Here is a 121,896-nt window from a genome sequence, read left to right as displayed (position 1 = left end):
TCGGCTGTTTGTCGGGTCGAGTGTATCCCGGTGTGTTGGTGTGTTATGAATGATTGATCAAAATGAAGCTCAAAGCATTGAATCAATTGTAAAAATCCTCAGGCTTTATTTAGCTAAATACATATCAGGTGTGCGTTTATTTTGATGCTACAACAGTAGTAACCACTGATAATATTCTAAACGAGACAATGTACTGTATTTGACTGAACTGTAGCACGTTTAAAGGCGAGATCCGTAAACAAGGAAGATCCTGGACTATACCACAGAGTAAGCGAACATACCTTTTTATCATTTCTTTTATTAATTGAGAAACGAAAAGTACAAACGCCTCGGCCTTGCAGGAGGTAATAGAAGACACGGGTATTTGCTCATCGAGGTGGCGTCTTTGCTGTAATTTTAAACGAACAAGCCCCGCTCCCCCCCCATCACCAGGACCTGCTTAGTTTCTGCCACCAGGAAGTACCAGCAGACTCAGCTGAGCCGAGATCTCGACTCTCTGCCCATCTGCTTCTACTGTCTGAAGGTTTAAGCATCGTTTTTTCTCCGCAGGTTCTGCTTTCTGTCGGAATGTTAGGAAAACTGTTCCGGCTTTTAGTCAGTCAAATGGCTGAGGTTTGCGACCCTTAAACCTCGGATAAACTGCTGTGACACTATCGGATTGTCACGTTGTCAAGTCAGAAACTCAGGATTATCTGGTGCAGGTGGGTGGGTCACTTGTTTTTTTTCCCCCATTGTGCCATCTAAACTGGAAAATTCAGAACACATTCGTCATCTCAGAATCTCCGTTACTGCGACTGTGTTGCTTGCATGAACGGCAAAGTTTTTTTTTGTTAATGTAAAGCCTGAATCCGTTTTAGCAAATGAAGATAATTTAAATGCAAATTTCATTGAACAAGCTGGACGGATAGTGCAGTTCTGCACACCCATTCGAAACGGTTTACGAAACGTTAGCAATCTTTCATTTGCCAGCTGTTGTTAAACCCGTGTTAAATGTTTTTGTCACTATCAGATTTACAGAGCACCCAGTGAATACTGCGGTAGCAGTGTGGAGTCAAAACGCTGTAGTCAGTAATATTAAACATTTGCACAATAATTGTGGTGGTTCAGGTGTCGTATCCAACTCCCCGTGAAATGTTTTCCTCTCCGAAATGCGCATGCGCTCCGGAAAACTTTCTAGGATAACTATGGATATCGGCAGAGGCTGCATGCATGATTGTACTTTATCTTATTAACATATGGACACAAATAATTTTTCGTGTTTTTATCCATTTATCGGAGTATTTATTGCGTTTGCTAGGGAATAATGTTAAAATATTTGCCGACACCCCGTGAACGAAAGCTTAAGTTATATTTCTACGAGACAGGGGTGCCCCAGAGAAACCATACAAAGGCTATGAGCATTATTTTGTCTTTTATGATTCACTTGATATGTGGATGGTGGGGAAAAGATTTAGACGGCGCGTGCGCGTTTTAGAGGGGGATACAAAATCAGATACGACACCGGCAATTGTTCCGAGCAAGCCACAGTAATACTGGGAGCTAATCTGAACGATTTACTCATCATTTTGGCTTTGCATAAAAATTTACCTTCGTGTTTTCCACTAGACGTTTGCACAGGGGCTCAAGGTAATCCGTGGTAGAGTTCATGATTAACAACAGTATGACAAAGCTTCCAGTGTAATGAATTTATCCTACAAGTTTACCATGGGAAACGAAAACGTTTTTTTTTAATACGGTGAGTTCCTCTATTACCTTATGTTACCTTACAAACATGAACCTCTCGTAACACAAACACCGAAAACTGTGGCTATAGCGAGTAACCGGGGCTGTACACTCACTTAAAACGGAGCGTTTATCATCAGCGGAGATAAGCAGTAGCGCTTGTCACCACTAATTTGCAACAATTTGTAATAATCTCGCGGAGCCAGTATTTGCTAGACCTGGAAATGTGATACCTTCTTCAAGCCTGCGATACTGAAAGTCCTACACAGTTGCTATGAATTGAGAAGCTCCGCAAAATGAAATTCTTCTCTTGAGTCACTGAGGGTGTTTCCTGAGTGGGTGTTGGGTGACAAAAAATATTACTCTGAGATCTTCAATACTGTGGTTTGGTCTATTTTTAAAAAATAATTTATTGAATTGTGATCAGAGTGCTGTAGTTCAGGAGATGCGCTCTCCAGCTATAATACAATGAGTGTTCTTGACAGAGTGGGGATTTGTGTGCAGTGCATCACCAAGCTCACAGAAGAGCAGACACTACTGCAGCGGGATCTGTTAGCTTAACTACACTATGTGCCTCATGCAGGGCCCGACACATATGCTCTTACATATATGACCTGATATTTAAATCTCCTATGTGAATATATTGGATATTTCCATTCCTCTTGAGGATGCCCAATTTATTTTTCAAATCAAACATTCAGATTAAGTTTTGTTTGGCGTTCCCAATGTTAAATGCGGAGCCATGATTCATCAGTGAAACAGCAGTCTGCTGACTTAGTTCAGCTTCTAAAATACTGTAGAAGAAGTAGCTGCACTCTTGATAAGTGGGGCATATTGGTCCCTTTCTGTGATTTTCTGTCTCAAATTTCTTCAGGCTTGGCGTTCAACAGGTTAAATCACCTCATCGCCTATGCCCAATCAGCTCTCACAGTAATGAGCTGATGTGCTCAGACAAGAAAGTCACTTGAGTGTATCGTAGCAAGTCATCAGTGGTTAATACTCAAAACGATGCCAAATAGCAAGTAATCAATATGCAAAATCCACATGCTTTGAAAAAATAAATCATACTTGCACAAATACTTTTTTATGTACATGGTATATTATATTATTATTATCCTAAACAGGTACTTATTGGAAAATGTCAAAGGGTATCAGTATAGAATGGAAATAGGGCTGAGAAAAGAAAAAGTCTATGTCACCCAACATACGGTGCTTTTAGGCTGTATTGCTTTCCTTTCCTGGTTAACTCCTGTTTCACACTGACTATTGTATCTTTTGGAGAAGACGCAAAAAAGGGTCTGGACTGGACCCTGTGCAGAACTTCTTGAACCTCTGGAGCCTCCAGTTCGAACTGACTCCTCCAGTTCGCCTTCGGCCTGGGGCTCTGTCAGCAGCAGGGGGACAGCAGGCTGCCTGGGGAGGTCAAGAGCTCTTTCAGCAGCCTCTCAGTTTGTGGAGTAGACAGGCGGCTGAGGCTTTAACCAGTTCCAAAGGCAGCACTTGAAATACATACACATAAATAAAAGAATTCTGGAAAAAGACATTTACTGTGAGTTAATGTGACATGAAACTCTAGAATTGGCTTAAGTGAGAAATATATTTCTGTATATCTCCGTGCGCCCTGGTTATATTCTAACACAATCTTAACTTTACAGATCACAGCTGTGTTATAATAAAATTCAGTGAAGAGATATTGTCTAATTCTCTGTTGCATGTTTTTTGATGTAGGATGAAACTGCTGTGTAACATTGGGTCTGTAGACGTGGAAGAGTATTTGCTTTGCTTTTTCCACCTGGCTGGCAGAGTCCTAGCACACTGAGCACGTGTTTATTTGACTCTGAATACATACAGTAAACTGCTCAGTATTTCTGACCAAATATTTGGTCTTTAGTGAGGAGCTGGAGAGAGATAATGTCTTGTAACCAGAATAAGGATTACATCACTGACCGCCAGTGTCTGAAAGCCATCGTTGACCATGTCAGCAGTGGCTAACTAGAATGCTGCACAAATTCCACGTGAGACCCTGCTGTTTTCCCCATGAGCCAGGTGCTGTACCTGAATTGTTCCAGTGAGACACCCAGCTGTGTAAATTGGTGCAAAAGTAAGTTGTTTTGGATATGTCAGCTAAATGAATTAGCAATAAATTTGTTTAGATGTGGACACTTGGAAGCGTCTTAGTCCACACCTTTACAATAAATGTCAGCTGTGTCAATCGCTCGTCTCGGTCATGTTCTTCTTTAAAATCCACCTGCCTCGGATTCTTTTCATTATGATGCAGGTTTATGGGATGTTAAAGAAATTTTCAGAATGAAGAACTTGGTTTAGGAATTCCCCGATATTGTAATCCATAATGGAAGCAACATTAGTAGATTTGTGTGTCTGGAATTCTGGGTTCTGTTTCAAGTTTGCTGTAGTGGTGACATACGTCTCTTCAATTTGGAAAAGAGAAACGTTTCTTCATTCAGTTGTTCATGTACGATCAAAAGTGGTTTAAAAAGAAGTATATTCCCAACAAACATACCCAGAAGCAAAGAGCTTTATAAAAAGGGATCTGATGGAACAATTGCAGTTTTTCAGTACTTGGTGTTATCCACATTTCGCATGCTACATGGTACTATAGATAGAATGTGACTATAGGGAACTGTGGCTCTAATGGTGGGTCATCCCTGTACATGATGCATCAATTGAATAGCAGAATTGGGAGCTTTCACATCATTCATCACTTTCACACATGATGTGCTGTAAAATAACAGCTCTAATCACATGACCACTGTGGTTTGAGCAAAAGCTTCAGAGGGAGGAGTTAGACCGGTGAAAGTGAGAGACTAAGTAATTCTTTAAAGCAGCCCCTTGCAGTGCAGTGTTCCTGCACTCTTGTGACTCTAAGGTGGAAAATTATCTCTTTACCAAAAAGTGGTTTTTGCTTTTTAAAAAAAATCCTAGCCTTTGGTATGTGTGCTCTCCCTACCCCTTCCTTTTAATCCAATAAAACGCTTTTGATCTGTGAGTCTTGAGAAAGAAATAACAGTTGTCATGAATGCTGTAGGATTAAACCTGTTCAAAACAGTATGAAAGACTTTCAGTTCAGACATGTTCCAGCAGGATGAGGGTTGTTTGGAAACATGAACCAGAAGACACAAGTGGAAGCTGCTTGCAAATACATTTAAAATTCAGAACAGGAAGTAGTACTTTGCCCAAAGAGTTGTGGGAGTCTGGAACAAGCTACTCAGCTGTATTGTTGATGCCAGTACTGTGCTTTCTTTAAATAAATGGCTGGATGAGACTGATATTCTTGGATCAACTAACTACTTACTACCAAACAGGCTGGAATAGTCTCCTCTCCTTGTAACGTTTCATAGTTTCTTAGGCCTTGTTACTTTGTTGTTAATACAAACTATTTACTTCTGTTCTTGTATTGGGGTAGAGATTTGGTCCATTACTACTTCAAATAGAGCCTCCTTTAACCTCTGATGTAAGTGCAAACTTCAGATAAAAAGTTGTATTTTCAGCATGAATTTGGTTTTTTGAATTAACAGTTGAGATAATATGTGGATTTAACTGGTCTGTTAAGTGATATCAACAGTCTGATAGAACAAAAATGGTGATTTACATTTTATTGTCTGATGGATAGAACTGCTTTCTGTGGTGTGCTCTTAGTGCTTTTTAATATTTGATGTTGGTTGTTGTGGTGCGATATTTTAATAGTAAAAAAAGGTGTTACAGCATTTACTGCTGACAGAATCTTCACTTTAGACTTTTCCTAAAATAGGTTTCCAGCATGTTATTTGCTATTTGCTTGTGGTATCTTTCAGCCTTGTGATGTACAGAGCACTTAAATCATTCTGTACATCAAGAATACTTCAGATTTGTTTAATGAAGTCAAACACAATATCCCACAGATCAGTTTTTGTAACTGCAGCATTCTTTTGTGCTCTTGTGGAGGGAGACATTTAAAAAAAAAATGAAGGTTCTGAGAAAACGGTCTCTTTACTGCTGTAGAGGTAGCACCAGCGAATCTTTACACTCTCTACCATATTTTAGGAACTTCGACATTCTTTGTAATGTACTCCGCTTCTCTAAAATGCCTCCATCTTGTAGCTTTTCACTTGTTCCTTACAAGAGCCAGGCCGTGACACCTGACAGGGAGGAATTTGCTATGCAAAATAACTGCTCAGGACAGGTTTTGCCTGTTGGCTGTCTATGAAATCGAGATGCTCATTGATCTGTTGGAAGGCACAGCAAATGCCTTTTTTTCCCAAAGCCGCTACTTGAATCGTTTCTATGTCTTAATGACAAGATAAGGATAACCAATGTGCTTTGGAGGGATTTTGGTTGAGAAAAAGCCAAATTGGGTCTTATCTACTTGAGAGGTAATGACTTCCTTCTTCACAACATATGGTAATGGGGGGTTGAGTTGCTGCCTTAACTGCTAACAGTCTCGTGTTGTCTTGGCATCTGAGAGTGTTTGCTGTCTGGGGCAAGCTGGACCCAGTGAAACTGAGAGCCGCTTGTTGTGGGAACAGTTTTTTAAGGAATCCATGTCAGTGTCAAATGACAGGCATCAGTGTGGATTTGTGCTGCGTAGCCATCTATATATTTACTCCATCTCTCTCTTTGCATATACAGTAGATGTGTTTTTGTCCGTGTGCTGTGAAAGTAGTTTAAATGTAAAAAGATGTGACTGTATTCTTGTAAGGTGTCCGCTGGAGTTCTCTGGGAGATTGTCAGAATTAATAGTTTGACTATGTCTAAAATGAGCTACAAACTGAGAGAGTAATCTAATGCATTTTGAAAGCCCTGAATAATTGAAATTTGTTTGTCTGCTCACTGGAGTGACTTCTCAGTAGTTGAGCGGCATTTTTCGTAAAGGAATTAACTGCAGTTTTGGAGCTTTCTGAGTTTTGTCATACCATTAGGAGTGAGGATGTTAAAGAAGTCACCGAAAGTGCACTGTAGTGGCTCGTCTTTACGACAAAAGGAAAAGGAAAATAGTAGAGTCAAGAGCTTTCCGTCTTGAATTAAATGGTCCAATTTGCATATTCTAGTTTGGGATCATTAGAAGTTTATTCTCTCTTCTTCATTCTGAAGACATTTTCTGAGTTGATGTTATCAAAACCTTTAAGAATTATGATTTCTTGTATCAGGTCTCCTCATTTTCCGTTGCAAATTCAAAAGGTTGAGTTCCTCCAGCCAAATTAACTGTGAACTGATGCTGTAGACAAATACCATACTAAGGAACCGTACTTTACCGCAACAATGTTATGGTTAAAAAAAAATGAACTTCAAAAGCAATTTCAAAAGAAAAGTGTCTGTCTATTCTCTAAAGTGGTGTGTTGTTTACAATTCAGCACTTTTAGCTGCAATCCTTCTCAATTCTGTGAGCATCTTTAAAGCCTCCTTTTTTATTTTGGAGAAAGAACCATATTAGATACACATGACAATGTTTTACACAGACCATATAAACATCAAACGTATGGCCTATTTCCTAACTGTTTTCTCTTTATGTTCTACAAATTCTTACATTTTTTAAATCTAGAACTATGTACACCCAGAACTGGGCAGATTCCATTAAATATATTTAATTGATTCAATCAATCCAGTCATTCTTTGTTGGTAAATCAGGGCTTCTGGTTAGCTTTTTTACTTGCAAATAAAAGAATTCCAAACAGATACCCATCAGTCGCCCACGAATGAGAATCCAAAATACAAAGCCTCAAATATAAAGGGCAAATCCCTTTCAAATATATTCTCCAGGGCTGTCCCAATCCGTCTATATCCGTCCCAGAAAGCCTTATTTGGGGCAGTCCCAGAGTACACGGCAGCTCTAGCTTGATTTTTTTATATATCTTGAGTTTTCAAAAGATATTCTCTGTATTTTAAACCTGGAAACGTTGCATCGGATCTTTATCCATTATAGTACAAAATGCTGTTATTCCCTTAGTTATTTGGATTTCAAACCCATTATCCAATCTATATGTTTTAAATTCCAAATTATAAGCACACCATCCGAGTACTTTTACAGTGATACTCTTTTTAACCTTGTTCCTTCTTCAAAGCCCCTTTCAGGGCCACAGCGTTCACACACATCTTGAAAATTCACTGCCAATTTTCACAGTCATTTGCTTTCTGCTGCGGTTCAAACAGAGCAAGAACTCAGCTGTGGTCCTGAGGACTCAATCCAGCAGGTTTATACAGTAGGTCACTACTAGGTCATCAATTTGTGAAGACCTGGGTAATTTAACTGTGATCATTTAAACAAGCGATTTGTTCATTTAGGTGCTTTAGAGGCCATCTGGAGCAAAAATCAAAATAGGACTCTATCATGTCATTGGTTTCTGACTTGTTTTCAGTGATGTCTAAATGACATTGTCCTCAAGGATGATACTTTTCTTTACTGAACAAATTACTTTCTTAATTGATCAATGACGCCAACTGCCCTTAATCTTTAAAAAGCAGATTTTGTCCTGTAAAGTGTGATCTATAAGACTAATTGGACTGAGGCTCTTTGGGACCAGGCTTGGAGGTCCCTGATTTTTGGGTGACCTATAAAAATTCCTGGTCTGGGGCTCTCCAGGACCAGGACGTTCTTGGAGGTCCTTGAAGTAGAGACTCGAGAATTACTTTCTTGGTAACAAGACAGTTCTCAAAGCCATTATCCATAAAGCAGTCAACAGTTAGAAGTGGTTTATGTGAATGGAGTGAGTTTTGAGAAATAGCCACTCCATGCATTGCATGGCAGTTGGTGAAACTGAATTTTCAGCAAAACAAGCTATCTGGGATGAATGTATCCCTTGTCTTATTCTGAACTCTGTGTTGATTTAACCTTCGTGATTCATTTATGTAAAATGAAGCGTCAGCTACTCTTCCTTTTACAAATATTATATTAATGCTGTAAGAGTGCCTTTTCATTTGTTGTTTTTTTTTTCAAATCAGGTGATGTAATTATCATGGGTTATTACCTTCTTCATATTCCACAGATGTAATGTGCAAGGGTGTGTACGGTGTATTGGAATGGATATGTTCTGTATGTGCTTTTTCAGAAGGAAAATATCCTTTTGATTCATGGTCTCTAGTTCTTGCTTCGTCCAGCTGTCAAACTAGATTGCTCACTCATGAGTGTCATCATTGTACGGCATCTAGGAAAATGGTCACTTCTTTTTGACGTTTAGGAAGAAACAGTTCTCACTGCTGTTCTGTGTATTTCTGAGGGAGGAAGTTACAGGGGGTGATAAGGAATCACTTTGGGATCAGAGGAATATGGAATCCATGTGGCATTGTGCCTCAGGGCAGCGAGCATGAGGACCAGTTGAGCCATGCCTTCAGTTTCAGCGAATTCGGGGATTATGGGAACCTTGTGCTGAGATGTGATGAAGTGACATCACATGGCCAACCTAAACCAGCCCCTGATTTGCTCTCCAGCTTCACATGGGCTCCTAGTCTTCAGCCTCTGAGTGCGTCAGCAGCAGTAGAGCAACAGCTCAGATATCCTTCCTGAGATCGGCCTGTAAGGGCAGCCATACTTTCATCATGCCAGGATTTCCCAGCCTAGGTTTCCTTTTGCTAGCCTGTTACAGTGCACTGTAAGTTGTAATTGTTGAGCTTGCAGGAAAGATGTTATCAAGATGTCATGCTGTACAGCTCTTGCTTAAAGTGGTTGTGGTCTTCATCATTTTCACCCAGCATCTGAAAGTGGATTTTTTTTTTTCACCCATCACCCTCCCCCCCAACCTTTGCAGGACACCGTTATTTTTAATACATTTTTCCCATTTTTATAGCCTTTCTGCATCTCTTTTCTTTCCTTTAATGCAAAATTGCTAAAGGATAATTCATCTTTTCTGGGGGAACCCAGTATATAAAGTACAGAAAACACTCAGATATCTTGATATATCAATTCCATAGACAGCTATTTATGGTATTCTGGTGGGTCTGTCAAATTTAAAATTTCAGTTCATCTTAAAAATATATTTTTGAATCTTTGTGTTGTCGCTAGAAGAGCTGTCATGCTGAAATGGGCTATCTCACATGGAATGAGTTAATGAAGCTGTTGCACAAGTCCAACATAAAAAGATTGCTAATAGTCTAGAAGGTAAAACTGATCAATTTAAACACGTATGGGGCCCACTCAAGATCTATCTCAATGACACCAAAGACAGAAAGTTGTAAATATCGAGAGCAGTGTGATATGAAAAGCCAGGGCGCACAGTTAAGGGAGTTAGCAATGCTGAAGGAAACCATGATTGCTGCGATTGTCATATTTGAATGATACATCTCAACCTGGAGTGTTGTGCCACCTGTGTCGAGTTTGTATGTTTTCCTCATGCTTTTGATTAGTTTCCTCCAGGTTGCTCTAAGCTCCTTTCATTTCCCAGGAGGTGGTGAACTACTCTTAGCCGTTTCCATCTGCTTGTGTGTCCCCTGCAATGGACTGGCGCCCCCTCCAGGGTGGGGTGCAGCATTGCACCCTGTGTTTCTAGGGAAATTGCAGTTTCCCCAATTCCTCCTTCAGCAGTTAAAGCTAATAGGGTTTGCTCACAACCAAACAGGATCTTTTTAAAGAGATCTTTAAAGGATTCTTTTAGCTGCAGGATGGATTTACCCTCCTTGATTTCATTTTTGGTGTATGTATTTAGCCATTCAGTGGCATTAAGCAGGCATACTTCTGCGGACAGTTGGATTTAGCAAAGATGAGAATAGGACCGGATTGATAGTGCCACAAAGAGTTGGGATTTCTTTTAGGGTTACCTTTGCTTTTAAAATCATGCTGTGGTGAAACAACTAGAAGGTTTGTTGTTGCAAATTGAGAAGTGAAATCTTTTGTGATCTACTGATCTCTTCAGCCAATACAAGGATCAGAGACTTTAAGAGAAGTGGTGCTGCTGTAAGTGGTGGTGGACCAGTTGGTGGTGCTCTTCCATCACTGTGCTGTAGGAGGCGCTGTCTTTCAGATGAGATGGAACCGAGGCCCTGGTGACTTTGTCTTAAAAGATTCCAACATTTTTCATAGGAAAAGAGGTGTTTACAAAGATATATCCCCCTGTACATTCTGACCTAATTAAAATTACCCAGGTTCTTGCTTCTGCACTGGTTGCATCATGGCTGCTGTGTGTCACCCAGGTAGAGTTGCATCAGTGGTGCAGAAAGTAGGCCCACTAATGTGTGAAGTAACTACTATTCAGTAACATCCAAACACATAATTATATATTACAGAAGCACAGTACTGTTTAAGGATAAAAAAACAATGTATTTCACAACACCTTAAATTGTCTTTCGGTTAAGAGTATTAAATGCAAAGCACTAGGATTAAAATGTTGCCCAGAGATAAATGAAAGAGTTCGTTAAAGAAGAACTCAGCCAGGCTGGTTTGTGTAATTTGCCTGTGGTTTGACAAGTGTAGTACACTATAATTAAAACAGGAGAAGCAGAAAAGGGAAATTGCACTTTATTTGTGTGACCTGAAGAAAACAAAACTAATATTTTGTTGTAGCCTTTTTATGCCTATAGGAGAGCAAGAGCTTAAGGGAATGTTCTTTGAATCTCTTCGGTTTTGAACAGACAAGACTGAGGGACCGGGTTCAAGTATTCACAATTCTCAAAGGCACTGATAGAGTCAACCCTGTGGTGCACTACTTTAAGCTAGATCATCACTTTGAGGAGACTGCATGTGTGTTTGATCAACCAAAAACTCAACCTTGCCACCCTTCTTCAAAACACTTATGAGACACTGCAAGTAGTTCAGACTGCATTTGTGAGAAGTGCCACAGAATTTAGAGATTTTTTTTAAAAGTCTTAAAGTAATGTCCTACACTGACAGATTAAAAAATCTAAATTCAAGTACAACTGCCGTGTGTCTTATAACATTATAGAAAATGACATAATGCTGGCTGTGGGGACAAGCAGATACCAGGACTTAGAACCAATAAGACAGCTGACTGATTCATAGGGTTAAGGCATCCACTGAAGCCTGGAACAGCTATCAGCAAGGTATTTAGTATTGAATGGAAAGGGTTAAGATGCACCACACAGTTACAGAGTTAACTAAATTGTGCAGGAAAACATCAGTTTTCTGCTGCTAAAGCAGTACCATCTTTCATCTACAGTAGCTAAGTGGATGACTGAGTCTCAGATAAAGTACAGTACGTCTCCTACAGCAGCATGAAACCATTATTCAGATTTGAATTCACCAGGAGGACTTGGAAGTGATTGAATGAGGGAGATTTTGTGCATTGATTTCCCCTCGTTGTGATAGTAAATTCCAATTATGTAATTAAGTGCAGTCGTTTCTGTATTTTTTAAACAGTTGTGCAGTTGATTAGATAAAAAAAATGAATACTGTTCTTCCTGAAAGAACACTGTAATGTGGACAGTTACATTCCTCTCCTACTGGGGAATCGGACTCTTGCTTTTCATCCCACAAGCTCCTGACTCATCTGTGCAGATTCTTGGGGCTGGTCTTTGCCTTTGAGTGTAACTGTCTGCAGTCATCGTCTTGGAGGAATCGTGCTGTGCTGCTCTGCCTCCCTCCAACAGAAGTAAACATTCGAATGGTGCACATGTACCTTTGGTTCTGAAAGCAGGACTTGTCTGGAAATACTTCTAGAAAGAGGATTTTCAAAGTTTAAGGAATATTTATTTTTTCAGAAAAAATGGTTGAGCAGGTCATTGCTGGTTGGCTTTCCACAATAAAACATGGTTCTCGGCTTCTAAGAGTTGTATAAAAACAGATGCAGAGTGAGGAATGAACAGAGAAGTGGATCTGGTTTTAAATTTGGAATTTCCAGTTTTAATGTTATCCTCCAACTCATGTCTCGGCTGTCAGCTCTGAGCCCCACCTGCTCACCTCTGATCTGCTAACTAATCACAGGCTGCACTACCCCCTACTGGAGGAGGAGACTCATGTCAAGCACCCAAGAAGCCAGGAGGGGTCTTTGTCACAGCCCCGGACAGCTAACTCAACCACACTCTCAGCGACTCTTAGACAATTGTACTTCGCATTTGGAGGATCTTTAATTTCTGAAGTATCATATGTCCTCTGAATTTCTGTTTGCTTTAAGAGTTACCACAATTTTAAATAAATGAAAGATTTCACTGTGGTATCGTTTGTTTAACACAACATGAAAAAATAGCCAGCTTTCATCCATAGTTGTCTTCACAGCATTTCCAAATGCCTTTCAATAGGTAGATAACTGAACGAAGAGTCTCGGAGGTTTGTTGCTTGTCAATGTAAGTTCAAAGTTAGCTCTAATGAAATGTACTGTCTACATGATAATTGATTTGATTGATTTGTGTGGGACATGGTTTTAAATTTGCTTTTAGCTCTTAAAGTGTTAAATGGGGTTTGTAATGGGTATCAACCCTGTACTCCCTCATTCAGGTGTGTTCCCTTAAAATGTAACCAGTTGAGCAACTCTCATGGTGGGATAGTTTGAAACATTGTTGTTACAGGTTGGTTAAAAAAAAGACAGAGTGAGAGAGTGAAACCTGCAAAAAAAAAAGAAAAATTGAAATGTCCACTTCAGGGTGAACACAGGGTGTCTCAGTTGTCTGTGTTGCACTATCGCTCCTTTGAGTGTGTTTTTAGCAGCTCTGGTCTTTGGCTTGTTCGCCTGGTTGCTGTTTCTCAGGGGCTTCCTTTCTAAACCCTAGTGTGTGGGGGCGTCTCTCACCCTTTTCTCCGCTACCTCACACACAAAGTCACCCCAGCGCCCCCATTCAGAATGAATGGAACACAAATGAAAGGACCCAAATGGACATTACACGAAAGCGAATTTAATTTTGAGCACAGAAGGTACTACCTTACCCCAAGGGTTGTGGGAGCGTGGAACAAGCTACCCAGCTATGTTGTTGAAGCTGATACTCTGCTTCTTCCCAGAACAGCCTAGATGAGATCCTCAGATTCATAAGCTATTGACTAGCAGATGGGCTAAAGGGCCTCTTCTCATTCGTGACCATTCTGACTTTCTAATGTTCATGCCTCCTAAAAAAGAGCACCGGATGATTGAGAGATATTCTGAGCTGCCATCCATCACAGAAGTGATTATCTCCAGCTGCAGCCGCTTCAGTTGCTCGCACGCTGACAGCAGGTCACAGTTATCATTCCCCACCTGTATCTGTCAAAAAAGCAATCGCCAATAAACTGCTGTTTCAATAGAAGTCTGACCGAGGAGAATCTGCTTACAGTTCTGTATGCTGAAGTTATTAGAAGCCGTACAATTGAAGTGTTTTTTCCTTAACCAAGGACTGAATGCAGATTCAGGTAAACAAAAGTCTGAACCAGCAAGTAGATCAGTTACAAAGTGCCAATTATCCCTGGTGGTTTAGAGCTCATTAGGAATGTAAACCAGCAGACACAGGGGTCCCCCAGGGCCACGACTGGGAACCATTGCTCTGGTGAATAATAATAAAAGCTAAGCTGCCTGTTCCTGCTCCTAACTGCCCCCATTAAAAGGGCAGACTTAGTCAGCTCCTAGGTACAAATGCCAATACACTATATACAGGAAAAAGAAATACTGTCTACTCCTGCACAGCACTCAGGTCTGATGAATGGAAATGATAAAGATTAAAGTTTAGACCTCTAATGCAGTATAACCTATTATAAAAGCTTTTAATGTTTAAATATTGATTCTGGTGCACCCCTGATGTGTATTCACTAGGAAGCAGGGGATCCAGAAACACAAATCACAGTCAAATGTGCTGGCCTAAGTACCTCAACTGAGAACCGCTTGCCCTGCAATATTCTTGTTAGTGAGAGAATTCCAGAGTACAGGAAGACCAGGAATGGAGGAATGAAGTCGCTCTGCTCCCAGTGGAGCTGGGAGAGATCAGATCCCTGCTCACTGTCCTTGGCATGCTCTTCCTCCCCAGGTCTCGAGCATGCTGGGCTGAATCATGGACCCGGAAGAGCAGGAGCTGCTGAGTGACTACCGGTACAGGAGCTACTCATCTGTGATTGAGAAGGCACTGAGGAACTTCGAGTCCTCCAGCGAATGGGCCGACCTCATTTCCTCTTTGGGCAAGCTCAACAAGGTATGTTCCAGTTACCAGCATTCACTGCGTTCAGGTCACTTCTGATTTTGACTCATGCCTTAACCACACACAGATCTGTTTGGCGTTCGAGGTTCTCTTTGCAAAGCAATCCGACCTGTGCCAGGTTTTGCAAATTACCACAGATCGTAATTCATGAACAGATTGGCTCCAAGTTGATCATTGTGCTAGTTATTTCAAAATAGGTTGGCCATCTTAAAATTTCCTGCATGTATTGTTGGCTTATTAAAGATGTGATGGATGAAAGCACTGTGAAGTGGGAGTCTCATCTATTCATCTTTCTTGGCTAGGATGAATAAAATGGGCTCCTGTCCTCCAGATGTAGGCTGGACCAAGCTGATCCAGTCCTTCAGGGACTGCTGGGCTCACAGGATGTTAGGGAAAATGGGACAGCAACAGCAGTCTCTTTTGCTGCCCTGAATGTGTAAAGCTCAGAGAAGGAGCTGAAGTTTCAGAGAAGCTGAAGTTGAGTACTGCACTAATTTGCACAGCACATTCAGAAAGAGATGCATGAACTTTGAATTTTGTTAAGTTTTTATATAGATTGCAACACTCTTTTTTCCCCATTTACCAGCTCTCAACAGGCATATCATCAGATCCTGGGCATTGTGGCCACCTGAGCTCATAGCCACTGCATAACTGTGAAACAGGGCTGGGACTCAAACAGCTTTAGACTAAAAATAATCTGGGTGTAAACTAAACTGATGGTTGACTACTAGGTAATAGAGTCTTTTTATCAACTCACTTTTGCATTTCACACATAAAAAAATCACTTTTATTATGAAATTCTTTTTTTCTGCAAACTTGCAGATTAAAAGACCGCCTTTTGACCATGTACAGTATAGTCGGGCTCCAGCAATGTCTTCAAAAGGGTTTAACGTGTGTGTGCTTGTCTGATTTCCAGATTTCCAGCTGCCATATTCCTGACAATCCAAACGCATTTCGTGAAAGGGTTTTTATTTGAATCTGTTAGGCAAACAGTCCCGTGCTCCATGTGTTTTGGGTGTGTGATGTGCAGTGTTTGATTAGTCTAGAGGAGCTGCATGGCTAAAGTTCAGCAGCTTGTGCAGGGTGTGGGCTCGTCGACTGAAGCGCATACTGTTTTCACTGTTTCTTGCTGTGGCCTTTTTGTTATTTTACACTCATTGACTGTTACGGAGCTCTTGCTCAGCTACTATCAGTTGGTCTGTTTTTTTTGCATCCTTCACTGCTGAAAACTGTCTTGCAACACGTGATTCCCATTTGCGCGGTTTCTGAGCATGGCCCCTCTGCTGAGTGTGTGAACACCGAACACTCAACTGTTACTCCACAAAACTAATATATAGAAACAAAAATGAATTTATTCCATTTTTTTTAAATTTTCTCATGAGATTTTTCCAAAATTCAGTGCCATACCCATTATTGTCTGAAGGCACTCTACTGTGCCACAGTGCTCCAGCTGAGAAATACTACCTCTCAGAACTGATTCCAATCTTCTTCTTTAACATGCTGACCTGTGCTTGGCAGTGGACATTCTTATCAGTCTGAATTATTTATTGTGACACAAATACCCTGAAATTGTTGATTAACAGTGTGTTAATTGATGAAATGTGAGATTAATGGCATCTTGGGAACTCTTTAAAAACTAATGCATTAAGACTTTTTGAAATTGAAAGGTTTGCTTGCTTCCCTGGTATAAAGTGATGTTAAAAATAGCTGGTTTAACCTTAACCACAAGGGTCTTCTATCTGAAGAGTAGACTAGCACAAGTACAGTAAACAGAATTGGAAAAGATCTCGACACCGTTTTATTGTCAGAGCACAGGTTGTGGTTGCATGAAGCGAGTTACTAGTGAGAAGAGGCCCATTCTGGTCACTTGATGGTTCACAGCGAATCAGTCATCTCTGTGGAAGTGATACGATTGGGTTCATGGACTAATAAACTACGTTATTCAGCCTCTGAACTGGAGCTCTGGGTTTCCTGCCCTGGTGTTCCAGCAAGGTTACTCTGGGAGGCCCTTCTAAAGGGTTTCTGACCTGACCTCTGCTTTGCTCCTGTCCCTGCAGGCCCTGCAGAGTAACCTAAAGTATTCCCTGCTCCCCAAGCGCCTCATCATTGGCAAGCGCTTGGCTCAGTGTCTGCATCCTGCCCTCCCCAGCGGGGTCCACTTGAAAGCACTTGAGACGTACGAGGTCATATTTAAAATCATCGGCACGAAATGGCTGGCCAAGGACTTGTTCATTTACAGGTGTGTTGGAGTCTTTTCATAACCCTCACCTGGTTGGGTGTGCTACATTAGTGGGGTAGTTTAGATCAGGTAGTCCAACCAGAAGAGGACAGTAAATGTACAGGCAGTGAAGCCGAGATATGTTCATGGATGGCTCCACATGCTCCATGCCATGAACAGTAATCAAAATCACTGGAGATTCCCGAAGAAATCTGCACTCATTTGCGCACAGTGTTTAACCATTAGGCTCTAATCCCACGCCCCAGCACGCAAGCACAGCCAGTGTTTGAAGACTCCTAGAGAGGCTTAGAAGTGGCCAGTATGGTAGAAAGAAACTGAGAAGTAGCCTAAATACTAACATCTCTATTTTTTTTTCCTTGATTGTTTTCTACATGACCTTTTGCTAAAGACTCGTGTGTGGTTTGGTCTGCTTTTAGCTCTGGCTTGTTTCCTCTGCTGGGCCACGCTGCCATGTCAGTGAAGCCAGCTCTACTGACCCTGTACGAGAGGTACTACCTTCCTCTGCAGAAGTCACTGCTGCCGAGCCTCCAGGCCTTCGTCACGGGACTCCTGCCGGGCTTGGAAGAAGGCCTGGAAGTCTACGACAGGTACAGTATCCTTCTGGAGCCTTCCTGGACTTCACACACTACTTCAAACTAGAAAGCACATGCCTAGTTTCTGTTATTCTCCTGCACACTAGAAGCCTTAATCTTGGTTTTACACCAGAATTGACCTTGAGATTTGCTGCACTCAGTGAACTTAAGAACTAAAATATTTAGGTCCACCTCTGCTTATTGATTCTGCTTGTTGACAGATTTTATTGATGCAGCAGGTGATCTTGGACTATGTTTGTACATGGTGATAACTATTGTTGCTCCTCCTCACTCCCATTCCAGTTCCAGCCTTGAGGTATGAACGTGTCCGGCCACACGAAATTGGCAATTCTCATTTGAGGTCTTGGTAAGCCTTTGCATTCCAGAACAAAAAAAGCTTTAGATATTGATCTGATGTAAAAAAAAAAAAACTCATCACAATTTCGGGATCAATTAGGCAATTCATACCATTCTCAACAAAGCTTCAAATTCATAGCCAAGACTACGACAAGAGTTTCTAACAAACGTTCCCTTTCTCTGCCAGGACTGATGCCCTTCTCGTCAAGCTGTCCCTCCTGGTTGGGCAGAAGGTCTTCTATGGTGCTCTGTGGGGGAGTGTCCTGATCAGTCCCGTGGTTCGTCTTCCAGCCTCCCTTTTTATTGTCAACCACTTCAACAGAGCCGAGTCGGGGAGGAAGCAGAACTACATGCTGGGAATGGACAACAAGCTGCTAGTGAGTGTTGTGTGGGTCAGTGCAAGTCTAGTCCAGCCTTGAGGATGTACGGTTCCAAGGCTGTTAGAGATCTCTGGGTCACTCCTCACTTATGTACAGATGCTGTTGAAAAGCCAGCAATTGGTCAGTCAGTTAGTTCCAGTAAAACGGCACATCAAGAGCACAGGTGAAATAAAAACCAGATACCCATGTTGCCCCTGAGAATCAGCCAGCTGAGAATCCCTCAATCAGGCAAGAGCATAGAAGCAGGCAGGAAAGATTGCTGTTGACCCCTCTCACCCAGATTTTCACCCGTTTCCTAAACGTCCGGAAGACACTTCCTAGTCTGTTAAAACCAGAACCACCTGGTACTTGAACAGCTTCTTTCCTAGGACTGAGCTTTTGGTAAACCAGAATTCCTAGTTACAGGTGCACTGTATCAATGCTGTCTATTGTCTTGTTTGTGTATAGTGTATGTAGAATGGTTTTGCAGCACCAAGTATACCAGAGTAAATTCCTTGTGCATGAATTGTACTTGGTGAATAAAGGTGATCCTGATTCTGAATCTGATACTGATGGGCAGCTCCAGTGCTGAAGACTTATTGGACTAACCTGGCTATTTTTTACCAGCTCTTTTACAGAAGTGATGTTTATATTAACTAGTTCAGGTGGGTAGCTGCGTCAGCATGCGTAGGCTGCAAAGGAACAAGTAATAGGTTTATTCCATGCTGAAAAAAAGAAGAAAGAGAACACAACGTTTCGGCCGTGGAGCCTTCTTCAGGTGTGAACCAGGATCACACCTGAAGAAGGCTCCACGGCCGAAACGTTGTGTTCTCTTTCTTCTTTTTTTCAGCATGGAATAAACCTATTACTTGTTCCTTTATATTAACTAATTAACCAATAGGTTAACTACAAGATTAGAGCTACTACCTTTAACTTAACTTTAAATAGGTACTGTACGTTTTCAGTGTCGATTAATGCTAATCTGAAAACATCCTCCTGACAGTCTCAGCCAGTGTCGCGACTAACCAACATTCTACTTAGATTCTACTGTTACTTACTTTTCTCCATGATCTCCTGTGCAGTGGGTCTGCCAGTGCAGAATGGCTGTGTGTCACCCAGGTGGGGCTGCACTTCAGTAGTGGATGAATTGGGTCCCTGCAACCTTTGGGAGGCTCTATATAAATAAATACAGTTGTTGTGTATTTATTAATCCGATGGCATATGCTAACATACTGAAAAAGGAATTACTGTCATCTCTTTATTACCAGTGCAGGAATAAGCCCATGTCAAGTCAGAAAACAACTCAGCCCATGATCAGCAAGGAGAATGGATAGAAACTTCATGCCACAGCAGCAAACTAGTGTTGCGTAAATGAAACAGGGACTGTGGAGAATCTGTCTTTTTCTGCAAGGGTTTCTCCTTGTTTTTCAGATGAAATCCATCAGCCTGTCACTGCAGGACTCGAATGTGCTTGTGCAGAGGAACATGCTGGAGATCCTGTTGTTCTTTTTCCCCTTTTGCGCATGTCTGGTAAGATGTGGATCCTAACAGCACATAACCCAGAAGAAGCATTCTGGTTGCACAAAACCTCTCAGCTTTATCCCTCAAATTGTAGCTTACTAGTGTTTAAAAGTGGGGATTGTGCTTCAAGGTTTAGTTCATCTTATTCTGTGATCTTGTTTAATCTTTAATCAAATTGTGGCTGGACATATTGATTTAGTATTGGATATTTTTTTTCTAATTCTAACAAAAGCTGGCAGGGGGCTTCATTTTCCCCGAACGTGACTGTTGTCTTTTCGGTCCTCAGGACCCGGAGGAGAGCAGCATTCCCTTGACCCGCAGAGAGATGGTCAATGTGGTCTCGTCTGCTTCCCTGACACTACTGCGCAGAGACATGTCCCTGAACCGGCGGCTGTACGCCTGGCTGTTGGGTATGCTGCGTGCTGGTGGAGTCTCACCTGCCATCCCCCTGTATTGCCCACCAAATACAATAAACAAGCTCTTATGGCACATAAACCACGTGCCCATACTTTGCCCTATGGCATGATCACCGTATGGGCATTTTATTTGTAATGAGGCAAACACACCCTCTGTATTTATGTGTAAGGTATAGACTGGGTCTTGAATGGCAGTCCATGCCAAAATACAGTTTTTCTAGAATAAACTGTTTTTTTCTTTGGGGAAGGGGGCTCTTTTTAAAGCATTTAATGGAGGACTTCTCATGTTATCTTTCTGTTCGGTATTCAGGTACAGACATTAAAGGTGGCATGTTGGCCCCAGATCCACAGTTGTCCACGTCTATGGAGGACCATGCTGCGTACTACTTTGAGAAATATTCCAGGGACCTCTTGGTCCAGGTCAGTATGGCGCAGTGATGTCACATGCAGTGGTAATCATGGAGCTAGGTTACCTCACTGGAGTCCCCTGTGGTCAGTGTGGAGTATTGCAGCCTGTTATATTAACAGTGACTACAGTACACCAGCACGCCAGCACAAACTCATCTGGTGTGAGCTGTCAGTCACTTGCAGACTTACTTGTTTCTTTTAAATGCCATTGTTTTGAATTGCTGTATTGTCCCTGCATGTACTGTGGTCCATTGGAAATAGGCTTTCATGAGCAACGCTGCAGAAATAATCTACCATGTTTTCCTATGTAACCACATAACCTTATCACTCCAGCAGAGATCATTTGATTTTCCCTGCACTGTTCCTCACTAATTTAAACAGATGTCGTATACTGCGACAGATTCTCCTGCTCCGACTGGTTGTGTGCATCTCTCACAGCTTCTGTTTCCAGAACCTGGAATCCTAATTGTTTTTTTTCCCCCAAAAGTTTCAAATGGTCCATTAAGGGCTCAAGATAGACAGAAGACTAAGTCCTTTTTGATTCACAAGGACTCAGTGTTTTATTTCCAAGTTGAGTGCAACAATCACTTGTGAGGTTCAGGACAGGCCTGTCTCTTACACATTGGCCTCAGTTCTGATGTTGCACCCCTTGAGAACAGTTTTTGTGGTGTTTTGACAGGCGCTGATCAACATTCTGAGGCAGAAGAACGCAGAGCCTGACGTGGAGAATGTGCAATTGTATCTGAAACCATTCCGCATCATGATCAGTCTGCTGGACAAGCCAGAAATCGGTATACTACAGTCAGGGATCTCAAGTTCCTTAATATGCGAGAAGCTTTTAAATAAAATTTTAACATAGTAGGAGATCAAAAACTCTTGCGATATTTAGCTAAAGGGAAGCTGACTTCTGTGCTTCATTCGCCTAGTTTGTGAGATAACTTTGGAAGTTTGCTTATGTGTTGTCTTCTTTAGTTTTCCAAAATAAAAAAATGAGGCTTTGACATTGAAAATTATTCTAAAAATAATTACATATGCCAAAACTCAAAAGGTGTAGCAGTTTCCTTCAAATGCTATAAATTGTTAACAGACAACTGAAGTTTGCATTTCCAGCTTGACTAACTCAAAAGGCATTCCTTGAGAGCTCTATGAATCCCCATTGTCTGTTCCAAATGTTAACTGAATCCTTCTGGCATGTAAAAAGATCGAAACATTTTCACAATGTGTTGAAAATGCGTATCCTGTGACGTTTACTAAACTAAACTCGGCCTGCAACGTGAAATGTCAAAAGTTTCCGGGATTTTGTTTCTGTTAAAATGTTCATGGCTCAATGATTAATGTTCAGAACTCGGCTGCCTTTGCTGCTTTGTTTGTTAAACAGGGAGTGTCTCCTGCACAGTCATGTGCAATGTGCCTGTTCTGAGGAATGAGTGCTAGGAAACGCATCCTTTTTATAACATTATCTAATTTAAGGTCAAATTTGAACAGAGACAAAGCAAATCCCACCTTCTTCACTGGGAGTAATTATAGTGGATAAAATGTGGCCAGGGAGGAAGTTCTTCAGTATAGTCAGCATGGCTTTTACAGGGAAGATTCCCAACCATTAAATATTGTGACATTCCTTTGGGGGTGAAAGGATATTAAGAACTTGTTTCAGAGAAAGGCAGTAATAGTGAACTCCAGAAAGGAATGCTGTGGGTCTCCAGGTGGGGAATGTGCTGTTTACCCCTACTGCATAACTGGTTCTCCAGCTCATTAATGCAATATAAATTTTAACACAAAGCAAAGATTCTGAGGGTTAATTCCTCTAATATTTTATATTGAGCCAATCAGCCTTATCCTAGGCAGGTTTATTCCATGCTGAAAAAAAGAAGAAAGAGAACACAACGTTTCGGCCGTGGAGCCTTCTTCAGGTGTGATCCTGGTTCACACCTGAAGAAGGCTCCACGGCCGAAACGTTGTGTTCTCTTTCTTCTTTTTTTCAGCATGGAATAAACCTATTACTTGTTCCTTTGCAGCCTACGCATGCTGACGCAGCTACCCACCTGAACTACTTATCCTAGGCATGCACCTATTGGATTGTTATACATAAAATGGAGAAGCACAGCCTGTCTTGTCACGCTGTGATCTTTGTTTTTAATAATCAGGTCCACAGATCACTGGAGATTTGCTTTTGGAAGTTATAAGAGCCTTTTATGGGTACTGCAAAGACATGCTAGGTGATGACCTCCAGCTCAGTTCCAGCCACAGTGGGAACCAGCTTTCCAGGTAGGAGTTTGATTTAGCTGTTTGCTTTAGTTTTGCAAAATATTGTCCCTCTGTGAAGAGCTTGCACTGCTTGTACTGAGGTGAAAGTGATGTGTTCAGAACTCGGATGTCTGTTCTGTTTTATCTGGAGCTGTTCCCAGTGTGTAAAGTCCCTACTGTCACAGCTGTTTCTACTCCTGCAGGATTTTGGATTCAGCCAGCAGCCAACATGGAGTCACTTCCAAATCAGGGCTAAAATTGATACCAAGCGACGGCATACTTTTTATTTCTTCATTGACAAGGCTTGAAACTTACACCAAAACAACAACAGCAAAATTATAAAAATGCAAAAAAAATCTAAAAAATATCCTTTAGGTAGTGCACCTTCATTGTTTATCTAATCTAATCTGCTTTGGTTGCCAAGTAACGTAACAAAATGAAGAAAGGAGCAACTGGCAGCCATACTGTTACTACATATTTGCAATAAAGGGGCACTGTTTAAAAGGGTCAGGGAAAACTAACCTCTTAGAAAAATTACCTAGTCGCAGGCAGTCAATAGTGGGACGATCTGAGGCTAAGGCTTTTTTGGATTTGCTCTCTAAGATGTGGCAGTTAACGGAAGACATGGTCCTCTTTCACTTCCTGCAGCTGGATTTGTATGGATTCAGTTGCAGCCCTGTGTCTGTGTGGAGCTGAAAGCTGTGTGCAGAGTTCTGGTGAAAGTCATAGTTTAGCCATTAACAGGGATGTGACAAGATTTAGACTTAACGTTAACTCTCTCATTACAGCCCTCTTTCTTTTCCCTGCTGGAAATCAATGGGAATCCACCCTCCCAAGATTCTTTTTGTGCTGTAAAGGTCCAGAATTTGTTTGAGGTTTCACATTGTTTGACGTATCGAAAGGGAGTGGGTTATTTCTGTGTGATAGAATTCTAGTGTTATTAGTAGCTTGTGGGTTTCATCCGGTGTTTTTCTTCAATTCACAGCAAAATTAAAGAAAACAAAAATGCCTCGGAGATCATCAAGACTGCGAACATGCTGATCAGCTCCCTGAGTACAGAATACCTGTGGGATTACATGACCAGGTGTTTTGAATCCTGTCTCAGGTAAATGTTTTTATTGGTAATTCATATTTGGGTTAGTTAAGCCTTTTTTTCCTGATATTACAAAACATCTTCAGAGGTTGTAAGTACTGAGGAAGAGAGCAAAAATCACTCGCAAAACCGTAACAGCACAGAAGGTTAACTTGATTTTATATTTTTTTCCAAAAAAAGCCTTTTCTCTATTTTTTGGCCACTGAAGTTGTTTCTTTTAGAGCTGAACATTTGTAGGATTTTCAAATGCACACAAATGTTAATACATTCTATGTAATAATAATAATTATTATTGTTTGCACTTATATAGCACTTTTCTGGCGACGGCAGCCATAGTGCGCCAGTTCTCTCACCACACATCAGCTATTAGTGGGGAGGAGAGCAGAGTAATGAAGCCAATTCATAGATGGGGATTATTAGGAGGCCATGATTGGTAAGGGCCAATAGGAAATTTGGTCAGGACGCCGGGGTTACACCCCTACTCTTTTCAAGAAACAACCCTGGGATTTTTTAATGACCACAGAGAGTCAGGACCTTGGTTTTATGTCTCATCCAAAGAACAGCGCCTGTTTACAGTATAGTGTCCCCGTCACTATACTGAGTGAGCACCCCCTGCTGGCCCCACTAACACCTCTTCCAGCAGCAACTTTAGTTTTTCTCAGAAGGTCTCCCATCCAGGTACTGACCAGGCTCACACCTGCTTAGCTTCAGTGGGTTGCCAGTTGTGAGTTGCAGAGTGATATGGCTACTGGCATGATGTGTGTACATAAGGCAGTTTTCTCATTTTAGCACTGGGCTAGTGCTCAGAAGGAAATCTACATGGGACCTACAGTGCCAGAGATCATTTTCAAAGGATATAAAGAAGATCTGGCACTGAATTTGGCATTCCTGTTCCTAGCAATCTGAATGAGCTGGGTTCCGTAGAAATGTTCTTACAACTCCATCTCTGCACACTGCCTCAAACAGCATACTCGTACATAGTATTGAGAGCTCTTCAGGCGAATATTACCTGCTTAAATAAGTACTTTTATTATAGATTTAAACCCCTGATGTGGCTAAAATGACTAGTGTGGACAGAAGCTTTACAAATATCTACAAAGATGATCCTATGTACTGTCTATTTGAAAGCCTGGTTTCTCCTCCAGGCCAATAAAGTTCAAAGTTACCTTGTGTGTTCTTTCACAGTATGGGCATTTCTGATGACCAAAGCGCCACCAGGCTGAACGACAGGAGCCCCCTCCCTTCAGTGTCCGAGCTGTGCACTCTTATCATGTTCCTCCTCGACGTCATCCCCTTGGTGAGCAAGATGCCTCGTTCGCTCGGTCAGGGCCAGGCCCCCTTCACTCCACTAGAGTAGGGGAGCCATGGTAGGGTTTTTGTTCAGCACTATGAATTACATTTTATTGTATCTTCCCCCTGTGTGATCTCATTCAGGATCATTATGTTAGTCTGAGAGGGTCACATCTGGGTGATGTCAACGGCGGAGGTGGAGTCTAACTCAAAACTGATTCAAACTGAAGAGTCTCCATGGTTTCTTTAGGCTTTTAGACTGCCTCTATGGCCATTTGTCTCTTGTACCTCACCACACTAGAGCAGGGTATCCTAATCCAGGTACTGGATGACCACATACTTGAATACATGATTGTACCCTTAATTAAGCTCATACCATCACTAGTTTGAATCTTGAATTAATTTATGTTTCTAGACATGTTGGAAGGCTTATACTGTGACACTTTGCTCAGCACAGAGATGCGTTCCAGAAAAAGGAACATGGAGAAATGTGTTCTAGTAAATGTGTTTTAAGCTGCTTTATAGTTGCAGGAGAAAAATTAGGTACTCAACACTTGCATAGATTATTCTGCCTTCCCTCCTTCGACTCAGCAACAGGCCCCATTAGAGTTCTGTTAAGAAGGGAAAGTGAGCGAACATTATTTATTTAATTTGAAATTTTGATCAGCAAAATCATTTTCTTGTAGGTCTAATATGTTGCATTCAAACAGCTGTGAACCTTGTAAGTTACCTTGCATAATATGAGAGGGAAGTCCAAATGTTAAGTGCTACAGCCTTTAGAAATACCTGCACTGCGTCTGTCGAAACTGAGCTCGAAATGAACACTTCAGACATCTCTGGGGTATCCCTGTACTGATACCCCAAGGGACACTGGGGTGGGAAATGTGCTTCCTACTATAGTGCAGTTGGAGTTAAACAGCAGATTGGACTTTTCAGGAGCTGTACTCGGAGATCCAGACACAGTACCTGCCCCAGATGTTGAACAACATGCTGCAGGCCCTCCATGAGCACATGGGCAGCCTCCACCTGCCGGAGCTCACTCAGGGCCTCAGGGCCTGCTTCAAAGTGCTCAGCAAGATCCAGATGCCTGTGGCGTACATGGACATCGAGGTAGAGCCACTTGCACAGGCGAACCAGGACCTTGAAGGGGAGAGAGAGGTAGGAGGACAGGACAGAATGCAGACTCTAAGAAGCGACTGTCAACCTATTAATAAAGCAACTGGTCTGGAATCTTTCTTTTTTGCAATTAGTATCTCTAAATCCAGAAATTGACCAAGATTTGTATCGGAAACTCAGCTCAAAAAAATTTAATGTCTTATTAAGCATTTGTTTTTGAGTATTTTTGTATGTAAAGTCATAGTGCCTCAATTTGTGGTTGCATTTCTGTTGTTGATAGATTTGAAAAGTACATATTCTCATATGTAGGTTAGCTAAAGTTTTCCTTTAGTCCAGCTTCTCTGTGCCTAAGTAAGCATTGTAACCTTGGTGGGTTTAAAACCAGCCCCAGAGAAACCTCACTTTGCTTCCATCGCCAACTGTAATAAACCATAACAAAGTCACAGGCTCACCCACTGACTCACCGCCTTCCTCCTGATACCAGACACTGCATGACGAGAAGCCAGAGAAGGAGAAGGAGAAGGAGAAGGAGGAGGAGGAGGAGGAGGAGGAGGAGGAGGAGGCCAAGGAACAAGACCGGGAGGTGGTGGAGTTGAATGGGGCGGCAGAGCCCGATGCCGAGTTGACTGAAGAAGCACCCTATGCTCCACTGCGCTCAGAGGACAGCGGCCTGGGCCTCAGCGCCTCACCCTCCGAGCACTTCCACAGCAATGGGACCAGCAGTGGGGGGGCAGGAGCTGGGGTCTCCCCAGAGAGGGAGGACGTGTGGAAGAAGGGCGGCAGCGTTCAGCACATGGCCCGCTGTGTCCAGGACATCCTGGCAGCCTTCATCAGCAGGTGGGAACGATTGTTGATGCCTAGTGGTGACCCGTTCGTTGATATTACATAGGGAAGAATACCAAACCCCTTATGACACAGATTTTATTTGACACGACTGTTCACAGTAGAGTCCGTATATTTTTTTTTAAAGGTGTTCATTTGAATTTGGGGTTTTAAAAAAACAAAACAGAGGGGATCGATCCCTCCCTCAGTGAATGCAATGAAGTGGTCCAGTCCTTACAGACTGATTCTCAACTCATCCCCGCAGGTACCTGCTGGCTCCGGTGGAGGAGGAAAAGAGGGAGGTAGAGAACAGGCCAGCGAGCCCTCCGAGTCAGGGTAGCAAGGCCGCGAGAAGCCCCAAGAGCTGGGAACCTGGGCCCATCTCCATGCCGCAGTTCAAGGAGAAGCTGACTGGCTTCTTCAGCCCCAGCAAGCAGAAGCAGGGTCCCCCGCAGGAGGAGAAGAAGGACATTCCCGCGGCAGGGGCCTGGGCGACAGGATATGTGCCGCGGAGCAAAGCTGAGATCTCTGACCACTGCCGCCAAGCCTTTGCAGCTACCTGCCAGCTGCTGCTGGAGTGCACCACCTTCCCCGTCTACCTGTCCGAAGAGGAGACCGAAGTCCTCTACACCGCCGTCTTCCAGGAGCTCAGTGAGGCTCGAGCTGCTCGGGGTGTTGACCCCAAATCTTTTCACTCTCCTATCTTTTCAAATCCCTCTTTCTATCCACAACTGAAGTTGTGGGATTTGAGTTCTTACTAGAAAATAAGAAGTTAAATGTTGTCAGCCTTGATTTGTTCGTCTTATATTAAACAGTAAAAGGTTAATTAATGGAACCGGTAAAGGATTATTTCAGGCCGGAAGAAAAAGTAAAGAGACACAAAGTTTCAGCTGTGGAGCCTCCTTCAGGTCTCTTTTCTTTTCCTTTCAGCATGGACTAAACCTTTACCTGTTCCTTTGCAGCCTACCTGTGTTGACGCAGGCTACCTACTGTACTTGAAGATTAATTAATGTTCTTCATGAATGTACTCTAACCATGTTACAGTGGAGCTGTAACCTTAAAAGTGAATGCCTGTTTGTACTAGTCTGGCAAAGCTTATAAATTTCAGTCAAAAAAAATTGTGCTCTTCTAAATTTTTGTAGGTGATTCATTAGGAGTTTAGGAGATGAGTATTTGACATGCAATGCAAAATACTGAAGTTTTAAAAAAAAACTAGATTCTGATTGGATATAAATCTGTGATGTTCAGGTGTACCTACCCTTGGACTTTAGAAATATGTTTTTGTTAATGGATAAGCTGTAAAATGTTGTGTATTATTCATAAGGTAACTGACCTATTTTGGAATTCAAACTCGTGTGGAAGCCATCACTACTTGCCATGGTAACGGGCATTGATGTTGTTGGCAGGCAACGGGGAGGGCAGCCTGCCCATGTGGCTCAAGTCACTGATGACCCTGTGCTGCTTCGTGAAGGACTGCCACATTCAGAATGTGGCCATCTCCACCCTGCTGGAGCTGGTCAACCACTCCCAGTCTCTGGCACTGGTCATCCAGGACAAGAACCGCCGCTACAAGAGCTCCGATAACAACCCCTTTTGTGGCCGACTGCAGATGGTCACTGTGCCACCCATCAATCCCGGAGTCCTTCAGGTCATGGCAGAGAAGACGGATTTCTACCTGGTAGGCCACAGCCAATGTAGGCGTTTGTTCAATTAGTCTTTTAAGTGCATATTGTATGATAGTATCAAGACCCAGTGCTCCAGAGTATTTTTAATAATAGCAGCTTCTGTAGGTTGTTTCAGCTGCCCATCTCGTCTTGCAAGACAGGGGATTCTGTTTTAATTCTTTTTTGTTCATATTCTGGTTTATTTTCAGTTTCATAGTTTAAAAAATCATTTTTAGTGGGGAAATCTTTTCATTAGGTTTTTCCAGAAGTGTAAAAAAGCATCTATACCTATTGATATTGTGCTCATATTACAATAACAGCAGGGGAAAGAGAGACTAAACAGATGCTCACAAATGAATGGGAACCATATTTCAACAAAGGTGACACTTAAATAAGGAACATGTCTTTAGCCTGTGGGTTCCGCAGTAAAGGAAATCGGAATTTCCAAGTAAGATGACAAGATCTTTTTATATAAAAAGTTTTCGCGTTTAATTTCAGGAAGGCAGCCTTTCATGTTTTGAAGAAGAGGAGGATGATGTTCCTTCCCTGTTCCCCCTTTCTTTATGCTTTGGTTCATTCCCATGGATGCTGGCTTAGTGAACTCACTAGGAAGGGTGTGATCATCAGTGATGTTTTATTTGGTTGATTTAATGATTTTACAATGACTTTAATATGCATATAATATATTAGTAAGGTTCTTATTGATCATCTGTGTCTATCATCATGCTTACTTGCCTCAAGACTCAAGAACCGCTACGTAAATACAGCAAAACAAAGCCCGTTGCTCCAAACCTTCTTAAGCAATCAAGCTAGAAAAGTACAAAAAGTGCTGAACATGCTGAAAGTCAGCTGCCCCCTAAAGTCGCACCTATATATAAAATGTTAATTATATTACCATATCTTTCTGCTTAATGTGTTGAGCTGAAATCCTCAAGAGTTTGTTTGCTCAAAGGTGGACCTCTGGTTTGAAATAGTTTTGAGTGTTGACTGCGAGTATGCCTTTTGGGATTGGGCTGTGGAATGGTTTCTGGCTTTCTCTGCTCTGGTAGCAGCTGCTGCATGTCTGTGGGTTTAGTGTTTGTGTTGCTGGCAGCTGTCTGCTGAGCACAGCTGGGAAGAGACCTTCTTTGCGCTTCTATGTTTACATTTTGCTCGCTTTCACTGGACCGTGGATTATCCATAGATTTCAGCCTGTTTGATTTGACCTACATTACTGGAATGCCTTAAAGGTAGTGTTCTACTCAATTGTAGAGTGTAACATCAAAAATGTACCATTAAAAATGTACTGCAAGCTTGGGCTCTTGTGTGAGCCCTGATATGTTCGTCACAGCTCTGGATGCTGTTCCACGTCTCTCTAGAGACAAATACAGCCACTTGACACCTTGGTGCCCATTAAACTCAGCCTGTCTCTTGTACTCCTGCTCCATGATACACTGACTAGCTGTACTCTGTGAAGGCAGGCTCTTGCCAGCTAGAGTAGAAGAGGAGGGGGTTGGTCTTCAGCTGCAGTGACAGTGGTTAGACCCAGCTGTTTTTCTTATACAAGTCATAATAATCATAAGAATCTTGAATACCATTATTGATGCTCATGCAGCTGCCCTGTTATATTACCTGACTCATCGCCTTTATGCAAAACATTTTTTACAGCACAGCTTGATAACACCTGGTGCAATATTCTCACCTCTTTGCATACCTCTTATACAGGACTGTCTGACTTTGCCGGTTCTCCTGTCTCTCACTTTATAAAGTGCACACCTGCATGTCGTACTGGAGTGGTATCATATGTTGCAGGAAAGGTGGGAGTAAGGACACTGTTGAATTAATGACCCTGAGAGCATGTTCAGTCATATGTGGCTTTCCCCCTTCAGGATCCCTCTATGAGTATCCCTCTATTCTACCTAGCAATACATCTGCATGGTGCTGTTGCCTTGACAACCTTGATAACCTAGCTTTTTTCTTCCAGTTAGGGTTATATATTACAATTATAACTCAACCGGAAACTTTAGATTATGTTTGAGGGCATGTAGTAGAGAACAATTTAAAATATAGTAACTTTACAGCAGATCAAATTAGCAATGAGAATGTTTCAGTGGGCCAATACAGGTACAGTTAACACAGCTCATTAAAGGAAAACCAACAGCATGTTCAAAGGCAGGTCATGAAAGAAACTAGAGAACTCGGAAAACTACTGAAAATGAAAAAGTACAGGTACCGTTTAACACCAATGATTAACTAGTGAAAGCCCAGTTCCAGGATCACTTTTTTACTCAAAGGACAGAGAAGCATAAGCAAAACAAAGAGAATGGAGTCCAACAAGCAAGAAATGTGGGTTCACCCAAGAAGGATTATATTGAAATCTCACTCTCTCTGCTTGCTGATCTTCAACAGGGAAGAGTATGAGGGACCCTGATACAGGTATTTATGTCCTCAAAGACATTGACAATGTCAACCCAGAGGGTTTCTTCAGAATAAGCAGTGAAACACGACCCAGAGGACACAGGTGGAAACTGTGTGGAAGTGCCTTTAAAACCAAGAACAGGCAGCACATCCTTTCCCAAAGGCCTGTTGAACTATGGAACAAGCCATAGAGCCATGTTGTACTTGGGTTATTTTCAAGAAACAGCTAGACGAGATCCTTGAATAAATTAGCTACCAAGTACTAAATGGGCTTTATGTTCTAAATGGTCTCTTACTGACTGTAACCATTCTTGTGTGCCACTTTTATGTGCCTGCCACATGACTGAGTCTTGGGATTATTTCCGTATATGTACAAAACACAATCTGGGAGCTCTCTGAACAGGATAGAATAAAGATTATGTCCATCTTGTATGAGCTCTTGGTATCCTGCAAAATTAAGAGATAAATGGATCAATAGCTAATAGAGAAACACTTTCTAAGAGAAATACTGAAATTTTCCATGCACGGTGGATATACCCACCTTAGAAATATGATACAGGGAAAAGGCAATATTGCAATTGAAATTGTAACTTTTGTTTATTTTCCCACTTTGGGCGTGAGCCTGGCTCTTACTGTGTAACTTCAATTGCATCTCAACTTCGCCTTCTGTCCCGCTTCAGGTGAGAACCACTGGGCAGAGAGTAAATTGCTGAAGGTTGAGCTTGCAGTCTCTACAGTACTGTTACCTATTCCTCCTGAGTATGACCTTCCCACAGCAGTGCTTCATGTCTTCAGTGAATCTTTAGGCTCTGGCATGGTAGCTACAGGACCTCATTAAAGTTAAAGATACTCTGTTTTGTCTTACAATCTGAAAAGAAGGGTTCAGGTTATTTCTAAAGGCATGCTTCACAGAGGACTCTTCAGAATGCTTCCTGGTATGAAGCCAGCATGCATGTGTGTAAGAATGCCCCACCTTGGACCAGTATACTCTCCAGGGTGTAAGCCCTATGCTGTATGTACCCTCTGTCTGCCAGGGTTTTTCAGGGTTAAGGTTCTGCAGCTGATATGAGGGTGGATGTATCATGGATTATTTGGTTATTGCATGTTTATATTGTTTCACAAGGCACAATTCATGGGAAGTCAGCAATGAAGCTGAACAGACATCTGCAACATCCTTATGTAAAACCTCAGAGGAAGAAAATGAGGACTGATTTGTTTTCCCTAGCAGTTTCAAAGGAAACCTGTGTCAGGAGTATTTGATAAAGCTTAGTCTTTTTCTGCTTCTGTGGCAAAAAGTGTACACTTTTTCCAAAGGTAAGCAGAGTGTTACTTTCCTCCTTCTTCCTCCAGCGTGTGGCTCAGGTGCTGTGGAATCAGCTGAACATGGAACACCGCGAGCATCACATCACCGGAGTGGAGCTGTTTTACAAGCTGCACTGTCTGGCTCCTTCCTCCAGCATCTGCGAGGACATCATCTGCCTGGCGTTGCTTCACAGGGACAAGGTGAGGGAGCAGAGCTGGAGCAAAAGTCAATTTAGGTCCAGGGTTACCAACCCTGGTCTTAGAGAGCCAGTGTGACAAGGTTAAGGGTCTTCGAGGTCATGGGTCGCCAAGCTTGTACCTGGAGGGCCAGTCTGTGCAGGTGCGGGTAAGAGTGGAGTGTTGTGTCTCTTGGGATCAGAGCAAAATCACTGGCTCATGATCCATCCACATGAGGTCTGGCCTAATGACCTTGCTAGGACTGGTCCAGCCACTGTTCAGTATTTCTGACTTGATTCATCATGAATCACTGTATTTTGCAGCTAGATTAATTATTAGGAATCAACTCTGTCCTCCAGTATGTTTACAGCTGTGTAAATACAGCACGGCAATCCTCATTGTTTCACACATTCAGAATAATATAGTCAAGATAGTAAGTGTAAATGAGCAATCCCCACCAGCGGTAACAATGCCATCACCTTTATGAGGTTTGATTTAATGTATAATAGTTGTGGGAGTGTGGAACAAGCTTCCCAGTCATGAAGTTGAAGCCAATACCCTGGCTTCTTTCAAGAAACTGCTGGGTGTGAATCTAGGATCAATTAACCAGAGACCAAACGAGCAAGGTGGACTGAATGGCCTTTAATCATTTTCAGACTTTTTTATGCTAATTAAGTCAATACAACTAATTTCATTTATGCCCTGATAGCAATCACTATCCTTGAGCTATTAATTCTTATTGGTAACTTTTTGAAGCTATTGGTAGTGAATCAACATTTACTTCTAAATTCTAGTCTTGCATCACATTTAAGAGATGTTTTTACATACTGTGATTGTAAATCCTGCAGATATTTTTTATTGCTTAAAACAGTATTGTATTCTAAAGTTACTGGCAGAAAAGCTGATTCATATTTGACTTTCTTAAATGTCTCTTATTAGAGAGCACTTGAACCCTGACATTATTAAAAAGAGAAACATTCTATGGCAGAGATCTGTTAAAGAAATTAAGTGGTTTTAATAATTCTCAGCCTAATATTAAAGTAATTGCTGCTGTTTCTATTATAGCTGCTTATAGTACATGTTGAGCACACTCAAACAGCTAAGTCATGGTATCAACAGCCATACTGCAAAATCTCTTATAACTTTGTTTCCCTTGTATACTTTGCCTTGTACATGAGGCAATTTCTCCTTTATTCACACTAAGGAACGCTTTCCAGTTAGGTTAGGAAATTTCATTTGTTCAGCTTTCTCTAACGCGAAACATTCGTAGTACGTTTGGATCTAACTGAAAATGACAACACCTAAGAAATAGAGCAATAATCGAATGTACATCACAGAGATAAAATAAATGGCCACAAGAGCTCCTCTGACAGATTGACATGTTCTTTTAGGAAATAGGTTCCTAATTAGGTTATATTTAACATATTAGGTTGATATTTATTTTATAGGTTGGTAATAAAATAAATATAGGTTGATATTTATTTTAAAAACATTAGAATGTGTTTGATTGTCCAGAAACAGAGAGCTTCAGTTGTGCAGTTATACCATTGCTAAAGTATTTTTAATACTGTGAGTTTTACTTCTTATTGTCAACTCTGCTCCCAGGCAAACAGGCTGGAAGCGCTCTACAGATTTTCTGTGTTATGGCACCTGACCAGGGAGATACAGAGCAGCAGATCCATGTCGCTCAACAGATCCTTTGATAGGTAGGTTGTTGGGTGCAGAAGCCAATACCGTTTCACTGCCTGAATTAGTTCTGAACACTTTCTGTTTTCTGACCGACTCATTAGCTGGTAATTTCAGAAATTAGTGGACTCCCCCTTCATTTCTGGTGAGGATGGTGCTGTCCGTTTTCAGGTCACTGTTTGTGGTGCTGGACAGCCTGAACAGCCAAGATGGTGCCATCAGTGCAGCTGCCCAGAGCTGGCTGGTCCGTGCTTTTTCCCTGAACGACGTGGTCCGGATTCTAGAGCCAGTCTTGCTGCTGCTTCTCCATCCCAGAACCCAGCGTTCGGCCATTCACTGCATCAAGCAGAACCTCACTCTAGGTAAGTGCGAGAGTGGAGCGAGAGTGTGAGGCCTGTGGTTCTCCGCGTGGAGAATGTTCACGAGGTTTCAAGATTTAAAAGGTTGATAAATTTGATCTGGCTTTATAAAATCTCTTCCAGCATGAGTGACAGGGACTGTCTTCTGTGGATGTGTGCAGTTTAACCTGGGTGCAGTTATTTTTTTACCTGAATTGACTATGTCTTAATTAAATGTATGATTTTAAGGACTAACCCATTTCCCAGCATAACAGGTTATGTTGCCCATAAAAGGATTTGGCTTTGACATAGAACCTGTATTGGTCAGGGGTTTGTGTACTCTACTGTGATGTTCCTTTGGTGCCAAAGAGATGTCCCTTTAGTGCAGGGATATTTTATTTTACATTAGTACTACTGTGCATTTATATTTATATTTATATTATTACATTCATCTGCGCATACACACACACTTATATAGAAGACGATACCATAGGCCATTGCTCTCAGCTTGTCAACATTGTCTGCCTTCAAGTAGACTTGTTCCCCAGAGTAATGTGTCTTGTTCCCACCTGGTTTAGGAAACCTGAAGGTCCTAAACAGCAGGGAAAGGGCCTGTTCCAAGGACACATTCAGTGACCTGGCAGATAGCTGCTCGTTGGATGAAAGCATCCTGAGCCGGATGACAACAGTGGACCGAGAGGCACTGTGGGCAGAAGTTGAGCGAATACCAGAGATGGTCAGGCTTCAGCAGGAGCCAGTGGAAGACAAGAGGAGCGAGGACTCCTTTTCCCCTCAGGATGACGAGGGAGATGGGCCTGAGCTGGCAGAGGGGCGAGAGGACTGCGACGAGGATAGCGAGCACACAGAGTCAGCCGACAGCAGTGGTGCGCAGATCTCCACGGAGAACACCAGCTCGGCTTCTGCACTTTACCTGCAGCACCCTGATGACAGCAATGGCATGGATGACGATGATGAGGGCAGACCTGTGGGTGGCAGTGGGAACCCCAGGAAAGGCCAATGTGAAAATAGCTGCCTCCCTGCCATGTACCGGATAGACTCCCAAAGGACCCAAGCCTCTGAATCGCTCTCCAGCGATGATGAGGAACAGGAGCTGGAGGCCATGGCCCGCATGAGACTTCTGAAGCGGCAAAAGGAGAAAAGGGAGATGATTGACTCTCTCTTCAAGCACGTGCTTTTGTATTTACAGCCGTATGACTCCACCAGGGTCCTCTATGCCTTCTCAGTCCTAGAAACAGTGCTCAAAACCAACCCAAGGGACTTTGTGGAAGCCGTGTCAACCACCAGCATGGACACCAGCTCCACTGCCCATTTGAACCTCATCTACAACCTCTTGGCACGTCACCAGGAGGCCCTGGTGGGCCAGAGTTTCTATGGATGTCTTCAACCCCAATCACCTGTCTCCTGCCCCTATTCCCTGCTGATTGAACTTCTCACCTACCTCTGCCTGAGCTTTCTGAGGTCCTACTATCCCCGCTACCTTACGGTTAGTCACCGGGACCTGCTGGGAAACCGAGATGTGCAGGTCAAGAGCGTGGAGGTCCTGATACGTCTGATGAGCCAACTCGTGATGGTCGCCAAGTCTCAGGAAGGCAAGAACATGGATTTCATAAGGAAGCTCTTGTCCAGTTGCAAGGTGCAGCAGTATGTCCTGCTGTCCCTCTCGGCCTCCATGTACGTCAATCAGAAGCCCGCGCAGCCCGACAAGAGTGAGGAACTCCTGGAGGATGGCCTGTTTGAGGAAAGCCTGATAAACTTTGGCCAAGACCAGATCTGGAGCGAGCACCCCCTGCAGATCGAACTGCTCAAGATCCTGCAGGTGCTGATCGTCTTGGAGCACCACCTCCGAGGAAGAACTGCCGAGGAGCAGGAGGCCTCCTCTCCTCTGGCAAAAGAGTGGCAGACAGCTGTTCACTTTCAGCAGTCCATCAAGGCCCTGCAGTACATCCCTGCCCAGCCCATCACCTCTCAAGGCATGTTTGTATCTGCTGTGGTCAGGGCCCTGCAGCCTCAATACGGCTATGGCATGCACCCACCCTGGGTGAGCCTGCTGACCAGCTCCCTGCCTTACCTGGGCAGGTCCCTGGGGATGACCGTGGCCCCTTTCATTGCACAGATCTGCAAGAACCTGGATGAACTGGTCAAGCAGTACGAGTATGAATCAGTGAAGACAACCCCAGGGTGAGATTTTTTCACATTTATTTGATGGACTTCTAATTTTGTTAGGACTGTTCATCACAGGAAAAAGAATTTATAATCGCCATTAATGTTTTAACTTTTTAATCCCAGAGTTTTAATATAGAATCAGCTGTTGTTTACCAGTCTCGCTAGTCTTCAACAGAAGACACTTTTGATAAATGATTGTAATGGCATGAAAAAATACAACCCTGAACTAACAGCTTTGTTCTTATGCTTATACTGAAACTAAAATAGCGTGACTGCTGTCAAAGGGATACTGGTCTGAAAATACTGAGTGGCTTGTTAGAATAATACAGACCTATGCTATGCGCTGTGATAATATTGTGTGCTGTGACTCAATAAATAACTTAGTGTTCATCTTCAAACAGTTTCTCTTCGAAGAGGGAGAACATCGCCCCAGATTACCCCCTGACTCTTCTGGAAGGCCTAACTACCATCACTCACTTCTGCCTACTGGAGACCTCCAGCACACACAGAAAGGTCATTGCAGAAGGAGCTAGCTGGCTTTCATCTAGTCCTTTGGAGCTCAGAGTTCCGTCTTACCAGAATTGATTTCTGTACATGTGCTTTGCACTTAAGTTTTTCATGAGGAGTGAGTTTCACTGCATCATTCTCAGAAAAGTGCCAGAACAAGAAAAAAGGTTTTCATTGTGATGTGGCTTTTACATTCAACTGAAAACACTTTGCTATATTTAGAATCCTCTCTCCGTTACTGATCACAACAACATGTTGCATGTTTGCAATATTGCTGAATTTCTGAATTTCCAAAGTCCATATCCCTTCCCAGTCCAACAGTGAGGGGAGGTTGATCCCCCTAAAGTGCCTTTGGAGAGCATTTGAAGATGGTACCTTTAACTGTTTTCAATTTTTTCTTTTCTCCGCAGTTTTGATTTGTATTATTGTTGTATAGATTTGAGAAAATGTACACTTGCAGTACAAGTTGGGTTTGAAGGGTGTGTAAGGTTTTGACTAATATGTACGGAAGAGATCATGGCTGCTTGCAGTATCTTGTAGTGCACATTGAGAGAGCTTAAGAAGCTAGTCTCGATTGCTCGCTTTCGTATTTTTGTTCGGGATCAGCCTGTACTGAATCATAAACATAGAAAGATCAATGTATGTTACCATCAGTTTTTGTACTGTTGGAGGGCGCTGACATGAGATTTTTAAATATTGGAAATGCTCTGTGCACCGTATAAAAAAAAAAATGCAGTGATGCAGACTGACCCAGTAAGCATGCTCTTCTTGGCCTATACATGGCTCCAGCGGCCTGTGTGAATCATGCTTGTATTATAGTAACAAGTGCTATCACGGACGGCAGCCTGATGACCTTTGGCTCTTCCCCTCTCCCAGGCCCCAGTGAGCACAGATCCCGCCGATGTCCGGAATGCGCGCAACGCCATAGTCGAGGAGCTCCCTCGCATCACAAACACCATGGCACTGCTGTGGGGTGTGCTCAGGAAGGAGGAGTCCCAGAGGAAGTCTTCGGAAGCACCCCTGGGGACCAGCAAGAACACGTCCACCTCCGTATACTTCAAAAGCACCAAAGTGGGTGACATGACTCTCTTCATGTACCAGCTGTGCTTGAGTTTCATCAGGCAACTGGTTTATATATACTTCGGAAGAGTTCATTTCTGTCTGTTGTTTTGATACCTCATATGATTTGTAGTTTTTTTTTTTATTCTTTGTGTTAACATGCTGCTGCTACAATTTCCAAATTGCAGCTGCTTTATAGCTCAACACTCTAATGTTGCGGTGAGCAAAACACTACACCATATGGCCTAAAAACTCTCATAGGCCCAGTATCCCCCGCCCACACAGCAGGATGGGAGTGCAGGAGGGAGGGACGTGAGAGTCGTTCCTTTTCTTGGGCTTGTTTTGTCCTTCAGCTTTATGCACAAGCCTTCTAGCAGACTGCACTCTGACCTGCTTTGTTAAACTGTGCTTTTGATTGTGTACTGCAGATCCTGAGACAGAGAGTGCTCGAGTTTCTGAACCCCCTCACGGCCCAGTACGGGGTGCAGCTGATGGCGGCTGTGGCAGCAGTGTGGAACAGCAGGAAGGGCCGGAAGAGCTACAGTAAAAACAAGGTAGAACCTCCTGGAACCTCCGGTCTTGGTCGGGGTCCTAGAGGAGCTTTTGGCTGGATGATCTCTTCATCAGCTGATACTCGTTCCTGGTCCCACTGGCCCATAGGCCTGCAGGAAGAATCTTTAAATGCACAGTGGTTGAAGAACTAGAGCTCATGTCACATTAAGCCAATGAGGTCAATGATATATAAGTAATTAACGCCTCATGTAGAACCAGTAAAGTCACTGGGTCTCCTGGCTCAGGAATTTAACTATCGTTCTTGTGTTAAAGAAGATTTCTAGCTTCTGATTTTTCACAGGGGCAGGTTTTTACCTGTAGTGTCAAGCAGTTGAATAGCTGTTTAATTAACTGGAAACTTAAATCACAGGAAGATTTTCTGGCATATTCTTGCATGATGGAGATGGCAAATCATGTTAGGATATTTCTTAATACAGTGCATATCGTAATTATATGTTTTCATTTGTTTTATTTATATTGTTACAAAAATAAAGTCTGGAAATGACTGAGCATAAAACTCAGTACTTAAATTAAATAATCATAATCACAACGTGTAAATGATTTTGCCAAGAATATACTCTAGTGGTTGGTATAGTTAGAGGCACATAAATTCTTTGTTCTCTGGCACAGCTTTGGTGAAAAGAGTAATAATTCGGGCACACTTGGTTTAACAAACAACAAATATTGAAACACCAACAATACACACACTAAACTACACACAACATAAATATACAACACACAGGTAACACTGTGTACAAATTTACGATTTGTATTGGCATTGCAGAGACCTACCATCCTAACCATAGAAAAAAAAACCCAGACTGTTACCAAGTATTCAACTTTTAAATAGCACCTACAAAGTCCAAAAGAAGAGATAAGCTGCCTTCAAACTATATAGAATACAACCTATGGTTAAAATTCTCTCTGTAAACCCAGGTGCCACCAAATGAATGGGAACCTATCCCCCTGTTCTAAAAATGCACCCACAAACCAGGAGAGGCTGTTTTTAACCAAGGGATTCTTTAAACAGGAAATCGCAGTTCCATAAAAACACAGAATAGCAAGCTCTCTTAACAAGGTTCAAATGCTTAGCTCCAGTCTGGTCTTTCTGGAGCTCTGTCCTCCTTTCCCCCTTATCTTCTCTCTGTCTACCACTCTGCTTCACTATCTTCTTATATGGTGACTTTCTGGACTGTTGATTGATACTTATTCATTTACCCATAATCTCATTAACTAAGGTAAACCAAGATAAACTCTGATTGCTTTGGACACTGAATCTGTTCCCTTTGCATCTCAGCCAAACATCTTTTTGCTTTGAAGCTGGAAATGTTGTCACTAGACAGGTGTTACCCATTCTATCTCGCTCCTTAGAGGCATTTCCGTAGTCACCTGTAGCTGTAAATTAATTTCATCTGAAAGGTTCCCTAAAACATTTGAGAGGTAAAATTTTATTCTTTATCATTTTATTAAAAATTGAGTAATATATGTTATCAAAGCAGTCAAACACAATGCAGGGTTTCATCCACAAGAGATAAACATGCCCAATAAACTTCTATTTAAAGACCCATCCCCGCTCCTGATTACAGATAATAGTTGCAGCACATTATTGTGTCTTCTCTCACTGAACCCCTCGTAACTCTCTGAGTAGATTCTACCGGTACCCAGTGAACCCCAACTGACGATCGTGGCGCTGGTCAAGGCCCTGAGTACCCTGAGAGCAGACACCATCCTGCAGCTGGTTAAAGAGGTGGTGAAGAAGCCTCACCAGATTAAAGGAGACCAGGTAATTCTTTTATTCTCACTGCTCAGCATTCACTTTCTTCTCCTGGCCACTTTGATTCGCTGGGGATTTCTGATGCATTTGGTTAGCTAGACCTGCAAAGCGCTGTGGTCCCAAGATCTTTTAGGTGTGGTGGATGTCTTGTGAGGTCTATTTCCATTTGTCTTACAGAAGTCCACGCTGGTGGATATCCCCATGCTCCAGTTCAGCTATGCCTTTATGGAGGGGTAAGCGATCATTGTGGATCTGGATCTTTTAATAAAAAGGTTTATTTTCTGAAAACTGGGAAAATACAAGCCAGCCATTTTCATAGGATTACATTACATGGGATTAATTGATTATTACAGCTAGTTGCGTGGAACTGACTACTAGATATTCAACATGCTCCAAAATTATTTGCTTTGGTTTCTATCCTGACATGCTTTTAAGTTACATTCCAAGTGCAGTAGTTCTCTCCAGGGTGTCCAGTAAGAGCCTGCTGCCTGATGAAGTCTCGCACAGAGGCTGGAGAAACTGAAGCTGGTGCTCCGACCTGTAGGTAGCAGGAATCCGGCACCGGACCACATGGGTCACGGACAGCTGGCAGATCAATCAGTGGTGGTACTTCTCAGCTCGTGATGTGTCATTGGTGTTTTGTGCGCTAGAAAAAAGATGAGGCTAAGGCTTTGGTTTGGCTCGGCATCAGTGGAGGATGTTCTTGCAGGGTCTCCGCACAAACGCTCCAGGAGAACACGACGCCCCTCCTCGGCCTCCTGAAGGAATCGGTGCAGCTCAACCTGGCTCCTCCTGGCCACTTCCTGCTCCTCGGGTGAGTGCAGCCCCCAGGCAGTGACTGCTTTCAGACATGTGCTGGTGCAGAACATAATACAATAAACTAGTGAGTATTGAACAACATTGTATTGAACAGTATTGATAAAGATATTAGTGTGAAGAAAAGCCTTACCAGAATGTAATTTTCTCAGCTAGCATATATTAATAGCTCATTGTTTATATTATCCACTTACTTCACCTGATAGAAGACCACAGATACCGTCAGCTTCACCCAGTATTGGGCTGCAAGCGTAATTTAAATACTTGACACAGGTTCGCTAAGAGAGTAGTCTTCTCTTTGTAAGACCGAAAATGTCAGTAAAAGACATTCCCTTAAGTCTGGAAATCTATCTGTTGGCTCTTCTCTGAACCTATTTCACAGTAGCAGTATCCTTTGTATTATAGGGATGAAAAAATATCAGTTTTCTAAATGAGGTCTTACTAGAGTATTACACAATTGTAACATAACATCCCTTGATTTAAGTAGTCTTAATACAAATGTTGTTCTCCACTAATTCCATCACTTCAAAAAGGTCTTGGTTTGTAAAGAATACACCTGGCATTATGAATAAACCTGGTATTTTGATCTTGGAGCCGAAACGGTAGATGACTATACACACAGTATTGTAGCAAGGTGTATTGGCACTAATAAATGATTAACATGATGCAAAAGTTTCATGTTTAGAGTGAAAAAATTAGTATGTCTCACAAATGCTTATAAATTGGCTACTAAATAAGATGCACCAAGTCTATAGTCACATCTATGTAATGTTTGTTTTTACACCACAGGATTCTCAATGACTTTGTGAACAGACTCCCCAGTCTTGACAACAAAAAGGACCAGCGAGACCTGCAGGTAAAGTCTTGTTCCACCTGTGGTTCATCATGCAGAGCTGGCCATGACATTCACAGGCAATAGAGCCGTCAGCAGGCCAGAGCTATTGACAAGGTGCGCAAGGGTGAAGCCTCACCTGGGACCAGCCCTGAAGTCCCAGCAGTGGAGTTAGGGGTCCTGTTCTTTGACCCGCCTCCCTTGAAACCAAAAACCGAGCACCAAGGGGCCTCGTCAAAAACAAACAAGCGCAAGCAGGCAGTGTAAATGTAACGCTGGTGATGGAGTTGGTGTTTTGCCTGTAGTATTGAAAACACTTTGGTACATGTACTGAGTGTTTTCTATAACCTCCTGTGTCACTGCAGCAGGGCAGATTAGGAATGAGCATCACAAGACACTTCACATGTTAAATGAAGCTGATACTTCCCTGCTGATGAATAGTCACTGATTTTTCCATAGTGATAAAAGCGTTACTCATGATCTGCAGTAGACAAAGAGGAACAAAACCTGCTTCCTACAGCCTTCATTAAGATTAGTCTCCAGTCCACTTGTTCTCAGTACTGGTCCAGGAGTACTCCTGTGTCTGCTGGTTTTTGTTCCGACTCTGCCCTTAATCACCAGTGCCTGTAACCTATCTGCTTGCTTGTTTAGACTCTTTTTTGCACTCAGTCATTGGTTTAAAAAATACCACAGTTAAAGTATCTCCAACACCTCCAGCCCAGAAAACGTATGCATTCTGTCCTCAACTCTCTAGTTAGGAATTGGATCCCTTATTTCTGCGGAAACGGCTCATAAGAGGTGATCAACTGATGATGACAAGACATTTTATTGCGAGTGACACTGTCAGACATGCCCACAGAGTGTCAGTGTCTTTCCTTCTGCTCAAGTCCGATCAATTAGATCTCAGCCAGCAGACCTGATGAGGACAGTCCTGAAACTAATTAACAATTGGTTCGTCCCTATTACAGAACTCAGCCCTTTAAGAATATAAAGCAGTGATTTTTTTAAAAAGAACCTCAAATAGAAAATTGACACAAATTAGACAATAATTAAGAACAGTTCTGTAGAAGTAATAACGGCAGAATGAAATTTTAGAACAAGAGTTATCCAGGGCTACTACTGGGGTGTTTTCTAAACCAAGGCCTGAGTAAAGAAAAAAATAAAGCCAAGACAAGCAAGGTCTTCCATTGCTGGCAGTAGTTAGCTCCGGTGATGAAAGGGCCAGTTAGACAAAAACTAGCAGACACAGGGGTACCTCAGGACCAGAACAGAGGACTACTGCTCTAGTCGATGCGAAGTATGAGATGGGAAGAGGACACCATTCCCTTTGCAAAAGAAGCTGTCCCCTCTGTTACAAGTGCTATGCCAGATATCATTGCTCTTACAAAACTTTCGAGTGGCTCCTTCTCAACATGACAGTATCTCTTGGATCCCCCTCACAGCAAGAAGGGCCCCATGCCCCTGGAGTAACCCCACTCCACCTGACCTCAACTCATAGGCACTGTTCTCCTTATCTTTCTAAAATTTAAGTAGCTCCCGAGTTGTTAAGTGCTTAAAGGTTAACTAAAAGAAAGGAAGTTTTAGAGAGACTAAATGGAGCTGATTTGCCAGCCCATGGTGTGCAAATTTCTTAAAACACCCTTTAGCTTCTGGAGATTTGATGCCTTATGTGGGTAGAAAAATCTTTGTTGTGTTTTGATAGCTGCAATGTCTGGGGGAGTTCTAGTATGTTCACACTCTGTTGTATCAATACCTGTCAAGGACAGAGGAGCTGTTCCTTGGAAACTTCTCATGTTGTGGAACACATTACATTTCAAGGCCGAAAGCAGCCCCTGTGAGCTTTGTTTCCTTTCAGGAGGTGACCCAGAAGATCCTGGAAGCAGTGGGCAATGTGGCGGGCTCATCCCTGGAGCAAACCAGCTGGCTCAGCCGCAACCTGGAAGTGAAAGCCCAGCCTCAGGTGTGTCTGGAGGAGGAGGACCCTGACATAGATTTGTACGGTAAGGTGCAAAGCATAAGCATCAGACTTTTAATCAAACAGCGGTTTGGTGTTATTAAGTATAAGAAATTGTATGTTTGAGCAGTATTTCCTATGGCAGGGGCACAGCAGCCTTTAACGATGTCTCACAAATCTCATCTTTTTCACAATGCCACTCATGAGTGCTCTTCCTCCAGACTCTGAAGCCCAGGCAGCTGCGATGGTGCCGTCCTCAGTGCCCTCAGTCTATAGCGTGCAGGCACTCACTCTCCTTGCTGAGGTAAGTTCAGATCCCACGTTTGTCCTTCTCTCTGTGGTGCTGTGGTGACCCTGGGGTAAAATACTGGAAGGGTTGGTCCTTATGGGCCCAGTGAGACTCTGTATATCAGGGAACCACCAGAGAAAAGAACTAGAAACACATCAAGAGCTGTTTGGGTGGATAGTTTGATATAAACCCGGACCCTCTGCTGTGTAGATAAAATCTGGGTTATAAACTGAAATCATTTGTGTTGGATATTTTAAGAGAGACCCAAGTGGTAAAGCAAACCCATGTATGTGGCAAATTGGAGGAAGCACAAGGAAAAATGACAATTTGACAATTGAAAGCTCATTTTTTTCATTAGGGTGATCCTAAAAGGTGCTAGTTTCAGATTACATCTATGGTGAAAAGTGTAAGAATAGGGGCAGTGAAGTGAAATATGTCATGTGCAGTGGCAAGGCATATTATTACACTTAGAATTACATTTTATTAAAACAGTCTGTGCACAGTCATCTGCTGCTCCAGCCACAAGTGAGGTGGGTGGGAAGAACTTGATTCATCCCGGCTCTAGCTTCTTCATGAATGAATACACTAGGAGATTCAGGATGTAGACAAAAAAAAGAGTCCCAACTACTTTATTTTATTGATCAGGCAAAAATAGGTCTCTTCTGTTATAGAAAGAATATCTTGGGCAGAATTCCATACTTTACTGACTTTCTCTTTCTCAGCCTAGTGTCTTGGAGAAATGTTTAAGTCCTGACTCAGACTCCTTGCAGTCACATGGTTGGTAAAGTCAGATTGTCAGTTTGGCTGTGAGAGAAGATGAGCAGTGAGTTAACCATCAAAAATGAGTTGTGCGCTAGCATTTAAGGTGCTACATCACATTGGTTTTGATTGGCTTAGGTTGTTATTGGGTATAATCCTGTTACCCACCTACCCACCCTGCAGGTCCCTCATTGGAGGATCTTTCTTTGGGTGACCTCTGGCCCATTGTCTTGGGCATTAAGGGAGAGCAGACTGTTTGGAGCCAGCTTTATTATTATAGTGTACGGCTTTATGATGCCATGGTCTGTATTGCAGACCTGGAAGATCTTCCTTATCAATTAGGGGCCCTTATCCACATTCCTGTGCTTTTACACAGAGGCCCAAGCTGCATGGTCAAGGCAACAGAAAGCTTTCTAATATTCTTTAAAGACTTAAGTTCAGTGAGGCTGAAGAGAGAGCAGAGAGCTGTCCTCAGCAACGCTAGACAAATCTCTCTCCCCTTCCTCTATGAGAGACATTAATACTCACCCAAATACTTTAGTTTACACTTAAAAACTTTACACTGGTTTACTTTACTAAAGTTAATTTGTCCCAGTACCAATGCTGACCTGATAATATGGGAATTGAACACACCTGATGACATTTTTCTAACATGGCTAAACATTTAGTCAGAAACATAAGCTAAAATTCTCTACTTTTGCCTCATGTTAATCTTTTCATCTGAAATACAAATTTCATTAGCACAGAGCAAAAATGACAACTTTCAGTTCATTGTGCCAATACTTACACTTCCGACTGTAGTTCTAAAACACAGAGTCCATAGACAAGAAGATATTAACAGAAATGGCTGACTGATACTTCAGAGCTGTATATACCGTAAAAGCCAGGTGCCCCGAGTCCTGCCTCACACCTGGCCTTGTGTGTCAGGTGCTGGCCCCCCTGCTGGACATGGTGTACCGCAGCGACGAGAAGGAGAAGGCCGTACCGCTCATCTCCCGGCTCATGTACTTCGTGTTTCCCTACCTGAAAAACCACAGGTATGGTAACTGCCCAGCACCTCACCTGCGTAAGACAGCCTGGCCGGTGGCTGTGAACCTCACGGCCTCCGGTCACCAGCAGCTGGGGGGCAGGGGGACGGAAGGGGAGACCCGAGTGTCAGTTTGTCTGTCCGCTGTCCCCGTGTCCCCAGGCGACTTAAAAACAGTTGACAAAGAGATGGTTAAGCCCTGAAATGTATCCGGTTGCTGTTCTATGAATTGATTCAAAAGAGTATTTTTTGTAACGTGGTATCTAAAATTGCGCAGTTTTTTTAAACGAGGCTTAAAATTCTACATTTTTGATAATATATTCTAATATTTTGTATGTTTTCCCCAAGTTTTCTAGTAGATGTAAAGGTCTCAAAACTAACACCTCATATCTAGCCTCTTCTAGCTCCATGATTATCATTTTGTAAAGTTTGTTTTTGCTACCTTGCCTTGTGCCCGTTGCCTGCTGGGATAGGCTCCAGCTTCCCCATGAACCTGAATTGGAAAGAGTGGATAGGAATTGGATGGAATGAACTGCATCTTGGTTCGGATCCTGTTAAGTGGTTCCTTTTTAATGTGTCCTTCCTGCAGTGCCTACAACATCCCCAGCTTCCGAGCAGGCTCCCAGCTCCTGAGCAGCCTGAGCGGATATGCCTATACCAAGAGGGCCTGGAAGAAGGAGGCCTTTGATCTCTTCATGGACCCTCTCTTCTTTCAAATGGACACCTCCTGTGTTTCCCAGTAAGGACCCTAGGGGGTGCCCCTTTGCTTTTTCATTTTTTCTTCAGCCCTGTGTGAGTAGAAAACCCTGTACTAAGGCTCACATTTACTCGTTTACTAGCTGCAAAGTGTTTTTAGTAGAGCAACATGATAAATGCTCAACCGTGTTCTATCCACGCCATACTCCATCAAGGCTTATGCAGAGAAGGTGCAAAAAATGCTTCAAAATGTATATTTGATTATTCAATTTAACAAATACCTGGAGGGAAGTCTTTCACCTGAAAGAAACTGCAGAAATTGAGAAACTGCATTTTTGTGACACAGTTGTGTCACAGAGCTTCTTGGCAACACCTCAGGGCTGTGATCACATTCCTGGATCGAAACTATAACCAGGCTCCCTGGCTTTCTCTCCCCAGCTGTAGACATGTTTCACTAGCAGGCTGTCCCACCCATCTGTACTCAGTGCACAGGGAATGTCAAACATCACATTGGATGTGTAAAACAATCTCTCAGGACCATGCTTTGTGGATTCATTGAATGATGCATTGACCTCTGACTCCATTGGACAACTCCTGTACTTCTATTTTTCTGGCATCAGATGAGCACCAATTTGCAATGGTGGTCTGGACTGCGAACTAGATTTTCATGGGTTTTAATCCCATGTGACACACTGCTACTGTATTCTTAAGCGAGGTACTTCAGCTGAAGTGTTCCAGTAAAATACCCAGCTGATAAATAGCTGTGATAATAATCCCCACCTATGAACTGACATCATCACTCTTTTCTCCTCCCCACTAATAACCGATTCATGTTGAGTATACTGGTGCACTATGGCTGCTGTTGCATCACCCCGGTGGGGCTGCAAATTGGTGTTGGAGGGGAGTCCCCATTACCTGTAAAGTGCTTTATGAGTTTAAGGAATTGTTATTTCTTATAATTATTACAGTCTGTTTCCTTTAGATTCAGTGGCAACTTCAAACACAAGGTTGATGTCTGTCTGGAGCCAGGCTGAAAATCCCACAAAGAATTCTGGCTTGAGCGCAAATTTGACCACTTCTCTTCACACTTCAGTATCAGTTTTTTAGTGCATCACTTTGTCTTGAAGTTACTTTATACACTAAATCATCCAGATTATTGTCTGTTTTGTGTCTTATTCAGCTGGAAGTCCATCGTGGATCATCTTCTGACTCACGAGAAAACTATGTTCAAAGACCTGATGAGTAAGTCATGGAAACAGCCTGCAGCAATTCCTGAGCGGAGTGATTATCTCCCATCCTTTGCCATAAAACATTCTCTTCAAATGTTTCTGCACATAAAACAAGCAGAAGGGCTAACAAAGTGTTCTATGACATCAATAACAAGTACATCACTTACATTTGCTGTTCACATTGTATCTAATATCCAGTGTCCATAGGCATACACCAGAGGTGTCCACAAGACCGGAAGACAGATTCTTCAGTAGCTGAGCCCAGTGCTCTTTAAATATCACTGAAACCCTGGTGCCAGTTTTCCAGAATCTCTGGGTGACCCATCAAATGTTAACATGATCTTTGGTTTTGTTAGTGACAGATGCTGAGTCAGAGTGGAAATCATCTTATTGAAGATAGTAATTGTTCCTGTTTACCAAATAAAATATAAAAATAGTTTGCTGGATATCGTGGTTAAAAAAATTCTGCTTTTCACCAACTATAATGCTGTCAGTCATTGTTTCTTAGTAAACTCCATATAAAAACGTAAGATTTTTTGGATCATCTGGCACGTTTGGTAATTGAATTGATCCCAGGTTCTTGAAATAAACCAGGATGTTGGCTTCAACAGCATGGATGGGTCGCTTGTTCCATAACGTTACAACAATTTTGGTGAATTTTGCTGTAGTCTATCTTACTCTTAGAATGTATTTCATAGCGATCATTTAGGTTTTGAGTAAAATATTAAGCTTAAAAGAATGTGTATGCATCATTTTGTAATTTCACTAAAAAGGGACACCACTGGAAGGCTCTGAATACTTTTGCAGGGCTTGTCCGTGTGAATGTGCAGGTTATATATGCCTGTATAGAGCCAGGGGTTGCAGCTGTTGGCTGAGCTTGACTCAGCCAGGGTGTCCTCACAGGCGGATAAACTGGTGCCTCTAGAACCTGCAGGACCCCTGTGAGCTCACTGTGGGTTCATGAGAGATTCACTGGTGCTGACCTCTCTGGTGAGGCACTGTGAAGCCAAGTGACAGGGAGATGCGTTGGAGGAGTCTGTGTACAGGCCCTAATCCTTCCCATGCAGCACAGGGGTAGTGCCAAACTGCGGTTCCAAATAATTGTCTGATCCTTTTAGATAGAAAAGTATGTTCTTGCATCCTCCTCTGTTTTCTTTCACAGGCATGCAGAGCAGCTCTCTCAAGCTGTTTGCCAGCTACGAGCAGAAGGCCATGCTGCTGAAACGCCAGGCCTTCGCCATTTTTAGCGGCGAGCTGGATCAGTACCACCTCTACCTGCCTCTCATCCAAGGTACGTACACAGCTAAAGCTGCCGCCTTTTTGGTTTTTGACTGAGGTTTTTTCCTTGAACTGATTGTGCGGTGTCACGCTCCCTGTGGAGAGAAGAAAAGGTGTGGTGTGTGGCGTGTGGCGTGTACACCTGTAATCCAGGGGCAGGGAGAAGAGCAGGTGTGAGGATTATACCTGGAAGAAAGGGTGTGGGGTGTAATCCTGGAATCCGTTGTCTGGGAGACGAGCACGTGTGAGGAGTGAACCTGGGAGCTCTGTAGGTTTCATGCCCTTTGACTGCTGTTCTTCACAGAGCGGCTCACGGAGAACCTGCGGGTGGGACAGACTCCCTTCGTTGCTGCTCAGATGTTTTTCACCTTCCGAGTTCTCCTCCTGCGGATCTCGCCCCAGCACTTGACCTCCCTGTGGCCCATCATGGTGACGGAGCTGGTACGCACTTCCCAAAGTCCACTTCTTCCTTCCCACTGGCATTCCTGCACCACTGTGACCTCTTGTTCCAGATACGATACCTTTAAGGACTTGAATGTATAAAGTTTTAGCCTGTATTACAGGGGCTTCGAGTGTCAGGAACCTGCCCGTTTTAGAGGCTTCTTTCAATTAGTACATTTTTAAGATCTGGAAAGTGCATATTGGAATTCTTATCTGCCTAATTGGTTTAATTAAGTCATTAATTCATGTAGCCTCACCTCCATCACACTGGGATCTCTGTTCAGAAATTAACGGTCTCTCTGCTCGTTTAGAGTAGATGTTTCAGATAAACAGTAGTTTAAGAACACTTAAATTCTTTGTCCTGAATTCCAAGATTGCTTGATTATTCTAAAGCATGTACTCATGATGTGAGATACCTGATTTCCTGTTCTAGCAATGGAGAGGTTGTGGGCTTTTGCTCACAGGCTTTGTGCAGGTACGCTGGTACTGTCTGGCTGCAGGCTGTGGTTCATTCTCTCAGCCTGAGAATTGATTCTCAGCCTGTTCTCAAAGAAACTAGCTACCAAATGGGCTGTCTGGGTCGACTGGCCTCCTCGCATTTGTAACTGTTCTTATATTCTCAATCAACCAGCCGTGCCCTGAGACAACATCCCAAGCAGGTCAGATGATCTTTAGCTTGTTCAAAGAAATGGGTCTTGACTTGTCCGGTAAGGAAAATCAGCTTGTGTGCTGCCCTGTGTTTTAGAGCAGAGATAAAAATGGGGAACCAGCACGATGGCCATTACTGGGTCTAGGGAAAAGCTGATAAAGGTACAAGCACAGACTCAGTGGGCTCTGCTGTTCACTCGGATAAGGTCACATTCAGGCAGTCCTGGGAGGTTCCATTCTCTTAGCTGGTTGTGACAGCAGAGGTCACTTCAGATGGAGCTGAAGAGGAAACAAGCAGGAGAGAGAGTGGCCCCAGCACAAGCTCTGAGTTGGCACCCTGATTTTGTTGGAAGAGAAACGACACTGTTGGGGGCCACTAGTGCCGAGCTGGCTGACCAATCACTTACTTGTGATATACTGTAACAACTTTTCCTGTGTTCTGATCAATAATTTGATTATTAATCCTTATAGCTCACTTGCATTTGCAAAGGTGGGAGATAGGTGTATTGTTGACCTGCTGTCTGAGACAGAAAGCAAGTTTGTGTTGTGAAATAAAGGATTGCCACTAATTCCGATGACGGCTAGTTTCCTTTTTACTAGGAGGAGCATGTTTTTTGTCATGTTTTTTTTTTATTATGGAAAGATGTTACTACAAGACATAAATGTTCTGCAAATGTATAAAAATTCTGCAACTTAAAAGACTGATAGAATACTTTCAGATAACCCAGGTTCATCAGGATTAATTTCTATTTGACTCTAGACAATCTAGTTCTGTAGATCTGTGGTCTCAAGGACTATGGCCGTTCCTGCCAGGCTGGCTGTGTATTTTTTTTACCTTCTGTTCACATTGTGGTAAAGCTGATTCATATTCTCTAGCAACTAACATTTGCTGTTGTGCTAAACCTTCGCTGTTACTTCATGACACTGTGAATGTGGCAAATCTGCAACAGAGAAAAAAGGTGTCAGGTTTATGTTTTCGATGGCTTGCAGTTTTGGAATGTTAATACCAACATGGTTATACAGGCTTGGCATCTGTGGATGTTCTTATCCACATTTTTTTGACCAAAATCAGTCAATCCATTATTCAATTCAATTAATCTTTTTGCAATAAAGGTATGTTTTCTGAATCCTAGATCCAGGCTTTTGTCCAGCTTGAGGATCGTTTAGCTGAGGAAGAAGAAATTTCAAAGTAAGACATTTTGTTTTCTTCTTTTACATGCACAACACGCTTACAAAATCAATCCAATCAGTCTATAACTACTTCAATGCCGAGTTTAAGGTTAATAAACGTAGCTTTTACACTCCTGGTGGTTGCCTGCTTTCTCCTCTCTGCTCAGGCACGTCAGCAAGGCGAACGGCACGCAGGCAGGGGATGGCAACGGCCCCCTGCTCTCCTTCTCTCGCGGCGAGCTGGACTTGTATCTGTCGGCCTGTAAGTTCCTGGACACTGCCCTCTCCTTCCCCCCCGACAGGATGCCTCTCTTCCAGATGTAAGTGGTGACATTTTTTTATCTTTCTTTCTGAACTCCTTATTAAAACAAGAACATTCCGGAATGCTAGCTTGGCCTTAATGGGTGTGAGTTTTCCCATTGTCATATGCTCAGTCCTCAGAATCTGCGGTGTGCTTGTTGGAATTAGGAGTATTAACAAAGGACTTGGGATCTGGGAGACAGCCTTATGACTGCCCCTTCAGGACATGTGAACTGAGGGCATTTTCCTTGATCCCATTAAAATACTTTCTGCCTGACCCCCGTTCTTGTTAACGCTGCCCCACCATCTTTGTTATTTACTTTTTATTGACTGTTCTTTTCAGTCTTTTTCTACTTTGTCTTCTGTGCAATCTTGGTGTAAGTCTCTAGGCCAGGTCACTGGTGTAAATGAGCACATTCCCTCAATTGAGTTCAATTACATAACACAGCAGGAGGGTTGATGGATATGAATATGAATATTGAGTATAAGAATCGCGTGAGCGCCAAGGGGCACAGGAATTAATGTAAAAAGGAATAAAATCGGACTATGTGTTGTGCGAGGATTGGGATTAAAGGGCAAAAAAGAATCTTGTATTCAGGACATTTTTTTTATATTGCAAAATAGTTATACAACCCGAACTATAAGGTTTAAACCAGTCTCAAAATCAGCCTTCAGTCTTTATCAGTGATGAGGAAATGGGTATTTTATGTTGGGCTAGGGGGTCCAACATGGGTCAGTGTTGAGCACCTCTGCTTCCGAGTGGATGGTCATTCAGGTCCAGAAATCACCGCTTTAACATGACAGACATCATGAGAATCAAAGGGGCTCAGGGCAATGGTGAGGTGATTGATTTCATGCTGAAAGACCCATGAGTATCTTGTCTAGTGGTTGTAAACCTTTTTCTATTCCATGTTCATGCATGCCATGAATGAATATTGAACCTTTCTAGGGGTTTCCTTCAGAGAGGACCTCAGATTTATCACCACCACTTTCTGAGTGCAACTGATTTTTGGATTTATATTCATTTCTGACAACTCCTGACAGAACTGTCTTGCTGCTCTGCTCTGCGTGTTGTTGAGGAGGTTCGAATGCACAGGTGCTTGGTGGATAAGTGTTTTAAAATGTCAGGTTTTCCCCTGCTTGTTCTAGGGTTTCGGGCATGATAGCTGGCAGCAGCAGCTGCAGCAGCAAGGTCCACATGATTTTAAAAGATCTCAGAGCGCACCCCCAAGCAAAGAGAGGACAGGTCAGGGGCAAGGAGTGTTGGTGTGACAAGGAAAGCTCACTCCGCTCGGTATTGGGATTCGAACCTGAACGTTTGAGGGCTCCGAGCACACACAATGCCACTCCCCAGACAGCAGAAAAGACTGGTCCTCTGCTATGGCAAAGTGCCATGTGGTCTGGATTTCAGAGGGAGAGGACCGTGACTTCCCCGCTGTAACTGGCTCAGTGCTCGCGCCCTGTTCCACTGTGCTCATTTCATCGCAGGTACCGGTGGGCCTTCGTGCCAGAGGTGGACGTCGATGAGTACGCTGGCCCAGGGAGCAGCTATGTGGAGATGGACCCGGAGTGCAAGCCCCATGTTGTCCGGATCATGGAGCATCTCTTCAAGAGATATGGGGTATAATACTCTTCAGAATAGCCCTCCTTAATGTTTTGTGCGACATGCGGGTGTTTTACTACAGGGTGTATTTTTAGAAAGCTGAATGTGTAAGGCTTTCAAGTTCTAGGCCTTCAGGGACAGTCCTCAGTGCTGCCTTTGTGTGTGTGGTATCCTTACAGGGATGAGGTCTTGTTTGTTTAAAAGCAGTGGAGATTAGAAGGAAACTTGATACAAGTCATCAGGTCTTACAAGTATCTTCCAACACCGGCCTCCTGGTTACTCCATGTCTAAGTGCGATAATTCCTGGTGATTGTCCCTTGAGCTGTGGTGCTCCCAGCCTGTGAGTTTCTCGTGAGTGTAGATCACCTGCTGTGGTCACTTCAGGTCGGCAAAGTAACATGAGCGACACGAGGAGCACACAGGTCTACAGTCAAGCATGCATTTCATGCCAGGACTTGGAAGACCTTTTATAACAAATACTGCTGCTCCCGGAACCAAAGAAAATTAAAAAAGAACTTGCCCAATGTGTCCTATAGTGTCACAGATTCTGTCTGTGGTGCCATAATGCTTAGCTTTTTTTGTTTGCACATCTGTTCTGGTGAGCCTTGTCTGGTGCTCATGAAGAGCAGTGTAGGTTATAGTGAACTGGCTGGTTTACAGTAATTATCAGACTACAGGTGGCAGCAGTGTGTAGTGTCGTAATGGTTTGAATTTATTGAAACAATTCAAAACAGAAACAATTAAGTCAAGAAGTACCTTTTGGCTTCCAGGAATCAATCAGAGCTAAGGGCAATTTACATATCTGGATTAAAAGAGCACAATATACTATTTTATTACTGCAATGATAAAGTGTGCCAAACACAATAGAGTATGGATATACATATGAATCAAGCTGCCATGATACAAATAGCTGATCAGTCTTTTTAGTATAGAAAACTATACTAATAACATGACGTTAAAATACAGTAATATTGGATTATTGAATTGAACTCATGAACAATTTCTAAACGCCAGAAAGCCAAGTAATTAATCTTTATCAGACACTCATGTGTTTGGATTAATAGCTTAAGTATTATAATGTAAACATTGAATGTATGCTCATCTGAATTTTAACTGGCCAGGTCCAGTCCTTATGAGACTTAGTATTATTTCAGTGATTGGCACAAAATTACTACTGGGAGCTTGTCACAAAACCACCCTTGTTGCAGAGGAATTTTTGGTCCAAATTCTGGTTAGTTGTGGCCTGGCAGTTCCTTTCTGCTAAGTTGGTTTTAGTTCCAGTTTGGACAGCAGTAGTCACAGTCACATGATTCTTTAGCTGCGGAGTTACCAGAGTCTTGGGGAGCATCACTGCTGTTTAGAGGTTTGAGCTATTTAATGAGGGCTGCTGATTGATGTAGTGCCCTCTTCCCCCACCACATGACATCTTCCTCATTGGTGGGTCACAGGCCTTATCAGTGGATTGGTGTCAGGTGACCTCTAGCCGGGTCTGACTCCAGTTGTTACTCCCTCCTGGAGCTGCAGACTGAAAGGCGGTGTTTTAGGCACTTTGTTACTGGAGGCGTCAAGCTGGACCCAATTTACGATGTCCTGTTTTGTGTCAGAGAGCCGGGAGTCCCACTTATCAGAGTCCTATTTCAGGAGCATTCCTATAAAGGTCAGTTAAGCAGGATCTAATTTCAGATTCAGCGCAACATAGAATAAATAATAATTAATCTTTCTGATGCATGCTCATAGCCTCATTGTTAAAAAAATCCCGGTATATTTTTCTTGTTAGTTTCAGAGCTCCCTGACAAGGCTATTTTATGTAGTAAAGTATATCTGTATATTTGATATTGGTTTGTGATTAAGGATTATTTGTATAAAATCAAAAAAAGAATGACAACGGCAAGGCTACCGTAGTTCATGTTAATACTAAATGTAATTTTCCTTCTTCTAAGGCATCAACAAACAGAATTGACCTTCGTGTAAAATCTGAGATGTGAGACGGCTAAATGCCTTAACTGTGTAAACCCACCATTTGACATTTTACTGCAGTGTCAGTACTTTCTTTCTGGAATATGAACCAGGAAACCCTTTGCCCTTAGGAGTTCGGTGTTTGAGAACAAGCTTAATGAAGACACCTGAGGAATTACCTTCCAGAATCTGTTACTCTTCACGTCAATAATTTTGGGACGCTGCATTCTGCTTTGTTGCAACTTATTTTTCATTCTTGCCTTCCTGCCTGCAACTGTTTTGTTGTGCGTTCTTCAAAGTGCGCTATTTTCTCTTCTACTAATTTCTCAGTCTCCCAAAAGGCAATAAAAATGATCTTACTGGGGAAATCTTTCTCTCTTCTCCCCTCCCTTTTGCCAGGATCTCAATGGCGTGAGCGAAGCATCCCGCGCCGAACTTTTGGAATTCCCCTTGCTGACCATGAGGTCCATTTCCAGCATCACCCAGCTCACGCCATTCCTCAGGATCTTGAGCTTCAGCTTCAAAGGTCCAGGCTCGGCCTCGAAGCCCGTGCCCATCGTGGAGTACCCTGCTGCCCACAGCGAGGCCACCCTGAAAAAACTGGAGCAAAATATTGAATGTGAATTCCTGGAGACCATGGACAATTAAACCGGAAACATCGTACGATACTGACTCTGTGTTCCCACACTCTGCGTTGGAACCACGATCCCTGCTTGTTGAATGTCCTCATATCTGACGCAAGGTCACCATGCCTGATTGGGGTCAGTTTCAACCAGTTCTAGTTCTGTGAATGAAATAAAATGAAATGAGTATTGATTTGAATTTGAACTGAAAAATTGATGTTGACCCCAAACTGGCCCCCGAATTTACTAGAGTTGTTTCTTGATATTTCTAGATAAATTCAGAGATTGCCACACAGGGGAAAAAAAGGACTTTTAACATGTTTTAATGGAGGTTATCTTTTCTGTTGACTCTTACCATTACTGTTTTTCAAAATGCCTTGGCAAAGACATGACAGGAGATATAAACTGTCTCCTTAACTCAGCTCTGTTCCTTCATCTTGTATCTGTTTTTCTCCACAGCAGGTAAATTTGTTTCCATATCAGTGCCTGTTCATTCCTGGGCTTATGCTGTATGTAAACTGCAACATGGAATATAACGTACATTTCACAGAGTGTTGATTACGACCTTTAAAAATTCAGCTTGCTTTAAGTTTGAACTAAATCAAACCCTGCTGCTACACTCCACACCTGTGACTCCTGAGTGCTGCAGGGTTAAAGGAGTGCTGGGCTTTACTCCTCTGAAGTAGATAAGGGCCTATACTGTGCTCTGTCTCTGCTGAACTCACTCTTATTTATTGCATCTGTTACGAGTCTGTATTTTACACTCAATATGTGCTGTTGAGAAATTCCAGAGTTTGAAATTCCTACATTACAATTGAGTTGAAAACTTGTAACCACAAACTTCAACTTGAACAGTATCTTCAAGGACAGATAGATGCACTATGCAACTCTATGAATGAGCACATTCTGTGCACATTGCATGAGGGCCAAAATGTAGTCTCACCTAGTTGTACTAGACTAAGAAGTGTTTAGTACTGTGTTTCTGTTCTTCTCATAATGGCCCCCTTTATATCCTGCACATTGCCTTAAATTCACTTAATTTTCACCTTATTTGCTTCTGGAGGTTAAGGAGGTTAGTACAGAGAGACTGGACATGCTGATGTCAGTTTTCTAGGAGATAATAGGGAGATGTATCCATAGGTAATATTTAGGGGTTTAGTGCAGCTGGTTTTTACAAGGTTAGACAGAGCTCTGTGTTCATAACTGGATAGATAAAATTCTCATTTTAAAGGATCTTACTCCCAAATTTAAACAGTTTTGCAAATGTTAGTGAAGTGAATTGTGTTGCTGCCCGTTATTTTATTTAAGCCCCTGGCCAACTTGGTCATGTGGTTTCTGGGACAGTCAGTGTTTTCTTACATGAGTATTTTTCCTCTAACCTCTTCTAACACTTTCCTGCATTTTTCACCACTGATCCTACCCTCACTTTTCTCCAAAGGGTTTGAGAACGAAGCAACAATGTTCACTTTAATGAATGCTGTAAGATTTCCTGTTTCTCGGCTCTTGATACGTGAAATATCTTTTGAATGTTTTGATTGCCCAGCACTTTCAGTTTGTTTCATGATTGACATAAGTTTGGTGTTTTAGTTCAAATGCATTTTTGATTATTTTTAAGTTCATTCACTATCCACAATAAGTATGCTTGTAGTGTATACCATAAGTGTAAAACTTCTTTAGTTTGATCTGTATTAATCCATGAATACTAATGTGAAAGCTTTTGCAACAGAACTCAACAAAGAGTTCAGTGGTGGGTAGTAAATAATGCTTTTTGAATAGTTTTAAAAGGATTTTCCAGTATTCAGCGGAAGCTTAAAGCATTGCTGACCTCTACTTTAGGATATAATGTGCAAAGCACATAATCGCTAACACACCAGTTATTTCTTTAAAGGGAACGATTTTAGCTCTTTTTCTGTTTTCTTGGGAATGTCTGCATTTAATTATTTCCTTACATGAATGTTACTCTGTGCATCTTAAAAACTCTGATATTTAAATAATTGTGACCTGTAAATAAACATACCTGTGAACAGCAAATTTAATAAAAACTTAATGTCTTAAACATTGTCTGTGTTGCACACGACTAACACTTGAACCTCCAGGAAATGAATACTGAATGTAAAATTACAAAAAAAAAGATCTGATTAGATTAAATATGATATATTGATAAAAAATAAAGGGGCATGTTAAGAGTTAGTTAAATATGTGTACATCTTTGGCTGTCTAGACACCCGTTTTATTACAACAAGTTTTTTATAAAAGTTAAACACCTCCCGTAACACTAAAGCTTCTTTACTGGTGGGTAACCATCTTGTTGGGGGAGATGATAGTGCTGAAAAGAAGATGTGTTACAGAAACATCAAACTAATCTTGACCAACTTAAATGTGGTGCAACTGACCCATGAACCACAGAACGCACCTCATGGTCACCTTAACACCTGTGTGTTTGAGTGGCCTGTCATTGTGTCATGTGGACGGAACCCTTCCATATGGCCCTGTCGTCTCCCTTCAGAGAGGCCTGCACAGTCCACTATTCAGCTTTTCTTCCCTCTGAGATTGTCAGCAGCAACATATTATTCCTCTCCCACTCTTTGGATTAACTCTTCCGTCTTCAGACCGCTCGGGAAGTCCGGAAAGGGAGAATTCCCTTTCAACAGCTCTCTCAATTACATCCATCCATCCATTTTCACTTCCACTTTTCCTGGTGAGTGTGGCTGTGAAGCCGGAGCCTACCCGGCAAACAACGCGCACAAGGCAGGGTACCCGCTGGACAGGGCACCAGTCCATCACAGGGCAAGTGCAAGCCAATCATACATGGGGACAATTTGGAGGCCACGGGGAGACATTTGGCCCGGACACCGGGATAACTCTGTACTCTTCTCGAGAAATGCCCAGGGATCTTTAATGACCACTGAGAGTCAGGACCTCGGTTTAACGTCTCACACGAAAGATGGCGCCCACTACAGTATAGTATAGTGTCTCTGCCACTATACTGGGGCATTAGGACCCACACCGACCACAGGATGGGCACTTCCCGCTGGTCCCACTAACACCACTTCCAGCAGCAGCCATAGCTTCCTAGGAGGTCTCCCATCCAGGTATTGACCAGGCTCAACCCTGTTTAGCGTCAGTGGGTAGCCAGTTGAGAGCTACAGGGCGATATAGCTGCTGTCTCTATCAATTATAATAATCATAAAATTGTCTATTTTACAAGGAGATCGTGGTGAGCTTAAACCCTTTACGTCCACTTTACCAATTACTGATCACCTTCCATAATGCAGACCTGGAGCCTTATAAATTGAATACCGCAACATTCCGCCCAGTGCCCTGCAAATCACTCTGTACTCTAATCATAATCCTTCTACCACAAAGACGACACATCTGCCTGTGGATGTCAAAGCACAGGAGCCCATTGGACTTTACCTGTACTGTCTAGAGTCTAGACTGTTTTATCACATTCAAGAATTAAAGTACCGAGTGTGCTGGTACCTGTAAATCTTCTTATAGTCACGTGATTACCCGAAAAAACAAGGCGCTATATCTCGGAAACGAAAGCAGCACTAACGAATAAGGGGGGGTTTCATCGTTTGTGCTGTTTGTAGGGGGGCAACTTCACGGAGCTCTCGACAGGATATAAATCTTGTGTGAAAATTTATATATTTAGTCTTTTTAAGTAAAAGGGTTAGAAGTGGGGATGCGAACACACGCTGCCGGATGGAGAGCAAAAACAACGGTTTATCTCGGACGGTATTAAAAACTTTGAGTCTAGTGCTTTAGACTACTCGGCTATCCTGTTGCGGTGTAGTTTGCCTTTAGATACTACAAAGTGCTAAACTGATTACTTAAAATGCAGAAATGGTCATAATTGAGCCCTGGGTCGTCAATAATATATATTATAGCAGCCTTTTGTAATTTAATGGAAAACGCTAAAACAACATATCATTACTTAACAACATGGTTAAGTAATGATAAACGTTAAAAAAACAACGGACATAGTACATTTCTGTATACCATATCCATGTAATAACCTCTAATACATCGATGTCCTGTATTAACTTCATTTAAAGGTAGAGTGGGCTTAAAAACGCCTGAGCACACGTTCCTGGGCAGGCAGCATCACTTAAATGAGTATTAAAATGAGTCAGTTTTATAGAACCAAACCAGCATAACTCTGGAGAAAGGTCTACTGTGACGCAATCAGTTCGCAGGAGGGGGCAAAGGGACAGATGGGCGGGGGGCGGAGCCAGGACCGGCGGAGTTTGCGCGATACGAATCCGATCACACTGGGGCGAGTGTTTTGCTTTGAGCCGAGCAGCTCGCTGTGGGTAAAATGGCTGTACGGACGGAGCAGGGGATCCCTCTGAGCGCGGTAAGTGGACCTGGCGTTTTAATCGCGTCAGCCGTGATGGCTGTTATTTTCCTGATTTTTTTAAATCACTGTCAGTTTCATGGCTGAAGGGTTTGATTTTTCTCCGGCGGAGCCCGAGTCCGGTTGACAAAAAGACTCTCCCTTCGTTTCCGTCGGGAGCTGGTACCGCGGGGGGAGACAGTGTTGTGAAATGTGAGCGTCCAAGATAACATACCTGCGACTCAAGAGGCAGCGTGCAATGGGGAGATATGGGCTACCGGCTGCGGGTCAGATCTGGATGTACTGGCCGCAGAACCTAAATGCTGCCCCAGGCGCTGCGGTCGGGTCAGTTCCTGATGGAAGGAGGTCTGACCGATGGCTGTTTAGGGAAGACGAGAAGGCAAGAGCAGAGTAGGAGGTTGGGGCAGCCCGAGTGGCGCTTGGTGGCAGCGCTTTCTTTTTGAGATGGTGAACTGCGATTTTGAGTTACGCTGTCAAGATACGCCACTATGAATGCAATGGTTGTCCAGTCTTCTGTTTGTTGTGCATGTGCAGTTCTTGCTAGGTGTACTGTGGGCGCTTTTACTAGCCTCACATGGACTTGACAGCGGCGAACACGACGTATGCTTTCATATTCTGAGGCCCTGGAAACGCTTTTGCAGCCCCCCCGAAAAACGGCACTACATATGGTCTTTTCTATTTGGGTGAGAACACTGGTTACGGTCTTGTAGCGCAGTTGTGCGTTCTTTGTGGGGTTGCCTTGTGACGTCACGCAGCAATTTCATCGCAGACCTTCTGCAGCCGAGGCAGAGGCAGAGGCTGGCGGTATTGTACACTCCCACTACCCGTTGTGTAAAGATGTGCCACCTGTTTTTGGTTTTAAATGCACTTCCACGGAGTTACCCTCTGTTTGCTTTGCTCAAGAAGTCCACAGGGTTGATATCTTTAATTCGATGGGAATGATTTCTGTCTGATGTGCTTTCCCTACGTAGGTAGTATGGCCTCGGGTTTCAGCAAGGCAACGGTCTTTCCCACATTTCCCTTCCTGTTTCGTTTCCTGCGTGTATCTGGTGTCGGTGGGGAAAAAAAAAGCATGGTGCTTGTTTCCATTTGAAATGGAAATAGGGAAACATTCCCTAAGGTTTCCTTATCCTGGAAAGGGAGGGATTTCAGTTGAGTCTGACGAAACGCCTGAGTTTCACTTTCCATTCAGTGAAAGTCTGCCCTCTCTGGCACATCCCTGGGTCTAGCTGCTTACTCAGAGTGTAACTCCGGTGCCCAGAATGTGCAGTGGTCATACATCTTTTATGATGTTATATTGAAATCATATGTCCTTAATGGGGACGAATGATTGAAAATTCATCCACAAATGTGGGTCCATGAGGCAGAAAAGTTTGGAAACCTTTTCGCTAAGGTTTTTCTCGGAAGGAAGCCTGCTGTGTGTTCCAAACTCCAGCACTGCTCTTCTTTAGTTCAGATGCTGTATGTATCTCCTTTTGCTGTTTCCTCTTGAAGCCCTGAGAAAGTCTTCCTGCAGTTTCCTCTCTCTGGTCTCTCGGCGGAAGCCTGTTTTGTGGAGTGTCCATGGCTGTGCTGTTTGTTGGTCTGGTGTTGTGACAGGGCATTCCTCCTCTCCCTCCATTTCAGGGTAGCTCGTCGGGTCACACTTCCTGACTGACATGTGCTTTTAGTCACAAGGGCTTGATTGCAGTGATGAACACCGTTCAAACTCAGCGAGCATGACCGATCAATTACAGTGTTGCCAAAGCAGACACAACAGAACATTTACAGTAAAAAACATATTATTGGGTGCAAAGGAACAAGTAATAGGTTTATTTCATGCTGAAAAGAAAGAAAACAACGTTTAGGCCCTGGAGCCTTCTTCAGCTGTGAGAAAGACCATATTATTGGATATTTACAGACATTACCTCAAATATTATTGCGAGACAGGTTCGTTGTCTGTTTCTCAGGCTGTTACAAGCGATCAGAGCCTTGGCTGCAGCTCTTGAGTTTTCTCCCCTGTGTGCCTCCTCGCAGCTGTGTGCTGTGGGACTGATCATTCCTACTCACTCGGCAGTAACCAGAGGGGGAGATGAACACGCCGATGGGAGTCACTTTTAACAGTAGAATCCTCTAGCAGCTGAAGATCAAGAAACTCCTGCCGGTAAAACAACGTCAGAGTTTACATGATAAAGAGGCGTGTGTGGATTTGTGAAGATCCTGAGGGTGCCAGGGTGTTTTCTGCAAACACGGCATTAATTAGGCCTGACACCTCGTGTTGTGAGTTCAGTCTGCACCCAGCGGGGGGAGGGAACTCCACAGAGCGATCTCCTGTCACAGCCTGACGAACGCAGAGTGAGCCTGTCTCACAGTAATATTTTATGTGATGTGTGGAAGTAAAGGTCCAATATGTTTATTTTTGTACTATAAATTCCCCGTTAATTGTTTCTGCTCTGGCAACACTAATTTGTCAGTCATGTCAATAAAACTCTTTGGATTTGGGGAAATTGTGTCCTGATTGCTTGTAGGTGTCTAGGTACCCTGTTACCTTCAAAACATTTAGCTTATTTTGAATTTCACTTTGCAGTGCAGCCTTATGAAATTGGCGCCACTCGTTGAAAAAGAGGAAGGGCAGATGAAAGTGAAACTCGACATGAGCTGCTGACTCCTGATAATCCGCGCACATTTATCATGGCCTCTTCCAGACGGCAGTGAGGATGGCTACAAGTCAGTATTCTGTTGCCCAGTGTCCCTCTGGACACAGCTCTTGCCACTGTAGAGCTTTGTGTGGGTTTTCACTAACAGTGGGATGTATGACCCCGCCTTACAGATTGATTTAAATAATAAAAAACCAAGATGAAAACGGGCTGCACAGTCGCTGTCTTACCGCAGTCACATCCCACAGCCGACGGAACCGTCACTACCTGGCTGGTTTATGAAACAGTCTGTCATCTGCAGCTTCCTGTTCGCTCTTCTCTGCAGCACTAGTTGCCCTGCAGGCTGCAGAACAGCTCTCCCGTGTCATGGGTTCCTCATGTTTAGATTTCTGAACGGCTGCTGATTAAAACACCCCCGTGTTTCTCACCCTCCAGAGGGAGACCTTTCCACTGTTCACTATGGCCCAAATCCTGTCAGACAAGTCAGAGGGTAGTTTGACAGGAGAGGTGCCGTATATAATGAAGGCAGCAGTCAGCGAAACGTGAGATGAGAGGACCTGAAACCCATCCAAACACTGGGCCCAGAAAGTCTTAACCTCGCACCTGAAGAAGGCTCCACAGCCGAAACATTGTGTGTCTCTTTTCCTTTCCTTTCAGCGTGGAATAAACCTTTAACTGTTCCTTTGCAGAACAAATGCTGTCTGTTTTGAACCAATTATCATTGTGCCGGACTAGAAGTGTGGAAAGGGATGAGACCCTTGCCAGTTATGAATGTGTTCTTGCTGTTAATTGTATAACAATTGAACAGCTTCATTTCCTGGAGTGGAAAGTGGATCTGGTGCTGTTGATTGGCTCCTTGTAGTGACCATAGAGTGCTCTTTAAACTGGCTGCAAAAGTTTGCTAATGTAACTGATGTTTGCCAAAGCAGTGTCTGAGGTTCCCTGTCTTATAATATTTATGAAAAAGGGGACCAGGGCAGCCCTATAAAATAATTACTTCAAGTGAAAACTTTGAGTTGACTGTGGATCCAGAAATTGATGGCTTCTTCAAATTCTGCTGTGTGTGTTTCTAGCAGTAACTGAGATCTGCATAATCCGGTAACCTCGATTTCAGTTGGAAGTGAGTGGAAATGCAGTTTTAATGTTGGCTGGGGTTTGGTGCTGTGAAATAATTAGTGGCGTAATTTTCCAGGCACGGCCGCATCTGTTTTGAACACAGAGTCGTGTCTTGTACACGTTATATGCAAACTGAGGTACGAGGGCATGCATGAGTCAGGAGGTGCCGGAGTGAAGTGGCCACACCTGTGTGTTGTGGCTGCAGTAGCTGGGAGCAGTTTGAAAACATCTGACAAGTGGTGACTCATTGACTTTCCTGTGTATTCGTGCTCATGCAGCAGATTTGGTCAGAACGAACAGTGAGACACAAAGCAGAAGACTCCAGGAGAAACTGTGTGAACGAGCATTTAAAACTGAAAATAGAAGACATTTCTTCACACGGAGGCTTGTGGGAATCTGGAACAGGCTACCCAAATGTGTGGTTAAAGCCGATACTGTAGATTCTTTTAATACACTGTTTAAGATCCTCGCATTAATTAAGTACTAACTACCCAATGGACCAGATGGGCCTCTCGTTATAGCCTTTCCTCTGTTCTTTTCCAAGACAGGTGCCGTAGTGCACCCCTTCAGTACATAGGGCGTGAGCAGGGGAGTTTCTGCAGGATTGCTCACACTGCGTCAATATAACTCTTCAGCCTTATTATTGAACCTTATATTGAACACAGTATCGAACAATATTGAATTGTGAATCTTATTTTTGAGCCTTATGTTGATCACAACCCTGAGTGGGATTTATATTGAAGGGTTGGGGCAATTGATCAGGACCACAGCAGAGTTTTCACAGAGCGTGCCATCAGCCATAGTAAACAATGCCGATAGTGAGTCCTATGGCCTGTTAATAAAGGCCTTTTCTTCAAGCTGTGAGCCTTCCCAGCCTTCGCGTCTTTCAGATGGAAGAGTTGTGATTCAAGAAACAATCGGGTTTTGTTTCCTTTGGTCTCTATCCCTGAAACCTCCTGGCTAATTTTGATACTGTTCAAAGATATATTTATATATACCTTGTTGTTACCCGTGAAGAAGGGCCAGGAGATGTTTTTAATGACTGCTCATTCTTAGGGATAGCTTGATCGAAGCACCTAAACTGATGATCTTTCGAGCGAATAGCAGGCTGGTCAGGCTCTTCTTATTTGTAGTGTCAAACAAATGACAAAGTTCAGGTGTCTGTGAAGCAGAAGTCCCTTTATTCATATGCATATGGAAGTCCGGCTTGCAACCACCAGACTTAAAAAATAAGTAGCTGAAGATGGTCCTTTATACCTTAAAACACAAAGAGTTGCTATGACACATTCTAAACAAATGATAAGACGGCAACACATGCCAATTAATTATATCTAAGTTGCAGACTAGACAACAGTTCTTTTCATGTTCTGGGTGTACAGCCAGCTTACCAAATACATGCTCCTTATTATCTTACTGACCAAGGACAGGCAGCATCTTTATATATATTTGAGCACAAAGCCTACTTCAAGCCACTAGACTTCATAGTTTGCAAAAAACTACAAAAACAAGAAATGATATTATCTCACTTCCCGGGGGGCTCTCTTATCTTCATATTCAACCTTTTTTTTTTTGTGAACCCTCATAGTGTAACACAACAGTATTAGGGATCGTGTCCTTACAAATGTTTCCTGTTAGTCCGATATCTTTTCATCCCTCACATGTTTCATTCTGAAGGGGTGTCACAGGAGTAGGCACAGTCACCCACCCTTTTTTTAAATCAGAATTTCTGTCATCCCCTCCAAAGTTGATTCTCCCCAAGAAAAACATTGAAGACCTATGCTGTTTAATATAATCATTAGAGTGGGGAGCTATGCGAGTGTCCAAACTGCAGAGTGAAACTCAAGTTAAAAGCGTAGTGTTTTGTCTGACCACAGAACCTTCTGCTAATATTCTTTTCCTGCTTTGTCAAAAACTCTTCCAGTAATGACTTGTCTTGCCACTTGCCCATACATGGCTGCTCTGTGTAGGGTCAGGGGTATTGTCGGTATTTGAAGCCTTTCTCCCATATCAATCCTACAATTTTGCAAGTCAAGTCACTGCTGGCTTCACAGCGGCATCTCTAACCAGCATCCTGCTAGCCCAGCATATCAGTGTGGATGGGTGGCCTCGTGCAGGAGCTGTCGGTGTGGTATGAAGTATGTCCATCCTTTAATGATAGACTTAATTGATTGAATGCCACTGATGACATTTAATGATACAGCTCCAAGAGAAAAGTAACCTCCACCTGCCTCAGCCATAGTCCTGGCATGCAGTTCAGTATCTGGTGGATCTTACAGAGACAGTTAAATAAAGTTAAACCCCTCATTCCACTCATTGTGCAGCAAAGGAATTGAAAACTAATGTAAATGAAACTGTTCTAATTTTTTTTTTAAATCTAACTTATGTACATGCTGTCTGATTTTTTTTCTGTTTTCAGTATAGAGCAGATTACTAGTCAACCTTTCAGGTTAAAAGTGTAATGCTTGCAAGCTCAAGCAGCAGCAAAACATATGAAATCTTTGCAGCGAGGTAAGTATTTGTGGAAGGCACGCAGCACCGCCCTGTTCCATATTTCTTCTTGCATTACTCGATGACACACCTGTGTACTCCTTGTGAGAAGCCCCCACATAGTGGAACTGTCCAGAAGTTTGCCTGCCACATGTGTTTCTGCTGTAAAAGATTGGACATTACCGCATGTGCTGCACCACTTCTGTATTCCAGCTTTCTCTGTTCGAGTTTTCCTCTGGTAACCCGTGTTTGTCTTTTGTGTTTCAGCTCTGCCCGAAGTTCTTGCACACAAATTCCACCAGTCACACCTGGCCTTTCAGCGCTATCGCTGAATTAATAGGTGAGTGATTTTTGGGACACTCGACTCAAAGCGCTTTACGGGTAATGGGGACTCTCCTCCACCGCCAGCAATGAGTAGCCCCACCTGAATGATGCGACGGCAGCCATAGTGCACACAGTACGCTAACCACACATCAGCTCTCAGTGGGGAGGAGAACAGAGTGATGAAGCCAATTCATAGATGCACTTTATTAGGGGGCCATGGTTAAGGCCAGGGGGAAATTTGGCCAGGACAAGGTTAACACCCCCACTCTTTTCAAGATGCACCCTGGGATTTTTCATGACCACGGAGACTCAGGACCTCTATTTTACGTCTCATATAGAGGACGGCATGTCTTTATTTATGGTAGTGTCCCTATCGCTATACTGGGGCATCAAATCCTACACAGACCACAGGGTGAGCACCCCCTACTGGTCCCACTAACACCTCTTCCAGCAGCAACCTTAGCTTTCCCAGGGTCTCCCATCCAACTGGCTAGGCTCATGCCTGCTGAGCTTCAGTTGTGAGCTGCCGAGTGATATAGCTGTTGACAGTTTACTTTTTCAGCACTGTGGGTGAACAATAAGTCAGATGTCATGCTTGATGAAGGTGCAGAACCTGACTGAAGCTGAAGCTAGATTAACAGCAGTTTGTTTGCCTGCATTTTTGCTGACTTATGAACTTCAGAAAATGAAGGGAGGTCATTTGGCTTGTTATGGTAGCAAGACAGCCAAGGATCTCGTCCAGCAGTTTCTCAACTACAGCTGGGCTATTGGCTTTTATTGCGTGGTTGGGGAGCTTGTGCCAGACTCTCATAAGTCTCAGCTAGGGCAGCAGAGTGGGGCAGTAGTTATGGGTTTGGACTTGTTTAACTGGAAGGTTGTGGGTTCAAATTCCACGCTACACACTATTATTCTACGCTTTAGCTTAGTGTAATGATGTGCCTCCAGTTCTCGGTTTTAAATGTCCTTGCCCTTAGTTTCCACTGAGTCCTGTAGTTCTGGACGTAGTGTTAAGGCCTAAGCCCCGGTTCTGTTACAAATTCATAAATGCAACAAAAGCCGAAACATAAAAGAAACAACAGATTTTACAAACGAAACACAGGCCTTTATTTCCTTTCTCCCAACAAAACCTACATACTCCAACACTTTCTGACTCAATCCCGAAAAAAAGCAAACTTCCCCCAAAAGAGAAGTCTTCTGCAAAGTATCTTACTACTCTCACTTCCCTGTTTACAAAAAATAAAAATAAATTCAATGGAAAAGGGGAAAGTCAAACACAAAAAGGCACTGCAAACATGTCAAGCAAACATCAGAGTTAGTCCATTAATGAGCACAAGCAGTCAAACAACAGGACAGAAACTGTGTGAGAGTGCAAGGCCACTTCATGATGATTTGACTGATGTTATATAGAGAAAATAGATCCTACCTTTCAGGTGGAACATCAAGACCATGCCTCCTCTCGCTCAGGTGTGAATCGTTAACATTTCAAGCAAAATCAGAGAAAAATATAAGCACAAAAAGTCATAACAGCAGGGTTTAAAAATGTGTTCATGCAGTGTTGGGTCATCACGTCCGTTGGGGCAGACATCACAGTCAAATGGATTAGCCAGATAAGCAGGTGTTGTTGTCCTTTGCTCTCCTTGGAATTTGTGTCCGTTTTGAAAGTTTGCCTTGGCCCGTCTCCGCCTTTCTCATCTAGCACCCAGGTGTCGGAAGCCCTCCCTCCTGACCGAACGTGTCCTCTCTGCACCTGTAAGCAGGGTGTCCAGACAGCTGGAAATGGGATTGCTGAGAAATACTGTATGTTTCATAAAATCATGGCTGTCCTTAAGTGTTCCTGTTGATCGAGGTGGCATGTGCTTTACCTTGCAACGGCTATCTGATATTCAGAACTTGACTACAAGATGTTTTCAGTGCTCTGTGGTCTAACTTACAGCATAGATGTGCTCAGTGTTTCTGTAAAGCCTGGAAGTTCCTGCCTTCTGACATATGATGTTGTCCATTAATTAGCAGTTATCACAAATAAGTCACCTTAAAAAAGTAACTACCATTACCACCCTGCAGCTTGGTCAGTCCTGGAACTGGAGATCTCTAAGGCAGCCCAGGTTCCTGCTGTAAATGGTGTTGGTGACCAGTAGGTGGCTCTCTTCTCTCTGGACCAGACATTCCTAACCAGTGCTCCTGTATGCCAGCCAGGAACACTGAATTGTAAGAGATGCTGTCCATCGGATGAGATCGTAAGCTGACTTGGTCTTTCAAGATCCCAGAACATTGTTTTTAATATTAGGGGTGTTACACTTGGGGTCTTGTCTAAATTCTACTTTAGGCTTGCAGAACCTGGCTTTCCTAAATTCCTTCTCAATTCAGCTGGTGAAGCAGTTTCTTAAATCCCCAGCTGATCTGCAGGGCAGTGAAGGTTAGAGGTGCCGAAATCATTTGTCACTGCCACTGTGTGTAAGAAGTTAGTAATTCTTATGAGGTGGTCTGTTTCAGATAATGCCTATGATCCAGATGTGAATGCCAAGCAGTTCTGGATTGACAAGACTCTGATCAAGGGCATGGAATGTTTGACGTTCACGGACAATGGGAACGGAATGAGCCATGACACAATTCATAAAATGCTGAGGTTGGTGACGTTGTTAAAAATCAAATGTTTAGTACCTCTGGCTTTTATTTAGCTTGTACAAAATACTGCTCCTTCAGGGAGAAACAATTCCTCAGGAGAAACCCTGCACGTCAAACTGGTTGTTTTCTGATCTGTCGTGTAGGAAAGATTCCACATTTTTATCTTCTGTTATGTCATCTTCGTGTGGTGAACGGGCTTAAAAGTTGTTTTTTTTACTCTGTGTAGTTTTGGCTTCAGCGACAAGCAGGCAATAAACGGACACGTCCCAGTTGGGATGTATGGAAATGGGTTTAAGTCGGGATCGATGCGCCTGGGCAAAGATGCCCTCGTGTTCACCAAGAATGGCAAAACGATGAGCATCGGCCTTCTGTCGCAGACCTTCTTGGAGGCCACCAAGGCCGAGAACATCGTTGTCCCGATCGTGACCTTCTGTCAGAACAGACATATCCTTTCCTGTGCGTCTTGGCTGACTCCTCAGGTGGCTGTGCGCCCATTCTGACTGGAGCTAAAACCAAATGGTGTGGGGGAGTTCAACTTTTCTACACCAGGTTATGCTTCATGGAGAGTTTCATCGTTATCTGAAGTTTAGGCTGTACAAGGACAGATAAGGTCAAGGCCGGAAAATATCATTTTTAAAAATGAACACTGCCATGTACTGTTACCTTATTTACACTTTATTGATTGGACTTTTAATTCTTTCACTTCTGTCCCTTCTGTGTTTTATGTGCAGTGTTTTTACAGTGGTCAGTGTTAAATAATTTATTCGTAAGTGACTTAAGCAGCGAAATAACAAGCAAAAAGCTAACATTTTGGAATAACAGCTGCTCAGAAATGGTTGAGTCTTCTCCACGTGTTGCTTCTGCTGTTTGTCCGGGATATTATCCTTAACCCCAGCCCTTACGCCTGGTGACCGAGGACTCCAGGGCCAGCCTGGACGCTATTCTCCAACACTCCCTTTTCAGAACCGAGAGGGAGCTCATGGCGGAGCTGGACGCCGTCATGGGAAAGCACGGAACCAGAATCATCATCTGGAACTTAAGGAAGTACGTCTCTGAGCAGCCGTCGCCCGCACAGGGTGAAACAGTACGAGAGCTGGTGAAACTGGCGTCCCGGAGGTTTCCTCAAAAGCTTACCAGGCGGTTACAAGCGTGCAAACGCAACTCTGCCTGCAACCTGGTAGGTTGAAGTGATGCGGGACATTCATGGTACACTTGCATCGCTTTGCAGGATGTCCAATGGGAAGATGGAGTTTGATTTTGACACGGATAAGTACGATATCCGGATTCCTGCGGACGTGTTGGACAATTCCAGTGAGAAGTATAAAAAACAGGAGCGACACGAGCAGTCGGTGCCAGAGAGTGACTACTCGTTACGGGTGAGTAAGACCATCACGTGTTTAGCAATGCTGCTTTTTCTTAAGCTGAGGGTCATGGCCCAAATATACATCGCTTCAAGATATCTAGTGGGTTGCTAAACCAATACAAAGCTAAAATTACACTGGGGACACCTTTATAGAGAATTTCATGTTTTATATGCAACACCCCAGAGGTTGTCAGCTTTCTTTGAAAATAAATATAAATAGGAAGGCAAATGATGAAATAGTGAAGCCCACAGAAAAGCATATCTTGTAGGGCCTGCGTAAAGGGGATTTCCTTGACAGTGTATGCTGTGCAATAGGTTATTCATTCAGATGAACTTGGTAACTTTTCACCAGTCTAGTATAATAAATATTAGGCTGTTGAGGCTAATAAAAGTTTGTTTTTGTTCTTTGTGTTTTTTTAGGCATATTGCAGTATTTTATACCTTAAACCTCGAATGCTGGTCATTCTGAGAGGACAAAAAGTGAAAACACAGCTCATCTCCAAAAGTCTTGCCTTCATTGCAAAAGACAACTACAAACCATCCTTTCTGGTATCCTTTGCAAAGTGCAAATCCACATTTCAGCGTGCTCCTTTTCAAGCTGCATTATAATGTAGGATATGTCAAGAATGATACAGTGCATGTAATTAAGAAAAGAAATAGAGGAATATTTTCTCTGGATCATCTTTACTGCACACACCTGCTCACTTCAACAAGGCTTAGGCAACTGCTGCATACTGCTTTAGTTAGTGTAGATTCAGAGTTACAAAAACTGATTCCATCCATTTCTTAGGGATGAACAATAGACAGATTGGCTGGTTTTCAAGTGCCATAGCGGGAACCAAGCTAAGAACATTTGTGATCAAATAATTTTTATATGGAGGTACACAGGCATACTTCTTGAGAGTTAGCACTGAGTAAAGGGACAAAGGCGCCTTTCTTTTACAAAACTTGGCTACTGTGATCTGGTGTCTTCAGTCCCTGACACTGAAGTGCAGTCACTTGCACAGAAGATGTTGTAAGATATTCCGTTGTCTGTTGTTGCCCCACAACAGACTGACTTCTTTTCCTGAACTCCCAACTTCAGAATAATAAGAGTGTCCGGATCACTTTTGGATACAACACAAAGAGCAAGGAGCAGTACGGAATACTGATGTACCACAAAAACCGACTCATTAAAGCGTACGAGAGAGTGGGCTGCCAGCTCAAGGTAAATAAATGTCTTGCCACCGGTTCCTGGAGATGTGTTTTATCATTTACATTTCAAGCTTTAACAGAAAAGTTTCTTGGGTCCAAAAAAAAACAATGCCCAGCCCTCACACAACAAGCTGATCACTGCAGCTTGGACAAAGAATCGAGCCCGTAGGGTTCCCATAGAAATCTGCCACTCTTGTCATATCCAAGTGTAAAATCAACACGACAAGGGACTAATGCAAGTCAGAGCTGGTTAAAAACAGGATTCGTTTGTTGCTGCTGTAAGGCCTGCTCTCTTGGAGGTTCCTGGCCCAGCACTGGAGGATGACTTCCAACTCGCTAGACTGTCGGGGTTCATGTTTGCTTTCCACAGCGTGACAGATAAAGGTTTATACCATGCTGAAAAGATAAGTGACACATTTCGGCCATGGAGAAGGCTCCAAACCTGGTCACTCTCCCTTTCAGAATGGAATAAGCCATTACCTGCTCCTTTGCAGCACATGCATGCTGAGCTCCCTGTTTGAACGTATCCACAGTGTGCTTAAGTTGAGTCCTGGTCTAAATCTCGCCCTCAAGCCTCTACGGCAGCTGCTGCCTGTCACTGTTCTTCATCGCCCTGTGTCTTCCCCTGTTCGTGCAGGCAAACAACATGGGCGTGGGGGTAGTTGGAGTGATTGAGTGCAACTTTCTGAAGCCTACTCACAATAAACAAGATTTTGACTACACTGATGAATACAGGTAAATACTGGAGTTATTTTTCCATATGCTGTTCATGATTTCCTAAAAGTATTTGGTCCCGTACGCAGGACTCTGATATAGTTAGAAGAAGTAAGAATGTTAAACCAAGTTAAGAAATGCATTGAACTAAGTGCTTTCTGCTTGGCACTACTGACACTCCAGTACATTTCTGTCCTCCTACTGAAGTGTAAAAGCTAGGAGCAATGTCCAGGTATCAGAATTTGGCTGTGCTGCTCACCCTCCAGGTGAGACCGGTGTCATCACTTGCCTTTAAAGGTCTGGCTGCTCTGTTCTACCTTTCTGCTGACTCAGGTTTGCTTTGAGTAATTACATTGGCTTGCTGTGTCATTTAGACATCTGTGCAACAGTTGGGAAAAACAGCTCAAGTCTTTTGGCACATAGCCCTAAGAGAGGACTTAATACATGTACGGTTATTTTAATTTCCTGTATCTAATTCTGCACTGTTGTATTACTTAAGCACATGTATGCAAGATGATCATAAAGGCTAGTGATGCAAGTAGCCATTCAGCCCATGCAGGTGTTAGTTAATTGATCCAAGGATCTCATCATACTATTTATTGAAAGAAGCCAGGGTATTGGCTCCAGTACGATAGCGGGGTGGCTTGTTCTAGTTTTTCAAAACCTTTTGCATAAAGAGATGTCTCCTCTTCTCGATTTTTAAACGCACTTCCATGTAGTCACAGTTCTATGCGTGTTTATCATCGTTGGGGAAAATTTGAGCTGCATGGGGAAAAGAAAATGTGTAACATTGACATTATGGATAGAGTGCACTGCGCACTCGTTTAGGGTTAGATATCAGTGTATTTAGTTGTCTTACTTCCACACAGCATGCACTTATTGTCTGCTTTGGGATGTTGGATAACCTTTACCTGGCCAGAGCGCTGTGAATAGTTCTATACCATCTGTAACTTTTATTTATTCCTTTTGTGTTCCAGGAAAACTATCTATAATTTGGGCATAAAACTAGCAGAGTATTGGAATGAAATACGATACAAACGCACTAAAGATGATCCTAACAATACTGTGCCAGTTGAAGACACAGAGTAAGTATCAGTTTCAGTTTGTATTAAGAAGTAATCATTTGCTTTGCAGCTATGGCACTCAATAATGGTGTATAGTACCACCTAGATTCAAGCCCCTGATAGGGTTTTGGATCTCAGCGAAGAAAGAAGTCTTTGGATCATTTGATGCATAACGATGAGTATAGGACAATAACTACACTCAATGGGATTGTCACACCCACCTGTCCATTTGTATGCAATTAATTGATTTTGTTCATATTATTTTTTAACTCAAACCTGAGTGATTTTGGAGAGAATCCGTTCCACAAGGTTTTTTTTTAATTGTTTTTCCAGATTCTTTAGCAGTACAGTAATGCCTTGTTTTCTTGTCATTTGTTAATAAAGGCTACAAAGTGGTCATTTGTCCCAACTAACATGTTTGGTAATTAGTAACAAATTGATCCAAGAAAGAATACAGTGAATCATATTCACCAACAGGGCTGGGTGCTTGTTTGAGTCCCAGAAAGCTTTTTACGACAAAGTGTCACCTATTTTCAGTTCTAACTTCACTTCCAAGTAGTTTCCACTTGTACCCTCTGGTGTGCGTTCCTTACTTAATTCTGAGAAAGTACACTGGGTTGACTAATTCATGATCCTTTCAAAGACTTTGACAATTTGAATTGTGTACCCTTGTAATCTTACTATATCCCCTGTTCTTATAGAGAGTAATGGGGAAAAATAATATTGTAAATGCATTAAGTGCTTTGAGAAGCCTCATTTAAAGGCACTATATGAAATAGGTTATTATTATATTGTATTGAGAATGCCAGAAGTATAGCATTCTGTTTTATATTTGGAGTGTGTAGTAAAGGAGAAAAGACGCTAGCAGGATATTTTTTTACTGCACAGACAGACGGCGTAATGTTCCTGCTAAGAGATATAAGGGCTTCGTGTGTTCCCAGTGTTGCCTAATCCAGCAATCCTAGTAATGTCTTTCCAATGGGAATGGAGAACCGGAGCGTGGCAGGGGCAGTGGGCTGTGTCCTGACCTCCAGGTGTGGCGTCTCTTCCAGGAAGCGGCCGGATCAGAACTGGGTGCAGTGCGACGAGTGTCTGAAGTGGAGGAAGCTGCCAGATGGCATCAACCCTGCCAGCCTCCCCGATAAGTGGTACTGCCGGATGAACCCCGATACACAGTTCAGGTAACCTCGGGATTCGGGGCTCACTGCTGCAGTGCAGTGACCTACTGAACTCCCTCCTCCCCCTTGTGCAGCAAGTTCACTCCAGCTCACATTACTGCCTTCGCCCTGACAGCAGACCTCTTCCTGTCCTGCCATCAGTAGTAGCCTGGTCTCCTTCTCTTTCTTTCTCTCTTTCTCTTTCTTCCCTTTTTCCCTTTATCCATGTGATGCTTGGTTTGTAATCATAGAAGCTGCTTCTTAAAAGTATTTATCTTCAGTCTTCACTGCACGGCAACAAATGTGCGTGTGGGTGGTCATGATACACACCTCTGCGTCAGGACACAGCACATGGTGGCGTCCTGTCACTGGCCTCCGTGAATTTAAAATTCAGAGCTATTACATGTGTCCGACTGAGCCAGAATTCAAATCGGTCAGAGTTTAGAAACTGGAAAGACCTGAGAGTGGCAGCCAGCAGTCTGCTCTCTGCTACATCACCAGCACCTGCAGAGAATGTCAAACAGATTCAGGTGTTTTCCCAGCAAAACCTCTTTAACGAGCCGCTGTTAATTATTGCCACGTCCAGGGAGTCCAGGACACTTCTGTTTTTGTATTGTGAACTTGCTAAGATCTTTTGGTAGTAAACGTTGGTAAAATCTGCCCCATCAGGAGCTGCCAAGTTGAAGAAGAACCAGAGGATGATGATGCCCAACCCACTTATGACAAAACCTACAAGCGACAGTAAGCCTTGATTTGAACTTATTAAAAGGTTTTTGTCTTGGTGTGTTCCCCTGTTTCTGGACTGTAAGGGATTGGGAAACAAGGCTCCCTCCTCCACCATCCACCCTGTGAGTCCACAGCACAGTAAGCACAGCCAAGAGCTCAGCTCACGAGAGAACCTGGGTTCGAGCATGCAGTCCCTGGGCTGCATCGCCCAGCCTGCTCTCCGAAGCCAGCCAGGACCCCATCAGGCCAGTTTTTTATTGGGTCACTCATCTTGGTTATGGATGGACGCATGCAGATGGAATTCAAGAACATCTCTCTCGTGTGTGTGCTCCTTTTGGTCAGGCGATATAATCATGTTCTTTTGAGGAGCCAGGCTAGTTCAAGTCCTTGCTGCTTTTTTTTGTCCAGTGGTTGCTCAGGGAACATCATGTCTTTGGTTGGTTATGAAGAATAATTCTAGTTAAGAGATCTGATTTTTTTTACTGAGTGGTGCTGGGTCATTGCTGTTGGACAAAAAAAAATTACAGTGGTGTTTGCCACAGACATTATGAAGATCGGGCATTTTGCACATACATGATCTGAAGGGCCCAGTCATAGAAGTTATTTTGGATGTGTGTCTTATTTTTCTTGACCCGTTTTCTGCCTCATGCAGGAAGTACAGTAACATACAGTGGATTGATGAGTCCTGTTTATAAAACTGAAAATGTTTAACATAAAAAGCTTTTTTTTTGCTTTTCTTATAATTCCCAATATATTGTTCATTTTTAATTGATTGTATCTCTTTGTTGTTATAGGGAGAGATATAATAAGATGAGACAAGAGAAAACTAAACAGCAGGTATGTATAACGCTTAGTAGGGATGGTCATATAGCAGTTCAGTTCCAAAATGTGTGTTTTCACCCTTGTACTTCTGATATGAATTATGTTCTATTATCTCATTTCACACCAGAATAATAACAGTCAATGACTTATTTTGTGGACATAGTAGATATAACACGCCTTCAAATTTCAAATTCCTCTGACTTGATGTTGTTTTTTTAAAGCTGTCCCCAGAAGTGTGGTGTTTGGCTTCAGCAGTAACTATAGTATTGGTGTCATCTTGTTAACAGGTCTTTATACCTACTGAAAATCTGTCTGTGATTCATTATGCATTTTACAAACAAGTTAATCCAATTGAGCACAGACATGGAACAAGAGGGGCACAGAATCCTTGAAGAACAACACCAAAATCAACTGAGAAGAACTCAAAAGGGCCAGAAAGAGGCAGATCTGTTTTCTAGTTCATTTGTTTTTGTAATTTATCCTCCAAATCTCATCCAGCAGTTTCTAGAAAGAATCCAGGGTTTCGGCATTTAATAACATGGCTAAGTAGCTTTTTCTTCCTACAGCACTTTGAGTAAAGACGTTTCACCTCTTTTGCACTTTAAAATGTACGTTCCTATAGTTTCATCTTGTTGCCTGGTTCATGTTTCACTGCTGACTTTGAAGAGCTTGACTGGGTTATACAGATTGTTGGAGTATATAGTTAAAAGTTTAGAATTTAAATCAAGGTTGATGTGCTATAATTGTGCAGTGCACAAGAAGCACCTGCTTTAGAACATTGCATATAATGCAGCTGTATTGTATACAAATGCATACAACTTACCACGTTACCACATTGCCAGAAAATTTAATATTGTGCCATAATTACATGGGTTCAAAGAAGAATCCTACACTGACAGACTGAAAATTCTGAAACTCTTTTCAAGTTTTCAGAATCCTCAAAGACATTGACAGATTTCTTCAGAATTACCAGGGATATCTGAATAGAAGACACAAGTGGAAACTATGGAAAAAGTGCTTTTAAATCTGTGAACAGGAGGAATTCTTTAAAAGCAAAGGATTGGGAGTCTGGAGCAAGCTGCCCGTATCATGTTTTCATGATACCCTGGCTTCAATCAAGACACGGAATACGGAGATTATTTGACCAATTAGCTGCTAGCAGTCAGTTGGTACTATTGGCCTTTTCTCATTGATAATCTTTGTGCTCCTGTTGAGCGATTGAGATGGAGACTCATTTTTGTTGAACTATGGAAAGATGAACGTAAATGTGATACTTCTGGCCTAGTCTGATTGCAGCTTTTTTTAAATAAGATTAAGGAGGTGAAATGTCCTTTATCTTTAGCCCTCTCGTGGTTGTGTTTGGGGACTCATCAGTGAGCGGTTTAGTTAACTTGGGCCCTGTTCTTTGGTATAGGATAGGTTAACCCCATTTGTCTCAGGCGCCATGTCTGGAGTCTGCATCCCTGATATTGCCAAGATCTTGTCAGGTCACGTCTGATTTCTCCTTGCAGCAGGAAGAGGAGAAGAGAAAAGCAGAAATGCAGATTATGTACAGCAAGATAGAGAAGCAGCTCCAGCAGGACCACGAAGTCTTGAAGCGACAGCTCCGTGAAAATGTGAGTGGTTAACAGGTGAAGTGGGACTGCCTCTTTGAATAGTGGGTGACAGTCAGGGAACCTAAACCGTCAGCTGAAGGACCTAGAAACCATACTCAGACAGGACATGAGGAAGAGAAGAGGTTAGACACTTGGCCTGTTCTTCTCTGGGGTAATAGGAACTCAATGTTTCCAGACCAGAAAATGAGATCGTGGTGCTTCTTTATAGATATGCAGGGGTAAGTGAGACTTAATGCCACATTCAAAGTCATTAGTGTGCCCACTCAAACTGTATGATACCTGTAATAATGGCCAAATTCGGTGGCTTCCAGACTGCCGTTAATTGAAGAAGTGCTTGTTAGTCTCTTATTAGCTTCATTGTTCTTTGGTTTTGTCATTATGACTAAATAGGTCTTGATTAGTCATTGTATAAGGTAATGACTAATATAAGAAAAATCTCCCTGTATAATCTGAATAAGAATAAATGGCAAAAGAAAATATTGATACTGGGTTTCAAAATCTCAAACATAAAACATAAGTATAACTCTAGATGAGGTGATCTCTAGTGAATTTAACATGTAAAATCGAATTTTGATCATTTTTATATACGAAGATGCATTTATTTCCCACATCCATTTGTTGCACTTCTAACATATCCACTCCTCTAGAACTTGGTGATAAAAAGATTTACCGATCTGAGATGAGCCCCTCCAAGAGTGCACTTTTATTGCCTGTCTGATCCAAGAAACATTGCTGGTTTTCCCCAAGTGAATCCAATGCAGGATTGGTCCAAGATTGTTTTGTTTTTTTTGTTCCCTCAGAACTTCCAGGTGACTCTTCCACACCAGGTGTCCTCTCCACCAGCAACGCCTCCCGCCAGGAACAGCGGCATGCCGATGATCACGAACGTACGCTCGCTGTCTTCTGAGGGAGCAAGGTGTGGGAGAACAAGAGAGGTTGAACTTGCTGGGGCTTGGGCAGGGATCATGTGCTGCTTCTTGTGGGCTCCCTCAGATTAGCAGCCCTACTTCGTAGCTTGGACATGTTAAAAATGTTGATTCTAGAAGCACTCAGTAACCTTGATTTTGGAGTATGTTTCTAAATAATAACAGACAAAGCCTAAAGTTAGACAAAGCCTCTCTGTGGTTTTCTTATACTTGGCAAGACCAAGTCCAGCCCTCAAGGTTTACTACATTGTCATGTTTCTTTTTCACCTAATGTTTGAACTGAGTTGCTCATTATCACATCAAGTGAATGAACTTGATTAGTGCTTAATTAGAGGAGCTGAGCTACTTGTCCCTGTGTGATAGTTGCACACTCTTTATGTTTTCTTGGGTATATTTAGTCTCGACAGTGGGCATGGCACCAACAGGATCAGAGTATGGACTTGCAGAATCCACACTCATGGGTTCGAGTCCTCTTTATGCCAGTTTTACGGATGTGTGTGTGTGGGACAACCTGAGCCATCATGTTGTCAAAGCTGATTCTTGAGAAAACAGTTGAAGTACAGTATGTGGCTCAATCACCTACATACAGCCAAATGAGGGAGGTGGACTTCCTTCCAAAGTTACTTCCTTTCATTTATGACCTTTCCTGTGTTTTTGTTTTGCAAAGTATTTTGTACTGTAAAACGGTGTGTGCCCAAATCTATATTCAAACAGCATTCATATTCACTGTGTCAAAGTGGCATGTAGTTAGTAATTGGGTCTGTTCAAGAGCAGAACTGAATTCTTGTTAATGTCACCTCAGCACGGAAATATATCTCTTCCTTTCAGGACAAAGCGCACTTTGCCTTTGGAATCAAGCAGCTCAGAAGTGAAGAAGCCCAAGACGAATGGCGTGCACAATGGAGCAGTGACTGCGGAGCCTAGCGACATTGACATGGATCTTGTTATTGTCGAAGATAAGAGTACCCCGAAGCCAAAGACTGCGTTTGACCTCGCCAAGGTCAAAGTGGAGCGCCGGAGCAGCACGGAGCAGACGGGCATGCATATGGAGTGCAGCAGTGACGCCGTCCCGGAGGCCCCCACTGAAACGCCAGCAGCCGCCCCCTCGACCTCCCCAGCCCCTTGCGGCAACCGGCAGTCCGCGGAAACCCAGACTGACGTCAAGCCCGTCTTGAAGCAGCTGGACCATCTCCCCGGGGGGGTGGCGATCGTGGGGAAGCCGCAGGGGGAGGGGCCGGCAAGCGACTCGGTGGCGAGACTGCAGGGCGAGCTCACGCAGGCCCAGGCGCAGCAGGACGAGCTGATGGGACTGATGCACACCACCGCCAAGGAGCGGGACACCTACAAAGACGAGACCCACAAGCTGACCTGCCAGGTGGTGGATTTAGAGAAGGAGGTGCAGGAGCTGACGCAGAAGCTCATGAAGAAGGAGGTGTGCCATCAGGCCACGGAGACTGACTGGCAGGAAGTGGGCGGGGGCGTGACGCCAGCGCCCGGCTCCGATTCGTGTCAGGCGGGCCTCGGGGAGCTGCAGAGGGACTATGAGCAGCTCCAGAAGGAACTGCAGGAGCTCAGAAAGAAGTGCGACACCCTGCAGGCCACAAAATCCACTTGTAGTGACTGTTCAAGCCCAAATGACGATGACCTGGTTCTGCAGGTGGATTCCCTCCTCAGAGACCTGGACAGGTGTGGAGGAGAGAGAGACGAATACAAGAGGAAGGTAAGTCCAGCATTAGGATGTTGTAGCTCCCTCTATTCTTGGAAAATAAAGCTAACGTCTTGGTTCATGATGAGAAGAAGGTATCGTTTTAAATAATGTTTAAATAATAATAATTTGGAATGTCAGGAGTTACAAAGTTCTTCTGTTTAGACTAAAACCGCACATGCCCTTTTCAACTCATTCAAAACAGCAATACAGTAAAAAACTTTTACTGCACACCGAAGCATTTCAAAGTCAAGAGGCAGGATAGTAAGAATAATGTGACTTCAGGTATGAGCCCAGTCCAATGCCCTTATCAATTAGAACTTTATTGGAAATGTGTACTTTGTGGTGAACAAAAATCGTGTTTGTAAAATAGTTTTATTTTAGATTCATTTTGTTCATTTGTTTAATGATAACCGACTGCAGACCCCTCATTCCAGCCCTGGCTCTATTGCATGTGAAAATACATGTCCTTGCACCTTCAGCCGATGGGTGTTGGCTTGTTTGCCCATATGAAAAGGAATGTTATACACAAGTACACTGATTAAAAAAAAAGGGGGGGTTTTGTAAAATTAATTTTTTAAACTATCCGGAATTTAGTAGAGGCAGTTTAGTTGTCGGACTGGTATTTGATTTTCCAGTCGGCGATCTTCATCACGTCCCCACTCTTTTTAGGTCGAGGTGCTGGAGACGGAGAAAGCCAGGATCTTGTCGGAGCGCGAAGAGCTGAAGAAGGCCGTCGATGACCTGACCTGTAAAATGGAGAGACAGGCAGAGAACGGAGCCTGCAGTTCCAGCACGGATGGAGAGCCAAGCCCATCTGCAGAAGACAGCTGGTAAGACGTCTGGACCCTGGTCTTCAGCCTTGATTAATTAACCTTTCAGTCCATTTCATGCCTCCTTGTTAAGGGAGTATTAAATATTTGAGACTACTTGAGACTAGTAGCTTGCATTCTTTATTTTTTAAGGTCTGTTCTGATACCCAGCTTCACAGAGAATTAGGATTGAAGTTCTAGCCTGCCCCCCTTCATCACCACTTTGCAAAGAAAATCTTTTCTGCAGCAGTGAGAGACCAAGCTCATTTTCTTAATGGATCTGTATTCGTTACGATTCCTCTGCTTAAGGCTGAATTGATCTAACTGTAGTCTGAGCTGCACAGACTCTGTGTTTTTTTTTAATGCTGCTGAAACACTGTTGTGCAGTTAATAAGGTAATTGAGTAAATGAGGGATAGAAGTCCCTCCTGGACTTGAGTGTGATGCACCTGGGTGTGGCTGCACTAGAGGAGGGTGGTCTAGCTCCAGTGTGTGGTGCTCCACTGCCAGGCACAGGTCCTCTCCAAGAGGAGAGACTCTCATCCTGCTCCTAGGGTAGCAAGGTCCTCCCTGATATTCGTCCTGCTCTGGGATCTGCAGAACATTGGGAGACCACTGGAGATATTGGATCTTTGCTGTAATACAATCTGATCAAAGCTGACAAGCTTATAATCTCTCTGAGGTGGTTAATGGCACCGATCAGAGACAATGCTCCAGGAAGTGTATGGCTCTGCGGTTAGCCAAGTGGTTTTATAATTGCCGTTAATTGTTTTCTAAAGGCCTTCTATTCCCTGTTCCCACAGGAGACTTAGATCTCTTCGGATGAGCATCGGAAAGCTGCTAGTGACCTTCGTCCCAGCCCTGGACCTGGAGCAAGTGAACTACGAGAGCGACGTCATTGACGAGATCTTGGATCAGGTTCTGGATCAAGTCACATTGTGTAGCTCGACGTAGCTCTCTGCTGGTGCCGATCACCCCGGTCAGCCTTGCGCAAGGAAGCGGACAGCTTCGTTTCGATTTGCTCTCTGTGGGGAGTTCAGTGCATCCTGCTTTTACCTCATTTTTTGACGTCTGAATCAAAAACTCCGAATGTGCGTTTTCTTACTAGGAAAATAATGGACGTTGTTAATCAAATGTTGGCATCCTTCATTTTAAGCTGTTAACATTCAACCAGTCAGCTCTGATGTTTTGTCAGCCTGGTATTTTCAAGGTCTAAACACCAAATTCATGCTTTCAAGTGTAGTTATTAAAGACTTAATCTTCATTTTATTCATTTTCTTCTTCTGCGACCGTTTTTATGTATTCGCAACAGTTGTAGAAGCACAAATATTGCACAGACTAAACAACACTTTGGCACAGTCTGTCGATTTTGTTTCCAATTGCCACAAGTCTGGAGGGAGAGAATATTGCCGTATTAAAGGAAGCTACCGCACTGCTTGTACGGCTTTTGCACAGCTGTGGGAGCGACATGAGGTGGGATCAGGCAAGAGGATGGAATTGAAACTTTTGGGTCAGGGAGTTGCACCTTTCTTGGGTAATGCTTTTACGGTACGATTGGTACGGTACGATTCCCATTTTCCCTTTTTCATGGGTCCCTGCATTTTGGAGCAGAGACGTATTTCCTGTTTCTACCGCAATACTGGACTCCTGTCCTGGGACCCTGCTTAATGTGCCTGAAGCCAGACTTGCTGTCCAGCGTCTGCTTTGTAGCCCAATCCCTGCATGTAAATGCAGTGACTGTGCTGGACATCTCATGTGGGCCAAGAGCACAGCACTCCTCCACAAGGGCTCTGCGGCAGTTTGAAACAGTTGTCTTACTCTCTCGTATCATGCATCATCTCCACATACACACACTGCTTAGAGAACACATTTATCATAAAGTACCATTTTATTTCCGTGTAATCTCTCACCTGGATTTGTAATGTGGCAGAAAAGCTGCTTATTTTGTGCATATTCAAGTCAACTTGTAAATGAAATGAACTCCTGTATCTTTGTACAGAAAATGTAGAAAATGGGAACTAACTCCATGGTCCTTGTTAAATTATTTCCTTAAATATATGGATAGAGCTGGAAGCTTTGCTTTAGTAAGAGTTGCAGTGTTTTTGGGATGATATGCCGGGGTGCTCCGTTGAAGTGTTTCGCTAAGTCTTCCCTTCGTACCTGAGCCTTTTGTGTCCACGGGTTCTCAGTGAGATTTGGAGCAAACAGCTGCTGCCACTCGCTCTCGTACAGGTTTAAATGTAGCATTTGGGTTTCTGTTCTACGAAGAAGAGAATTTTCCGTCAGAAGATTTCCACCTGGGCTCAAGTGCCCCTTCATCGTTCTCCATTAGTTAAGTTCTGTGATGAGAGCAGAACATTAGGTAAGACTCCAGATGAACTAACTGCAGGAACCAGTGCTTATTTTTGTGGAATATTATGTATATTAACATAAGGACTATGGTATTGTCTAAACAGCTGTTGTAGGGACAATATGCAATTTACCAGCAAAGAAGTTGGTACAACAAATTTCTTATTCCCATCTGAATGTTCATTTTGATTTTTAAACCTTTTTTTGTACTTGATCCTGGGAGAAGGATAACAGATGTATAATGCAATGAAACCTTTTTTTTAATGGACAAAACTTGTTTGATTCTGAAACCAAAATATATGTATAGCAATAATGGAATGAAAAAGAGTTTTTGCCACAATGAAATGATTGACACTTCATTTTTCAGATTGTATGTAAATTTATTTTTTATGTTTTTTTAAAATAAACTGCCATTTTGCGTTGGTGCTGTAGCTTCTTCTTGTCCTGTAGCTTCGTCTTGTCTTGTACTGTAACTCTGCCTTCTCTGGGAAAACATTGAGGACAACTGTATCGGGTCAATATCCTTCAGCCCCATCCTGCTGTCTCCTGACTGTTAATAACAGTGGTAAGAAATTAAAAATCTTCCTGTCTTTTGGAAGGAAAGAGTATTTCCATATTAAAGGAAACTTCTGCAACCTCCTAGTGGTTTTCATTTTGTCTTCCTCCTGCTACATCTACTGAGCCTCAAACAGGACATCAGTTGTAACAGCAAGACATTCACACCGTTACATGCAAAGTGACTCTCTAACAGGTGCACTGATATTTATTTATTTTTTCCCCACAGACCTCCAACCATTTTCTAATGGCTTCATCCAAGTCAGTTATGCAGGGCAGCTAAAGCCTAGCCTAGTCAGCAAAGGCCGCAAGGTGGAGTACACTGGACCTGCCAGTCCGGCGCAGGGCAGATAAACAGATACTCTTGCACCTGAGGCCAATTAACCTACCAGTATGTCTTTGGACTGTGGGGGGGAAACCATGCGAACTGCACACACAAACCAGTCCAGGTCCAGAACTGAACCCAGGGCCCCAACACTGAGGCAGCACTGCTAACTGTGTCAAGGAGTGTGTGGTCACTGCTGAAAGCAGAATAAGCTGCAGATCTGCGGCATGCTTTGTGCCAGGGGGCAGGGGCTGCGTTGCCAGGCCATCACAGTTGGGCCTGCCTGTCGATGCCGGTCAGGGGCCTTGATAACACCTGACAAGTGATGAGGTGGTGGTTTAGTCCAGCCTGCACCAGACCGAGGGCACGACGTCGGTTTTTGCTTGATGAGGGGCCATGTCATTTTCTTTTTGTGTTTTTTCTTGAATTGCCTCAGGCTTGGCGTTCAACAGATCAAATTACCTCATCACCTGTACCTGTTTAGCTCTCGCTAAATAGATGATTTAGTGCTTGTACAATAGTCAGGTCTTAAAAGTATGTGTCATTGTCAGTCATAGACATGAACAATTCTGACCAATCGAACACAAAATGTATTTATTAATAGGTTGTTTGGCATTTGACCCTGTTTGTACTCTACTGGTTCACCACAAGGCTGCGTTCTTTCTCCCTCCTTTTCATCTTGTATACTGATGACTGTCAAAGAAACTGAAAATCATCAAAGCATCAGGTTTGCTGATGTTAGTGTATTAGTCTCTCTCCTCTCAGGGTCTGGACAAACACATGACCCATTCTGGATGAAATTGTCTGTTGGTGTGATGATACTTCTTACCTTGAGATGAATATGTCAAAAACAAAGCAATATCATTCCCACAACAATCCACAGTGAGTCTGCTGGTATAGTTCACTGTGACGCATGTCTTGTGACGGTACACTTAAGTTCACTGAAATGCAGCGCTTATATAGTCTGAGAAAATAAGTTCTGATGGAATTGGAAAGTATCCTAGTATGTAGCACTTTATGGCTCTTTAATGGAAAATATTTAACTTATTATTGTTCTTTTTTTAATTGTTAAATTCCTTGGTTCGCTTCACACATTAAAAAAGAAAAAAACACCTTCTAAATGTCATAAATCTCAGCTCAAAAATGATTGGTGAGCGTTTGAGGCTGCTTTATGCCAAGCAGATTCTGAGGAAGGCCTGTGCTGCCATTGAAACCACATCTCATGTTCTTCAGTTTTTGTTTACTTTATTTTTCTAAAAATATTGATGCATTCCTAGAGGGGAACATTCTTTTGGCGCTTAGTATACTGTCAAGAATACAACTTATTTTTGTGTTTAATTTTAAAGGAGCAACTTTATTATTTGGACAAAATGTTTGATGTTTCTAATGTTATAATAATACCCTTCTTGTTTATTTGCTAAACCCACTACTGTAACTACACGTCTCCGTTTTGCCAACCCCTGTTACAATACACAAACTGTATCCATGCCTCTGCAGCTACAGCTCGACACCTCGAAATGTATTCGGTTCTCCTCGTAAGCCCTCCGGAAAGAGCCGAATTCAGTCGGCCATGTTGGATGATGAAGGCGGTTCTGGCCACGATTCCCGGCGAGTAACTCCCCCACTGCAGCGCGGGAAACTCAGCTGTTCGGCCACTGCGGATCACAGTAAGCGGAGTGCCTGTCAGTCTGGTAAGTTTGGCATTTTTTCTTTTAACTTTTTTTAAACGCGTTTTAAATATACTGAACCGTGCATAGGCAAAGTACAGGTGTACACAGACACATATATATATATATTTCGCCACTCAAGAGCCAGTGGGAAAAAAAACAACTTTTATAAGGTAACTGTTTACGTCTCACTAGTCACTTCAGAAACAACCGGTCAAATCCAGAGTGAATAGGATTTAAATAAGAAATGTGACCTTCTGAAAGCTTTTGAAAAACTTGTTTTAATTTTCCAAACGTTTGCGTGTCGTATTTTCACTGATCAGTTTTTTTTTTTGTTTGAGTTTTTTTTATTAGGACTCTACATCTCGTATAGCGAGATAATGCTGTTATAATAACAGGCCGAACATCTGCAGTGCTCAAAGCAGGTTCTGTCTGTGTGAAAGAGAGTATGTTTCCTGTAAGGTTTTGAAGTTATCGGTCGCTGAACGTATTAAAATCCCTCACCGTGATCGGTTTGCTGTAAAAGTGGCTGCTTCTCTGAACTGTGGACAGGTTATCTGTGACATAATGGGATATCACAGCCTCTTTTCGTCTGCTGGAGTTGTATTTGATTTCTTGGCAAATGTCTCAACCACTTGTTGTTGCCATTTTAGTGCTGTATTTTAGTATTCACTTGTACTGACTGACAAAATTATTGCATTTACCATTTTTTTCTTTTTTTTTTTTCCAGGTATGGGTTGTTAGGAAGTAGTGACACATAAGTTAGAATCCCATTGGACTATGTTTTTGCGAATTATTTAGGCCTTAAAAACTAGTAACTGACCGTAGAGGACTTTTAAATTACCCATCCTTTATTAGAAAGCCTCTATATCCTTCTTTTAAACCACATAAATTCAAATAGAGTATTCAGAAATTCAGCAACAGAGCAGTAAGTCTGTTGCACTGTAAAAATTGAGTAGTTTATTAATACATTTTCATTTTCATGTCAGGTTGTTTTTGAAAAACAGCATCTCTCTTTGAGTTCATTAGCCTCACCAGCTCCATACACAAAATGTAATTTGTGCTTAAGAGTAACAGTAGCAGTTTGTCTCGTCTCCAGTTGGCAGACACCTATAATGAAAGCTTATTTGGGCTCAGTCTCTTGGAGGGTGAGGCAATGGAGAAGGCAGGTTTTTGCCATGGGTTCCCTTTTGCTAGGAATTAAAGCACCCCAACGGTTTTATCACAGCCAACCTGGGATCAGCAGAGTGCACCGAGCTGCTAAATCCGTCAGCTTGTGCTTTACTGCTTAAAAAAGCAAGGTTCAGTGTGGAGTGTTGGCACATTAAAACTGTCTGCAACGCCATAGCAGCACATCTGCATAATTCTGTGTTAAGTGCAGTGCCTAACGCAGGACAGCAGTGACATGAAGGTGTCTGACCATCTCCCTGCTCTGGGTTTCAACTCTGCACGGGCAGGAGCTCTGAAGCGCGACTGGTTCTTCTGCGTCGCCACCTGTGCTTGACCGGTGCTCACCGCAGCTTGTCTTGTAGGTTCAGTCCAGGATGAAAGTCATCACTTGTGAAATAGCCTGGCACAACAAGGAACCAGTGTACAGCATTGACTTCCAGCATGGCGGAGATCGGAAAATCAACAGGCTGGCCACCGCAGGAGTGGACACTACTGTTCGGGCAAGTAACCCATAGACCAGTGCTCTTTCACTTCCTCAAGAGAGGGAGCTGCTGGAGAGGTTGCGTGATGCGGGCAGCTAGTTTAGGAATATCTTTTCTTGGTCGAGGTGGTGTAGAGAGGTTTTGTGTTATGAGAGAGCGAAGGTATCGTGTAGCAATGCAGTTATTGGGCTTCTTGTGCTTTCAGTTTACCAGAACGTTAGCTTCCTTCGGCAGCCTAATTATACTCGGTGGACAGGGGAAGAACTGTGGTTTGATCGGAGACCAGTGGCCCACTTTAATTCTGCATTGGTTCAAACAAATAGAAGCATCAAGAAAATGACATTTTGGCCTGCAGCTCTAGTACTTTTGACGTTGTTCTCATTTTACACCAGCCTTGTATGTCACCAGTTTGTACTCTTGAATGCTTTTGACCTCAGTGTATAGTTGTCCCTGTTTGTACTTGCCCGTTACAGCTCGACACAGTTTGCTGCCATGTTTAATACCTGTCCGGGTCTTGGTATTATAATAGTGTGGTTCTTTATTCTGTGCACTTATTTGCATCAATACTGTTTGAATGGGAAAGAGCAAGTTAAAATAAAGGGTGGAGGTTTGTTTTAGGTTGCTTTTGTATCATGTGCTACAGTATATGATTTTACAGTGTTCCCACATCTTGGGGCCCACTAGTGTAAGTGGCTGATAGGTATTGATTATTGAAGAGCCAGTTAATGTAAATTAAGTCTTGAGTGTGCATCTGTAGAAGACTATTGAGGGAAGTGACTGTGATGATCTAGTATGCCAAGGGACTTGGGCAGTTTGTACCACTGTGTCATCGCCTGGCTTGAAAGGGCCTGCAGGATGTGTAACTGCTGTTCTGTGCTCACACAGATGTGGAAAGTGGAGAAGGGACCGGATGGAAAGGCCATCGTGGAGTTTTTGTCTAATCTGGCGCGACACACTAAGGCAGTAAATGTGGTGCGGTTCTCACCCAGCACTGAGCTCCTGGCGTCCGCAGGAGATGGTGAGCAATCATTTTGTAATTTTGTAAGAGACTGCGTAAGTCCTTTTATTTTTTGCTAAATGCTCTTGAAATGTAGAGCTCCCCACACACACAGTGGTGTGCTGACCTGCGTATACCGGTTTCAGATGCTGCGATTTTGCTGTGGAAGATCAATGACAGTAAGGAGCCGGAACAGGCGGCTTTTCAGGAGGAGGAGGACGCTCAGCTGAACAAGGAGTGCTGGACTGTGGTGAAAACGCTGAGGTGAGGGTCAGGGAACTCCAGTAGTGTAGCATCATCTTAATACGGGCCTTGGACGTATCTGGAGCAAAAACAAGTCAGACCTAAGGAAATCCAGGTCGCTCCTGGAAGTGGTGTTGGAGTACCAGCAGGTGGAGCTCTTCCCTGTGGAATACAATGGCCCAGTATGTTAGTATGGTGGCAGCAGGCACTGTGCTACTGTAAGGGCCGTCCTTCAGTTCATAAATTAAATTGAGATGCTGACTACTTGATTATTAAAGAAACCATGGTACCTGTTTGTAAGAGGACTGGTATTAACCCGGGCGTCCTGGCTAAAGTAAACTGGACTTGCACAGTCTGGGCTTCTTTAATTTCACACTTAAATTCTTTAAAAAAAACTTTTCTGCATGATCTGTTTAGTGGGACTGATGGCTTGTGGGAGCCATACTAAGGAAAACTGAGGGAGTGCTGTTAAACGAGTTGAAGACAGATCATCAAGAGCTCTGTTGCTAAAGTGGCAGACTTGTGAAACCCCAGTCGTGGTTTATCAAGCTCAATAAAGTTCAGTGATTGAGATTTTAGATGTGGTGAAACCATGACACAGGACAAGAGCTTTTAGTCTCTGGCCTAGGAAGTGAAGAGAAAAACAATGACAACCCTTAAAGTTATTTTATTTCAATCTGTATTTAAAAAATGCTGTAGGGGACACATAGAAGATGTCTATGATCTCTCGTGGACAACAGACGGGAACTTCTTGGTGTCTGGGTCTGTGGACAACACTGCTATCATGTGGGATGTCAATAAAGGTAACTTCTCTGAATGCGTAGTATACAGTGGTGTGGGAAGGAAGCACACTACTGCCTCTTCACTGCCTCGGGGGTCATAAAAGAGAACGGGAAAGCCTGGATAAACAGCAGCATTACAGCATTATTACAGTAGCAGGCAAAAGTAAACATAATTAAAGATAATGGTTTTCAATGTTTAATTAAATGACACAGGCTGCTTTTAATCTTGCCTTCAAAATGTTTCTGTGCAATGCCAACGCAATACCTAGTATGGATATTATTTATGAGCATACTAATAATGTAGGATTTATAGTCATAGTTTACATTGGAAAGGTTTAAACATTGTTTTAATATTCAAAACATCTCTCAAAACATTACTAAAAGTGCCAGCTTTACCACTGTGAGCAGCTTCATACACAAAGTACGAGAAAGTGTTACCTAAAACGGAACAAAATACAGCCCACCCCTACAAAGTTTTCCAAAACCAAAGCAGAAGCATATGGGTGATTTATACAGATCTTCCTTTAAAAACCTGTCCTTTTTCACATCACAACATGCACTGGAGATCAATAGAACAGTGCCGCACATCTGCAGTTAGACAGTACTGTTCCAACCAGTGTTCAGTCACTAAGGACACAGCATCAAACAATAGGGGGATTTAAAAAAAGCAAACTGCTTACCCACAAAAAAACCATGCAGAGGAACCCTTCTGTAAATTTTATTTTTTAGGTTTTGAAGTGGGATACGTTTTCTGTTTGGACATCTGTCAGTATCATTAATGCTTTTGTTATCCTGCCAAAGGGCACCTTCTCTCTGTCCGTGATCAATACATAGTTTCAGAAGAAGCCTTGAAGGATGCATTTGAACCCTCCAGGATCAGATATTTTAACTTGATCACCAGCAGTGGGACCTGGCCACTTCCCTTGCTCCTTCCTGCTTGACCACCCACTCTTTCGAAACTGTGCCTCACCTGGGATGTGCAAATCTCACTCCGATTCGTAATAGACTCTCACACAAGCATTAACTTTTAGCTTCATCCTTTCTTTGTACACCTTTATAGTCTGGACTTTCACAGAGAATGTTGTCATCCTCCTATTCCGATCTGCTGTCTTTCAGAGCAAAGACCGGTTTAAATGCAGTTGTACCAGTCATGTGTTCTCTAGGATTGCTCTTTTATCAGTGTTCATTTAAGACAGCACAAATGTGTGAAACCAGTTTTGCTAACTGACTCTCCTTGTACTGTTCTTTCAGGGCAGAAGATGTCCATATTTAACGATCACAAGAGCTATGTGCAGGGTGTTGCCTGGGATCCTCAAGGGCAGTACATTACCACCCTGAGCTGTGACAGGTACTGCCATTGCTTTTGTGTGTCCAGAGAAAAGCACAGTGCGGAGTGAAACTGAGAAATCACAGCTTGTCAACATGCTGTCTGCTTCACACTAAGTGAAGTCAATTCTGATTCCAAGAGACTGAACTGAGAGAATTTTTAAATACCATCTTTCCTTATATAAGTGTTTCCTTATATGAGTATTTGCTATTTGGGGTTTTCATGATTTAGTCTAAATTATTCCACAATGGATCTTTGATATTCATGCAGTGAGCTGTAAGTGTTCTTGTTACTCCAGGGTTATGAGGGTGTACAGCACACAGAGCAAGAGAAAGGCCTACAGTGTGAGCAAGATGTCTTCAGGGACAACTACGGAAGGAGAGGCAAGTGATTTAATATGATTTTAATCACAGTGTCATCAAAGGCAGGAGTGCAACAGAATCCCTGCATTTCGAACTTGCATTTTAAACAAAAAAGGTTGTATTGATGTACTTACGTTAACAGATAATACAGAAAATACACATTAAATGCAAAATTCTACAATCAGAATAGATCTTGTCATTAATAGTGATAGTATATTATTCGTAAGATTTTAAATGGTTGTGGGATTTACCTTATTAAGCAGTTTTTATGATGTAACTCACAGTATATCTCTGTGGTGCTAAGGTAAGTTATTTAAAACAAATATTGGCAATTTCAGGCTGTTAAACTTTACAGTTGTTCAGTAACGACAAAGTTTTCAGTTAAAGCTGGTAGCAGGTCCTGGGGTTCAGGACTTGAGGTGCAAGCCCCAAGGAGATCAGTCGCAAAGTGACCCTAAAATTTCTTCAGGCAGGTTCTTGAAGGATCCTGGATTTTGAGCTTCAGCCACCTTTAGCACATAAGATGTATCTTTTTTGTTTCTTTTTATGATCCTGTGTACTTTCATGCTGTGCATCAAAAAGCATGAGTAAAACCTTTCCGGGCTTCAATTCCACTCTTTTCTCAAGCCTTCTGTGTGCTTTTTTGCTGCTTCTCCACATGGTATTGATGAAGACATACAGTAGTAAAAAAACAAACACCTGGGTTGCTGCCATGATGTAACATAAGAAGCACCTGTGCCACATGTATAGTCACTGAGCACTGAAACTGCTAGTTCCGAAACAAGGCGAGCTGCCTGTCATATTTTGCACATCATAGTTTCTGAGTGTCTTTTCAGTGCCACAGGCAGAATTTACAGGTGCTGATCAATAAACCCAGAGCTTGTTTAAATCATATTCCAGTCCTGCACTTCACCAATCGATACACACAATTGGTTGCACGTTAATGTTTGCCAGTTGTTGAATGTGACATCCCAGCAATATTCTTTTTAGGAGAACAGATATGCACTGTACAATAATCACGGCTATATTTTAAATAAATTTAGCTATTGATGGTAAAAAAAAACACTAAATTGGTATCCAGTGAGGATAGTGGCTAATTGTGCTTTAAACAAATATATAAAATAAACAACAAATGCTACACAAAATACTATTGAGTGGTTGTGCCTAGAATTTCCATTTATGTATGTTAGCTAAATTTTTGAATGTCTTATTTAAGATCACTTAAATGGCCATATTGGCCATATACAATTTCTTGCTTTAGGAATTTGTCTTTTCGCATACCCCAACTTGCTGTCCGTGAGACACAGACAGGGAGAGAAGCTTGGGGTCGGAGCGCAGGATCAGCTATTGTACAACACCCCTGGAGCAGTTGGGGTTAAGGGCCTTGCTCAGGGGCCCAACGCAGTAGGATTCCTCTGTCAGCTGCGGGATTTGAAGTGGCAACCTTCCAGCCACAGGCGCAGATCCTTAGTCACAGAGCCACCGCTCGGCCCAAATTATTTAAATGTTTGTCCCATTTGAAGAACATTTGAATTGAATCTGGCTCACTATGTTAAATGAACTTGACCCTCTTGTTATAATGTATGTTACTAAAGCCTGAGTGGAATTGTTGTACTTATCAGTGTTGAATTTCATTTACCAAGTGTCTTCTCCAGTTATCTAAGTCATTTTGTCATTCCATTACTGTCGTTTATTCTATATTTTTGACATTACCTGCAAATTATCTAGTTGGTGACCACAGTAGAGCTCATTGGGAAAGTTCAGAAAGAGCAATGAGCCAACTGTTTCCATCTGCCGTTGCCTGTTACCCTGTTCTCAATCTATATACACAGATCGTTGATTTCTCTGGTTTTGGATTTGACAATCAGTCTTTTATGAGAGACATTGTCAACAGCTTTCTGGCTATCATATGTCATGCTTTAGTTTTAAACATTGTCTGTTAGCATGCAACTCATTTGCAAATATTCTTCTAGTTTAGCTCGAGCTGTAATTTCCATAACTTTGCCTGTAAGATTTTAGACTGATTGGTCTGTGGTTTTCAGGTTTGGATTTGTCTCCCTTTTTATTAATTGGTCTAGAATGCTCTAATGTCTGCAGTTAAAAGTGAGAGGTGAAATATCCTAGCATTTCTTTATGAATAACATCTCTACATTTCCTAAATGTATGCGAATATGTTCTAGATGGCCTAGCACATCTAGATCTCAGTATTAATGGAACTCAGTCTGTACATGGGGCACGCTGGCAGTGTCTTCTTTTAACAAATTGTTCATTATTCATTTAACATTTACTGTTTTTTATCTTTCATAACTGTGTGCATTGGTAATATTGAGAAAAAACAAATGAAAGTGCTTAATTTAAATTGAGGAATGTGTAATTCCCAGATTTATAAAACTTCTGTTGCCGAACAGTTATAAAGATATCGCCAGTGTAGTACTTTAAATAAATCAGTCTGGTTCCTGCACTTTAAATGAGAGCCAGACAACGTGTCATTTATATAGTCAGGTCTCTTGGGAACAGGGCAAGTTCCTTTGATGCAGAACATGTTTTGAGAATGTGGTCGCTCATTGTAAGAGGCTTCATACGGCTCATCTCAGTTTAATTCCATGTGCGTGATGTGCAGGGAAAGAGTTACAGAATGTTCCATGACGACAGCATGAGATCTTTCTTCCGCCGACTCTCTTTCACAGCGGACGGATCTTTACTGCTCGCTCCAGGTATGAACATGGTCATCATTGGTGTTTTATTAACGTCAAAGGAATAATAATTACATTGTTTTTTCCTGGCTCTGCTGACTGTATAATTTAATAAGAAACAATTGTACAAAAGGACTTGCACAGACATGTACTTAATGTACGGAATCAGTGAAACTGCTGGTGTCTGTCCAAACTTCTGAATCCTGAAGAGGTTACATCTCCTCTTTTAATCCGTTATTTAACCAGATCATTAAGATTCTCCATTACAGTGACGACCTGGGGGCCAGTTAATATAATGGCAATCTGATGAAATACCTGCGTTTCTGCCTGTATAGTGATGTATAGTTGCTCACAAATCTGTTCATAGTGCTGATAATATGACAAGTTAGAATGCATTCAAGTAAATGCAACCTCTGTAGGTATAGTTGTTCCATGATGCTTCAGATTTATCAGTGTTTCTCTGTAGAGCACAAAACATATGTTTGTCAGAATCGTTCAGGATTTTCAGTACATGGATTGAGTGACTGTAATCTTCTCTGTTCCAGGGTGAAAAGATTAAGTTCCCATATTTTAAGTATGACTGAGTAGTAATAGATTAAAAATAAGTAGAGCTGCTGAAAAAAATCATGTTCCATTCATTTACCAACTGTGAATGTCTCCTTGTACAGCTGGGTGTGTTGAAGCTGGAGAAAATGTCACAAATACAACATATGTGTTCTCCAGGAAAAATTTGAAAAGGTAAGATTTCAAGCCCAGTCGGAACACACTTCGGGTAATTTTGCAAGAGGTTTCAAATTATGCTTCCAAGTGTTTTACAGAATACTGGATTGTGCTTTATCAAAACAAACACCGAAGACACTTAAATTAAGCAAGAGTTTTAAATTTGTCTAGTTGTGAGTTGATTGTTCTGTCTGAGGCTGATTTTGAAGACTTCAGTCAAATTTCTTGAGCTTCCATGACAACTTCCAGGGTTCATATTACTCTTTATAAACATCTTCCCTTTATTGTGCCAGAAGGGTTTAGAACGATATAGTGTATAGAGCTGCATACAGCTTCTTTATGGTCAAAATACTGTTCTGAATTATTTATTTTTTTGCTTTCACTTGTTTCAGCCATTGTTCAGTGTAAATTCATACAGGCAAGACCTAACCTTCAATTCAAAAACAGGATTTAAATTGAATATGATTTCTTGCATATTAAGTCTTTTTTTCTGAATGTGAAACTTTTATAGTTTTATAAGTACAACTATAATAGCTCCTCAGTTTTTTTGCCAAGCTTAGTATCTGTATTCCAATAAAGGTGCAGTCCTGAGCAATTCTGACATTATTTTCAGTTTTGTGGATTTATTCTCATTTTACCCAGTATAATGGTTAAAAACACTGTACTAATATACAGCAGCTAAGGTATTTACAAACCAAGGGCGAAGCTGATTTGAGATAAAGGCTTTTTGAATGATCCTCACAGAGTTCACTTTAATTCATGTGAGTTCTTATGGAATGGCAACGGTTGCGTAGCCATAAAATGGAGACATGCTTAAGCCTGTAGAGGCAAAAAAAAAAAAGATAAAAGTTAGAATTACAAAACTCTGAACAGATCTTCATGCGAAATACAAATGTTTCTGTAGTTGGTTAAATTTGTCTTACAGTGACCCTTTTAAAATCGAACTATGTGAGCAGAAAAATTCACCAGGTGACCTGATACAATTAATGAAAAACCCTCAGAGGTCTTGACAAAGTCAACCCAGCAGGCTTCTTGAGAACGGGCAGAAAAACACGAGCCAGAGGACACAGGTGGAAACTGCGCAGAACAAAGCTGCATTCCTTTACCCAAAGGGTGTGTGGGTGTGGAACAAGCTTCCCAGCCATGTTGTTGAAGCTGCTACCCTGGATTCTTCTGAGAACCACCTGGATGAGATCACTGGATCAATTAACTGCTGACTAATAGGCCAGAGGGGGCAAATTTCCTCTTCTAGTTTGTAACTGTAATGATTGGGGTAGGCTAATAAAGTAATATACCATGGTGCAACAATAGTTCATTACATAATGAGCTTGCGTAGTACTGTATGCTGTTGTCCTCAGCACAGTGTGACCTCTTCTCTTTCAGGCCCATCGCTCACCTGCCCTGCCCTGCTAAAGCCACCCTGGCCGTGCGCTGCTGTCCTGTCTACTTTGAGCTGAGGACCTCCAAGGCTGAAGGTGCTGTGAAAGGTCAAACCTCAGTGCTGACCACTGCTGGTAGCTTGTACACAGCCCAGAACCAAAAGCAAAGAGCAGATGCTTTTGCAACGCTATAATGCAGCTGGTTTCTGAGCTGCTCTGTTTTCATTGATTAACCTGAGCTGGAAAATGATGCTGTACTTATTTTCTTTTAAAGAGATTGAAATGAAAAGGGTTAGTCTACATGTCTTCATGGGTTTTCCTAAATTTGAAATCATGAGAATATTATGGCCTGTGGCCTTATAGATACATTTCAGAGACCTTCCAGGTAACAAAAACAAGCCTTTGTGACATTGTCAAGCGATGAAAATCATATCCTAAAAACTCTTAACGTGATTTCTGGTAGAGCGGGCGTTAGGGTCCTTCCTTGGGAATGCTGTCTGGCCGTCTCTTACTGGACCTCCTATTGACTCAGCCGAGGTGCTGTCAATCTTGAAGGTCTTCCCATTAAAACATTTGTGTTGTGTAGGTTGGTGAATGCCCACTCACCTGTTGGGAAGTGACCATAGTTTTCTCCCAAGCCACTGCAGTTCATGTCCAATGAATCGCAGAGTAAATCATCCCTTATTGCAACTGCCAGGCATATTCAGGTGTGTAGATGGTCTAAGCAAGATCAGACCGATTCCCATAAATCGCATACAAACCCAAAGAGCGCTAAGGTTGTGTTGCATTTACGGAGACATTGTTCTTTCAGGCTATTTTACGCACAGTGTTCTTGTAACATGATGTTCAGCCCCGTTATGAATCGTAACCTGGCTTCTTTCAAGAAGCATTGTGAGCACTTCAAGTCAATTAACTACAATCAACCAAACAAGCTGGATGGGTTGAATGGCCTCTGCTCATTTGTGACCGTCCTGGCGTTCTTTGTCTTTCAGATGGGTCCTCACAGGTTGTGCATAATGTGTTTAAACTGCCGTACCGGTTGGTGTTTGCTGTTGCCTCCGAGGACTCGGTCTTCCTGTATGACACCCAGCAGTCCATCCCCTTTGGGTACATCTCCAACATCCACTACCACACGCTCAGTGATGTCACATGGTGAGTTCCAGGTCGGGTCTACAGCAGACCGCAATGTAAGAAGCCACATTTTGCAGCCCCAACTCTGAAAGTAGCCTGTGAGCCACTGAGCTCACATAACCTTGTTGTATTAAATTTGAGATGCTTTGCCATCCCTTTTGCTGCAACAGGTTTGAGTTCTAGTCAGTTTTAGGGGTGTTCTACCTTTTTTCTATTTTCAACTGTTTTTCTTCAGCATATAGAATAATTGAATCCATTGTTTAAAGTTAACTCTGCATTTTATCAGTAATGTAAGTAGAAAAGTAATGTCAGGAGCAGTCATAACTGCTGTTCTTACAATCTGCAATCTCATTGTTCTTCTACCTTGTCAGTCAGAGGGAGATATTTCTTCTGTTTTAGAACCTTAACCTTATAATTCTAGATCTTAATCTTTTTGTTAATTTAGCTACCTAAGAGAACACTCTTTGAGTGTGTATGGTTTCTTAAAACTGTTGTGTAACACAGCTTTCCTTATTTTAAAAGTTTACCCACTTACCCTTAATTGTTTGTCTACCTTATACTTGGTTAACACATGGAGAATTAAGGACGGTCTTCTGATTATGTTAATCAAAAAACGGTATGAGAAAAATCAGTGCTTCACTTCCCTATTTGTTTGGTTCAGAATTGGAAGGGGCACAGTACTGTCTAGGCAGAGAAGCTCTTGTAAAGGTGAGCAGCACACTGCTGTTCATTTTTAGAAATTGAGTCAATCCTTGAAAAAATCTGAGAGGGTTGAAGTTTCTAAGGATTTCAGTAATATGTGTCTCACATTTCGGACAGATTCTACTGTGGATTAATGACTACATTCAACCAAATGATACATTTTAATTACAAAGCAGGAAAGTTTATATTGCATTCTGTTTTTAATCATTGCTTGCAGTTAATTTAAGTTTAATGATTTTTCTGAATCCAGAATTGAAACTCATCCTTTGCAGGAGATATTTAATTTCAAGTTTAGTTCATATCCCTTTAAGATGGATAATAATGGCATACAGGGTTCATTCTGTTAGGCTGAGCTACAAGAAAGCTGAAAGAATAAATTCAGAGATGAATCAGTTTTGAATTTTATGGTGACAGGGAATTTTCAGGTAATCGTTTTTCAACATTGTGTTATTTTGCTCGTGAAAAAGCAGTGGCCTAAATTAAAAGCCTGGGAGTGGTAAGAATTGTGCTCTACCACCCTGTCTTCAGGTGATTACAGCATCACAGTCCTGTGCATTTAGATGTTTCCAAACACAATATTAATGACGATTGTTTGTAGTGTGTCAGAAAGTATTGCACAAATGAGTACTCAAGTTCCAGCTTGAAGGTGGTTTCAGTTTTAAGGCTGGGGTTTCCTATTATTTTAGAAATAATGAGCTGTGCCCAACATGTCTAATCCCTGTGAAGAAGTATTTAGGAAACCAAAAGGTTAAGGTGCAGACTCTCTGTGATGCAGATTGCAAACAGTTACAGCATTGCCAGGATACGCACGAAAGCCACGTTCATGACAACAGCCAGCTTTGTTTTGCTGGAATCTGAAGCCTGAAATGGCCAGTGATAATGAGATTTTCAGCCCGGTCATGGTTCTCTTTGTCAAGGATGCATGCTGACAGCGTCATTAAACCCTCAAAGAGCAGCAGAATGAAGCTGCAATTAAAAGCAAATAAGGCAAAATACGGACTTCAAAATAAAAAAAAAGACCAAAGGTATTGCAGCAGTCAGCCAATGGCAGACCGTTGCTTATTTTGGTCACACCTTATAGTAAACGTTTTATGCAACCATGTGCTTTGTGAGATTTAATATGCACACTTGTGCAGCTGATCCTTAGTACTTGGGCAGCAGTACAGACACAGTTCCACCATGCTTGGAATGGGTGATGTCTTCTTCTTGTCTCTGCTCGCTCCTCTGACATTGACTGGTCGTGTCAGTGGGAAACAGGTGATAGTCAGCTCTGAAGCTCTGAAACAGGGCTTTATTGTAATTGTTCTGTGACTTGGAGTGAAGGCATAAGTTACGTTTCTCCTCGTTCAGGTCCAAGGATGCCTCTTTCTTGGCCGTCTCCTCGACAGACGGCTACTGTTCCTTTGTGACGTTCGAGAGCGGCGAGCTGGGGACCCCTCTGAAGGAGAAGCCCGTGCTGGAAGTCCAGACCCCGGGGATGGCGGCAGAGAAGAAGACAAAGAAAGCGCCGCGCACGTCCTCTCCCGTGCCCAAGTTTGTGGACGCCAGCCCAGTAGGGAACCGGAATGGGGAGGCCACCACACCAAGCTCGCTGCAGGAAAAGTCTGCTAGCAAAGAAACCCCCTCCTCTTCCCCCCTGGGCTCGTGCGCCACCCCCGTCAGTGAGGACAGGAAGTCCGCCCAGACAGGAGCCCAGCCCCTGAAAGCCATCCAGCCCAGAAGGATTACTCTCAACACCCTGGAGGCCTGGAGCAAGCCCAGCGCCCCGGCAGGCCCCAAGCCCAGGTAGGACAGGGAGCACTTTCCCTCTGGATCCACTGCTAGGATTTGACCCAGACCTTCAGTTTCAGTCTGGAGGTTGTGTTGCAGAAGACGACTGAAACAAAGTGTCAGCCGGAACAAAGACTTGTAAAGGAAGCACTAAGACCAAAGGCCCTGTGCGATCGGATTCTAGTACTGTGGTTCTTTGTGGTGTTGCACCTGTTGTCTTCTTTTCACCTGACTTTTGAGCAGGTTGCTCAAGGTGTTTTAAAGGTGTTAAACCTAGAGAAACACATTGCAAAAATAGTAGTAGTTGTAGTTAACTTTAAGTGTTTAAGCTGAAGACTTGCTCCTTTGGATTGTTGAAAACGTTAAAAAAAATTAATATGACGCAAAAGTATAAAGTGTGAAACGGTTCTCACTCTCTTAACACTGGGTGCTGGGTGGACACTGCTCAGTGGTTCTGAGTTACAAGCCTTGGGGTTTACAGCAGTGTGTAGAAAGAGGAAGATTGTTTTTGATTTAAAATCATTTTATAATAAATGTTTTTGTGTTTTTACTGATGACCTGTTAATTTTGTTTATTGTTCTTTGTGCAGGCGGATCTCTTTGACTCCTGTCACAAGTGGATCACCTGCCCTGTCTAGATCCTTGATTTCTACACCATCTTCTACAGAAAAAGCAAAACATGGTTAGTAATCATTCAGGCCTTCTGTAAGATCTGTGCTGTTACGCCAGCTGATTCCCATCTGACTGCAAAACATATCTGCAGCTAGAAAGCGTGGAATGACGGGCACAGTTCCTCTGAGCCCAAGAGTGGAAGGACGGGCACAGTTCCTCTGAGCCCAAGAGTGGAAGGACGGGCACAGTTCCTAAGGCACTACCCGGTCCTGCAGTCTCATTTCCCTGTGAGCTCATTGTTTGTTTAATGCTACAGAATAGCTTCACTTCAGTGCATATTTTTCAGTTCTAATTTTTCCTTAATATCTTTTTTAACATTTATCCTAGCAAATAGTAATAAAGATTTCCGGTAAAAAGACTGTTCAGACAGGTGTGAAAATATGTCTGGTACTGTCTCCAAAGCCATAGAAATCTGCAGGCTGCCAAAATGTTTGGCTGCAACAAAACATGCATGCTGATGTAATTATCGGAGTCCTGTTCCTGCGGCAAGGTTATTCACTAATTTTCATCCTCTTGCAAAACCGCGTCATCTGTAGAGGGTCTCAATGAGCTGGAGCCTCATCTAGCAAGCACAGGGAGTAATGTGAGTGTCAGCCCTCCACAGCACCATCTGTCCATCATGCGCAGATACCTGAGAACATGGAGATTCCACACAAAATGCACCGCAGCCCAGAATGAAACCTAGGGCCAAGAGCTATGCCACATTAACCCAAATTAACTCTAAGGGTTATGGGAGTTTGGAACCGATGCTCTGGCTTCTTACAAAAAATGTCTGAATGAGATTTTTAGATCATTGGACTACTAACTACCAAATGGCAAGACAGGACAAATGGCCTTCTCTCATTTGTAGCCTTCATGTTCATGTGAAATAATTTCGAGCTAAAACTCTACTGACTTGTTTTCCGAGTAATTGAATTCTCACTCAAGCAAGTGGCAGTGAACTGACCTAATTTATGATCTGTACTAATAAATCTTACGTCTGCAACTGTATATTCAGGGCCAGGCTTTTTTACACCGCTGGTGATATGGAATTTTCTCCTGTTACAGAGAGACCCTCCCCTCCTACAGACCCAAGCTGCCAGCCGCCTGAGTCAAAGAGACCGAAGACTGAAAGTCCTGGTTCTCCAGGGGAGTCGCCCAGCTCCACGGACAGCAGGACCCCCCAGGAGCCACAGAGCGGAGAGCTACAGTGTCCATGATTGTCCTGAGCACACAGACTGATGCCCCAGTTCTCTCTGCACATGGGGACTCGCTCAGACAGGACTACAGCCGACACGCACATCTCACTCGAATTTATGCCCTCCCCCTTTCCTTCGCTGACAGGGACAGGTGGTGACCTGAGATTGCTGGCATGTGTGTTGGAAGAAGAGCGTCTGTATATTACTTCATGTACTTGGTACTGTTTTTGTAGTTCTGAACGTCTGTTGTAATTTGCTAAAGTGTTCACGGTCTTCTCTGATAATCGTGCTTCCCTTCTGAAAAGTAAGATATTGTAACTTGTAAACAAGTATGTTTTAGATGTGCAGGAGAAGGCTAATTTCAAGAGGATCCTGTTGTGTACTAGTAATGGGACTGGTTCTGTTTGTATGGTTTAGATCACATTGTTTTTCCTGTAGCTGCTTGTTTTGATGACAGACAACAATTTGCCATAAAATATTTTTCCTTAATTTTCATGCATTGAATTTTTTTCCATCTCCTGTGGCATTGCATCATGTATACAACATAGCCCATGTAATGTGTAGTGAATTATAGTATTTTAGGACAAAGCTTTTGAGAAGAAGGATCTCTTTGGGGGAGAGGGGGGCTTTATTTGTATCATTTTTAATTTAGGCTTAAGCTTTCGTGTTTCTTAACCATACTCTCATGTTGGAGTATCACTCCAACTGTGAGGTTTTGACGGATGCATTGACACTTAGACTGCTTAGTCATCCTTACCAGGTTACAGGAGTGCTGTATAACAGCCATTAAACATCTTTAGAGTTGCAGTTGTTTTACTGCGTTTTGGTTCATTTGATTTAATGAGAGCTCACTATTTAATTGCATTAAATTATGTGCTATCTGTCTAATTGTTAATTGCCAGCTGAAGTGTGCCTCTGCAATGTCTGTTTCTTGTAAATTGTAATAAAAGGATCAGGTCAATGGTAAGATAAATGTACATAGCTTAAATTGTTTAAACAGTAGTTAACTTTGTGTCTTGGATGAAACTCCCCTCAAGGAAACTTTGCTACAAGCAGCAGTTATATTTAGTATAAATGTCTGCATTTTTATTTTATGGGATGTATTTTCATCCACGATGTGCTGAATGAGCAATTGTAAATAAAATGAAGCAAGATGCTGAAGTCTCTTGCTTGATTTTGCGCCAACATAAGCTGTTTTTTTTAAATTATCTGTGCAAATGAGGAGTAACATAACACTTTCTGCACACTGCTTTGAAATCCTAAGCTACAGGATCAAGGAGAACATCGTTTGTAAAGAACAGAAGTAAATTTTGTTAACTTAGCCCATCCAGCCCATTTGGTTGCTAGTAGCTAATTGAACCAAGGTTTTTTGTTCAACCACATGTCTGGGTAGATTGCTCCGGACTCCCACAGCCCTTAGTAAAAGGACACGCTTTCTGTACTGAAATGCATTTCCATATTTTTTGTCACTTGTGACGTCTGGTTTGTGTTACACTGGGGTTTGAGTCTCTGATTCTAATGGAATATTAATATTCATTAGTTCTGAATATCAGGTCTCTTCATAGTCTTGTGCATTCAAGGCCAAAAAAGTTCAGTTCCTTCAGCCTGTTAAGGTAAGACAATCCCTTGAGTCTAAGGATGTATCTGGTTGCTCTTTAGGATGATTCCAGAGCAGCTGTGTCTTTAAAAATGTGTTGACCACAGCTGTACACCATACACTGTACAATTATACCATGGCAACCCTAACTTTAAATTTATGAGTTTATATACTCTAACCTTGTTTTCCATCATTCATGTAAGTGCCATCTTCAAGCTCAGTGTTTTCAATTTTAAATTGTGGTTTTTGTGAGAATGTCCGGCCCTGAATTTGAGTTCTTTTGAATTTCCTTGCAGCATTTAGTGCTAATCCTCGAGTTTTTATTAGTTTACAAAGTATACCAGAACTTAATTGAATTAAATTAAGAGAACCAATGTTCCTCGTACTGATCCCTGTGGTGCTCCACTAATTACATCACCCCTCTTTGAGCATTCAGCCCATATCTGTAGTCTCCGATTTTTATTCCTTAACCAGTTCTAAATCCTTAACTCATGCATTTCCTCAAATGCTTACCACCTGTGATTTAGAAATCAATCTTTTTTGCAAAACTTTATCAAAAACTATTAAAAGCTTTGTCGACATGGCTGGGTAGCTTTTTCCAGTCTCCCAGAACTCTGAAAAGAAGTGCATCCTGTACTACAGGAAATCCTCAAATGTTCTCCTTGTTTTCTACCGGTGTATTCCAGTTCACCGCTCACAATGGGTTCTGAAGATCAGAAGGCTGACTTGGTGCTTGCCCTCAAGGATTTGGAAAACCCTACCCAAGGTCCCTCAGTTCAGTCTCTGTTTAAGGTTAAAAATATTTCATGTGTTTTTTTCATAATTTTACTTTTCAGTGGGGAGTTCTACCTAGACTTCAGTAACTCCCCTCTGTTATCTCTAAAAAGATTTAGCTGTTTTAGCTTGTCGGATATTTTTATTTCATTTAAATTATGTTCTTTTAACTATAAATCCAAACGTTGTCTTTTTTATTGCTTACTTATTGTATATTGTCTAGAAGATCAAAATGTGAACACCTAGGTCTTCCATGGGCTTCAAAATCAGTGTTTTGCATTTTGTGTCTGTTTGCTACCTGTACATAACACACTGCACTTTAAATATCCGTCAGGTTCCTCCAGTTTTGTCTAAATCTTATAGGAAATTCTTTGCAGGTTATATGAGGGGAACAGCTCATCCCCCTGTTTTGGTATCATCTACATGTGCCAGAATCTAGATCATTGATAAGTTAAGAAAGTGATCCTTTTACAGATCCCCATGCTCCTCTGATAATTTCAGGTTCTTTCAAAAGTACTCAGTGTTTCTTTAAAGTCTTCAGTCATGACACTGTGAAATAGCAATTCATTTTTTGTATGCAACCTACTCCACACCTTCAGAGCAAAAAGATCATGTGAAAGAAAAATGGGGAAGTTGTGATTTCATAATTAAGGCACACAATTAGTATGTGCAAAAATAGTTGTTCTCAGGATTTCACAATACAAATTACTGTCTCTGTGAGTTATCTTGGTCAGGTAATTTCAAGCAAATATTCAACCCGAGCCCAGACTGGCACATTCTGGTCTAAATGCCATGTGTTACTTTTGGCCCAGACCCAGTCAACACAAATCCCTGCAGTCAGGCACGGTGCTGGCAGCATCATGCTACAGGGATTCTTCTTAGCAGGGACTGGAAAGCTTGTTAGGACTGAATTAAAAACAGGCAGAGTAAAGTAAAGGCAAGTACTAGGGGAAAACCTGTTTCAATCAGCTGAACACTCAAAACTGGGGAGAAAATTCACTTTTCAGCAGAACCATGATGCAAAGCAGAAGACAAAATCCACACTGGAGAGGTTTATTAAAAATAAGAAAGTGAATGCCCTTGAGTGGCCCAGGGCATGTCCTGACTTGAAGCCTGTTGAGAGTCTGTGGGAAGACTGGCAAACCACTGTCCATAAGTGATCCTGATAAGAGAGCGCTTGAGCATAACTGACAAGAATAATGCGCAAACATTGCACCAAGCCAGTGTGTAACATTAATAAAGACATGCGGCTGTAATCACCACCAAACGTGCTTCCACCATGTTGAATTCATGGACTGAACAGCTCTGAATTGAGTCAATTGCAGCATTGAATCAGCATGGCAGAGGGGTTTGTCTCTTAGCTCAGGCTTCTGCCCTTAGACCTCTTTATTAGGGAGCAAGTGCAGACCTGTTTCTCTGCAAAGAACAGGATATTCAATCAATGCTTTGCCAGCTTTGATCGCTAAACTGAGAGCAGGCTCTGAATGGCCCTACTGGTAACATAAAAGTGGATAAAGTGTTTTCAGCTTTTCAAGTTGTTTAATTTGGACTGCGTGGGGAAGAACATTCTGAAAACAGGCTACAAAGCACCTCTGGCATTATTTACCGTTTACTGAATACTGAAATACAGAATCTACCTTCTGCACATACTGTAATAACACTGTCACTTGCAAAATATCCCTAATTCCATTCAACTTGATCCACCCAATCATTATGGAAAGAAATTAGGTTAGAGCTCCTGAATATGTGATCTATGTAATAAGGAATATGATCCATGATCAGGCCTGGTAAATTCTGAGCTGAACACTCTGAACACTCTCTGCTTTTTAAGATTCACGTAAGTACAGCTGGGAGCAGTTTGTCCTTCAGTGTATCTCACAGACACCAATGCATCAGTATTGTGTGGTATAGCAAAGGCTTATTGTGATGGGTGGAATTACACTGGTCCTTAACACCATAAAACTGCACAGGAAACAGTGTCATATGCTGATTATAATTGGGGTAAAGAGAAGCCAGTGTTCTCTGCTCTGTCAGTTAACCGCAGGCGGGTACGCTGTGTTCTCTTCATTCGAGCAAATCAAGCTCTTGAGTTGAAGCGCACTCCCACTCATCTACTTAACCTTGCCTGGTGGGAATGTCAGAGCCTACCCACTTACCCATTAGGCTGACAGACCAGCAGCATTGCGTCAGAGCCAATTGCAGGCTTCAGTCTGCAATGTGGAAATGGCTGCAGTTCTAGACAGAAAATCAAATGGCTTTCCCAGAAATGAGGCTTGAGAATTTGAGCGCTGTTTATAGGGGAACTGCAACGCTATTTTTATATTTCGTGATTAGAAAGAATCAGCATTGATGACTGTATTTCAAACCACAATGAAAGTACAATGCACACAGTTACCCATTTACATGACAAAATAGACAAAATTTCCAGGTATGCGCAGCGCCATGTTCTGCAATTCAGAACGAGGCAACAAAACATCCAGCGATGTTAAGCGGTCCTGTTCATCTATAAAGAAGCAGGCTTGTGAATACATCCGTTTTAATCCAATTGAAATATAGCTCTCGATTCTGAGATGGTTTTGCCAACAAATATTACTTACTCTGCATATAGATCACGTTGGAATATTTCTGTGGTAAAACGTCTGCTGCACAACCTGTACTTATTCACTCATATATTGCATTATATTCGTCATTATAGTGACTAGTGAGTGGGAAGGGCTGGTTTAAGTCACAAATTTCACAAACTCTTGCTCTTACCCATGGTGAGACCAGCGGTTTGCGACAACACGGTGACTTGCAGTACCATCACAACGCTCACATTTGTGTGCTTAATTCAAAATTTGTGAAGTTTGTTTTTATAATGTCAATTAATGTATTTTGTTACTGAGATTTAACAACCAGTCCGAGAAATTGGGACTGCAGCTCCCCTGTAAGAGGCTGCACGAAGCCCATTTATGCAGTTTATCTGAGGAGGAGTTTGTCTTTGTTCTAGTAGAAAAAAAAACTAAAGAATGATTGCGAAGGACAAACAGCATTAAAAATACATCTGTTATCAGAAAGCTGCTTATTCCTGGTGAGGGCTGTGGGTACCCTGAGCCTGTGCTGGAGGAATAAGGCACAAGGCAGGTCCAAACCCTGGACAGTATGCCTGTCTATACAGGAATCACAGGGCACACACTTACTCACACAAGAACAATTTAGGGGCACCAATTAACCTAGCCAATGCAAGGTTAATGCACACAGAAGGCAGCCCAGTCCATCATCGAACCAGGATCGAAGTGCCACGAGGCAATAGCTTTATCTTACACAGCACCTACAAATATATATCCTCACACAGGCCAGCCAGCATCCTCGTCTGACAGACTGACTGGGCTGGAGCATGGTCTGCTGCAGACCTGACCATCCAGTGTGAAAACGCGGACAGGTTCCTGCTGTCAGAGCAGGAAATCAGTCAGTCACCGAGAGAGCTCAGCCTGGGAAAAGGGGACATTTAGATTGAAAGACTCACTAAGGCAAAGTGTTTTTTTCATTGTCCAGTAAAAGATCCCTTGATATTCCTCTCTAAAAAGCTTTTTTTTTGTGTGTGGAATGAGCACCCATCTCTGAATTGTGTTGTTTCTGTTTTTAGTTTAATGTTATGTAAACCAGGTTTTTGACCTGGCACTCTTTCATTGGTGTGGCTTATGACAGCATTGTTGCACATGTCACAACAGCATTCAAAAGCTTCTCCTTCTTCTAAAGCCTTTGCTGTTCTGAGTCCTACATCATTTTGACATAACTGAGACTCAGACTCTGGAAAGCTCGCAGCGTTATTTCTACATCTCCACCCTGTCCTTCTGTCCTTATTCTCATGCTGCTGGGAAGTGGAGTCTCAGGCTCTTAACTTAATTTAATTCCCAGGTAGCATGGACCTGCAGATTATGCTTTGTTGGTGAAGAGATTCTCACTTTGAATTATTTTCCAACACCACAAATAGACCCGTTAACTGGTGGATACTGGAGTGTTGTATCTGCCTCGGTTTAGGTACAACACTGGCAGAAGCCAGTGACCCCAGTCAACAACAGCCCTGATAGTCTCCCTCAGTCTTACGAGCAATCCCTGCACCCAGAACCACATTCCACACCTTCTTCCCTTCCACTCAGAAAGCCTGTCTACTCCCCTCGTCATCACACAAAACATCTCCCTTTTACAGAGTGACTCTTCAACTGGCCCATTTTTTATAGAGCACCTGTCCCTGCAAAAAATGACAAAAATGATGCGCACACAGGCTGGTTGTCCACAGATCATATAAGACGGCTCACAGATCCATGCCCCCCTGGCCACTTCAATACCACCCAGAGACCATCATGTCCAGCAATTTCATTTGTACACCTCTTACAGGAAGTGCATTGTTACTTACTCTTGCAAAAGAGAAGGAAAACTGATTTTTCAGGGGAAACATCAGAGCAGTGAGATTCCTTCAAGTCCAGTATTCCCCTATCTTACCTCTTCCAATCATGATCACATTGATCGTTCTGTCTGCACCCTTTCACAGGGATTCAAACATGTACCAGGAAGACGCCAGAAGTCAAATTCATTCCAAAACTTCACAAAGGTTCATACACCTCCCAAGGACTCAACAGTCCACACATCCCTTTTCAGCTCTTTATGCATTCGCAGGTTGCTGCCTTCCACATTTCCTCTGAAATTTGACTCCCAGATTTCCATCGCTTTGCCTTTTTTCACACGTTTTTCCCTTAAATCTCTGATTTCTGCTCCCACACCAGGAGAGGATCCACAGCTGGAACATTAGTGTTTTACTCCTTTCTACTGTTCATTATAGAATTGAACCTGTAGTACTTGTTGTTTTGTAGCAACACTGCTTCATTAAAATAACACTAAGATTAAAACAATAGTCTCTCCAAAATGACTGAGATGTTTTAAAGTTTGTATGTAACTCTATATAAGGAAAAACTTTTTTATCTTCTTTCAGTGACAGGTTAAAGGCGGTCAAATGCACTTACTGTAGGTGAACCATTAAGATGAAAAACGGGAGATCTTTTTATATCTGCTTAAAACTGCAATGTAACAACCTATTTTCAACCCCAAAACATTATACTTTGGAATATGGTGTCTTCAAGGATGCCCAAATTTATAGGCAGGGAGAAAGCAGATTAATGCTCAATGTAAGGTCAATGTCAAGCTGTTGGTTTAAAACTTTGAAAACCTACCCTAGTTTCCTCTGACATGTTATGATTGTGTTTGCATGTTAAAAAGTGTGGCCACATTGTGTTTAAGCACACATTGTCATCAAGGTTCTGTCTTTAATTCTCAGGCAGAGAGAGTTCCTGTGTCTGCAAAATGTTTGCCAATTTGGGTAGAGAGCGCCCTGACTAATACAGAAGCTCAGTAGTGGGATGCTATGACTCATCTCACAGGACATACGTTTTCAAAGATTGGCAGACACAAGATGTTCTCTCTCCCTATTTCAATGTTTATTTCAGCCTTCCCAGTTTGAAAAGGACTTGTAAGATATGAAGAAACACAGAGATTCTTAATTTTCAGCAAAGCTAGATCCTAACTTCTTTCCTACATTAAGCAACTCTACACAAAAAATGTAAAATGAAATGAAATGAAACATAAAAATGGCTGTTTATAACAGAGTGTTACATAGAAAATGATTTTAGTTTACAATGTATTAAATATTTAATTATGTTATTGTGGCAAACAAACTGTCCACACAGTTCACAAAATAAATACACACCATAGAATCCCGAGTACCCATTTGTCTTGAATATGTTTCAGTTTCCGTGCAGGGTAGTGACTGCTGACGTTGAGAGAGGTCACCAGTTTATCTGTTTTCTGCCACAGGTGGGAAAGACTTGCAGAATAACCAAATCACAACCTCAGAAAAAAATGCTACCCTGCCCCTTTTCACAGCTTAATCATGTACCTCAGACAGAGAGCCAGTATGCCAGCCGGAGGACAGAAACAGCCTTTAGTGACACCATGGCTCACAGGCCAGAGGTGTGATGGGAGAAAAGTAGGTGCTCTGCGGATGAGAGTCATCTAAACATTACCCAGGTTAGGGGTGTTCTGATATTCATGCTGTAAACAAGAAAGAGCCTCTGTTGCTTGAGACAGAAAGGAGCTGGTTGAAAACTGACTTAAAGATGCTGTTTCAACACACTCACACATTTTTTTTTCCAGTACCATCAATGATAATGAAGGAGTCACTGGCGGGTCTTGTTTTCTACTGTTTCTATATATTTATTTATTCTTGATTTCTTGGTTGTAAACCATGTCATTGTTAATGACATACATGGTGAACTCAAGCAATAAGAATACCCAGCCAGATACCACCATTGAAGGGAAAAAGACATGTTGGGTCTTTATTCAACAAGAAAGGGCAGCCATTGAAGCCCAGACCAATGTAAGAATTCATGTACAACATGCTGAAGAAACAGCTGAAGGTTTCACTGCCACAGTGACTGATCTGGTTTGTATGTGCTGTGTCCTTTCCAGGACACTCTGCTAAGTGCTGTTATTCCAATGATTCTTTTGCCATTCCTGAGACCTGTGCCGCAGTGACTTTTTTTAGATTTTTAGGACCATTGTCTGAGCTAACAATTTTGACTCAGTGTTAAATTTATTTGTTGTTTTTTTTCACCTGTCTCCTGGCTTGCTATAATTACTCCTAAGAAAATTACTGCTGAGTCATCTCAGATTTTAAAAGACTTTTTCTCTGTCTTTATTTTTAGGTTCTTGAGTTACCTTCACTTCAGAAAGAATGATTCCACAGCTTTGTCTTCCTGTTTCCGAATGAAACATTTCCAAGTTACATTTAGTTAAATTGTCTGTAACACCAGAAAACTTACCAGCTCTCTTCCTGTGACACTCGAGAAGTGTGATCATTTCTTTCATGCTATACTCTAGCAATATTTATCCTAACTCAGGGCCTCCAACTTCTAATGTTACAGCTGGGACGTAGCTGTCTCATATCAATTTTTATAATCACAAAAGTCTAGGTTTTCTTTATCTTAGCATATGTCACGTGCTTCCTAACCATGACCAGTTTAAGGTTGGGACATTAAGCTCTTTTCAAAATTGCCCTAATTAATTTCATTTGGAATAATAAATTCTGTGAGCCTAAATGGGTACTGCAAAGGAACAAGTAAAGGTTTATTCCATGTTGAAAAGAGAACAAAAGAAACAACGTTTTGGCTGTGGAGCCTCACCCCAAGAAGGCTCCATGGCTGAAATGTTTTGTTTCTTTTCTTCTCTTTTCAGGATGGAATAAACTTTTACTTGTTTCTTTGCAGCCTACACATGCTGGCACAGCTACCTACTTGAATTACTAAATGGGTACTATTTGTTTTATGTGGATAGATCTTCTAAGGGAGATGTTGTTGCTATATACGTGAAAGAATGTTTCGAAAAGATCTTTTGTCATATCTAAATCAATTCCCAAAAAAGTTGATTTATCATAATCAAAACCCAGCTCTCACTAAATGTCTTCTCTCCCTACTTCCACCTCATTTCTTTGCAGTTAACATATTGTTTTTTACCCCAGTTCTGCTGGCTTCTTTAAAACCAATACAATTCTTCAAACCAATTAAGATTATATAACCAGACCTCCTAGTATTGATTCTAAGTCACAAAATAGGTCCATATTTTTGACATTATGCACCTTGACACTTTGTCCAGTATCAAATGATTGCATGTCATAAAGTTTTTAACAATCTCTCTTTGATATCATGTGTTAGAAGTTGCTCAAAAGGTCTTAATAAATTATGAATTGAGCTAATTGAAGCTTAATGAACTGCCTTTTGTAGTGAACTGTGCTAAAGTAGAGAATTGAGTGGACACTCCACTGAAGGTGCTTTACAGGTAATGGGGACTCCCCTCCACCACAACCTGGATGTTGCTAGGGCAGCCAAAGTGTGCCAATACGCCCACCACACACCAGCTCTCAGTATCAGAGTGATGAAGCCAATTCAATTATGGGGATTATGAGGAGGCCATGATTGATAGAAGCCAGGGTAAAATCTGGCCAGGACACCAGGGTTACACCCCTACTCTTTTCAAGAAACGTCCTGGGATTTTTAATGACCACAGAGGGTCAGGACCTTGGTTTTACATCTCATCCGAAGGGCGGTGCCTTTTTACAGGATAGTGTCCCCGCCACTAGTGAGTAGAGTAGAGATTCTTTCTTTCCATCTTTCTTTTAGTCAAAGATGCTTGTATCTTTTTTAAAGATTGTTTAGCACTACTGTCTACAAGTGAGGTTTAGAGTTAAACCTTGCACTGACCCATAGTTTAGCCCCAAGCTGTCGATGAATTGAGTAAAAGAATCTGCCTTGGTGAACTTCCAGAGCCTCCAGCAATCTCACTGACTGGCTTTCCATCCTGACAGATGTGAAAAAAATGCACATGAACACCATTAAACATGTCGAAAATGAATTTTGGCAACCACCAATTCTTAACCTCTTTTTAACATTTTTTTTCCTGTTTACAGAAAATAAATCATTGCCATCTTCTTTACCAGGTGCAGTTGCTTATGTTACTGATTACTTCTGTGACTTATAACTAATAAATGGTTAATTCGCTCAAAAAACATGTTTTCAAAGATTGGCAAACACATGATATTCTCTTTACCACTTTTCAGTTTTTATTTTAGCCTTTCCAGTTTGAAGAGTTTAAGTTTACAAATGTGTAAGAGATGGACTTGTAAGATACAAAGAAATACATTCAGAAATTTCTCATTTTTAGCAAAGGCAGTTTCTAACTTCTTCCCTTTGTTAAGCAACTGTACATAGAACATTATTTTTAGTTCTTTTAAGCTAAAAAGGGCTGAGTCTGTTATAGAGAACTACATAGAAAATTATTTTAATTTAGAGTGTGTTTAACATTTAATTGTATTTTCAAAGAAAGTAAATAACAGTTGCTTCACAAAGAGATTTCAAGTTGCTTATGAACATACTGCTATGATTGATAAAAATAAATGGTTAATTCATTCAATGATTACCTCAGTAATGCTGGTTGTTTTGATGTGTATCTATATGTAATGATAATGCTGATTCAGATTATTTTGATGCAGTCAAGTACCAGAATGTCTTTATTTTTGCAATATAAGCCCGTTACTGATCCTTTAGTACTAGCTGGGTTTGTAAAACTAACTGTGATAAGTCTGCTGGCCACGATGGTATAGAGACATTTTTCATAAAAGTTGATGCTCATCTGATAACTGGTGTGCTGACCCATTTACTTCATCTCTCTCGTAAAACAGCCGAAATATCAGAGGATAGGATGTCCACCTTAATTCTGTAGACATATATCAATTTTGCCCTACCTCTCTAAAACTGTGGCAAAAATTATTAACATGGAGTCGATCTCATTTTTAGACAGCAACTATTTTCATAAATATATTTATGATATATATACTCTGGTGGGTTTTGCTCTGGGCATGTGGCTTTTAAAACACATTTAAAGTTATTATACTGGCTCTTGACCAAAATACCACTTCTGCAGCCATCTTTATAGATCTATATAAAGCTTTCTATACTGTGTATCACTCTGTCCTTCTGGGAAAGATTGCACTATCATCTTGATATGAACTGCTGCGCATGGTTTGCATGATTTGAATTAATTTTAAAACTGATACAGGGTGTAAAAGGTCTTACACATACTGAGGGAGTCCCAGAAGGATTTAGCCAGTAGTCTGGCAAAAGGCACCTCTTACAACCACCTCTACTTTAACAACACCATCATGAACTGAACTGGACCCGGTTCAACATCAGGAATGACCAATGTGCGGCTTAGTTTCAATGGTATTCTACGGGCCTGCTGTGAGCTTGACTGATAAAACTAAATTTACACAACACAAAAGAAATAATGTGATATGCTCCCATTGTAACCATCACAAAGTTTTTGCTTTAAGTAAGATAAAGTTTGTGTACGTTACAGTTTATAATTAACTTAGTGCTTTAACTTTCAAACCCCATGTTAATAAATGACTAGGTAAATCCCAGTGTAGAACTGGTTTCCTATATTATGATGAAACTTGAATCCCACACTCCTCCAGGTGTGCACCAGCCCAAGTGTCCAGACTCCCCATCTCGGACTGTGGTGGTTTTTCGAGAATTAGCATCTATAGCTGCTCTCTGAAAATCTGATGTCTTATTCTATTCTGCTATAAGCCAAATCACAGGAGACCCTCAGGTCACTCATTATTGTGATCTTCATTCTTCATCTGATTAGGCCTGCAAACTGTGCTTGACAGGTTTATATGAGTTTACAGAAAACAAATGTCCTCTAGGTAGTTTATTGCAGTTTTCAGTGCCACCTTGCAATGCTGGATGTAATACACTTAGCGAGCAGCTACTGATTTTGCCCTTTCCAATGACCTGAAAAACCTGCGAAGTGAGCTGGAGCTGCCCACCTTTGTATCTGATGGTGTTTGCCTTTGCTTTTCACTCTTTCCTTTTCTGTCTTTTCTGTGCAGTAAGGCTTTGAGCCACTTGGCCAGGCCATTGTAAACAGACATTTGTTCGCTGACTTATCTAATCAAATAAAAGATTATTAAGTGCTGGAGCTGGAGACAAAATAACATGCCAACCAGCATCTTGGAAGTATTATGTATTGTTGCATTGACATAAAAAAAAAATAACCGTAAGTGAAAATAATATTAACTTCTTCTGTGAAATACATTAGTCATGCTTTTCTTCATTTCTTGTGTTGCATATTTTACAGATGATACAACAAACCGCATGGCTTCTTTCAAAGCAATGCTGGAACTTGTTTTGTGTTCAGTGTGCTGTGAATTAAAGGAACCAGGGCAGGATCAACACCAATTGCCATCCCTTGATTGTATTTGATAAATCAATTGAAATGTTAGTGCCCTGGAGCAATGCATACTGAATGTCAGACTCATTGTTGTCAAGATGTTACATGGATATTTTTCAAAAGCATCTTTTTAAATACTAGCTTTCAGTTTTTTTTTTCTTTCCTGTAGTCTCATCAAGCAATATATTTATACTCGAGATAGCCGTTTGTGGATTTCTACTTATGATTAGTCTGGGAACAGTTATGCATCAAGGGAACAAGTAAAGATTGCTACCATGTTGAAAAGCAGAAAGAAGAAAAACAGCGTTTTGGCTGTTGAGCCTTCTTAACTGAGAGAAAGATGGCTGGAATATATATCAAATTCAAATTTAGAAGCATTATTGGCGTGCAATGAATCACCATGTTGCCAAAACAGGGACATTTACAGTAAAACGTATTATTGAACATTTCTAGACATCACATAAAGCTGTACGGAGAGACTGGCTGAATCCCTGCTCCCCAGGCTGTGGCAGGAGATCACACACTGCACTGCAGTTCTACTGTATGTACAGCAGAGGAGAACAAACGACAAGGAAGGTGAGAAAGAGAGTGTTCACTGGAAAAAGAATCCAGGGGTGAGGTGAGAAAAGCTGAAATATGTAAACAAACGAAGATATAGGCAGTAGGCCGTTGTTTGGACCCCAGTAATTATAGACCAATAAATCTAACTTGTGTTACCTGTAAAATTATAGAAGCGATTAGAAGAACTAAATTCAAGGATTGCCTACAGTTTATGAAAATGGGACCCTACGAATTTCTTTCCAGACTGGATTTTGAAAATGTATTGTATTACCTAGCCAAAGTCTAACACTTATTTGAACAACTGGTGTATTTTTGTGTTCTGGTCTTCATTAAAGATGCATAATTCTCAAATTCCAGGCAGCTGGCATTCTGGAAAATATAATCATTTGGATTGACTAATGGAAAATAAATAGAAAACAGAGAGTAACAGATAAGGGGTGAATGTTCAAACTTGGGTGATGTGATTAGTGGAGTACCACAGGGGTTTGTACTTGGATCACTGCTCTTAATTTATATCAAGTAAACAAGATTCTTGTTTGGTTAGTAGTCATTCGACATGATTTAGATAAAACTCAAGATTGGACAAGCATCTTGCAAGTAACACCTATTGTTGGCAAGGGCAAGGAATTGCATGCAGGTAAAAAAGAGATTGCAAAATAGGAAACACTGAACTAGAAGAGGCTACTTTCAAAACAGACGGAGCTGTTTATGTTGACACATTGTCTACATCTTCCAGACACTGGGAAAGTGAAGGCTTTGCAGTCAAACGTATAGACTAGTTTAAACTCTTGTGGACGATGTTGGTGATCATGTAGCAGAATAATATGACTTCTCTGGGATCAATCCAGAGAAATTGTATTTCACTTATTAAACTTAATATTTAATTAGATGTAATTAACTTAATAGAGAAGACAATGGAGGTACCTCATTAAAGTATTCAAGATCAACCCAGAAGATTTCTTCAGAATGAACAGTGAAACTTGAACCAGAGGAAACAAATGGAAACTAGGGGGAATTAAAACTGAGTACAGGGGGTACTTCTTTGTTTATAGTGTTCTGGCAGTGTGAAAGAAGCTACACAGCCACATGGTAGAAGTAAATAATCTAATACCCTGGCTTCCTTCATGAATTTGCTGGAGGAGATCTAGGGGGAAACTAGCTATAAATTAAAAAAAGCCTCCTCTCTTTTGGGATCTTTTCGATATTGTTAAATGATCGGGAGGACTACTGCATCAACATGAGAAAAAAAGATGAGACAGTCATCGTGGAACAAAAGGTGGGGTTCCCTTGACCTTCAAAGTGTTTCTCGTTTTATACAGTGCTTTGACCTGCTAACTTATTGCTCCAAAGAGAGGTCAGCACTGACTGCCAAGAAGGTAACGGAGGAAGAAAATTAATAAACCCCCAGAAGATCATGCCTTCGCACCACAACTCACCGCTGAGAAGATAAGCTGGCTGTGCCCTGTGTAGAAACTGGGTTAACTTTCAAGAATAAATGGATCATTCCATCTCCTGTGGGGACATTTGTGGAAAACGGTGTGGTTTATAAATATAATCCACAACAGTTTTAGGAGGAGATACTATATTTAATTTTAAGTACTTCTAAAAAAAGCTGGGTAATTCACTGACCACTCATTTTTCTTTCCACTAAGTGATCTTGGGGGAGTCAGGCTTCTGAAGCGTGTAAATGTTTCCTCTGATTTGTCATTGGAAAGCCTCAAAGAATTATTCTACAAACTAGCATAGGCTACCAAACAGTCAAATCAAAAACAGCTGCCGAGACTCAGGAGGAAGATACCAACTGGAGCAAATAGCACAGTTAACAGTTAGCAAATGATCAATTTAGCAAAGCCTTTCAAAGATTTTCATTCCTTATCTAGATCTGCTGCCCATTATGTGGAAGCAGCTGTAAGAATCCGAAGGTTCAAATTTGGTGAAAGACAGAGACAAGAACGAGTGATATCCATTATTTTATTTTTTTTAAACAGAAACGCGCAACTCACAAGCTTTCTAAAATGAGCTTCACTTTTGGAATAAAATTTCAAACACAGAGGGCTCAGGGACACTCAAGAAGTGATTACTAATCTTGCATTAAACAGGAGGTTTAACAAGTGAAGTATTGCTAGTGCATTTTGACATAACATAGCATAGCATTTTGACATGAATTGGCTTCATTACTCTGCTCTCCTCCCCACTGATAGCTGATGTGTGGTGAGCGTTCTGGTGGACTATGGCTGCCGTCGCATCATCCAGGTGGGGCTGCACATTGGTGGTGGTGGAGGGGAGTCCCCATTACCTGTAAAGCGCTTTGAGTGGAGTGTCCAGAAAAGCGCTATATAAGTGTAAGCAATTATTATCATTATAACATTCCACGATTCGCTTCAACACTTCTTTATATCCCCTTCTGTTTGCCATTTTTTATCATTTCCCTAGAATGTCTAGAATATGTATAAGTAGATGTAACGATGAAAGCTAAAACAGAGGTAGATAAAACCACCATCTTTATTTTCAATGCAAGAAGCGTTTAGCAAGCCCGGAGCCACTGTAAGTGGGGTGAGCAAATATGGGAATTTCAGTTTCATTAAATTCAATTCAAGCCTCATTGTCCCCTAGGGGAAATGTGTTTTACGCTACAGTCAAACACAACACAATGACAAATACACATCATCAAAAGGGAAGAGAACTTTGCATTGTTTAAGAGTGTAATTGCAGTGGGAATGAAAGATTTCCTGAGTCTGTTGGTTTTACACCTGGGGGGCACAGAGGCGTCTTCCAGATGGGAGAAGTGTGAATTCGCAATGGAGGGGGTGAGACACACACTCCATGATGCTATTGGCTTTCTTAGCCACCCTCTTTTTGTAAAGGATGCTTAAGTTGATTTGATTATTGCCGATTATTTTGCCATTTATATTCACTAATTTACCCAGCCAATTACAATTACTGGTACTTATGTTGCCAAAGCAACAAGTGAAGCAGTATGTTAAGACACTTTCAATCATTGATTTGTAGAAAAGTGTGAGAATAGTTTTATCTACCTTAAAGTAGCTGAGTTTTCTAAGAAAGAAGAGTCTTAAGGTGATGCTTCGGCACTCTGACTGTACTGTAAGTTAATTTTGAAATGTACTGGTGTGCTCCATCTTTCCTCTCTCTCTCGTTTTCTTTGTGCACCCAGTGCAGCACCTCCACATGTGGCCCTTGACTCTGAGGTGATTGATGAGCATCTAAGAATACAGGGTGTGATTCAATCTGGGAATATTACAGTCCTCCATGATATCACGTTGACTCCAAGAAGAGAGACAGATGTCAACATGGGAGGAGAGATTTCATTATGCAGCCGGTTCAGACCTGGAAGTGAGCACGTTTCATTTTTGGTTCTTGCTCTGTGGGACAAGAAGACCTTAACGGATGTCAGTGCTGGATCCTAAGAGGTAGCAATGAGAGGATTGTTTCGGCTTCTGCTGAGTACTTTCTGAATACTGAGTTTTGAATCGCAATTTGAGGCTTTTCCATAGCAAAACACTCCATTCTGTGTCTTATATGACCTGCTATTGTAAATAAATAGTGTGTTTTACGTTCCTGGGACAATGTTTCTAGTAAGAAGCAATGTGTGACCCACCACTGACATGAGGACAGATCAAAAGAATTGAAGCAACACTGTAGTCAGGAAGCAGTGAACAACAAATTCTAGCCAGACTTTGTCATTCATTTTATATTTGTTAGTGAGCAAGGTACTTGTATGAATAGCATTCCTGAACTTTCAAAATACCGAATTTAAAATTGATGGCCAGTGGTAAAGTCATCTTTATCATCATCAGATTTTTACTGCTAGTCAGCACTGGATTTCTGAATGATTCTTTAGATCAGACCACTTTATTAGCCATATAACATATATTGCAATTGGAATTTGTCTTCTCGCATACCCCAGCTTGCTCTCTATGAGACACACAGACAGGGAAAGAAGCCTGGGGTCAGAGCACAGGGTCAGCTATTTATACAGTGCCCCTATAGCAGCTGGGGTCAAGGGCCTTGCTCAGGGGCCCAACAGAGTAGGATTCCTCTGTTGGCCACAGGATTTGAACCACCAACCTTCCAGCCCCAGGCGCAAATCCTTAGCCACAGTGCCACCACTCCCCGTTCTTTAATGCATCCATTAATCCTTCATCCAATTCAGGGCAGCAGGGCAGCCGGAGCCTATCCCAGCAAGTAACAGGTGTAAGGCAGGGTACACCCTGGACATGATGCCAGCCCATGGCATGGCGCACACAGACACACACACTCACACCAGCGCCACTTTTTCAAGAAGCCAGTTCACCTACCGGTATTGTGACTGAACCAGAGCACCCAGAGGAAACCCACCTGACCGTGGGGAGAACATACAAACTCCACACAGATAGCACACCTGGCCCAGAACTGAATCTAGGGCCCTAGTGATGCGATGCAGCAATGCTAACCACCAGGCTGCCATTCTTTGAAAGCAGTGCTCTTTTTACAACATGAAATCACATAGTGGCTGTGCTTCTTTAGCACAGACTGACATAAACTGAGATATGCAGATAGAGAAATGTGTGCTCAAATACACCCACTTCATCTAAAATCTGAGCTTGTTTTCCAAAACCAGGCTCCTACAGATTAACTCTCACGTGTATAGTTGACGCTCTGGCAAACTTATTCTTCAAAATACAACATTTGTATTGACTTTGTAAGAATATAAGAATAGTTACAAATAAGAGGAGGCCTGTTGGGTCATCTAGTTCAAGGCCACATCTGCTAAAGAAATACAGAATAATGAATGTAATTGTCTGTTTTAGAATGTGACATAACTATTACGCCAGCAGCCATATCACTCTGCAACTCACAACTGGTAGCCCACTTAAGCTAAGCAGGTGTGAGCCTGGTCAGTACCTGGATGGGAGACCTCCCAGGGAAAAACTAAGGTTGCTGCTGGAAGAGGTGTTAGTGGGGTGCTCCCACTGTGGTCCATGTGGGTCCTAATGCCCCAGTATAGTGACGGAGACACTATACTATAAACAGGTGCCATCCTTCGGATGAGATGTAAAACCGAGGTCCTGACTCTCTGTGGTCATTAAAAATCCCAAGGTGTTTCTTGAAAAGAGTAGGGGTGTTACCCTGCTGTCCTGCTGGCCAGTTTCCTATTGGCCCTTACCACTCATGGCCTCCTAATAATCCCCATCTATGAATTGGCTTCCTTACTCTGCTCTCCTCCCCACTGATAGCTGATGTGTGGTGAGCGTTCTGGCGCACTATGGCTGCCGTCGCATCATCCAGGTGGGGCTGCACATTGGTGGACACTCCACTGTAAAGTGCTTTGAGTGGAGTGTCCAGAAAAGCACTATAAAAGTGTAAGGAATTATTATTTACTTACCATGAAGAATTAACCTTGAAGATCTTCAAACTGGGACAGCATGTCACAGACGTACAGTCTGTGATGTGTATGTGTGTATATCAGCATGTATCACAGTATCGTTTGTCCATGAAACTTACCAATAGACAAAACAAACACTTTTTAGTGGAGCACTGAACACTG

The 121,896-nt window shown here is 42.2% G+C and overlaps 3 protein-coding genes across 4 annotated transcripts; all 3 read left to right on the top strand.

Moving 5' to 3' along the window:
- Positions 1-519: 519 nt before the first annotated feature.
- Positions 520-58,505, top strand: dop1b (DOP1 leucine zipper like protein B). The gene is made up of 38 exons (XM_088913750.1): positions 520-701; positions 14,584-14,745; positions 16,809-16,990; positions 17,407-17,577; positions 18,107-18,296; positions 19,710-19,808; positions 20,086-20,209; positions 20,526-20,635; positions 21,303-21,414; positions 22,768-22,888; positions 23,853-23,972; positions 25,146-25,257; positions 26,187-26,408; positions 26,851-27,203; positions 27,454-27,839; positions 28,595-28,866; positions 32,600-32,752; positions 34,334-34,434; positions 34,586-34,776; positions 35,331-36,951; positions 37,338-37,449; positions 38,320-38,514; positions 38,931-39,056; positions 40,703-40,837; positions 41,006-41,061; positions 41,538-41,642; positions 42,434-42,500; positions 44,332-44,476; positions 44,652-44,734; positions 46,406-46,515; positions 47,095-47,244; positions 48,382-48,443; positions 49,593-49,721; positions 50,013-50,149; positions 51,931-51,986; positions 52,135-52,287; positions 53,756-53,888; positions 56,226-58,505. The coding sequence occupies exons 2-38, from the start codon at positions 14,608-14,610 to the stop codon at positions 56,472-56,474; spliced, it is 6,981 nt and encodes a 2,326-aa protein (XP_088769876.1). The 5' UTR covers positions 520-701; positions 14,584-14,607; the 3' UTR covers positions 56,475-58,505.
- Positions 58,506-60,700: 2,195 nt separating this feature from the next.
- LOC148835930 (MORC family CW-type zinc finger protein 3-like) lies at positions 60,701-84,867 on the top strand. 2 transcript variants are annotated; one of them, XM_088914823.1, is made up of 18 exons: positions 60,701-60,812; positions 67,319-67,391; positions 69,866-69,998; positions 70,224-70,441; positions 70,900-71,041; positions 71,226-71,373; positions 71,781-71,909; positions 72,445-72,567; positions 73,192-73,289; positions 74,246-74,353; positions 75,385-75,513; positions 76,159-76,230; positions 77,010-77,052; positions 78,549-78,653; positions 79,454-79,569; positions 80,408-81,299; positions 81,957-82,117; positions 82,899-84,867. In XM_088914823.1, exons 1-18 carry the CDS (start codon positions 60,774-60,776, stop codon positions 83,047-83,049), a joined length of 2,880 nt encoding a protein of 959 aa, XP_088770949.1. In that variant the 5' UTR covers positions 60,701-60,773; the 3' UTR covers positions 83,050-84,867. The 2 variants fall into 2 exon arrangements, with proteins under 2 accessions (XP_088770949.1, XP_088770950.1); XM_088914824.1 differs by lacking the exons at positions 60,701-60,812; positions 67,319-67,391 and adding an exon at positions 69,153-69,172.
- Positions 84,868-86,963: 2,096 nt separating this feature from the next.
- On the top strand, positions 86,964-103,759 carry chaf1b (chromatin assembly factor 1, subunit B). The gene is made up of 14 exons (XM_088913590.1): positions 86,964-87,015; positions 88,524-88,661; positions 89,529-89,661; positions 89,787-89,904; positions 90,583-90,686; positions 91,917-92,013; positions 92,291-92,375; positions 94,975-95,068; positions 95,716-95,785; positions 97,151-97,242; positions 98,139-98,298; positions 100,330-100,764; positions 101,339-101,430; positions 102,468-103,759. The coding sequence occupies exons 2-14, from the start codon at positions 88,536-88,538 to the stop codon at positions 102,617-102,619; spliced, it is 1,758 nt and encodes a 585-aa protein (XP_088769716.1). The 5' UTR covers positions 86,964-87,015; positions 88,524-88,535; the 3' UTR covers positions 102,620-103,759.
- The last annotated feature ends 18,137 nt before the right edge of the window (positions 103,760-121,896 follow it).

The sequence above is a fragment of the Atractosteus spatula genome, chromosome 4 (assembly GCF_055471065.1).
Source record: "Atractosteus spatula isolate fAtrSpa1 chromosome 4, fAtrSpa1.hap1, whole genome shotgun sequence".
NCBI lineage: Eukaryota > Metazoa > Chordata > Actinopteri > Semionotiformes > Lepisosteidae > Atractosteus > Atractosteus spatula.
Note: the sequence above shows the minus strand (reverse complement) of the source record. Positions and strands in the feature narration are given on the sequence as shown.

Coding starts and splice junctions, on each gene's coding strand:
- dop1b (XM_088913750.1), top strand. CDS start 14,608: ATGGACCCGGAAGAGCAGGAGCTGCTGAGTGACTACCGGTACAGGAGC. Junction 14,746..16,808: donor CTTTGGGCAAGCTCAACAAG/GTATGTTCCAGT, acceptor CTGTCCCTGCAG/GCCCTGCAGAGTAACCTAAA. Junction 23,973..25,145: donor TGTTTTGAATCCTGTCTCAG/GTAAATGTTTTT, acceptor GTTCTTTCACAG/TATGGGCATTTCTGATGACC.
- LOC148835930 (XM_088914823.1), top strand. CDS start 60,774: ATGGCTGTACGGACGGAGCAGGGGATCCCTCTGAGCGCG. Junction 71,374..71,780: donor AGAGTGACTACTCGTTACGG/GTGAGTAAGACC, acceptor GTGTTTTTTTAG/GCATATTGCAGTATTTTATA. Junction 79,570..80,407: donor CTGTCTTCTGAGGGAGCAAG/GTGTGGGAGAAC, acceptor TCTTCCTTTCAG/GACAAAGCGCACTTTGCCTT.
- chaf1b (XM_088913590.1), top strand. CDS start 88,536: ATGAAAGTCATCACTTGTGAAATAGCCTGGCACAACAAGGAACCAGTG. Junction 88,662..89,528: donor GAGTGGACACTACTGTTCGG/GCAAGTAACCCA, acceptor GTGCTCACACAG/ATGTGGAAAGTGGAGAAGGG. Junction 95,786..97,150: donor TCCAGGAAAAATTTGAAAAG/GTAAGATTTCAA, acceptor CTTCTCTTTCAG/GCCCATCGCTCACCTGCCCT.